Below are 121,093 nucleotides of genomic sequence, written 5' to 3' on the forward strand. Positions count from 1 at the left end.
TACGCCAGGTAACTAATGCAAAAAGGTGTGGTTCAGGTGGCAGAGCACCTGCCTAGTAAGTTGAGGCCCTGAGTTGAATCTCCAGTGCCAATCAAGTGCAGCTGAGGAGGGGGAAAGGGAGGCATGGTCCAGGATGTGGAACAACTGTGCAGAGGCCCTGGCATGCCAGGGATGCCTGCACCCAAAGGGATCAGGCTCCCCACTTGCTTTAACTTGTACCATTCCAAGCCACTCATCCTGCTGGCCCTGGTCCCTGTGACTCAGAGCCCTGCCCCCTGGGAGATGAGGAGGCGTGGGCAGTCCCTGGCTGGAAGGCCAGTGATTAATCGGTGTTCCCTCTGTGCTACCTGGGTTAGCCTGCCACGGACCTGGTGCCAGATCTGAAACTCTCCATCTCACGCAAGCCCCAGGGCAGAGCTGGAACTCCTCAGGTCCTGGGGGTGGGGGGTGGCAGGAGGCAGGGGGGAGGCTGAGGCTCAGGTAAGGCTTCAAGCCCAACCTGGGACTTAGTTCAGCTTCAAGGAGTTCTTAGCAGACCAGGTATGAAAGAACGGTTATGGGTTCGAATCCCTACTTGTTACTGGACTTCCTTCCTGTGCACTGGGGTGGGCCGAAAGAAAAGCAGCTGTCGCAGCACAACACACAACAGCAGCGAGGCTCTCTCTCTTCTGGTTTGGTCGTGTGTGTGTATGTGTGTGTGTGTGTGCATGCGTGTGCATGCGTGTGCATGCACATGCGCACACCTGCCCATGTACAGGACCTCCAGCTCTCACTTAGCTTTCTGGCTCGAGACTGGAGCTCTAACACTTGAACCACACCCCCACTTCCAGCTTTCATCGGGTTAATTGGAGATAACAATCTCTTGGTCTGTTTGGGCTGGCTTCCAACCTTGATCCTCAGATCTCAACCTCCTGAATAGTGAGGATTACAGGTGTGAGCCACAGGCACCGGCAGGTCTGGTCTTATCTGTGAATGTGGCACAAATCAGCTTGCTCTGAGGCCAGAATGGGTCAGGATACACAATCCACGTAGCCCAGGGTCCTGTGTGGGGGTAGGTGCTCATCCCTGGGGGATTGTGTTGGAACCCCCATACCTCCACTGTTCAAGTGCTGGGCATAAAATGGTGTCATGTCTGCATGTGACCTGAGCACATTCTCCCTCCCAGGCATCCCAAACCAGCTGTGGATTACTTAACAATGCCTAACACAATGGTCGTACCACCTCCCACCGCCCCTTTCATCCTGACACGCCCCAGTCCTACACACCCAGAGCCTAGCCAATGATTCCCCGGTCTCCACCCCATCTCTTCCCTCACCAATGGCTGTCTACTCTTTTGTATATGTGTGTACTTTGAGGGTGAGACAGTCCTCCTCCTCCTCCTCTTCCCCCTCCTCCTCTTCCTCCTCCATGGAGCCCTAGGGCCAGCAATTACACAGCTGGGGTGCTAAGGACAATGAATCAGTGAAGGAGTGAGCTGTACCCCTGGGCTCGCGATGGTTGCCAAGGTTCTCCAAGCTCACGCAGTACAGAGCGCTTGGGTGGGCTCCCAAAGCGGGAAGGGCAGGAGCCGGGTGTCTGGGGCAGTCATAGACACTGCCAACATTCCAGAGAGCTTGCCGAGGGCCAGGGACTTCCCGCAGGTTGACACCTGTAATCCCCACAGCCGGTAAGGTAGCCGCGGTGATGACTTGGAATTATTATTATTTTATTTTTATTTTTATAACCAATACTTGGGGTTGAACTGAGGGCCTGGCTCTGCTCAGCTTGCTTGTTCAGCTGGTGCTTTACTCCCTGAGCCATGCCTCCCACCTGGCTTTTTGCCAGCTAAGTGGAGTTAAGAGTCTCCCTGCCTGGGGCTGGCTTTGAACCACGATCCTCCAGATTTCAGCTTCCTGAGTTGTAAGGCTGACACACAGGGATAGGGCCACCAGCACCCAATATGATTGCTTAGATTTTGTTCATAACAAAAAGGAGCCAGGTGCTGGGAAGGTGGCTCAGTGGTAGAGCGCTTGCCTTGCATGCATGAGGCCCTGGGTTCGATTCCTCAGCACCACATAAACAGAAAAAGCTGGAAGTGGTGCTGTGGCTCAAGTGGTAGAGCACTCACCTTGAGCACAGAGAGGCTCAGGGACAGAGCCCAGGCCTAGAATTCAGGCCCCATGACCAACAAAAAGAAAAGAAAAGAAAAGAAAATGAGCCAGGTGCTGGTGGATTATGTCTGTAATCCTACTATTCGGGAGGCTGAGATCTGAAGATCACGGTTCAAAGTCAGCCCGGGCAGGGAAGTCTAAGAGACTCTTATCTCCAATGAACTGCCAGAAGACCAGAAGTGGCACTGTGACTCCAAACACTGGAGCACTAGCCTTGAGCAGAAGAGCTAAGGGACAGCGCCCGGACTCCAAGCTGGGAAGTAGCTGACATGGGGTTTGAACCTAGACCCAATATGGTCCTGCAGCAGGCTTGCTATCAACACTGCAAGCAGGAAGGCTTCCTGGGGGAGGTCTGGAAGAGCCAGCGGATTCCTGCAGCCCAGACCAGGAGAGGGCGCTTCTGTACCTGCTGTGGCTGGCTGGCTGGCTGGCTGGCAGGGTGGAGTAGTGAGCGCTGGGGAACTCCGCCAGGTGTTCCTGTTTTATATCAGCTGCGTATCCACTCTCCCCAAAACCACCAGGAGCAATGAGTTGGCTGCCGTGGAGAATGGCCAGAACTGCGCAGGACAGCAGGTCTGTGCGCAGAGCACGCATGCGTCAGGCCAGCTGCGGCTCTTCAGTGACTGGTCCAGTCCCCTGGTCTGTGGGGTGTCTGAGGAGCCTTGCCTTTCATGATGTGGCCTCGGGTCAGCCAGTGTCCCATCTCTCTATAACAGAAGGCCCCGGCCTTCCCCAGCCACCCAGACTGGGAAGGGGAGGACCAGGGGACCCTGCACCTCTGCATGGAAGAGCTGTCACTGTTCTGGAAAATTCCTCTGACGCAGCAGGTGACTGGGGCTGGATCCCAGTGTCAGCCAAGGGGCCCAGTCTGCATATGTAGATGGTGGCAGTGTCCAGGGCTTGGCGCCTGCGGATCTGACCTCCCACTTTATTAATAATAATCATTACTTGTTACTAATTATCAATAACTATAATACAAACTAAATTTATACTTATTATTATTATTGTGTTAAGCCCAGTAAGACACACTGATGTGAAGGATTTTGATCTGTGTACACAGTCAGTTAAGCACCAGCCAGATCAAGGGCAAGACCAAAAGCTAGGTGTCGGGTTCACGCCTGTAATCCTAGCTACTCAGGAGGCGCAGATCTGAGCATCACTGTTCAAAGCCAACCCAGGCAGGAAAATCCCTGAGACTCTTACCTCAAATGATCTGGCAAGAAGATAGAAGTGTTGCTGTAGCTCAAATAGTAGAGTGCCATTCTCAAGGGGAAAAAAAAAATCATTTAAGAGTGCTCCCTTGCTAGGCACCAGTGGCTCACGCCTGTAATCCTGCTACTCAGGAGGTTGAGATCTGAGGATTCCTGTTCAAAGCCAGCCGAGGCAGGAAAGTCTGTGAGAGTCTTTTCTCCAATAAGCCACCAGAAAACTGTAAATGGGTCTGTGGCTCAAGTGGTAGAGCACTCGCCTTGAGCGGAAGAGCTCAGGGACAGCACCTAAGCCCCAGGTTCAAGCCCCACAATTGACCAAAAAGAAAAAAAAATGCTCAGCCCTGAGTTCAAGCCCCAGTACTGGCTTGTGTGTGTGAGCACATATGCACGCACGCGCGCACACACACACAAGTGTGGGCCAGGATGTGGGGAAACCAGAGCTGGGTAGTGCCCTGTGCAGGTGGGGGATGGGCGGTGAAGGTGCCCTCACTGCAGGGGACAGCTCAGCAGTCACCCTGCAAACTTAAACAGTTACCACACAGCCCGGCTCGTCTACCCCTGGCAGAATGTACCCAAGAACACTGAGACAAGAAAATTCACAGCCAGGCGTCGGTGGCTCACGCCTGTACTCCTAGCTACTCAGGAGGCTGAGATCTGAGGATCACGGTTCAAAGCCAGCCAGCGCAGGAAAGACCATGAGACTCTTATCTCCAATTAAACCGCCAGAAAACCAGAAGTGGTGCTGTGGTTCAAAGTGATAGGGCACTAGCCTTAAGCAAAAAAAGCTCAGGGACAGCATCCAGGCCCTGAGTTCAAGCCTCATGACTGAGGAGACACGAGAGCGTGGGGGGGGGGGGGGGTGGAGGGAGAGGGAGGGAGGAAGGGAGGGAGGGAGAGGGAGAGAGACAACCCCCTACCTTAACTTCCTGGGGCTGGCTATTCCTTCAGTGTTTCCAGTGTCAAAAGGAAGCAGCTGCAGAGCCTGGCGCCCCCTGCAGGCTCTGGGGAGAAGGGCTGGGGCCTGGCTCCGTTACAGCCTGGTCAGCAGTCAAAGCAGATGTCTTCCATTTGCCTATTCCACCTTTATGGTTCTCTCTTCCGCTCCCCGCCTCCATCTCCTCCCTCCCACTCCCTTCTTCCCTCTCCCCTAGTTCCTCTCCCCTCGCTTTCCTTTTTCTTTTCTCCCTCTCAGCTCTCTCCTCCTCTCTCCCTCTCCCTCTCCCTCTCTCTCTCCGTCTCCCTCTCTCTCTCTCTCTTGACTGAATTTAGGGTCCATCTACGTCCCTCAGGGTCATCCCCCCATTCTTCCTATAATCCTATCTGCAAAGATTTTGCTGAGTAAGCTAACGGGCAAGGTTCCAGCACCCCCTGCCTGACACCCTGAACATGGGAAAAAAATCTACACCTGTCTGGGAAAGGTTAACACAATAAAGAGAAGAAAAACATAGTGTCTTCCTGACCTTGGAACAGGAAAAAATTTCTTAAACCAAAACCCCAAAGACTACACATTAACAAAACATCAGGTGGACAATGGGGCTTGAGCTGAGGGCCTGGGCACTGTCCCTGGACTTTTTTGCTCAAGGTTGGTGCTCTACCACTTGAGCCACAGCTCCACTTCTGGCTTTTTGGTGGCTTCTTGTGGATAAGAGTCTCTCAGACATCACTGCCCAAGCTGGCTTGTAACCAAGATCCTCAGATCTCAGCCTCCTGAGTAGCTAGGATTACAGGGGTGAGCCACTGACACCCTGCTAAAATGAAGAATGTTATGTTCACCTTTAGCAGGATGAAAAGGCAAGCCCAGAACTCCAGAGAAGGTTTTCCCGTCAGAGAATAAAGAACTCACCGGACACAGGCTCACACCTGTGGGAAGTAGAAGTAAGAGTAAAGTTTGAGATGGTCAGGGCTAAAAAAAAAAAGTTAGCCAGACCACATCTCCACATACAAGCCAGACTCAGTGACTCACTCCTGCGATCTCATCACAGATAGGAGGATCCTGTCCAGACCAGGTGGGGCAAAACAATTGAGACCCTAGGTGAAAAAATAACTAAAGCAAAAAAAAAAAAAAAAAAGGATCAGGTATGTAGGCCAAGTGGTAGAGTGCAGGCCTAGCAAGCCAGAGGCCCTGGGTTCAAACCCCAGGACCAAAGACTTGAGCAGACACATGGTACCGAAACGATCACATGAAAAAGTGTCCAACTCCTCGCTCATCAGGCTGCCCTCCCCTCCTCTTCCTTCTTTTCTTCCCCCTCCTTTTTCTCCAAAAGCGTCTTACTTACTTACTTACTGTCCTTAAACTCTTGGGTTCAAATGATCTTCCTGTCTCAGCCCCGCTGAGTCGCTGACACTACAGGTATGCACTGCCATCCCCAACCAAACAAATATTTCAGTTCTAACTTTATCCCTCTGTTGTGGGCTTGATGGTGTCCCCCAAACTTACACATCAGAGTTCTGTACCCCTAGCACATTGTGGTTACCAGGAAGTGCCAGAACCAATCCAACCACTGTCCCCATCAGAAGAGATCTGGACTCTGACACACACAAAGGGGAGATGCCATGATGCTCTCTAGCAGGCACAGAGGGAGACCTGCACAGACACCCACCCGCCACCACCGGGCACTGGACTGCTGGCCACCAGGCCTCAACGGTCAGTTCCTGTCAAGGCCTGGCAACATCTCTGGCCTGACTGTGGTCTGCAGCGCTGAGTTATGGCAGCCCAGCAGACTCGTGCAGCCCCAAGTGAAATTTGCACAGAATGCCACAGAAAATAAAAACCAACCAAAAAAACAACCACTATGCACTGGCAAGGTTCAAAACCATAAACTACAGCTGTAGGCAGGTGTTTCTTAACAGTGGGAGAGGGGAACACACATATCGTACACACACATCCCAGTCAGCCCTGGGAGAGTGTGGCAGAACTGGTATTAGCAGTGGCCTTCCCAATGAAGCCAACACAGGTGTTGACCAGGAAGTACATTAAGAAATCATCCACACCCATACTTGGGCATGTCTGGAGAAAGAAAATGGATGCCAATCAAAAAAGCCAGGGGCAAGCTGGGTGCTGGTGGCTCACGCCTGTAATCCTAGCTACTCAGGAGGCTAAGATCTGAGGATCTCGGTTTGAATCCAGCCTTGGCAGGAAAGTCTGTGAGACTCTTATCTCCAATAAACCACTCAGAAAACCAAAAGTGGCGCTGTGACTCAGGTGGTACAGTGCTGGCCTATAATGTAGCTATTCGGGAGGCTTAGATCTGAGGGTGGAGATTTGAAGTCAGCAGGAAGTCTGTGAGACTCTTATCTCTAATTAACCAGCTCCCACACCATACACACATACAAAAAAGACAACAGAAGTGGAGCTGTGGCTCATGTGGTAGAGCTCCAGCCTTGAGCAAAAAAAGCCAAGCACAAGTGTTGTGCAAGGACTTGAGTTCAAACACACACACACACACACACACACATATACACACAGAAGGAAACAAGCAAAGCCCAGTGCTTGGATGAAAAAGAGCCACGGGGCCCTCAGCCCCAGCCTCCGAGCCCCCAGTCCTCGGGCCCTGGCAGAGGCCTGGACGGGGCTGCAAGGCTGCTCATTGCAGCCTCCCCTGACAAGTCACTGGCCACCAAGTCTGCAGGTTCAGGCCCATCCCGTCTGGTTTCTGTGGGGGTGGCCTGGAATGGCTGTTGTTTTGTTTTGTTTGGCAGCGCGAGAGGATCAAGCACAGAGTGATTTGGGAGTCACCTGGTAGCTGCGGGCTGAGTGTGTCTGGCAAGTCACAGCTTCCTGAGCCAAGGTCTTGTCTGAAAGTGGGGACATGACTTCCTTATACCACAGCCACGTGTACAGACATGGAAGCAGTTGGGCCAGTGCCTCTTTCCTGAGATGGACACCAGGTGGCGCTCTCAACCTGCAGGTGTGGCAGGTCCCAGCCCCAGCTGGGAGGGGGGGTGAGGTGGAAGAGGGAGGCTCTGCATGGGGATGGGGGGGGCAGGGGAGAGTGTGCTGGTCTGGCATCTTGAGTAGGTGGAATGTCTCCCCCACCCCCACCCCCACCCCACCCCCACCCCTGCTCTTGCCCCCAAGATAGTCCCCCAGGGACCTGTGAATATGACTTATTTAGAAACCAAGATCATAGCAGATGTAATTAAGATAAAGATTCCCAAGGTGAGGTCATCACAAATTATCCAGCAGGGCCTGCCCCCCCGCCACCCCCCACCACACGCAGCTGAGATTGAGTCCAGAGAAGATCTAGTAAAAAGAGCAGGCTGGCTGGGCTGCCACAGGCCGAGGAGGCCGGAGGGTCCTCCCCCAGAGCCTCGGGAGGGAGCGCACATTTTTGTGCTTGAGCCATCAAGTTTGTGGTCATCTGTAGCCACAGGCACAGGATGGTAATCGACGTTTACGTTTACCTGTCTCCTAGGTCACAAGGGCGCTCTGCTTCAAAGCTCTCCGTGACACTCAGCTTCCCTGAGAGCGGCTGAACGAAACAACAGGTACTTCAAATGCCCCTTCCTACCTGTATCTTCTCTGCAGCGCCCTATCTGTGCCCCACCTGGCACACAGCTCTGGGCCTTTGCATGGCCGCGCCTTTCCTTGCTGGCCAGGGTGCTTGATTATGATGGCTTGGTGCCCAAGACAGCCCATCTTTTGTCAAGGACAAGGGTAACACATCATAAGACTGGCCACAGCCAGGTGCTGCTCCTGGATTTACACCTGTTCATCCTCTCTCTCTCTCTCTCTCTCTCCTCTCTCCTCCCCCCCCACCACTCTCTCTCAGACTAGGGCTTAAATTCAGGGCCTTGCATTCTACCTTAGCTTTTTTTTTTTTTGCTCAAATATGGCACTCTACCACTTGAGCCATATCTGGATTTCTGGATTTTATTGGTTAATGGGAGATAAGAGTCTCAGGGACTTTCCTGACTGAGCTTGTTTCAAACCACATGACTCTCAGAGCTTGGCCTCCTGCGCAGCTCAGATGACAGGCATGAGCCACCGGCGCTCAGCTACACCTGTTAACCCTTTGGGTGCTCAAGAAGGCACCAGGGAGAAAGGAGGCCTGACTGTGTCCCGCTCACAGATGAGAAGATCGGGGAGGAAAAGCATTGAGGAGACTGGACTACCCGCTATCTCGTCCAGGTAGGGGGTCTCAGAACCATGCACAGAACTGTAATCCTCCCTGTACCCAGGTGGCCTGAGATGAATTCTGAATTGTTCCAGCTCTACAGGAGTTACCCAGATCACACAGTGGAAGCTGCTGGAAAAGTCCGCGGCCTTGTCCAGGCCCTGGTAACTGGCCCAGTGTGGGGCGGGATGAATGAGCCAGAAGCAGCCGTTTCCAGGGAAATCAGGCCTGGAGATTTCTCACCCTCAGCAAAGAAAGGAGGAAATTATGCAGATTCTCTGGGACCAGGCACTGGGTCCCCCCCCCACACCCCTCCCTCCTGTGTCTGGGAGGGGTTGGGCTCCCCAGAAAATGCCCCAGGCTCTCCAACTCTGATTACAGATGAAACTCTGAGCTCAGAGCTTGTGAATCACTGCAGGCCCCAGCTGGGGGGGGGGGGGGCACCAATGCTTCCTGCCTCCCTCCCTCCTCCCCCTTACTCCTGCACCCCCCCAACCCTACCACCACTAACTAGAAAACTGCCCAGCCCTGGGGAGAGAGAAGAGTCACTTTCTCTCACCCCAAGCCATTAAGAAACCCAAAGCCGGTGGTTCACGCTTGTAATTCTAGCTACTTAGGAGGCTGAGATCTGAGAATTGCAGTTCAAAGCCAGCCTGGAAGGAAAATCTGTGAGACTCTTATCTCCAATAAACCACCAGAGGGGCTGGGAAGGTGGCTCAGTGGTAGAGCGCTTGCCTTGCATGCCTGAGGCCCTGGGTTTGATTCCTCAGCACCACATTAGCAAAAAGAAAAAAAAAGCCAGAAGTAGCTCTGTGGCTCAAGTGGTAGAGCACTAGCCTTGAGCTGAAGAGCTGAGGGACAGCGCCCAGGCCCAGAGTTCAGGCCCCACAACTGGACCCCCCCGCCCTAAAAAATAAATAAATAAATAAATAAACCACCAGAAAACCAGAGGTGGCGCTGTGGCTCAAGTGGTAGAGCTCTCGCCTTGAGCTGAAGAGCTGAGGGACAGCGTCCAGGCTGTGAGTTCAAGCCCCACAACAAAGGAAGGAAGGAAAGGGAAGGAAGGAGGGAAGGAAGGAAGGAAGGAAGGAAAGGGAAGGAAGGAAGGAAAGGAAGGAAAGGAAGGAAGGGAAGGAAAGGAAAGGAGGGAAGGGAGGAAGGAAAAAAAAAGAGAAACCCAAAGCCTGAATGAATGGATTGCAAATGCCCAGAGCCCAGGAAGGAAGGGCAGGGTAGGGACACCCCAAAACCATAAGAGGGGAGCAGACAGAACCAAAAGTTGGATTTCCCCAAGGAAAACAGCTCTCTCTGGGTTCCAAGGTCACTGGAGGAAAAGTAAGGACTTGCCACCCCTTGCCCTATTCCCTCAAAGGAATTTCTCTGGTGTTCTGGGAGGCAGGTGAGGAAACCAAGAATGCAGAACAAGCCCTTCCAGACAACAAGGGCTTGGAGGGCCTTGGGCAAAGTTCTCAGTTTCTGCAGGCCTCAGTTTCCCCTCAGGGAAAGTTCCAGCCATGCTGGACACTTGCTGCGGACTGGGATTGTGGTGAGGGCTGGGGTGGGGACAGTCCAGGCCCTGGTGGCTCACACCTGCGATCGCAGATACTCGGGAGGCCCGAGATCTTGAGGATCAGAAGTGTGAAACCAGCCCAGGCAGAAAAGTCCAAAATGCCAAACACGAAGCTGTGGTTCAAGTCGTAGAGCACCAATCTGGAGTGGAAAAAGCCACAGCAGAATGTGAGCCCCGAGTTCAAGCCCCAGGAGTAACTTCCCGAGGAGGAAGGAGGTGGGGTGGATCCCGGCTGTCAGCTGAGAAGAATGTGCACCCCGGCCTGTGGCCTCCAGAGCAATCCTCCGCCATTCCATCCCACGCCAGGCCCCAGGCCTGCGTAGCCAGAACACAGTGTCCAGGGAGAAGAACTGGAGTTCCAACAGAGCCCCGGGGCTCCCGGATGGGCAAGTCCGGGAATCCCTGGGCTGAGCACCTTCCACACACCTGTTCACAGCTCCCTGGACTGGCACCAAGTTTCTCTTTTCCTGGTTAGTGAGAGAGCTTGCAAACTAGACAGGACGCTCCCAGCACCCGCCGGGCGCTAAGCAGTTAGGTAACTGGTTTCATCTCCCAGCAGGCCCAGCACCTGGACAAGAGCCAAAGAGCCGGACCCCTGGGGAGTGGAGAGCCTGCAGTTCTCAGTTTCCCCAAGCACAAGCAGGGGTCAAAGGCCTTCTCCATGTCACCCCGAAGCAGCTGGACAATCAAGACCATTCCTAATTTTTTTCAGGGAAGGGTGCCAGTCCTGGGGGCTTGACCTCGGGGTCTCGCTCTCTTGCTTGGCTTTTTTGCTCAAGTCTGGCACTCTACCACTTGGGCCACCGCTCCACTCCCAACTTCTTGCTGGTTACTTGGAGATGAGTCTTTCTTGGCAGGACACCGGTGCCTCTCGCCTGTCATCCTAGCTACTCAGGAAGCTGAGATTTGAGGATATCAGTTCAGAGCCAGCCCAGGCAGGGCAATCCATGAGGCTCCAATGAACCACCAGAAAACCGGAAGTGGTGCTGTGGCTCAAGTGGTAGAGCGCTCACCTTGAGCTGAAGAGCTGAGGGACAGCGCCCAGGCCCAGAGTTCAGGCCCCACGACTGACAAAATAAAAAGTATCTCGAATTTACAGCAGGAGCCACAGAGGCTCACCATTCCTTTACCCAATGCTCCGCTGCATCCTTGCAGGGGCAAAAGAGGGCGCTCGAGAGCCACACAAGGTTCAACCCAGGCAACTGGCCTCAGGCCCCCAACCTCACCCCTCCGCCCCCCCACTTCTGCTCTGTGCCCGCCTCCAGCGCCACCACATCACTAATATTTCTCTGAGAAAAAAATGCCATGACTTGGGCTGTTTTCTGGACCAAGCACATCCTTCCTCGAGTTCAGGGTTCCCTACTGATAGGGTAGCTCCCTCCAGGAAGCGCTCCTGGATTGTCTCCTGGGTACTAGCTGGCTTAGCGTGTCTTGTAGCCCTCTGGGGATATGCCAGCTGCAATCTGGGGCCTGGACAGTCTACCTCCAGGTATTCCAAGCTGGGGAGTTGGGGGGGGGGGCTACAGGGGACTAGCCGGCCTGAGTCACCTGCTGGTCGATACCTGTTGGGCAAGCACAGGTGGGCTGGAGCTGCCTGGAGGGGTGGAGGGGACGTGGGCAGGCTTGTTTGCTGTCAGGGACACCTTTGGCCAGCTCCTCCCTTTGCTTGCCACTTGGGGCAGTGTGTGTGTGTGTGTGTGTGTGTGTGTGTGTGTGTGTGTGAGAGAGAGAGAGAGAGAGGGAGAGAGGGAGGGAGGGAGGGAGGGAAAGAGGGAGAGAGGAGAGAGAGCGCACCAGTCCTAGGGCTTAAACTCGGGGCTCTGGGCACTCTCCCTGGGCTCTTCCCCAAGGCTGGTGCTCTACCCCTTGAGCCACAGCTCCACTTCCAGCTTTTTGGGGCCAGGCACTGGTGGCTCATGCCTGTAATCCCAGCTACTCAGGAGGCTGAGATCTGAGGCTCAAAAACAGCTGGGGCAGGAAAGTCCATGAGACTTTTTTTTTTTTTTTTTTTGGTCTGTCATGGGGCTTGAACTCTGGGCTTGGGTGCTGTCCCTCAGCTCTTCAGCTCAAGGCGAGCGCTCCACCACTTGAGCCACAGCGCCATTCTGGTTTTCGGAGTGGTTTATTGGAGATAAGAGTTTCATGGACGTTCCTACCTGGGCTGGCTTTGAACTGCGATCCTCAGATTTCAGCCTCCTGAGTAGCTGGGATGGCAGGCGTGAGCCACTGGTGCTGGGCGGGTGGGGAGCCCTGTGCTTGGGTTGGGATGGTTTGTCTTCGGGGTGAGAAACCCTTCCCCCCGCAGGCCCCTGGGCCTCTGGGCAGCTTTGCCCCATCTTCCAGTGAGCTGGAGTCCCCAGGGGGGGAGGCTGAGCTGGGGGAAAGGGACGGGGCTTCCAGAACAGGACAGTGGGACAAGAATTCTCCTCTTCCTTCTGGGCTCCCTCAACCCCTCCCTTCCAAGCCTGGGGGGTGGGGGAGGGTCCTGGGATGAGTCCTGGGAAGGGGGAGGGGGGTTGAGCTTCCTGTAGACACCCAGGCTCTGGATGCCCCCCAAGCTGGCCATTTCCAAGGCTGCTCCCCTTGACTGGAGAGAGGGAGGCAGTGGACTGGGCCCTCCCCCCTTCGCCCCCCTTCCCGCACTGTGGGGCCTGTCAGGCTCAGGCAGGGGACAGAGGGGGGACCAGGCCTGGGGGAGACACTATGGCTGGGGGGGCTTTGTGATTCTCATAAACAGGAAACCCCCTCCCTTGCAGACTTGTGTTGTGCAGACACTGGGCTCTGGGAGGCCCGGGACTCTTGACCTCTGGGGCTGGCCGCGTTTCCTGTTGGCTGGGCCGGAGGAGAGAGAGGGAGGGAGAGGGAGGCTGAGATGGCAAAGGCTCTGGAGAGCAGGAATAAGGCCCTGAGGTCAGAGGCCACGGCCGTTTTGGTGGCCCCTGCGCACAAAGTGGGTGCTCTGCAAATCGCCTGTGGCCTGACCCTGGGCGAGGGTCCCCTGTGGGGCGGGCAGCGGAGCCGCGGGCTGCCCGCGACCTGGCCCCAAGGCTCAACCCCCCCCATTGTCCCTGTCTGGCCTCGCTCCGCCCCGGCTGCCTGGGCCAGGCCACTGTCTCAAGGCCCTTTATTTTTAAAATCCCTGCGGTATTCTTGCCCCAAGCCCAAGGAGCTGTGCCAGCCTCTGTGCGCCTGTGGCCTGGGCTCAGCGCCCAGGGGCGCCAAGGGTGGGGCATCCGGCCACCCCACAGCTGCGGCGGAGGTTCTGGGAGGCCTGCTGGGCCAGCTGGAATGCTCCAGCCCCGTCCCCTGGTGAGGGCCGGCCCCGCCAGGCTGGCAACACGCCGCATGTGCCATCCGGGGGCAAAACCGGCGGTAAAATGTGGGATCGTTGCCCCAACCCACAGTGCCGTCCGTGGGAAGAAAGGGGCACATGCCTGACCTGGGGGGGGGCGGGGCAGAGGGAGGCAGGGCCTATGGAAGAGACTGGCTTTGCAGTCTGAGAATGGCTCTAGAAAGAGCCTGGCTTTGCTGGGAGCTGCTGCCTCACGCCACCTGTGATCCCAGCTACTCAGGAGGCTGAGATCTGAGGATGGAGGTGCGAAACCAGCCTGGGCAGGAAAGTCTGAGACTCTCACCTCCAACTAGCCACCCAAAATACAAGCGGAAAATGGAGCAGTGGCTCAAATGGTAGAGCACCAGCCTTGAGAGAAAAAGCCAAGTGAGAGTGCCCAGGCCCTGAGTTCAAGTCCCAGGACTGACACCAAAGAAAGAAAAAGGAGAAGGAAAGGAAGGAAGGAGGGAAGGAAGGCAGGCAGGCAGGCAGGTCGGCCGGCCCAGCTCAGGAGTCTGAGGCCAGTCACAAAAGATCAGATAGAGCCTGGTGCCAGTGGCTCACACCTGTCATCCTAACTACTCAAGAGACTGAGATCTGAGGATCGCGGTTCAAAGCCAGCCCGGGCAGGAAAGTCTGTGAGACTCTTATCTCCGATGAACCACCAGAAAACTGGAATGGCACTGTGGCTCAAGCAGTAGCGCACTTGCCTTGAGCTGAAGAGCGCAGGGACAGCGTCCAGACCCAGAGTTCAAGCCCCACGACTGACAAAAAAGACTGGACATAAGAAGGGGGTGCTGGGGGGCACAGTGAGGGCAGGGGGCGTTGATGCAGAGCTGGGGTCCTGCAGCCTCCACCTAAGTGATGAAGCCGACAGGGAGGCCGCCTTTCCCTTACCTGGAGAAAGAACTGCCATGCAAAGGCCCTGAGGCAGGTGAGGGGTGACTGAGAAGACAGGAATGGCAGGACTTTGAAGCTCAAGGCTTGTTGGCCTGGAAGGGGGTGGGTTTTTGTTTGTTGGGGTTTTGGGTGAACTGGCGGTGGAACGCTAGGCAGGCACAGTTTGCTTTGGTTTTTGTTGTTTTTGTCTGTCTGTGGTCTTGCAGTACTAGGGTATGAACTCAGACTTTTCTTCCTTTGCTAAGCAGGCGCTCTGCTGCTGAGTCACGCCTCCAGCCCTTTCATCTGTGATTGGAATGAGGTCCTCTGTTGACACTCAGGCGGCCTGGAATGCTCTCTTCCTACTTAGCCTCCCACATAGCTGGAATGACCGAAGGCCTGCACCACCAGGCCTGCTCAGCTTCTATTGGTTGAAGTGAGGTCCCACAGACTTTCTGTCTGGGCTGGCCTCAAACCGTGATCCTCCTGGCCTCTGCCTCCCACGTAGCTGATGGTGGGAGCATGAGGCACAACCACCACCACCACCCGGCTGTTGCTATGACAGTAAGATCACCACGTGATGCTGGAGGAGGCAGAGAGGTCAGGGAGACTCATGCTAGGCCTGTCCCTCATCTCTGGGTTCACTGTGCTGAAAAACACCGGCAGGCCGGCCAGACAAGGTGTGTGGAGGCCCTTGATCTACAAAGCTTAACTCATTCTTACCTTTGATCCTCCCAATAGCTACGAGGTACTGGGTGCTTACCGCCATAGACACATTTGACAGATGGGGAAACTGAGTCAGAAGGGGCCGGACTACAGTGGACCCTGGGAACTCATGGGGAGACCTCCATCTCTCTCTCTCTCTAATAGCAAACAAAGCAAAGCCACAAAACCCAGCAGCGGAGTCCCAGGCTAGCCCATCCACTTGGCTCAGCCACAACAGCCTTTCTTGTCTCATCCCAGCCTCAACCTAGAACCCACAAACCTGGTGAGCGGTGCTCAGGCACACAGGCCCCACCAGGAGGTACCAGGCCCTCTCCCTCCCCCGCCCCCAGGCTCCTGAGGGAGCTCTGGCCAGCAGGCCTTGGCAAGGGCTGGCAGCTGAGTCAACAAAGTGGCAGAGGAGTCAGAGGCACAGAGCGGCTGCCCACTCACCAGCCCTCACTCCCCAGGAGCCCCTCCCTCCGGTCCTCTTAACCCCTGCAGGCCGGTGGGACGATCCTGCTCAGAATCCATTCGTCCATCTCTTGTGGAAGGGAAGGCAGCCTCACCTTGCTGGGCCATTTACATCTCCTGTAAAAGCCTCGCCTTGGTAGGCAGGTGGAGGTGGATGTTATTGGAGTCTCTGAATTAATAGAGGAGATTCTGCACATTAACCCCGCCTGGGCCACTGCGTCCCTTAAAAATCCCCAGTTCAAAGGGAGCAGCCCAGCCCTGCTGGGCTGTGATCTGAGTGCGTGGTGAGTGTCTCCTGGATGAGGTCTAAGCCCATCGGCCCAGTTTCCTTTGATCCCAGGCGCTCTGCTGCGCCCAGTCTTCAGATGAAACAGCACGGCCCAGGATGGGGAAGCATCCTCACCAGCAGCAAGCGAGAACTCAAACACACTCAGCGAAGCTGGGCGTGGCCGCTCACACCTGTCATTCCAGCCACTTAGGAGGCTAAGATCTGAGGATCATGGTTGGAAGCCAAGCCAGCATAAAAATCCATGAAACTTATCTCCAACTAACCAGACAAAAGCCAGAAAGAAGGGGTGGTGTGAAGCCGCTGACAGAACCCCAGACTTGGGCAGAAAAAGTGAAGCAAGAGCATGTGGCCCTGAGTTCAAGCCCTAGTACTGCCACGTGCGTGCGCACGCGCACACACACACACACACACACACACACACACACACAGCTGGCCATGGTGTCCACTCTCAGCTGCCTGGCTAGAGCCTTTTCTACATGTCACCACCTGCCCAGCCAAGGGCCAGCCAGGGGAGGAGGGGACTGAGGCGTCACCAGCGGGACCCAGTTCCATTCTGGGCTGTGGAGACAGAAGCGGGCACCATGGCCAAGCTCTCCCTCTGCTACTTCTTTTTGTTTTTTGGTTGGTCGTGGGGCTTGAACTCTGGGCCTGGGCACTGTCCCTCAGCTCTTCAGCTCAAGGCCAGCGCTCTCCCATTTGAGCCACTTCTGGTTTTCTGGTGGTTTATTATAGATAAGAGTCTCACAGACTTTCCTTCCCCAGGCTGGCTTTGAGCTGTGATCCTCAGATCTCAGCCTCCTGAGTAGGTAGGATGACAGGCGTGAGCCACCGACGCCCAGCAGCCTCTGCCACTTCAGTCTCTACCACATGGGGAAGGTGGAAGCCATGCCAGGCCCTCATCACCTCCAGTGGGCAGTGGGCAGTGGGCAGGCTTCTGTCCAGACAGCACACAGCTGCCGGCCCAGGATGGGCCTGGCGAGGAAGCCCCCACCCCCCCGCATCCACACAGGGTGCCGAGGGACCCCGGTGCCGATGGGCTGGCCTGGACTGGGCTGGTCCCTGCAGGAGCTGGAGATGGTTGGAGCTGGCCCTCGGCCCTTGAGCCTATCTCTCAGGCCAGGCTGGACCACAGAGAATAGGTCATTGTTCCTGCGCCTGTTAAATGCTTCCTGCCCCCTCCCCCATACCCACCCCCCAGCCAGAGAACAAAGGTCTCCTGGAAGACGGGGACCCTCTCCCCACCCTTTCTACCCAATCCTGGACCCAGCCCTGTTCATCACCCAGATCCATCGTCCACCCTGCCCCCTCTGCTGGCCTTCCCCCCCTCCTGGGCACCTCAGATCCTGCCACCCCCTTCCCTCTGTCCATCCATCCTTCGGTCTTCAGGGTGGGGCTCCAGGAACGAGCCCACATCCTTCCTTAACCCCCCTCCTTTCCAATGTCTGGTTCTGTAGGAATACGCAAGTGGGGGGGGGGCGTCCTCCCCCTCCCCCATCCCATCCCCCCTTGCCAACCAGGCCCAGCCTGAGAAAACTCTTCCACACACAGGCCCCGTTCCCAGAGCCTGGAATTCCAGAGGCGTTTCCGGCCCCACAGCTGTCTCTGGGAGACAGCTCCCTCCCTCCCTCCTCGGGCCTCCCCCCTCCTCAGGCCTCCCCCCCTCCTCAGGCCTCCCTCCCTCCCTCCTCAGGCCCCTGCTTCCCAGGCCTCCCCCCAGGCCTTCCTGGCTGGCCACAGCACCCTCCTGTACCCAGGGAATTAACTCCTATCCTGCCCATGGCCCCCAGGAACCCCTTCACACCCAGGCTTCCAGAAACAGCTGGGTGAGGGAGATCAGCACTCATGGCCACCGCCAGGTCCCCGGCTCCGGCTGTGACACACACGTGCCCAGCCCCCACCCCCACCCGCACACTCTGGCCCTTACACGTGCCCAGCCCAGCCCTCCAGCTAGCATGGTTCCTCCCGGAGGCCCTGCCCAGAGGCTGGACGCCGACCCCTCCAAGCCCAAGCCCGATTGCTGGGTCCTCTGGGACTTGGCACCCCATGGATGCCAAGATCTCTACCACACCCAGCCTGGAGCGTAGGGTAACCCTGGGCACCCCAACAAGTCCCATGCTCAGGGTCTGGGGCTGCAGTGGACCCTCAGACTGCTCCCCCCGCCCTGAAGGTGGGCAGTGGGTACACAGATGGAAGAACGGTTGTGCTTGTGAGCGGACTGGACAGGAAGATCGATCTGTGGGTCAACTGACCAAAGCTCAACCAAGCATTGGGGTGCAGAGGAAGCGTGTTCTCCAGGGAATGGGGGGTGGAGGGGCTCATTTGGCCCCAGGCTCCCATTCCATGATTCTAACAGGCAGCCTTTGACACAGTCTGTCTTGTGAAACCTCCATGATGGATCCAGACTGGACCTGGTCAGCCCCCCCAGCCCCACCCCGGCTCTGTCCTCGGTCCTCAGGGAGCTCTGTGTGCAGGAGGACACAGCAGGAGGCCCCCATCTTCCCCACTTGGGGGTGCCTCAGGGCCTCCCCACAGGGGAAGGCCTCCCAGGTGAGAGCTTGTTTACCTGATCTGGAACACCTCCGGCACAGAGGGCATCAGCTCTTAGTATTACGCCCATGTCTGGTTTGATTTTCCTGCTTTACAGATGGGGAAACTGAGTCAGGGGAAGGATCATTAGGGCCCAGGGAGGAAAAGGAACCCCAGACGCCCTGGCTCAGGCATCCACCACCTTGACCACTACACGGCGCGTGGCCAGCCGTGGCCCGTGGCCCAGCGTGGTCGCGAGTGTCGCGGGCCTGCAGGCCGGGTGCTGGGTGGGCAGGAGTGGGCAGCTCCTTCTCCAGCGGCCAAGGCCTCTGAATGGGGCTCCCGACTCCCCGGTTCCACGGGGGAGCGTGGGGGTCCAAGGGCGCCGGGGGGGGGGGGGGGTCCTGCGGGAACGCGGGGAACCCCTGGGGGCCTGCGGGAACGCGGGGATCCTGTCACCCCCGGGAACCCCCCACTCTCCCCGCCCCCCGCGCTCGGGGCCGGAGCGGGGCGGCCTGGGGCGGGCGGAGGAGGCCGGCGGTGGAGGGGGCGCCCCCCCCCCGCAGCCCTGACCCCGCCCCGCCCCGCCCCGCCCCGCGCCCCGCCCCGCCCCGCCCCGCCAGGCGCCCAGCCCGCGGCCAGGGCGGCGCAGACCGGCCCGGCGACTCTGGGGCTGCGCGCCGGGACGCGCCCGCGCTGCCACCGCGCCCTCCGGGACCCCCGCCCGGACCCCGGCCCGGGACTCCCGCCCGGACCCCGCCGAGAGCAGGTAACGGGAGGGGGGCGGCCGGGGGCGCGGGACGGGCGCGCGGGACGGGGCGGCCGGGCGCGCGGGACGGGGCGGCCGGGGGCGCGGGACGGGCGCGCGGTGCCAGCGCGGAGGCCGGGCCGGGCGGGGGCTCGGGGGCGTTCGGTGCGGATCGCGGCGGGCGCGGGGGCCGCGGCGCGGCGTGGGCGCCCCAGGGGAGGGGCTGCGGGCCGGGGCCGCGCCGCAGCCCGCGGGGAGCCGGGGGCGGACGCCGATGCCCGGCCGCAGCCCCTCCCGGCCGCCGCATTCCAGGCCGGAGCCGGGTGAGGTCATCCCGTCCGGTTCCCTCGGGCCAGGCCGCCGTCCCGTCCCGTCCCGTCCCGTCCCGTCCCGTCCCCCCTCTCCGGCCCCCGCTTCCCGCCACGCCGCCCTGGCCGCAGCTGTGCAGCCCGCCAAGTTTAAAGCCCATTTTCTAAGTCGGGAAACTGAGGCAGCGAGCGGCACCCTGGCCCGCAGCCGATCCCTGGCCGAGTTGGGGGGGGGCGGTGGCCGGGCATGGCGGTGGGCGTCTGAAGTCTGGAGCCCGAGTGGAAGGGGGGTTGCAAGTTCGAGGCCAACCGGACCCTGTCTTCAAAAACAAAACCAAACAAAACAAGAAGGAGCCCAGGGCCTCCCCTTCCCTTTGCTCCCTTCTCCTGCCTGCCTGGGGTTTTGAGAACCCCGCTGCAGCTCCTAATTCTTTCTCCAGCCTCAGTTTCCCTCTTTTACACTTTTAAGGGCCGGGCTTTGAGGGGCTTCCCTGAGGAACTGAGATCCAGTGGTGGAGCATGTTTGGGGAACCCCCCACCCCCAACTAGACCGTGGTCTCAGGGCTGCCCAGTGGCAGTGCCCATCCCCACCTGGGCAGGAGGCCTTGGGGAGCGGCCCCCGGCCTTCTGGAGGAGAAGCCTGTGGGTGAACCATGCCCGCCTTGCCCTCCTCCGCTGTCAGAGGGGGCCTCATTCCCCCCCAAAACTTGAAGACTTCCACAGGGGCCTCTAGCCCCAAAACGTGCCCTTTCTGTCATTGCTGCCCCCAAGTGGAGCTCTGCCCACGTGTCCAGGCCCTGGCTGCCCTCCACTGGGTAAATAGAAGGCCGCTGGGACACACACGTGGCCGCACACACCTGCGTCTCCTGCTGGCGGGCGAGGTCCCGGCACCAGGCACAGTCTGCGTCCTCCTGAGTGTGTCCTCATGGATGCTCATGTGGTCCTCACAGTGTGGCTGTGAGCCACGGGGCAGGGGCTGAGGACAGACGGAGACCACGCCCGGACCCCAGTGCCTGCACACCCCAGGGCTGGGCCGGTCAGCAGTACCCTGGGCCAAGTGGTGGCCGCCAGTGGTCCTAGAAAGGATGTTAGGGGCCGGGCGCCAGTGGCTCACACCTGTAATCCAGCTACTCAGGAGGCTGAGATCTGAGGATCACGGTTCAAAGCCAACCCGGGCAGGAAAGTCTGTGAGACTCCTATCTCCAATAAACCACCAGAAAACTGAAAGTACTGCTGTAGCTCAAGTAGTAGAGTGTTCGCCTTGAGCTGAAGAGCTGAGGGACAGCGCCCAGGCCCAGAGTTCAAGCCCCACAACCTACAAAAAAAATGAAAGAAAGAAAGAAAGAAAGGCTGTTAGGGTAGAGGTGTTGGATTTGAACCCAGGCTGGACAGTGTGCTGAGTTGGCACACCTCCCTCCTCAACCCTCCCAGGCCGGAGCAGGGCATGAGGAGCAGGGGGGACGGGACATTTGGGAAAGGTGGGCTTTGGGTGGGAATCTTGCTTACTATTGGAGTAGGCGGGCGGGAGCCTCTTTTTCCAGCAGGTGGGGGGCTTTAGGGGTTGGGGTTGGAGGTGGGTGGGGCCATGTGGCTGACCCCTGCACCTGCACCTGCCCCACCCACTAGGGAGTCCTCTTTTTCTGAGGTACTAGGGCTTGAACCCCGGGCCTCAAACTTAATTAGGCAAGTACCCTCCTAGGAGCCATGTTCCTAATCCTTTTGTTTGTTGTTGTTGTTGTTTGCCGGTTGTGGGGGCTGAACTCTGGGCCTGGGTGCTGTCCTTCAGCTCAAGCGCTCTACCACTTGAGCCACAACACCACTTCCGGCTTTTTTCTGCTTAGGTGGTGCTGAGGAATCGAACCCAGGGCCTCATGGATGCAAGGCAAGCGCTCTACCACTGAGCCACCTTCCCAGCCCAATCCTTTTGTTTTTGAGATAGGATCTCTTGCTGTCTTTGCCCAGGCTTGGCTAGGAGTATAGGTGTGTGCTACTACACTATAGGGACTGAGATTCATTCATATTTTTGTTTGTGCACTAGTAGGTACTAGGGCTTAAACTCAGAACCTGGCACTTGGCTCTTTCACTCAGAGCTGGTGCTCTATCACTTGAGCCACACCTCCACACCTCCACTTCTGACGTTTTTGCTGGTTATTTGGAGCTAAGAGTCTTACAGACCTTTATGCCTGGGTTGTCTTTGAACGTGGATCCTCAGATCTCAGCTTCCTGAGTAGCTGGGATTACAGGCATGAGCTACTGGGGCCCTTACATGAGATGAATTCTTCACCTCCATGGAGCAGGGAATCCTGGCCCAGCCCTGTACCTGCCATATGACCTTGGATAAGTCTGTTCCCTCACTGAAAGCTGGGCCAGGCCTCCCACTGGCCTTGCTGGCCTGTTAGAGCATCAGATGAGATCATGTCACGGTTGGCCAGCTACAGAGCACACACTGCAGGAGCAAGGGTTTCCGCGTGCCGTGCCCGGGTGCTGGGTGCCGGGGTGCCAGGGCCGTGGATGATTCAGATGCCCCCCCCCCGGGGGGGGGTTGGGGGGGCAGAGGGTAGTACTGAAGAGAACGTGGTCGGAAAACAAAGCAAGCTCTGTTCTCCTGCTTTCTTTGTTTTTTATCTTGTTATTTAACCTGTTTTGAATTTCAAATAACATCAGAGGGGCCATGTATTGAGATTTTTATACTATGGAGGTTTGGGGGAGGGAAAAGTTGGAGATTCCAGGTGTTCCTGTTTCTTATCAGCAAAGGTCACACCTTGGGGACGGTCACACCTTGGGGACACTGCGTCCTTGGTCTGTGCTCCCACTTGGACTGCTTTTGCGCTGGCCTTGATTGGTCTCTGGCCCCTGGACTGGGTGTTGGGGAAGACAGCGGGGAAGAGGGGAGCCCTGCCCTGCCCCGCCCCACTTGGGCTTGCCGCCCCCCCCCCCCCCAGCTTCTATGAGTCAGAGGACCTGAGTTCAAGTCTCAACTAGCTCTCAGTGCAGCCTTCAGTTGGCTTGGCTCTTTCTGGGCCACCAGAGAACCGGAAGTGGGACTGGAGGCTCCTGGGAGCTGCCCTGCCTCCCTCGGAAGCCGGCACACATGGAGGGATGCTTAGAGCCAGGTGGGGCCAGGAAGTGGGGGGTCAGGAAGGAAGAGAGTGTACAAGGGACGGCTGAGCTTTTTCCAAGATGTGTTCCCCAGCAACAGCTCCTACATCAACCTGACAGGCCGATAAAGCCTTTTCCCGCAGGCCTTCTCAGAGCCTTGAATCTGCTCTGGCTTGCTGGAAGCAGCTGGAAAAAGCCACTTTGGACCACATGATTTTCTTTCCCTTCCAGCAAGCATCCTAAAGGCCGGAGTCTCCTGGTTGGCTGTATTATTAGCTCACCAGACCTAGCCTTGGCGGTGTCTCCTCCCTCATGGCTGGGGGAGGAAAGATTTTTCACCCCCAGAGGAGGAAGGGACCTTGCTCCTTGGGGCCTGCAGGAGGCAGTCACGTGGCTCCGCGGCTCTATCTAGGCTAGAGGCCCTGTTTCCTTCTTGTTCCTGAGTAGCTTCAGGCAAGTTATAGCACTTTGGTGCTGGGGAGGAGGTGGCAAGCCTATAATCCTACCTGCTCTGGAGGCTGAGGTCTGAGATCCCAGTTCAAAGCCAGCCTGGGTAGGAAAGTCCATCAGACTCTTTATCTCCAGCTAACCACCCAAAAGCCAGAAATGGATCTGTGGCTCAAATGATAGAACCCTAGCCTTGAGCAGCTAAGGGACAGCACCTAGGCCCTGACTTCAAATTCCAGTACCAGCATGTGCACAGGTGCGTGTACACGTGCGTGTGCATGCGTGTGCACACACACATACACACACAGTGTGCATGAGATGAGTCCCTCTGTCAGTAAGCTTAAAGGCAAACAAATGCTTTCTTTTTCTTTTTTCTTCCATGCTAGTACTGGGGCTTGAACTCAAGGCTTGGGCACTGTCCCTGACCTTTTCTCCTCAAGGCTGGTGCTCTAGCCCTTGAGCCACAGCTCCACTTCCAGCTTTCTGGTGGGTTAATTGGCCTCTTCTCCCCCCAGCTGGCTTTAAACTGTAATCCTCAGCTCTCAGTTTCCAGAGTGGCTGGGATTACTGGTGTTAGCCACCAGCACCAGGCAGGCCATAAATTCTTGTTTCAATTGCCATTCGATTGTCTATTCTGGAGCTTTCTAAACATCCACGTCAGGCCCTCCCTGGTGCCCAAGCTGTGGGGAGTCCTTGATTGTTCTCTTGGGCTGTGATTGTTTGGGCCCAGGATTTCCTGCTGTGCCCAGGCCTGCCGCAGCAGCCTCACGTAGCTCTCCTTCCTCCTTCCAGGTCTCCATCCGGGCCTGACGGGGGCTGCCAGCTTTGAGGCCCATCTCTTGCCTTCTCTGCTTCTAGACGAGAAAGACTTACTTCATTTGAACACCAGGGCGGGGAGCAGGGCCTGGGGAAGAACCCCCCGCCCGTGGATTCCCGCACAGCCTCCACATTAGAGGGAGACCTGAGAGGCAGCCACTGTCCACCACCTTCATCTAGAGGAAGAAAGCCGGAGGGCGCCCAGTTCGTCCTGCTTCTCCCCCCAGCCCCCCCCCCGGGTGGGGGAGGGCGCGGACCAGCAGTCCTGAGCAGTCAGCGCCCATGCCCGGCCCCCAGGGGGGCACAGGAGCCCCCACCATGAGCCTGGGCAAACTGTCCCCCATGGGCTGGGTGTCCAGCGCGCAGGGCAAGAGGCGGCTGACGGCGGACATGATCAGCCCCCCCCTGGGGGACTTCCGCCACACCATGCACGTGGGCCGGGGTGGGGACGTGTTCGGGGACACCTCCTTCCTCAGCAACCACGGCGGCAGCGCCGGAGCCACCCACCGCTCGTCCCGCAGCTTCCTGGCCAGGAAGCTGCAACAGGTGCGCCGGGCAGGGGTGCCAGCCTGGAGGACGGCCTCGCCCCCCGCACCCTCGCCGGCCCCCCCTGCCATCTCCCCCATCATCAAGAACGCCATCTCCCTGCCCCAGCTCAACCAGGCCGCCTACGACAGCCTGGTGGTCGGCAAGCTCAGCTTCGACGGCAGCCCCGCCGGCTCCACCGATGGCCACTCGGGTTACGGTGAGACCTGGGATCGCTGTCCCACATGGGGCCCAGAGGTCCAAGTTCTCCAAGGTAGCACGAGTCCCTTAGTGTATCGCTGAGATTCAGTGGCCGTTCCCATAACTTGACAAATGTGGGAGACCTCCCCTGTGAGCACACGTGCGTGCGACCCCGCCAGGTACCGGGCCACCTGCCTGGGAGCCGTGGGCTCCTGCTGCCCCCTGGTGGCCTTGTCTTGCATTGTGCTCTGTTCCTGCTTCTTGTCCCCTAGACTTTTTTATGGCATCTTAGGCTGGGAGGCCCGGAGGGGAGGCTGGATCAGATGACCTTGGTGGCACATGTCTGTCCTTCCAAGCCTCTGTGACACCCACAAGCCAGTCCACTTGGGTTGGGTTCAGTGCAGCCCGGGTCAGCACATAGAGTGGCTACAGTGGGACTGAGGTGTGAGCTCCAGGAACGGTACCACCCCCATCCCAGACTGGCCCCTTGAGCATGGCCTGCCTCACCCCAAAGTGAGCCTCACTTCCCTCATCTGCAGGACCGTGGCAGCCGTCAGTCCCTGGATCTGCAGGAGACCCTTCGGCTTCCTATGTTGGGAAGATGGGAGAAACTGAGGCCACAGTTAAAGTTGGTCTTGTGCTCCCCACCCAAGTCCCGGTTAGAGACCCACGCTCTTTTTTTTTTTTTTGGTTGGTCATGGGGCTTGAACTCTAGGCCTGGGCGCTGTCCCCCAGCTCTTCAGCTCAAGTTTAGAGCCCTACCACTTGAGCCAGAGCACCACTTCCAGAGATAAGAGTCCCACGGACTTTTTTGCCCAGGCTGACTTTGAACCTCGATCCTCAGATCTCAGCCTCCTGAGTAGCTAGGATGACAGGCGTGAGCCACCGGTGCCCGGCCGAGACCCCAGCTCTGACCTCCCCATTTCTCTTCTAGGCCTGGACTCTGGGTTCTGTACCATCTCCCGCCTGCCCCGCCTGGAAAAGCCTAGTGACCGGGACCATGACCGTGATGGAGACTGCTCCTTCCCTGTGGCGGAGCCTGAGCTCCGGCGATCGGACTCTCTCCTGTCCTTCCGCCTTGATCTCGACCTTGGGCCCTCACTCCTCAGCGAGCTGCTAGGGGTCATGAGCCTCTCAGAAGCTCCTACAGCCGAGACCCCAAACTCTGCCACAAGCCCCCCGGCTGCTGTCCCTGCCACAAACCCCCTGACCCTGGCTGCAAACCCCACACCCCGTGGACATTGCCCCAATGGGGTAACTGCAGGGTTGGGCCCCACGGCTGAGGGCAGAGCCAGCCAGGCGGGGGAAGGACCCCGAGCGCCCCCTGACATGGCCTTCAACAGGCACTGGGGCACCGGCTGGAGGGCCAGCCGGGGGGGCCGCCGGTACACGGAGATGGACGCCCGCCAGGAGCTGGCCGGGGTGCTGCCCCAAGTTCAAGGCTCGTGGGAGAGCCTGGATGAGGAGTGGAGGGCGCCCCGAGCAGACAGCAGCGCCCCTGTACCCCGCACAGTGCAGGCCAGTGCCTTCCAGTTTGCCGATGAGGAGGAGGAAGATGAGGTCAAAGTGTGAGTGTGGGGGGGAGGGGCTCAGGGCCCAGCCTGGGTGGGTGGGGGGGTTATCTCATCAAGAGAAAGCCCAGGGGCTGAGCGTACCCCGCAACAGCTGGGTCCTATCAGATGAGCTAGGAGACCCCAAATTTCCCCAAATCCTCTGGCACAAGAGGGTGGACAGAGTCCCAGCTTGTCCTGGGATCCAGTGTCCCAGCCCAGATGACCAGCCCCACCCCCCCCACCCCCCGGCCCAATACTAACGGCCCAGTAGCTCTTTCTTAGGCCCCACCCCAGGCCACCCCCACTGACTGGTTCAGACCCACAGAGTGGCCTTTGTGCCCCATGACGCTGCCCTGTGGGGCAAAGGGGGGGCCTGAACTACACAAGGCCATTGTCTCTGCTCCCAGTGGGACACCTGTCCCAGAGGGTCACCACTGCCTGCCACCCCCCCTCAGCCCTACTTGTGGGTGGGAGGGGGCAGAGAAAAGACTGCAGTGACCCTATTTTCTCTTTCCTCTGTACCCCAGATCTGCTTCTGGGGCCTGGGTTTTGTTTTGTTCTGTTTTAATTATTAAGGCTTTTTTCTTCTTGTTGTTTTTGATAAAAGATGCCAGGCAAGAAGCTAGGGCTCCGGCTTCTTCCCCCCCCCCTCCTCCCCCTCCACCCAGCCCTGTCCAAGATGCCCTTTCCCTTCCTGGGAGTTTGGAGAGCCCAGGGCCCCCAGGGAGGGGGCCCCAGGTCCGGTAATGAGTAACCAGGCTGGAATTCCTGTGATAAGCAGGGTGCCCAGGTGCAGGCTTATCTGCAGTTCCTGGAACAGCCCCTGCCCCAGGTGCCTGGAGCCCACATCTCCCCACAGGATGCCAGAGGGAGGCAGGGGACCCCCGCACACACTTCTGGCTTTTTGGGAGCACTCCCCACTGGGCAGTGCTGTGCCCTTGTGCCTCAGTTTCCTCCCTGTGTCATGAAAATATCAGGAGCATTAAAAAACAACAACAAAGCCTGCAGCACTAACAGAACACCGTGAAGAAGGTGCACAGTGAATTCTTTGGTTTTGTTTTGACTGGGGGGCAGGAGGAGAGGGTACCAGAAGGAATGATGGGCGGTGGTAATGGAGGAATCTACCCAGGACCCCTGGGCCACTGGCCCTCGTGGGATTTGAGAAAGGCTGCAAATGGGGTCCCAAGTCCAGGGCTTTTATTCCAACCTGCTGCAGCTGCTCAGTCCAGCTTGAAAGAGGAGAGGTGAAGCTGGTCCAGGCCCAGGTAGCTCACGTGGTCGTGGCCCAGCCTGTTGGGGAAGGTCAGCTGGTACCCATCTGGTAAGGTCACCTTGAACTCATCCTTCTGGAAAGTCACAGTGATCTGCAGTGGAAGGAAGGGCGACAGGTCGGGAGGAAGCCGGGCACCAGTCGCTCATGCCGGAATCCCAGCTACTCTATTTAGGAGGCTGATATCCGAGGATCACAGCGCAAAGGTGGCCCTGGCAGGAAAGGCTCTTGAGAGATTCATCCCCAATTAACTAGCAAAAAGCTGAAAGTGGAGGGGTGGTTTACGTGGCAGAGCGCCAACCTTGAGCAAAAAAAGCCAAGTGAGAGCATGAGGCCCTGAGTTCAAGCCCCAGTCCCAACACACACAAAAAAGTCAGGCTCCAGTGAGTGGCTCACGCCTGTAATCCAGCTACCCAAGAGGCTAAGATCTGAGCATCGTGGTTCAAAGCCAGCCTGGGAAGGACTTCCTTCCAATTAATTTGCAAAAAGCCAGAAGTGGAGCTGTGACTCAAGTAGTAGAGCACTAGCCTTGAGCAAAAAAAGCCCGGCACTGATGGCTCACGCCTGTAATCCTAGCCACTCAGGAGGCTGAGATCTGAGGATCTCAGTTCAAAGCCAGCCCACAGGAAAGTCTGAGAGATAGTTATCTCCAATAAACCACCAGAAAACCGGAAATGGTGCTGTGGCTCAAGTGGTAGAGTGCTCACCTTGAGCTGAAGAGCTGAGGGACAGTGCCCAGGCCCACAGTTCAAGCCTCTTGACCAATTATAAAGAAAGTAAAAAGCTCAGGGCCAGTGTCCAGGCCTGAATACAAGCTCTATGACCAACACCAAAAAAAACCCTGAAAAGCAGGAGAAACCTTGTGACAAAAACAGCTCTGGCACAGATGGTGTGGGGCGAGGCGGGGTCTCCCTTTGGTATTTTCCCTACCCTTTCCCCTTGAACTCACCTTGACTTCTGACCCTGGGCTGAAACACAAGTTACTGTCCCTTTGCTCTGGTCCCCAGCTACCGCCACTGAATGAGTTGCAGACAATGGTAGATTCGCCGAAGCGGGGGTTAAAATGCAGATTCAGCTGGTTCTTGTCCTGTCCCAGGTTAATGGTGAAGCTGGGGGGGGGGTCACAGGTGAGGGGCACAGTTGACCACAGGCTGAAAGAACGGCTGGAAAAATGTGTTCGGGGAGGTCTTGAAATGGGGGGGGCGACACCCCGTCAGCGGTGCGGACCCCTCTCCTTTGGCAGCAGAGAGGCTGTTGGGGATGGCACCCACCCTCGGGGGTCCCTGGGGATGGGACATTCTGGGTCGCACCTGCTGCCTGCCTGCCCCTCCCCTGCCCTTGGTGCATAGAGATCAGGGATTGCCCGGCATGCTCAGCCTGGGGAGGGGCAGCCTGCAAGCCAGGCCTTGGCTGCCCGCCGGTAGCCTGCGCTGGAGGAACTCAGCAGGGCCCCCCCCCCCGGGGCTTCAGCTGCCCCGTCGCTGCCCACTGGACAAGGAGCAGAGCATGGGGCAGCCCCCAAAGCCAGCCTCAGATGGGGTCGGGGAGGAGCAAGGGAGGGGCGAGGATGGACAGGCTGTGGCATCTGGTCATTTCGCGGTGCCGCCCTGCCCGCTCCCGGCCCAGGCACACCTCCTCCCTCACCCACCGCGCTGACCTGCTCGCATCGCTGGCGATGCGCCCCTTGAGCTTCAGGGTTGTCCCTGGCTTCATGTCCATATTTGTGAGCTCCAGTGTTCCCTGTGCCAACAGAGAAAACTCCACTGGGGAAACCACAGAAAACCCATCACCTGTGTGCCCAGGGATGTGCCCAGGATCACCGTCCCTGCCCACTGGAGGGCACCGCCCTGCAAGGAGAAAGTCGGAGCCTCTTGTCTGGGCCCCCTGCATCCCCCTCTGATCCTTCCACTCTGCGCTGCCCCAGCCCGGCCAGAAAACAGCCATCCTACACTTGGTATGTGTGTGCCAGTCATAGGGCTTGGACTCAAGGCCTGGGCACTATCCCTGAGATTCTTTTTTTTCAAGGCTAGCGCTCTACCGCTTGAGCCACAGCTCCACTTCCAGTTTTCAGGTTAATTGGAAATAAGAGTCTCCTGGACTTTTCTGCCCAGGCTGGCTTCAAACCACAATCCTCAGATCTCCGCCTCCTGAGTAGCTAGATTACTAGGTGTGAACCACCACGGCCTGGCCAACCTATGAACTGTTTGTAAGCCCAGATGTGAATCTGTCCAGATCTGTGACACCTCACTTCATCTATAACGGGCAGATTTATCTTTATTGGTTTGTTGAGGTAATAATAAAATGCTCGTTGGGCTGGGGATGAGCCTCACTGGAAGAGCATCTGCCTGCCTGCATAGGGCCCTGGGTTCTGTCCCCCGCACTGCACAAAAACAAAAACCAAAGCAAACCAGTGGCTCACACCTATAATCCCAGCTACGCAGGAGGCTGAGGTCTGAGGTGTGAAGCTAACTGAGGCAGCAAAGTCTCTGAGACTTTTATTTCAAATTAACTACCAAAAAAAAAAAAGCCAGCGTGGCTCAGGTGGTAGAGCACTAGTCTTGAGCAGAAAAAGCTAAGAGACAGTGCTCAGGCTCTGAGTTCAAGCCCTAGAACTGCATGTGCGCGTGCATGTGCATGTGTGTGTGTGCGCACACACACACAAATTAGCTGGGCACCAGTGGCTCACACCTGTAATCTTAGCTACTCAGGAGGCTGAGATCTGAGAATCACAGTTCAAAGCCAGCCCAGGCAGGAAAGTCCACGAGATTCTTATCTCCAATAAACGACCAGAAAACCAGAAGTGGTGCTGTGGTTCAAGTGGTAGAGTGCTTGCCTTGAGTTGAAGAGCTCAGGGACAGTGCCCAAACCCAGAGTTCAAGTCCCACGACCGGCAACAACAACAACAAATTAAATCAGGGTTCTAGCAGATATTGTCTGGTGAAGACAAAGTTACACTGGTAGAGTGGTTCTAAATTAGATATGACTGATGTTCTTCAAGAGGAGCAACATCTGGACCTAAGGTCACAGGGCCACTGAAGGCAGGCAGGCCCCAGGCAGAGGGCGGAAACAGCCATCATGCCGCTGCAAGCTGAGGGCTGGCAAGGGTCACCCGAGGCCACCAGAAGCTAGAAGGTGACACCTCCTGTCCTCCCGGCTGCAGAGAGTACACCCTGCCTGCCCAGATACCAGACTTCCCCTCCACCGCCTCAGGAAACGAAGCTCTCCTCTATGTCAGAGGAGACTTGTGGGTCTCCAGATCGAGGCTTATCTTGCTCATCTTTTTGGACAGAACCATGGCAGAGAAGACAGAAAGAAGACAGTGCACTTGCCAGGCACCAGTGGCTCACGCTGTAATCCTAGCTACTCAGGAGGCTGAGTTCTGAGGATCACAGTTCAAAGCCAGCCTGGACAGGAGAGTCCCTGAGACTTTTCTTTCCAATAAACCACTCAGAAAACTGGAAGTGGCGCTGTGGCTCAAGTGGTAGAGCGCTAGCCTGGAGCCGAAGAGCCGAGGGACAGCGCCCAGGCCCAGAGTTCAAGCCCCATAACTGACAAAAAAAGAAGACGGTGCGCTGCCCCCATCCCCTCCCTGCCCTTGCAGGCTGTGAGCATGGCAGTTTCATCTCTGAGGGGTGGGAGGGGGTGTGCTGGGGTCCAGCGCAGAGCTCCGATGGTGCTGAGCCGCACCCTGCCTCTGCCGCTGCCCTTTCATAGGTCTCAACAGACGTCGGGCGCCGGTGGCTCACACATCTAATCCTAGCTACTCAGGAGGCTGAGATCTGAGGATTGAGTTCCAAAGCCAGCCCAGACAGGACAGTCTGTGAGAATCTTATCTTTAACCAGCAAAAAATGGGAAGTAGAGGTGTGGCTCAGGTAGTAGAGCACCAGCCTTGAGCAAAAAAGCTAGGGGCTCGCACCCAGGCCCTTGAGCTCAAGCCTCAGAACTGGCAAAAGACACAAAAAGACTCCAGAGAGTGAGCATTATATAACTTATTACCAATTACTACTATTATTATTACTACTACTGTTAGGATGAGGAAAAAGCAGGCTGGAGAGGTAAGGCAGGCAGAGGCTCCAAGGGAGACCCAGAGGCTAGAGGCCGTGGAGATCACTGCCAACACCCTGGCCATGTGGGTGGGGAAACTGAGGTACAGAGAGGAGGTACTATATCCCAAGGCACCCCACCCCCACCCCAGCGAAGACAGATGACGGAGGGAGGGCGGTGAGCGAGGGGTGGCTCTCACCGGCATGGCGGCTGCTCCCCGCGGCTGCTCCTCCGACGCCCAGCTCAGGGTCCCCTCTCAGGGTCCAGTTTATACCCCATATATTACACATTAACTCCCCCAAGCCTATAAATGAAGACTTTGACCCTGACGTTCAAGTATCTCTGGGCCGCATCTCTAGGTGCCCAGAGCAACGCGGGGCCTGCTCCTGCCCAGCCCAGGGCATCCTCAGCCCCTCCCCCGCCCTCCTCAGTGTTCCCCAGCACCACCCCCAAACCACAAACACGGGGAGATCAGCCAACCTCACCCAGCCCAGCTTCCAGACCGCAAACAAAGAGACACTGACTATAAAAACGTCCAGGCTTCTAATTTCCTCTGATGGCCTCATTCACTTGGAAGCCTTCTCCCCTCTCTTCCTCACCAATTATTTTTTTGTACTTGTCAGTTTTACAAGGCAATCTATAGCCAGGTGCCAGTGGCTCACGCCTGCAATCCTAGCTACTCAAGAGGCTGAGGTCTAGAGGGCTCAGAGTCAGCCAGGGCAGAAAAGTCTCCACATAACCAGCAAAAAGCTGGACTGGAGCTATGGTTCAAGTGGTAGAGCACCAACTGTGAACAAGCTGAATGGGCATAAGGCCTTGGTTTCATGCTACACACACACACACACACACACACACACACACACACACACTAGCTGGGCACCAGTGGCTCAGTCTGTAATCCTAGCTACTCAGGAGGCTGAGATCTGAGGATCATGGTTCAAAGCCAGCCCAGGCAGGAAAGTCTGTGAGATTCTTTATCTCCAATAAACCACCAGAAAACGAAAAGTGGTGCTGTGGCTCAAGTGGTAGAGTGCTCGCCTTGAGCTAAAGAGTTCAGGGACAGTGCCTAGGCCCAGTGTTCAAGACCCACGACCAGAAAAAAAAAAAAAAATACAGGTCTGGGCACCAGTGGCTCATGTCTGCTATCCTAGCTAGCTACTCAGGAGGCTGAAATCTGAGGATCATGGTTCAAAGCCAGTTTGGGCAGGAAAGTCCCTGTGAGACTCATTTCCAATTAACCACCAGAAAACCAGAAGTGAAGCTGTGGCTTAGAGTGGTAGAGTGTTCACTTTGAATGAAAAAATTAAGGGGAAGTGCTCAGGCTCTGAGTTGTTCGAAACCCCAAGACTGGCACAAAAAAAGCGCAGCGTACTAGCCTTATGCCAAAAGAAGCTCAGAGACAATGCCTAGATGTTGAGTTCAAGCCCCAGGACCAGCACGCACACACACACACACACACACACACACACACACACACACACACACACACACACACACACACACACACACACAGTACATGTTATGTGTGTATAGATGGGCTGGGCCTCTATGGCTCACAGCTGTAATCCTAGCTATTTAGGAGACTGAGAGCTGAGTTTGAGGGCAGCCCAGGACGGGAAAGCCCATGAGATGCTGATCTCCAATTATCCACCAAAAAAGCCAAAAGTAGAGCTGTGACTCAGCGGCAGAGCACTAGCCTTGAGTGAAAAAGCTAAGGGAAGCTTGGAAGGGGGTTAGTGGTAGAGCGCTCGCCTCGCATGCATGAAGCCCTGGGTTTGATCCCACAGTGTCACATACACAGAAAAAGCCGGAAGTGGCGCTGTGGCTCAAGTGGTAGAGCGCTAGCCTTAAGCACAGAGAGTAAAGCCCTGAATTTAAGCCCCAGGAATGGCAACAACAAGAAAAAAGCCAAAGGACAGTGCCCAGGACTGGCACACACACACAAAATAAAGTACAAAGGGCTGGGCGGGCGGGGACAGGGGCTGGCGCTTTGCTCTTTCTCTCTGTTCGTCTCCTGACAGCACTGGGTATTAAATAAGAAATGACCCTTCCTGTTTCTCCACCAGCACGAGCGCTCGCCTCTCCTGGCGTGTTTCTGGCCTGGAAGTTCCCCATGAATCCATATTGTGGACAATCTTCTGTCTCTGCAATTATTTACCCGGATTCACTTGGGAAAGGGTGGAATCCCACAGCTCTCTGTTTCAGGACTGTACTTCAATGGCACTGAAATCGTCTGTCCGTGATGCAATTTATTGAGCCAATTTCCTCCCACTAAACACTTCCATTAGCTCTCAATTTCCGTCTGTGTGCATGTGTGTGCGTGTGTCTGTGCATGCCAGTACTGACGCTTGAACTTCACACTTTCACTTGACTTTTTCACTTCCGGAAGCAGTGGAAGTCCCACGCTCTGGGCCTGGCCAGCCACGATGAGAGCAGGCCATGGCCATGCCATTGGGATGCTGGAGGCTGGGTCTAGCCCTGGGCTCGCTGGTGCTGGAACTGTGGGTGGCCCGGTGCCCAGCACCCTCCTGGGTTGCTACCTTCAGGCCTCTGCCAGAACAAACAGAGCAATGACTGATTTCCTTATTTTACCCACAAGGAAATGATCCTTCTGCACCTTTCTCCCAGGGCCCCGGGCAGAACCCCAACAAGATAAAGAGCTTGGATGTGTGTGTGAGGCCCAAACCAAGGCTTCCGGAAGGGCACCTTCTCAAGCTGAGCTCTACATTCTAACAAGGACAGCGCCCAGGCCCTGAGCTCACCACCCCAGCACCCACACAAAGAAAGAAAGAATGTTTGAAGAGCAGCGAAGGGGGCCTAACTCATGGTTCATGTGCTTTCCCAGGGAAAGATCGTTTTGTGTTTTTTCTTGTCCATTGTGAGGCCTGAGCCTGGGCACTGTCCCTTAGCTCTTCAGCCAAGGCTAGCACTCTACCACTTGAGCCACAGCACCGTGCTTTTTCTGCTTAGGTGGTGCTGAGGAATTGAACCCGGAGCCTCGTCCATGCAAGGCAAGCACTCTACCACTGAGCCACCTTCCCAGCCCAGGAAAGATCAGTTTTAACAACAATAAAAATAAATAAATAAAAATCCATAAGGCTCTGGTGCTTTATGTCCATAATCTTAGCTACTGAGGAGGCTAAGATCTGAGAATCAAGCACAGGGCCCTAAGTTTGAGCCCCAGAACGCTCTGTCTGTTTCTCTCTTCTACACACACAATGAAACTGCCCAGCACAATTCCCGTCATCCCACCTACTCAAAAGGCTGATATCAGGAAGATCACAGTTCAAAGCCAGCCCAGGCAAAAGTTTCACGAGATTTCTTCTCAACCAATAGCTGGGCATGGTTCACACTGTCATCCTGGCTGAGATCTGGGGATCACATATCCAGGCCAGATAGGGCAAAGAGAAAAAAATTTTCTAAAGACTCTATGTCAGTGGAAGAAGCCGGGCATGGTGGTACATGCCTTCTATCTCAGCTACCGTGGGAAATATAAACTAGGAGGACCGTGGTCTAGGCACATGCCCAGGTGGGAAGCAATGCCTTATAAAAAAAATTTTTTTTTTCTCAAGGGGAAGAGATCTTAAAAGATCAAGGTTCCAGACCAGCCCAAGCAGACAGAAATTCTTATCTCCAACAAACCACCAAAAAGCCAGAAGTGAGCTATGGCTCAAGTAGTAGAGCGGCAGCTTTGAGCAAAAAAAAACTCAGGGACAGTGCCCAGGTCTTGAGTTCAAGCCCAGGACCAGCACGCACACACCAAAAACAAAAAACAAAACATTTTCTCAACCTGAAAGTCCACCTTTTCTCTGACTTCAGAAGAATCTAAACCGTGCCCGTGTCATAGGCTTGGCATAGCAATCTTGCTGATCCAAACTGAGCCGCCGTTGGGTCACTGGCCTTCTGCTGTTGGGGGACTTTGGTCCTTTCACATCTGAGATCCTGGCCTGTCTCCTCTCCTCCCCCAAAGCAAACAGATCCACACCTCAGGGACACCTGCGTTTCCTCTTGATCCACCAACAGCTGCCATCAGCACAACACAGGGAGTCAGGGCAGGGGTTCTACTTGGTGAGAGATAACTGGTTTTGTTGGTTTTTGCCAGTACTGGGCGCCAGCGAATCTCTACGTTTTGTCTGTGGCATGTGTGCACCGTGCTCTGCCTGCTTTCTTTCCCCTTTCAGATCTCAACTCTTTTGGGGAGGTCAGGTGGGTTCTGACATAGAAACGCGAACTCAGCACCTGATGCTTTTGCTCACTGGCTAGTGTTCCACTGACTGCCACCTCCAACCCACAGGTCCCGACTTTCGAAGTCATGTTCCCCACCCCTGCCACAGAACACAGCCACTACTTTTGCAGGTAGTTTGCCTGTGGATGCTTTACAGGTTTAGAGAAAGTATCTGCTGCCCCCTTCTGGTCATTACAAGAATAATCTTGATTAAAGGTGGGGGAAAAAGTCCTATCAGATTTGCTAAGCACAGATCTCAAAAAGAATTCAATTGGGGGGGAGGGGGGGAGTATTGGGTGGGGGGTGGGGGGAATGCTGTGAAGGGATGTGAAGGGTAAACAAAGGAGGAGGCTGCAATGCTTGATAAGAAATGTACGCATTATCCTGCCCATGTAATTGTAACCCCTCTGTACAGTATGTTCACAAAAATAAAATTAAATTTAAAAAAAAATTCAATTGAGCTGGGTACCAGTTGCCCATACCTGTAATCCCAGTTACTCAGCAGGCTGAGATCTGAGGACTGCAATTTGAAGCCAGCCTAGGTAGGAAAGTCTGTAAGACTCTTACCTCTAATTAACCAGCAAAAAGCTGGAAGTAGAACTGTGGTTCAAGTGGCAGAGAACTAGCCTTGAATCTGAAAAGCTCAAGGAGAGCACCATCTCTGGATTCAAGCCCCAGGGCCAGCACACACATACAAACACAAAAGTCAAATTAATACATTCAAGTGACTTAAAAGCACCCTGTACTAGCCAGGTACTGGTGGCTCATACCTGTAATCCTAGCTATTCTAGAGGCTGAGATCTGAGGATCACTGTTCTAAGCCAGCCCAGGCAAAACAGTCCCTGTGAGATTTTTATATTCAATTAACCACTCAAAAACTGGAAGTGAGCAAAAAGACCTCAAGGACAGCACCAAGGTCCTGAGTTCAAACCCTAGGACGGACCAAAAACAAAAACAAAAAACAAAAAGGCCAGGTGCCGGTGGCTCACACCTGTAATCCTAGCTACTCAGAAGGCTGAGATCTGATGATCACGGTTCAAAGCCAGCCCAGGCAGAAAAGTCCATGAGACTCTTATCTCCAATAAACCACCAGAAAACTGGAAGTGGCATTATGGCTCAAGTGGTAGAGTACTTGCCTTGAGCTGAAGAGCACAGGGACAGTGCCCAAGCCCAGAGTTCAAGCCCCACAACCGACCCAAAAAAAAGCACCTTGCAGTTTTTAATATTTTTTTGACAGTCCTACTGAGGAACTGAACCCTGGACTTCATGCATGCTAGGCAAGCACTCTACCACTAAGCCCAGCCCCTCGCAGTTTTAAAGGATTTCAATAGAGACAAGAAGTCTTCCTGTTACCCCAAGCCCCACAGACTCCAGAAACAACCCCTTCTGCAAGCCACAGAAGCAAGCACAGACACTGCTCTGAGCGTTGGTTTCTCCTCTAACACTGAGGATGAAACCGTGATCCTCAGATCTCAGCCTCCTGGGTAGCTGAGATTATAGGTGTGAGCTACCAGCATCCATCTGCCATGTGTTCATTTTTTTGTTTGTTTTTATTTTTGGTCAGATGTGGAGCTTGAACTCTGAGTCTGGGTGCTGTCCCTCAGCTCTTCAATTCAAGGCTAGTGCTCTACCACTTGAGCCAGTGCCACTTACAGGTTTCTCTGCTTAGGTGATGCTAAGGAATCAAACCCAGGGCCTCATGCATGCAAGGCACACTCTACCACTGAGCCACCTTCCCAGCCCTGTCATGCATTCTTAAATTTGCATGTTACACAATTTGCAAAAGTAAGAGACTTGCAAGCAGTTAGGGCTGACTGCTGTCTCCTTCCATGGACCTGCCCTGCTGAACTTGAACTTGCTCTGTCGTAGGGCAATTCTGGGGTGGCCAGCGCATTGTAGAGGTCTAATGGGAGATTGAGTTTAGCAACATACAACTAGTTGGAATTGCTTTAGACATACAGGTAGCTGGATTTTTTGTTGTTGTTGTTGTTGTGGGGCTTGAACTCTGGGCCTAGGCACTGTCCCTAACCTCTTCAGCTCAAGGCTAGCACTCTATGACTTAAGCCACAGCACCACTTATGGTTTTCTGGTGGTTAACTGGAGATAAGACTCACGGACTTTCCTGCCCGGGCTGGCTTTGAACCGTGATCCTCAGATCTCACCCTCCTGAGTAGCTAGGATTACAGGCATGAGCCACGGGCGCCCGGCCTAGTTGGAATATAATAGGCCTAGTTATGACATTCATAGTCACTTCTAGGTAGAGTTGCAGGGTTATTAGCAAGGCCTAAAGTAGAGCTAGCTGGCTTCCAAAGTACTGCTGATACACACCCCAAGCCCCCTAGGCCCCCACCTGGGGAGAGGGGGAAAGCAAGGACTGCTCTGCAGGAGGCAGAAGCTGGGTCTGTGCGAAGTCCTTCCTGTCCTCAGCCGCGGATGGCACAGATTCCAAGGGGACAGCCTCCACTGCTGCTTTGCCTGCAGAACTCCATGCCTGCTGGGGACAGTTGCCAGCGCAGCCTGAGGGATTATGAATGCATCATACACTGTTTGGGGTTTTGGTTAGTGATCCTATGCAAAAGAATTTACCAGGCTACCACAGTAGCAGAGCACAAAGCTGCAGGAGCACTGCAGGTGGTTGTCACATGCAAAGTGGCTTTTCTCCCCCAAAACGCTGACTCCTTATGTGGGCCCACCACTGAACTAGGAGCAGCATAAAGCTAGGCATCCCAGCTTCCTCCGTCTTGGATCTAAGTCCTTGCCTGCAGACATGCAGCAGCTGTCCAGGAGGCCAAAGAGGGCCGGACCACCTGCGGGCATCAATGACCCTTAATGTAATGAGATCCCACTTGGGCAGCCCCGAGACAGGTGCCGCTGACCACCCACTGAACACCTCTAACTGGGACTATGCATGCATGCCTCTCTTCCTCTTCTGTTTTGTTGGGTTTTTGTTGTTGTTTTGCTAGTCCTGGGGCTTGAACTCAGGGCCTGAGCTTTTTTTGCTCAAGGCTAACACTCTACCCCTTGAGCCACAGCGCTGCTTCCAGCTTTTTCTGTGTATATGGTCCTGAGGAATCAAACCCAGGGCTTTGTGCATGCTAGGCAAGCACTCTACGCTAAACCACATTCCTAACACCTCAAACTACACAAAGATCTTGGGCAAGAGAAGAGAGGCTGGGGCTGGGAAGGTGGCTCAGTGGTAGAGCGCTTGCCTTGCATGCCTGAGGCCCTGGGTTCGATTCCTCAGCACCACATACGCAAAAAGAAAAAAAGCCGGAAGTGGCGCTGTGGCTCAAGTGGTAGAGCGCTAGCCTTGAGCTGAAGAGCTGAGGGACAGCGCCCAGGCCCAGAGTTCAGGCCCCACGACCCGACCCCCCCCCCCCCAAAAAAAAGAAAAGACAGGCATGTGGGGCTGGGAATGTGGCTTAATGGTAGAGTGCTCGCCTTGCATGCACGAAGGCTTGGGTTCGATTCCTCAGTACCACATACACAGAAAAAGCTGGAAGTGGTGCTGTGGCTCAAGGGGTAGAGTGTTAGCCTTGAGCAAAAGAAGCTCAGGAACAGTGTCCAGGCCCTGAGTTCAAGCCCTAGGACTGGCAAAAAAATAAGCAAAAACCTACAGGTTGGGTCTACACCCTGAACATGGCTACAGAGGTGCTGAAGCAGTCTTCCCTTGGCTGCCATGGAACAAATCTCTTTTCTCTGCCCTTCACCCATCTCTTAATTTGGCTTAAAAAGTGAGGAGCTGGACCTAACATCATGGAACTCCTAGAGTCTGGGCCTGGGTTCTACAACTCTGGGTGTGCGTGTATGTGTATGTGTTTATATGTGTGTACATGCACTGGCCTTGGGGCTTAAACTTAGGGCCTGTTTTACAGCTTTTGTACTCAAGGCTGGTCCTCTACCTCTTGAGCTCCACTTCTGGCTTTTTGCTGATTAATTGGAAATAAAGAGTCTCATGGACAATTTGGGCCAGATAGCTGGGCTCAAAGATCTCTACCATGGGCTGAGAAGTTGGCTCAGTGGTAGAGTGCTTGTCTCGCATGCATGAGGCCCTGGGTTTGATTCCTCAGCACCACATAAGCAGAAAAAGCCGGAAGTGGCGCTGTGGCTCAAGTGATAGAGCACTAGCCTTGAGCTAAAGAGCTGAGGAACAGCGCCCAGGCCCAGAGTTCAAGCCCCACGACTAGACCCAAAAAAAAAAAAAAAAGATCTCTACCAGCACCAGCCAGAATTCTCTGAATCTGCCCATAGCCATGAATGCTGCTCCCTCCCCCAGCAGCTCTGACACTCCTAACAGAGACAAGGAAGTCCTTTCTAGGAGCTCCTCCAAGTTTCTCCTGAGTCCTTGGCGTTCTTGTCCTGCAGGGAGGCGGGAGACAGTGTGCAGTGCTGGGGGCGGGGAGAGGTGAAGGCAGGCTTTTCAAGGCACCTACCAGCGTTGGGGGAAGGACTGCAAGAGTCATGCCCTAGACCAGAGGAACCCAGGGCCTCTCTCCAACTTCCGTTCCCCTTCTTGGGGGGCCTGTAGTGGGGCTTGAACTCAGGGCCGAGGTGCTGTTAGCTTTTCATTTAAGGCTAATGTTCTACCACCTGAATTACATTTCACTTCTGGCTTTTCCCTGGTTGATCTAAGAGTCTCTCACATTTGTCTGCCTAGGCTGGCTTTGAACTTAGATCCTCAGATCTCAGCCTCCAGAGCAGCTAGGATTACAGGCCTGAGTCTCTGGCACCCAGCTTCCTCCTCAAGTCTAATCTTCCAACAAGCAGAGGTTCCAGAGGGGAAATAACCAGCCCGGAGGCGCCAAGCTCTGGTTGCTCCTGCTCTGCCCGGTTTCCCTCCATACTTCTCAGATTCCTAAAGATGTTTTAGCACCTACTGCCTCCTCTGCCTAGCTTGGGGAGAAAATTTCTCCTATTTCTGGGTCCGCTTCTCTGCTCAGACACTTCAGGCCCCCTTTCCTCCCACTGGCCATTAGTCTACAGCACTTTTCTTTTGTGCCAATCCTGGGGCTTGATCTAAGGTCTGGGGAGCTGTCCCTGAGCTTCTTTTGCTCAAGTATAGCACTCTACCACTTGAGCCACAGCTCTACTTCTAGTTTTTTTTTTCTTTCTTTCCTTGAGTAGTTTATTGGGGATGAGAGTCCTATGGACTTTCCTGTCCAGGCTGGCTTTGAACCATGATCCTCAGATCTCAGCCTCCTGAGAAGCTAGGAGTACTGGTGTGAGCCGCCGGCACCCAGTTTCTGCAACACCTTAACCTTACTGGACGCGTGAGGCACCCCACAGCTCACTGCTGGTTGTGGCCTTTCACTCCTCCATCCTCTGCTCCTGGCACAGACTTGTACTTAAGAACTATTTGCAGGTCTGGGAATGTGGCTTAGTGGTAGAGTGCTCACCTAGCATGCATGAAGCCCTGGGTTTGATTCCTTAGCACCACATACACAGAAAAAGCCAGAAGTGGCGCTGTGGCTCAAGTGGTGCTATACTTGATTCAGGGACAGCGCCCCAGACCTTAGATCAAGCCCCAAGATTGGCTCAAAAGAAGCTCAGGGGCAGTTCATGCCCTGGTCTGCGGGGTCGGTCAACTAGGGCTCGAAGAGGAACTCACCTGAATGAGACAAACCAGACACCAAGAAGGAGACCAAGACAGAGTTCTGATCAAGGTCTGTTTATTGAACTTACAAGTAGGCTTATATACTATAAATGAAAAAGGAGGTAGTTGCAACATATTGGTAAGTTTTTTTTACAAAAAAACAGGATGCAGGTGGGTGGGGTTAAGTAAAAGATCAGAAGCTATCTTTACGATAAATCGGTATGTTATGAGCTGACAATTAATTGGCTTTGTGAATAAACAATAACTCTAGCAAACAATAGCTTTAGGAAAAGTTTTAAGGTGGTCTCCAGGCAAGTCCCCCTTCTTTTATGTACTTAAAAGGTTGAGCAGAGAAGGGTCCTAAAAACAAATTGAGGCATTAATCTGAGAGGGGAGACAGAGGCACTGACCCTTCTGAGCAAAGGATGGGTGTATGGTGGGATGTATGGTAAGGGGAACGATCCTGTGGGGAGAATCGCGTCCCAGACCTTTTTTGAAGGAGGGGATATTGAGCGACACTTAACCCCTATGCTATGGGGCGTATCTCTCGAGGGGTCCTGTGTGCTGGCTTTGCTAGCCCCTCTGCACTGGTTGTGCACCTCTTAAGCAGATGCCTTCACCCCAAGGGTGCACACCATACAGGACTGCGGCGCAGTTCTCGAAGGAGACCCTCTCTCAAGGGGCTCATCTAGGCCTTGGTCTGCAAGGTCTAGCCGTGGTAATGAACCTATGTAGGTTTTGATGCTAGGGAATCAATTTGTTGCCGAATAAAACCAGTAAGCTTATTAAAGGCCCGTGGGCCAAAAGCCAACAAAATTAGGATGCCAACAAAAGGTCTGAGTAGGGATGGGAGTAAAGTCATGAACCAAGGGGAGGTGGAAAACCAGTTTTTGTACCAGCTTTCCTCTTGTTCTCTGCTTTTTTCTCTTCTCTAACCCTTCCCTAACTTTGGCCATGCTGTCTCTAACGACCCCTGTGCGGTCAGTGTAGAAACAGCATTCTTCCTTTAAAGCAGCGCATAGCCCCCCCGTTGTAAAAACAGGAGGTCTAGTCCTCCTCTATTTTGGAGCACTACTTCTGACAAAGAGGCTAGTGAGCTTTCTAAGACAGATACTCCTTTTTCTAAGTTTTGTATGTCCTCATCTATCGTAGACCGGAGTTCAGAGTAATGTTGATTAGAGAGGTCGAGGGAGGCTACTCGGGTTCTGCTCCAGCGATGCCTAATCCCAGTAAGACAGCAAGGGTTACAGCAGTAGCAGGTTCTCTTTTCCGTCCAGGTAAGGCTCTTATGTCGGTCTCCCAAAGTCCTGTAAATTGATCTTGAGAATATTAAGTTAACCATGGCACAACTTGTACCATGATGCAGAATATGGGTTCTGGTAAAATTAAAGAGATATACAGGGCTGGGAAGGTGGCTCAGTGGTAGAGCGCTTGCCTTGCATGCTCAAGGCCCTGGGTTCGATTCCTCAGCACCACATAAGAAAAAAGCCGGAAGTGGCGCTGAAGAGCTGAGGGATAGCGCCCAGGCTCAGAGTTCAGGTCCCACGACTGGACCCCCCCTCCCCCCAAAAAAAAGATATACACACAGGAGGTAAGGCCATGGCTACAGGTCCACCATGTATCATTTGAGGGGAGTAGATATTTATGAGTCAAAGTAAAAGAATAGGTCTGATTACATAAAAGTTTATATTCTGGGGGGATAAGACTGCCATTACTGAAAATGCAAAGTCCAAGTCCCGTAACTTGGGCTATTGTCACTTTGTTGAAAGGTTGTTGGGTCCAGTGACATTGGGCGGGGTCGTCAACTTCATAAATGTGGCCAAGTACAGCTATACCCTCATAGAATGGAGGGGAGGAAGGATAGCAGAGCCAGCAAGGTTCTACTAATTGTGGATTGCTATTGCTAATGGTAAGAAAGGTTTGATTAATAAGGGATAAAATAAGGTTTTTGGTGTTAGGAGGTTTAAAAAAGGAGTCAGGCCTGTCTATAATAGAGGGAGCTGAAGGTTTGGGTTCAGGTTTTAGGGTTGGTTCTTTTTTGGGCAGTGGGATGAGCGCATTGGGTCCTACAGGTACCGGTTTTGAATAATTTGGGGGTGTTTTTTTGTTAGTTTGATGGTAAACACAACACCCGTATCTGAACCGGCTTGATAGAGTGGTAGTCCCCAGGTAAAGCTCTGTTCCCACCAGCTGTCAGTTTTCCTGCAGTGGTGAATTGAATCTTAAGCGGTGACACCAGCCTTTGGTGTAGGGTTCCTGTTGCTCACATTCAGGAACAATAACCCCAATTGATTGGGGGGGTGAGTATAATTTGCCTTAACTGTTATATAATCCCACTTGGAGGAAAGATTCCAATATGTGGTTTCACAGCCCCAGGCTTTACAGTGAAGATCTCCTTGGCTCCCACATTTGTGGTGATCTTCTCTACATTTATGGTAAACAGGACAAACATAAGAGGAAGGGAAGCTTCATCGAGAGCGTCGCCCTGCATGGGAACCCCCCACAGTAACTTCTCCCAGAGGGTTTTTAATGTTGGGTACATACTCTTGGGGCGGCAGGGTGCTCTCCACTCCCCAGGGTGCCTCTGAAAATCATTTGAGGTTTGTAAATGGGCTGTTCTAAGTTGAATTTTTTGTGAAAAATCCTTTTATAAAAAAGCTCAAAGCCCAGAAACGTATAGGGAGGAGCCAGCTGGATCTTATCTGGTGTAATTTGAAGGCCAGTGTCACTAAGGCCTTTAGAAAGTCTTTGGGAGCAGTAAAGAAGCTGATCAGGGTCAGGGCCCACTAAAAGTAAATCATCCATATAGTGAATTAAATATATGGAGGGCCATTATTGCCTAAATGGATCCACCACCTGGGCTACAAACTTTTGGTACAATGTGGGACTATTTGCCATGCCCTGGGGTAAAACCTTCCACTGAAATCTTGGCATACATAGGGCCTTTAAAATTAATTACTGGTAAACTAAATGTAAAATGTTCACGGTCCTCAGGGCGTAAAGGAATAGTAAAAAAGCAATCCTTTAAATCAATAACAATCTTATGGTATCCCGTGGGAATAGCCACGGGTGTGGGAAGGCCGGGTTGAAGGGCTCCCATGGGCACCATGGCCTTATTTACTTCTCTAAGATCCTGAAGTAATCTCCATTTTCCGGATTTCTTTTTAATTACAAAAATGGGAGTGTTCCACAGAGATGTGGTGGGTTCAATGTGGCCTGCGGCAAGCTGTTCCTGGACCAGCATAGTAGCTGTAGCCAGTTTTTCAAAGGATAAGGGCCATTGATCAACCCATACAGGCTCAGTCCTTTTCCAGGATATTTTGTCTGCATGGAGTACAGGCATGTCAGTGGCCCCTAGGATAAATTTTTATAGCTCACACCGAAACGATTGGTTTTTTCCTCCACCTGAATGGTTTTTTTAGGCCTTGAGAATGTTTTCCTAGGCCTTGTCCAGGGCGAAAGCCCTGGTTAAGCATCTGTTGAGTAACCAATTCATTGGACTACACATTATAAGCTTCATTTGGGATAAAATATCACGTCCCCACAAGTTATCCGGGAGAGTCTCAACCACATATGGCTGGACGGTGCCCTTATTTTTTTCTTCATCTTCCCAGGTTAAAATTTTGGAGCTCTGTAATGGGTTAGAGGTTTGTCCAATGCCTTTAAGGTGAGTCATAGAAGGGGTAAGGGGCCAGGACGGGGACCAGTCTCTTTTAGAAATAATTGTAGCATCAGCACCCGTATCCATAAAGGCCTTCAAATATTTTTCCATCCAATTTTAGCTTAAGGAGAGGCCAGTCCTGAGTAATCTCCTGAACCCAGTAAGCATCTAAAGACCCAAAGCCTCTGGATCCTCTCTTTTGTGTAAGGCTAGGGTTTGTCTCATCAAGGGGAATCAATATTAATTGAGCAATTCTTTGTCCAGGAAAAACTGTGACTGGCCCCTGAGAAGCAGTGGCCAGTAACTCAATCTCTCCCTCATAGTCATTGTCAATAACCCCAGGGGAAATACTAAGGCCCTGAAAAACAGCACTACCACGCCCCAGAATGAGACCAAAGGTGTTTGGGGGCGGTGGGCCAAATACTCCTGTGGAAAGAATCTGATTTTCTAACTCGGGGGTCAATATTTTGTGGGAGGAGGCAGAGATCCAATCCTGCGCTTCCTCCGGTTGCCCGTTCGAGGGCGCTGATGGTGCTTGAGGGGTCACTTGGGGGACGAACCTTGACAGCCCCATGGTTCTGTCCTGTTTGGTTTTTTTTTTCCCCGTTTGGGTGGTAGAGGATTGCCCTGGATATCAGTTTTAGAGCGACATTCAGAGGCCCAATGTTTTCCCCGTTTGCACCTTGGGCATAGGGACGGAGGGGGTGGTTTTTCAGTCTTGAGGGCAGTACAGACCTTTGAAAAATGGCCAGGCTGTTTACAATTAAAGCAGGTTTTAGGTTTTTGGCTCTGAGTAAAATCCTTAAGGGCAGCACCTATGGCCAGGCCGATCTTACGCAAGGCGGGGTCAACATCAGAGCAAAGTCTGATAAAGTCAGTAATGGCTTTGTCACAGCAGTGGCTGTGGCGGTGGGGGTGTAAAGCCGCTTGGCTAGCAGAATTGGCATTTTCAAAAGCAAGATGTTTGATAAGCTCACTATCTGTTTCTTCCTTTCCCATAAGGCGCTCGGCAGCCTCTGTAAGGCATCCAATGAACTCGCTGTAAGATTCATGGGGTCCCTGTCGAACTTTGGCCAAAGAGGTAACGGCGGACCCTTGAGAAGGGAGGCTTTTCCAGGCCTTAAGGGCAGCGTGTTGAATCTGAACAAGCAATCCTGAGGGAAATTTAGCCTGTTTTTCATTGGTATCAAATGGCTTGTTGCCCATCAATTTTTCTATGGTCCAGGACTTAGAGTGACCACCAACAGATGTGTTACGGCGAGCTATATCCTGGCATCTTTCGCCATAATCAGCCTTCCATAAAAGAAAATCGCCTCGTGTTAAGGTAGCCTCGGTTAGCATGGCCCAGTCATTTACTGTAAGCCAGTCCTCGCTCAATGATTCCAAAAGAGAAATGGTAAAAGGAGCGGTAGGACCGTACAAGGAAACAGCACTTTTTAATTCTTTAATATGTGTAAATTTAAGGCGATGGTATTTTTGAGCTCTAATAACCATGCGCTCTCCTCCTTCCTCCTCCCCATTTGAGTCATCAGACTTGGGCCCTCCCTCCTGCTCTTCCTCTCTGTCCTCCGCCTCAGTCTCTTGATCATCAGATTCTCCTTCTAGATTTTCCGAAGTGGCTCTAATTTGAGACCGAGTGACTAGAAAAGCATGAAGGATCTTTTCCTTTTTTGTCATTAATTTTTGTAAGTTTGGGTTCCTAATTTCTAGGTCCAATTTAAATAGTTGTAATAGTTGGGCCTTTTCCTTCTTGGCCTGAAGTAGGGCCCTTAAGGACTGGGCTTCCCGGGAGAGCTTAACTGTGGCTTGTCTGGTGACCTCCTCAAGGTCTGTTGAAGAGGCCAAGGCAGGGGCACAGAAGGGAGGGGCTATTTTATAGGGAGGAGGTCGTGTGCCCAAGAGGTTTAGAGGGGGCCAATCTGAGGTGTGGTATTTAGCAGCCTCCTCTTCCAAAGTGGCCTGGTCCTCCGGGGGAAGGATATCATCATTGGGCCTTTGGGATCTGAGGTTAGAAAGAACCGGGTATATAGATTTTGGTTTTTGTAATTGTGTGTCGCTGTTAGCATCAGGCATCGGTATGGAAACCGAGGGACAATGGGACACGACTGAGGGGGGACAGAAGAGGGGTCTTTGGGCAAGGGAGGCCTGACTCCCCGCAAATTTATGTTTTAAAAATTCTTCACCTTCCTTAACCACTCTAGACACATCTTTGTGTTGGTGGCGAACTTGGAGGATCTCATTTATGAGGTTCCAATACGAAAAAGCCTGAACAGGAATCTTTTCGGGGCCAAAAGTTTCATAATAATCCTTAAGACAGTCTCCAACACGACCCCACCTTCTTTCATCTATAGTACCCCCCCCCTGAAGAAACCAAGGGCAAATATCCTCCAGGAGCATAAAAAACTGAGTTAAATCTTTTTTCTTAACCTGTGTTCCTCGTGCCTTGAGTGAGGCTTTTAGGCCTTGAACAAAAAGTTCATGCTTACTAAGTGTTTGTCCCATAATTGTGTCGCCTCCCTTACCTTACGGATCTGTATTGCAGTCAAGCATTTCTGCGGTAATCACAATGCGGATCTTCACTCACCGGCTGGGTGGCGATCTAAGAAGAGAGCGGCCGCTCAATCGGGCGACTTTCAGACCAGAATCCGTGCTTCGAGCCCCACGTTGGGTGCCATCTGCCTCAGCCCGCGGGTCCGTCAACTAGGGCTCAAAGAGGAACTGACCTGAATGAGAGACAAACCAGACACAAGGAAGGAGACCAAGGTCTGTTTATTGAACTTACAAGTAGGCTTATATACTATAAATGAAAGAGGAAGTGGTTGCAAGGTATTGGTAACAGTTTTATACAAAAAACAGGATGCAGGTGGGTGGGGTAAGTAAAAGATCAGTAACTATCTTCACTGATAAATCTAAGCCACAGGGAGGTCTGTTACAAAAATTCCTTAAATACCTTATGAGCTGACAATTGGCTTTGTGGTTAAGCAATAACTCTAGCAAACAATAGCTTTAGGAAAAGTTTTACAATGGTCTCCTGGCAGTTCAAGTCCCAATACCAGTCCTTAAATAAAAAAAAAAATTCTTTCCCTGCTGGGCCCTGGTGGCTCAGCCTATAATCCTAGCTACTGAGGAGGCTGAGATCTGAGGATCACGGTTCAAAGCCAGCCCGGGCAGGAAAGTCCATGAAACTCTTCACTTCAATAAAGCACAAGAAAGGGCTGGGAAGGTGGCTCAGTGGTAGAGCGCTTGCCCTGCATGCCTGAGACCCTGGGTTTGATTCCTCAGCACCATATAAGCAAAAAGAAAAAAAGCCGGAAGTGGCACTGTGGCTCAAGTGGTAGAGCGCTAGCCTTGAGCTGAGGGACAGTGCTCTGGCCCAGAGTTCAGGCCCCTCGACTGGACCCCCCCCCCAAAAATAAAATAAACCACAAGAAAAACCAGAAGTGGTGCTGTGGCTCAAGCGGTAGAGCTCTCGCCTTGGGCTTTAGAGCGCAGGAACAGTGCCCAAGCCCAGAGTTCAAGCCCCATGACCGGCAAAAAAAAAAAAAGAACTCTTTCCATTTTATGCCCAGCATGGCTCAGCTCCTGCTTCTCACTCAGGGACTCTGATGGAGGGTGACATACAAGCCCTCCCCATCTCTGCTGATTCCACCGTGTTACATAAAGGCATTCATTGATTCCATGCACACGTATATGGGAAGAAGCTTTCTCAGTTCTCCTAGGGCTCCTGGCTAGGTCTGAAATAAAACTGACAGCTATGTATAATGAGGAGAAAAGTGTAACTAATGCAGTTAATCAGCATTTTGTATGATGAGCCTTTAGAAGGACAGCCCAATGACCCACCCAAGGGAGCTATCATTTTTACACTTCTTTTAGTGCACAGAGAAAAAAAAGAAAAAAAAACAGTACTTAGAAGTTAACTTCCAGTGGGAGACAAGCTTGTCATCTTGGCTCCATCCATCTTGACTGTCTTTGTTCTGAGCCATTCATCCTGCTACCATCTTGGCATCAGGAAGGATAGGGCTGATTAATAACATCTTTCTAACAAACTGAAACTACTCCCAAGGAAAAGATCGGTAGGACAGGCCACCCCCCAAATGTGGACAATGACCTGTAGGGAAGAAGTTGCACTTGGAGCTTCCCCACAGCAGTGACACTGATGACTAGGACTGTTTAATTACACATATACTGTTCTGTTTCATCTAAGGCTGCCAGGTGGAAATGGTTCACACCTCTAATCTGAGCTACTCAGGAGGTGAGATCTGAGGATTGTGGTTAGCATCCAGCCTTAGCAGAAGTCTGTGAGACTCCAATTAAACAGAAAAAAGCTGGAAAGTGGAGCTGTGGCTCAAGTAGAGCACCAGCTTCGAGGGATAGTGCCCCGGTTCTCTCCCCTTTATTGCTGCTTGTCTCTCTGGTGAGTTAAGTGAGTGGCTGTACCTAGCATGTGGAACTCCTGGCCCAAGCCTGTGGCCTAGAACTCCAGTGACATGTGGAGAAATGTGAGTGAACAAAAGTGCAATGTACTGGAGAGGCTGAGTGGGGCGCTGAGGGAATCCTGTAACCCTGGCTTTCCATGATGTCTTGAAAAGATTCTGGCTGGTGGGGTGCTGAGGGATCAAGCCTATAATCTCAGTTATTTAGGAGGCTTTGATCTGACGATCTGAAATCTGAAGCTAGCCCAAGCAGGAAAGCCAGTGAGAATCTTATCTCCAATTAACCACCAAAAAGCTAGAAGTGGAGGCTGTAGATCAAGTGCTAGAACACGTGCCTTGAGCACAAATGCTAAGAGAAAGCATCCACACGCTGAGTTCAAGCCCCAGGGCAGGAAACAAAAAGATTCTGCCTGGGAGTTGAGGCCTGAAATCCCAACACTTGGTTAGGAGGCTGAAGCCGGAGGCTCCTGAGTTTAAGGCCAGCCTGGGCTCCATACCAAGACCTGCCTCACCTTACCCCCAAAAAAAGCCTGAGTATGGATCCCTCCCTAAACCAACGCAGTAAATGCAGTTTGCGATTTCAGTAATAATTCAGTAACAAAGAAACAAAACCACGGAGTACGTGTTCGGGCTTTTCCTGAGACACACCGAACATGCGTTATCACTTTTTTGCATAATTTTTTTCTTTTCTTTTTTGGGTCCGGTCGTCGGGCCTCAACTCGGGGCCTGGGCGCTGTCCCTCAGCTCTTCAGCCCAAGGCTAGCGCTCATACCACTTTTTCTGCATCATTTTAATGGTTGAGTTTAGGGAGGAAAAAACTGACCCAGATGAGGTCACTGCGGTTTTTCAAGGTCACCCCCCCCCCCCCCCCCCCCGAGACCGGACCAGTAGAACCGGATTCCTGGGTCTCAGGTTTTAACCCGTTGCGGTGCGGGGTTCCGGCGGGCGCTCCACGGCGATTCCCCGGTCGGCCATTGGCGCCCGCGGAGAGCGTGGCCCCCGGGCGACCCGGCCGGACGGGACGGGGGAGGAACCCGAGGGTCCAGGCCACCTCCGGGCCGTCGCTGTGCCCTCACCGGCTGCAGCCAGTGCCCTCACTGGTCCCCGCCAGTGTTTTCTGCGCTCCACGGTCTCTAAGACAAGAGTCCGCCCTCGTCCCCAGCCTGCGGCTCCGGGAAGCCCCAAGCTAAAGCTTGGGCGGGGGGCCTGTGTGCGGTGGCCGAACTCCAGGCCTCGGCAGGCGCGCGACCTGCGGGATCGCCAGTTCAAGCTCAGCTCCGGAGCCGCCCCCCGCCCCGGCTTCCCCGAGGGCCATCGCCTGGCACCGGGGCGACTCGGAATCCGGGACTCTCAGCCAATCTAACCGAACGAGAAGACCCGGGAGGGGCACCGACCACACCCCAGGCAGGAAGGACCCGTGCGGGGCGGGACCCCCCCCACGCACACCCCAGCCGGGGCAGGACCCCTGCGGGGCGGGACCCCCCCACGCACACGCCAGCCGGGGAAGGACCCGTGCGGGGCGGGACCCCCCCGTGCGGGGCGGGACCCCCCCACGCACACCCCAGCCGGGCAAAGAGTCCTGCGGGGCGGGACCCCCCCACGCACACCCCAGCCGGGGCAGGACTCCTGCGGGGCGGGACCCCCCCACGCACACCCCAGCCCGGGCAGGACTCCTGCGGGGCGGGGGACCCCCACGCACACCCCAGCCGGGCAAAGAGTCCTGCGGGGCGGGACCCCCCCCCCACGCACACCCCAGCCGGGGAAGGACCCCTGCGGGGCGGGGGACCCCCCCCGCACACGCCAGCCGGGGAAGGACACACCCCCCGGCGTGGCTGCCTCCCTCGGCGGAGCCCACTCCGGGCTGGCGGGACGGGACGCGGTGCGGGGTTCAGGTTCTGCACCCGCGCGCTCGCGCTCGGGCTCCCGGGTCGGTTGTGACGCCGGACCAGAGAATACAAAGTGCTTAGAAGCCGGGCGCCGGCGGCTCACGCCCGTCAGCCCAGCCACGCAGGAGGCTGAGACCTGAGGGTCGCGGTTCGAAGCCAGGCCGTGAGACTCGGATCTCCCGTTAACTATCGGCCGGAGCGGCGCTGCGGGAGAGCGCTAGCCCCGAGCAAGGAGGGCAGGGACAGCGCCGAGCCCCGGAGTCTACCCCGGGGCACGCACACGCACACGCACGTGCTCAGAACAACGCGGGGACCCCGCCGGACGCAAACCCGGGTCTCATTCAGCTTCACCATTTTCCTAACGCCCTTCTAAGGCCCGCCCTCCTTCCCTCCCTCCCTCCTTCTGTGGCCGAGCGGAAGTCCCGGCCACGGCTCCGGAAGTGACGTCACGCCCCCTCAGAAACATGGCCCCGGAGAGCTCTTCCGGAAGCGGTCACTGGTATCTCCGTGACGCCGCCCGAGTTAGAGCGTCCCGCAGGGTTTCCATGGTGCTGCCCTCAGCCCCGAGTCTCACCGCTTCCTCTCCCGCTTGAGCGCCGGGAGCGGCGAGGGCGGAGGCGCCTCCCTCCCGCGTCGTGGCCGCCGCCCCGGGGAGGGGCCGGAGAGCGGGTGACGCTCTGGGCCGCCCGCGTCTCTATGGTGCCGCGCGCCCCCGCGCGCCGCTCCCGCTCCCGCGCGCCGCGGCCGACGCTGCCCCTTTAAGCGGCGGAGGGCGGCGCCGCGGAGGTCCCGCGAGAGCGGCGGGGGCCGGGGGGCGGCGCCGAGCCGGGGGGCCAGAGGCGGATGGAGCCAGCGATGGAGCCCGAGACACTGGAGGCGCGAATCAGTGAGTGTCCGGGAGGGGCGCGGGCCGGACCGGAACCGGAACCGGGGGCGCGAGGCCTCCTTCCCGGCGGGGGCGGGGTACGCGGCGCCCCCTCCTCACGCCCCGCCCCCGGCCCAGGAGGGGCGGCGCCCCATCCGACCCCGGCGCGGGGGACCACCCCACCGGGTGGCGGGTCCTCCCCCGGGCCCCGCCGCCCGATTCCGGGCCCGCGACCCCGGCCGGGGGTGCACCGCCCTCTGAACCGCTGGGGCAGAGCGCGACCCCCCTCTCAGGCCCAGACTCTCCACCGACAGCGGACCCCCCCCAGGTCCTTTTACCCTGGGTCCGCGGAAGGAGCCCGCGAGCGGCCCCCGCGCGGCACCTGGACTGGGGGAAAAGGACGAAAGGACCCTGCTTGGCCGACTTCTCGACCCGAATCCTGCCTGTCCCATCCTGAGCCTGCAACTGCTCCCTAAGATTGCCTCACTCCCCCGTCCCGGAGGAGAGGACCCGGGCCTGTTAGATCGCTTCCCTTCTGCCCCCAAACTCTGACCCACGCCATGAGAAACTCCTAAACCCTCGGCTTGGGAGGGTCCTGTCTCAGACTCCGCGAGTAACAACTCCCAAGTTTACAGCTCAGTCCTACTCGGCTGGATTCCTTTCCCAGCTCTTGCTGAGCTTCCTGCAAAGGCCTCTGCACCTTTTCCTGTCTTTACAGACAGATTTCCTTCTCCCCAGGCTCTGGGCCCCCAGACCTTTCCTTCCTCCACCCATACTCTCTATCCCCCAGTAAGAAGAGGATCCTCAGTTCTCCTCAGTTCTTTGGTTTGTTTTGGTCGTGGGGTTCGAACTCAGGACCGGGGCACTGTCCCTGAGCTTCTTTTGCTCCAGGCTCGTGCTCTACCTCTTGAGCCACACATTTTATGTGGTACTGAGGAATCAAACCTGGGGCTTCATGCATGCTAGGCGAGAGCACTCTACCACTGAGCTGGATTCCCAGCCCCTCGCCTCAGTTCTTGAAGTCCCACTCCTGGATTCTTCCCCTGAATATTTGATCTGCCTCTCCAGGTCTAGTGACAGGTCTTTCCTGGTCACACCGCTTTCAGATCCTCGGAGAAGAAGCCACTTGTTCTTTGTGGCAGGGATCTATGCAGGGTGAATTGGGGTCATGGCCAGAACCTTTAAACAGAGTTGAATGCTGAGGGTGGCTCTGGAATCACACCATTGTCAGGGATGTCTGAGTCAGACTGGCCAGTGAGTGGGTTCCAGAGGCCACAAGTGTCCAGGTCATGGGCAGCTTGGGGGATGGGAGGGGCCCTAGCTGACAGATCTAGGAGGTACTTCAAGGTTTATGCTGGTTCTAGGGGCTACAGAATAGTCTCAAGTAGGGCCTAGATGGGGAGCTCAGTGGTAGAGCACTTGCCTGGCTTGCAAAGGCCCTGGGTTCCCATCCTAGCAGTGGGGGCAGGGACAATCTCCAGTATAGCAACATTGGGTACATTCAGAGAGACCAAAGAGCCCAGAAACTGGCTGGAGCTGGAGACACCTGGATTTGGCCGGATCCTTTACCTAGCAGAGGGCACCAAGATGAGGTTCAAAGATGGAGGTCAGGGTGTAAAGGGTCACTTCTGGCAAGGACAGTGATGGCATTGCCACTACTATTGAGAAACACCTCCCGCCCTGCTTCCCTAAGTGCTCTGCTCCCCCCAGGTGGAATTGAAGGGGACGGGAGCAGGGAGGTCTGAGTTGACCCCTGCTTTAAACCTTAAATCCGGTACATCTCTCCAGACCAGTGGTTCCTCCTCACTAGTTGCTGATGTAAACCTTTTCCACAAACTACTTCCCCACCCTCAGCCTCCCAAGTCTTTGATGCTTTAAGGGACTTCCTGTTTTGGGTTCCTTCTATCCAGGGTTTCATGCAGCTAACAGCCTTCCACCCCCTTCCTTATCTCCCATTGTATTTTGGTAGTACTTGGTTTGAAACTGTGTCTTGTGCTTTCTGGGCAGGCCCTATACCATGTGAGCCACGCCCCTAGCCCTTTTTGCTTTTTCCAATAGTGTCACATTTATGCCTGGGTCAGCTAGTACCACAATCCTAGTAGTGTTTCCCTTGGCTGCGATGGTGGGGCATACTGCCCCACCCAGTTGAAAAGGAGTCTCGTGAATTTCTTGCTAAGGCTGGCTTAAACCAAGATCCTCCCGATCTCCGCCTCCCAAATAGCTACACAGACTGAGCTCAGTGCTCAGAACTGGGCAGACCTGGCCAGCAACTGGGAAGAGAGGCTGTGGGAGGTGACCATCCAGCCCTGCTCTCCGGTGATAGTAGCAAAGGGAAATTATGTGACCCTGACTGTTGTTTAGCCAACGTTGGGGGCCAGAGGAGTGTCTCCCTTTGTTTACCCCCATACACCCCCCCACCCCCACCCCGCCTCCTGCAGATCTGCCTATCCTTTCCTGGCCACTACCCATTCCTGAAACATCAGGGTTTCCACTTCCTGAAACATCACCCCTACCTGCTCCATGCTGCTCTTGTTTACTCATTCATTCATTCATTCCCCTCTCTCTCACTCTGAGGGAAGATGAGTGGGTGCACAGTGTTTGCAATGCAATGTAATTACAGGCTGGGGCCCAGCAAACCTGAGGGGGGGTATCGTGGGGAGGGAAAGTGACATAGAGCTAAGCCAACACTGCCCCCCTGGGCGGGAGTGGAGGCTGGGAGGATCCCAGGAGGAGTGGAGTGGACTGAGTGTTTGCAAACCCCTTTGCTCTGCCTGTGCTCATTATCTGTATCTTCTCTTCTGGGCTTTGCCGAGGCCAGCCCTCCCAGTCAGGCCTACTCCCTTCTGTCCCTGCTGGAAGGGTGCCTCTTCCCTGCAGCCAGCCTACCCAGGCCACCCTGAGTCCCCTCCTCTGGGTCCCTGACGTGCCTTACCTGCCTCTGCCAACTTTATTGAGATCTGGCTGCCCTTGGCCCACGGCCAGCCACACAGCTCCTTAAGGAGCTTCTTATTACCTCCTCTGGACCTCTGCGCAGATTCCTTGAGATCACAGGGACACTTTCCTCAGGAGGTAAAGTGGGCGTGGCCAGTGTACAACTGCAGCAAGGGGAGGGGAAAGGGGGGGTCCCTGGGTGGGACCCTGAGGGGAAAGCTCAGCCATGTGCTCTTCATCCATGAAGCATCAGCTTTTCAGCTCCATGTTGCCAGACAGGAAATGACTGATAGGACACCTTCCTCATGCTCAGTCACATCCCATTCCCCCCCCCCCCACTCCCCGCCAAACCGGTTGCTGGAGTGGGGGTGGGAGAAACCAGGGTCCCTCTTACAGGCTAGACTGAGACCTCTTTTCTGCCCACAGACAGAGCCACGAACCCCCTGAACAAGGAGCTGAACTGGGCCAGCATCAACGGCTTCTGCGAGCAGCTCAGCGAGGACCTGGAAGGGTAGGGGCTCTGCTGACACACTCGACGTGTGGAGTCCCTCCAGAGCCTGGCCTTGGGCTCAAAGACCCAGTTCCCATCCCAAATGCTTTCACACTTAGCTAGGATAGTGGGGCCCTTCCCTGAGGAGAACCCATTTACCTGGCAAGAAACTTGAGGCTCAGGAAACTCAGCAGCTGGTCCCAAGAGCTCTCAGAGAGGTGGTAGCAGTTCTGAGCTGGACACTTGGACTGGACCATCCCCCAGCCGGTAGTTTGTTGGGGACCTTCCCAAGAAGAACTGCATCCTTTCCAGCAGGCCCTTTGCACAGGAAGAAGAGAACCAACTGTGGGAGAGCCACCCCCACCCGAGTGCTTATCCACAGCTCTCAGCCTGGACTGCACAGAAGGCCCAGGAGCCCATTTTTAGTGGGGACTGAGGTTTGGGGCTACAGCTCTATGGACTTTGTGTCCACCCCATTCCTCCTGCGGGCAGCCCAAGGGCAGAAACTGCTGGCCTCTGCACCTACTGCTTCAGCTGTGAAGCCAATTTAGGGGTGCTGCCCTCCAGGGAGGTTCCAGGGGTCTCCTGTCCCCACTTAGAGAGGTTGGGCATGGCCAATGTTCGGTACCTGCCATCTGTTTCTACCACTGGTGACAGGTAGAGGGTGTCTCTTCTGGGATTTTCTCCCAGGCCCCAACCATCCAGAGAGGAAGCTGGGCCTTACACATGCCCCCGAGGACTGGCAGAGGGCTGAAGTTCCAGTGAACAAGTGTAGTGGTATGCTGGTGTCCCCTCCCCTCCAGGCGCCTGGGGCTCCATAGCAATCTTGGTTCTGTGTTCCTCCCACCCAGGCCTCCACTTGCTACCCGGCTGTTGGCACACAAGATCCAGTCCCCGCAGGAGTGGGAGGCCGTCCAGGCCCTGACGGTGAGGAGGGGAGAGGGCGCTGTCTCAGGCCATGGAAGCAAGCAAGGCCAAGTCTGAGATTCTTGGGGCTTCTATGGTTATTGGGGTTCTGATGGCTCTCTCTAGAGCCCAAGGGAGCTGTGACCAGCTGATCCAGGATGGAGGTCTGGAGCAGTCCTTGAGGGTCCACAGCTTTCCCAGGACTCCTGGGCCTTTGCTGGGGAGAAGCCCCTAATGTCATACTGTAGTGCATGTTGCCAGGAGTCCCTGTCTGATGCTCCCTGGTGTATTGCACGAGCCACCAGCTCCCATCCTAGGCAGCACTGCACTTCCCACAGGGTCCTGGGGAATGTTTAGCTCAGCCTGCAGGCTCATAGCTGTGCTTATAACGGAAGAGGCAGTGTGTGTGGTTCCAGCCACCCTGGAACAGCTGAGCTTTCTCTTTACTGGTAGAGTCTGGGTTTGTGTTTCCCCTCAAGCATTCTTATAGGAGCCTGGTTTCATAGGAATAATTTAGACTGAGGCCCAAATAGATAGTATCTGGTAAAGTTTTAGAAGAGAAGAGGAGTAACAAGAAAGCCGTAGGAGCTGGGAATGTGTTTTCGTGGTAGAGTGCTTGCCTAGCATGCATGAAGCCCTGCGTTCGGTTCCTCAGAATACCACATAAACAAAAAAAAAGCCAGAAATGGTGCTGTGGTTCAAGTGGAAGAGTGCAAGTCTTAAGCAAAAGGAGCTCAGGGATAGTGTCTAGGCTCTGAGTTCAAGCCCCAGGACTAGCCAGAAAAGAAAAAAAAAAAAAAGCCATGGACAAGTGATAGGCTGTGATATGCAGATGCACAGGTGTGGTGCGTGGCGCAGGCTGTGTAGTGGTACAGGGTGAGCTGTCCCCTAACTGTCCCCTAGGAGGCGATGGGGACTCTAAACCTCAGCATTTTATGGCCACAGGGGTCATTCTGTCCCCTGGGTCCTAGACAAGGTATAGAAGGGGGAGTGCCCCTGCCCTCACCCCCCACTTCCCTGCCTAGGTTCTGGAAACATGTATGAAGAACTGTGGCAAGAGGTTCCACGATGAGGTGGGCAAATTCCGCTTCCTGAACGAGCTCATCAAAGTGGTCTCTCCCAAGGTGGGTCGCCCCAGCCCCCGTTTAGCCATCAGGCCCTACACACACAGAGCCTTTCTCCAGGGCCTTTCCCGGCTGAGTTTGGGGCAGTGTGGGCTTCTAGGAAAAGAGCCCCAGGCAGACAGTGGTGGGCAGCAGGGAGTAGTTTAGTGTTCAAGGAGCCCTGATCCTGATCAACAGCAGCCCAACTGGGGTGCTCTGTCTGGAGACTGTCTCCTGCGGAACTGGCTTCAGCACCCCACCTTCTGTCTGGCAGAAGTGTCCTGACCCTGCCTTCTGGGTGTGGCTGGGTATTAGGGCTTTGGCATCTAAACCAGACCCGGAGTGACCAAGCTCACTAGCACATGGCCACATCCCTGCTGCTGGCCTGAGCCTGAGGAGTCCTCCCATGAGCCCTGGGTGAGAGCCCCAATTTTCCCTTCCTTATCGCCTGTCTGACCCTCATTCTCCCAGGAGGTAACTCTGGGGTGTACAAGCTGCTCTTCCCAGCCCAGGCTACTGCTGGAAATAGTTTGAGGGCCTAGGGTCTCCCAGAGTGCCACTGGGGACAGCTTGGAGGAGACCAGGGCCTCAACAGTTATATCCTCCTCTCCTCCCTGTTCATCCTGGCTCCTTGCTGGGTCCCCAAGTTAAGTAGTACCTGGGCTGGCTAGGAACTGGCCATGTGCCAGCTCTGAAAGCCCACCATGGTAGGGAAACTGAGTCACAGAGGGCTGACATGGCCAGTGAGTGGCAGAGCTAGGAGGTGAACTGAACCTATGCCAGGCTGCTCGGGTGGGGATGTGTAACCCTGGAAGCCAGAGGCATCCGTGGCGGGAGGGGGGGGGGGGCGGGGGCGGGGAGGTGGCAGCAGGTTGGGCCTGCAGCAGACAGGGCCAGGCCATTTCAAAAGCATCTCTTCTGTACCTGCAAAGTACCTGGGCTCCCGGACATCAGACAAGGTAAAGAACAAGATCTTAGAACTGCTCTACAGCTGGACCGTTGGCCTGCCTGAGGAGGTGAAGATCGCAGAGGCCTACCAGATGCTTAAGAAGCAGGGTGAGGCCCCAGGGTAGGCCCTGTTGGCTTTGGGGCTCTAGGCCAATGAGACCAGGAGAGAGTGCTTTTGACTTCTCCAGAACATGTGCTGGGAGGAGGGAGACTTCAGTGCTCGTGCTTGAGGCCAACGTGGATAGAGAACAGGTGTGTTTGGGTCAAGCTTCCCCTCAGAGAATGGCCTCAAGATGTAGAAGCCCAACCCTGTCCCCACGCCAATCAGCATGGCAGGTCAGGGATAGACCACAGCCCAGAGCTGTTGTGCTGGGGGACCACTGGCCTCTTCCACTCCCCTTTTTCCCTTTTGCCGGGGACTGACTGTCAGCCTTCCTGACCCTGTCCACCCCAGGGATTGTGAAGTGTGACCCCAAGCTTCCCGAGGATGCTGCCTTTCCCATCCCCCCTCCTCGGCCCAAGAATGTGATCTTCGAAGATGAAGAGAAGTCCAAGGTGAAGTGGGGGAGCAGCTTGTGGCTGGGGCAGGGAGGGGAAGGGGGAGACTAGGCCCATCAGGGCTGGATTCATGGGCAATGGGGACTTCTGGTCCTTGACTGTCCAGTGCACATGGTCACCAGAGGGTGACAGGCACCATGATTAAACACTCAGTGCATTCAGTGTCCCTGCATTTCATCAACCTAGGCGTCGGGCCCAGTGGAGGGGCTTGCACAACTGTGGGCCTCTCCTTAGGAGTTTATAGGTTCTTGTTAAAGAACCATGAGGAGCTCACCCGCCAGGAGAGGTACGATGGAAATAAGAACTGTGACATGGAGAAAGTAGTGAAGCCCCTGCCCAGCACAGCCCAGCCTCCAAGGGTGACCACTGGAAAGACTCAGAAAGCCGTAGTGGCACCAGTGGCTGACGCCTATAATCCTAGCTACTCAGGAGGCTGAGATCTGAGGCTCATCGTGCAAAATCAGCCCAGGCAGGAAAATCATGAGATACTTTTTTCCAATTACCCAGCAAAAAACTGCAAGTGGAATAGTAGAGCACCAGCCTTGGGCGAAAAAGCTAAGAGATAGTGTCCTGGCCCTGAGTTCAAGCATCAGTACCAGCACCAAAAAACCCAGAAAGTGGGACTGAGAAGGTGGCTCAGTGGTAGAGTGCTTGCCTTGCATGCATGAGGCCCTGGGTTCCATTCCTCAGCACCACATAAGCAGAAGAAGCTGGAAGTGGCGCTGTGGTTCAAGTGGTAGAACACTAGCCCTGTGCTGAAGAGCTGAGGGACAACACCCAGGCTTAGAGTTCAGGCCCCATGACTGATTAAAAAAAACCAGAAAGCCATGGTGGTGTGAGGACCAAGCACTCCAATTAAACCTGACTTCACCAGGCTTGGTAGAAGTCCCATCCGTGAAGTGTCATGGTTGTTCGTAGGGCCACCTATCTAAGTATCAGGAAATTCTCACCATTTTATGAGCTTTAACAACTCGTGCCAGTCCCATGGGTGGGAATGGAGCGCTGACCCCTAGCCTGTTGCTGCTCACAGTCACATGCTTGTCTCCACAGATGCTGGCACGCCTGCTGAAGAGCTCCCATCCTGAGGATCTCCGGGCAGCCAACAAGCTCATCAAGGAGATGGTTCAGGAGGTGATGACTGCTCTGGTGCATGGTGCGGGGGGGAGGGCAAAAACAGGAGGCCCTGTACTGACCAGACTGCTCGTGGAAGGTGGCTTCTGTGAGGTTATCTATGGATCAGAATGAATTAGGAACTAGGAATGTAGCTCAGAAGTGGCTGCTTAGCATACACCGGGCCCAGGGTTCAGCACTATCCCAAGAGACAAAGAAGCTGAAGCCTGATTCCTGCCTATGGCTTATGCCTGTAATCCTAGCTTACTCAGGAGACTAAGATCTGAGGATCACAGTTCAGAGCCAACCCAGGCAGGAAACTCCGGGAGACTCTGGTGAGAAAAACTGGAAGTGGCGCTGTGGCTCAAGTGGTAGAGTGCTCACCTTGAGCTGAAGAGCTCAGGGACAGCACCCAGGCCCAGAGTTCAAGCCTCACAACTGATCAAAAAAAAAAAGTACACATGTATGTATATATATATATATACACATGTATGTATATGTATACGCATGTATGTGTATACCTGCATGTGTTTATGAGTGAAGCTGTGGGCCCTCACTGAAACCTGCTTTGCTCAGGCTATCATCAAAGAAAGCTTTCAGATCAGTACTTAATAGCACTGGGGGGGGGGGGGGGGGCGGAGCTGGGAAGGTGGCTCAGTGGTAGGGTTTGATTCCTCAGCACCACATAAGTAGAAAAAGCCAGAAGTGGTGCTGTGGCTCAAGTGATAGAGCTGAGGGACAGTGCCCAGGCCCAGAGATCAGGCCCAGGACTAACAAAAAAAAATAGCACTGATGGGAGGAGCCCCGGTGTCCCCACTTGTTCCCCAGGCACGGGACTAACATCCAGGAAATAAAAGGTAAAGACTGCCAAGCAGACCACATTCCCCGTGCCTGCCCACCTAGCACTTAGGTCATCAGAAGTCTGGACTTTTGTATGAAATCTCTCAATTCACTTGGGATACTAGTGAATTTAGCTACTCCTGTATTTCTTTCTTTCTTTCTTAGTGTATATCCCAAAGAAGCTGCCCATTTATCCATTCATTCTTGCTAGGAGGCATGTCCAGTTGTGGGCAGGCCGGCTGGGCAAAAGCTGTGGTCCTGGACTGACCGCTGAGAGCTCCACTGGGGTCTCCTCCAGCGGGCTCTGGGAGGTGTGCCCAGACGCCACCAGCAGGGCAGAAATTCAAGGTCATGTTAGGGCCAAACTGTGTGCCCTGTCAGTCACAGGAGGGACATTCTCTCAGATGGCAGAGCACTTGCCCACTGTTCATTCTGCAAGGGTGAAATTTCCAGAATGGGAAAGGAGGGGGAGGGGGTCCTTTTTTGCAGCCCTCTTTTTTTTTTTTTTTTCTTGGTGGGTCATAGGGCTTGAACTCTGGGCCTGGGCGCTGTCTCTCAGGTCTTCAGCTCAAGGCAAGTGCTCTACCACTTGAGCCATAGACCATTTCCAGTTTTCGGGTAGTTTATTGGAGAGAAGAGTCTCACAGAGTTTCCTGCCCAGGCTGGCTTTGAACCGTGATCCTCAGATCTCAGTCTCGTGATTAGCTAGGATTACAGGCGTGAGCCACTGGCGCCTGGATTTGCAGCCCTCTTTACAGGCCATGAGACCCGCCCCCCCCCCCCCCCATACTTGCCATGCACCAGTGGACATGGGGGGAGGGCACTGCCTTCCCTTCTGGGTTGTATGTGGTGACCACATTGTCCCTTCACTATCAAGTACAGAACCTTCTTAAGGGCAGACATGGGATCCAGGATCCCTTAAGACCACAGGTGTGGGAAGCTGTGTGCTGCCACCCCTAGGAATCTGATGAGCGCAGGGGGGGGGGGGGGGCGGCACTGGCAGGGAAAGAGTACGGCACTGGCAGGGAAAGAGTACCACAGGGTTGGCAAAGCGCTTCTTGGAGACGGTGCCTCTCCTGAGCCGTGGGTGCTGGGCGAGGCATGGCCAGCCAGCGCTGATGTCACAGGCAGACCGAGGTGCCCACCCAGGGCAGGTGGCCACGCATGCATGATACAGGCTCCCCGCTCCACAGGACCAGAAACGCATGGAGAAGATCTCAAAGCGAGTGAACGCCATCGAGGAGGTGAACAACAACGTGAAACTGTTGACGGAGATGGTGCTGAGCCACAGCCAGGGCGCCACAGCCTGCAGCGGCAGTGAGGACCTCATGAAGGTGCGCCCCCTCCACGCCCCGCCCACCCTGCCCCAAAGCCCCCCAAAGGGCCCTCACCCACCTACCCCACTGCCTGCAGGAACTGTACCAGCGCTGTGAGCGGATGCGCCCCACGCTTTTCCGACTGGCCAGCGATACAGAAGACAACGACGAGGCTCTAGGTGAGGCCCAGGCTGTGCAGGGTCAGTTCCAGACTTTTCCTTCCATCCACTCCTGTCCCCTTACTCCTCTCACCCCTGCCTGCAACAGGCCCTGCTAGGCGTCTGCAGTTGGGAAGAGACACCACCAGGGGGCCCTCCTCCAGCAGAGAACAGAGGCCACCACTGAAGCTGTCCTTGAGAAACCCTGTGTGCCAGGCCCTTCCCCATGCATCTCACTGAGTGCTGGACTGCATGGAAGGGAAACGGCCCCCACTCCACAGCCGGGGTGCAGGGAGGGAAGTGACTGTCAGCCCAAGGCGCACAGCGCAGCGTTGACAGCCAAGGCCAACTGAGGCTAATCACTTTGCTAAAAGAGCAAAGCTGGGTGTGGCGGCTCATACCTGTACGCCTCGCTTCTGGGGAAACTGAGGGCAGGAGGATGCATTTGAGACCAGCCAGGACAAAAAGTTCACCAGATTTCCCCCCCCCCCCCACCTCAACAAATAAAAAGCTAGCATGTTATTCCAGCTATGCGGAAGCTCAGATAGGGGGAGAATGGTCCAGGCCAGCCCCAGGCATCAACGTGAGACCCTATGTGAAAATAACAAGCCAGGCACCAGTGGCTCACGCCTGTCATCCTAGCTACTCGGGAGGCTGAGATCTGAGGATCATGGTTCAAAGCCAGCCTTGGCAGGCTTTGAAGTCCATGTGACTTATCTCCAGTTAATCACCACAAAACTGGAAGTGACACTGTGGTTCAAAGTGGTAGAGTGGTAGCCTTGAGCCAAAGAGCTCAGGGACACCACCCAAGCCCTGAGTTCAGGCCCCATGACTGACAAAAAAGGAAAATAAAAAATAACAACAAAAAAAGCAAGAAAAAGGGCTGGACATATGGTTTAAGTTGTAAAGCACTTGCTAGGCAGCTGAGTGTAATATCAGTTCTGTCAAAAGCCACTCAGGGATGGGGTGTCCAGACAGCAGAACCTCTGCTAGCCAGAGGACCTTCAGGGGACAGCCAGACTGTGTGACCTCCAAACAGGGAAGGACTATGCAGGAAACAGAGGCGGCATATCCCATTCCTGAGATGGGAGCCCCTGGTCCTTCACCTATAGCTGGGGTGGATATAGGTGCTCATCTTTCCCATCCTGAGGTCCTCCCTCATTCCTTCAGCCTAACCCCTCCCCTCCTGCCTCTTCCAGCGGAGATCCTGCAGGCCAACGACAACCTCACCCAGGTGATCAACCTGTACAAGCAGCTGGTGCAGGGCGAGGAGGTCAATGGCGATGCTACTGCCGGCTCCATCCCCGGTGCGTGGCAGAAGAGCTGGGATGGCAGGGTGGCAGCTGGTGGTGTGACCACCTCACCCCCTAGATGGGGAGGGCCACAGGGAGGACATTGGGGGTGAAGTATGCCAAGCCTGCAGCAGTGGGGGAAGGAAGCCGGCAGGGAGGAGCGGGTCCGGGTGGTAGGGACAGGCAGAAGGGCTTTTCTTTCTTTTTTTTTTTTTTTTGTCGGTCGTGGGGCTTGAAATCTGGGCCTGGGCCCTGTCCCTCAGCTCTTCAGCTCAAGGCGAGCGCTCTACCACTTGAGCTACAGCACCACTTCCGGTTTTCTGGTGGTTTATTGGAGATAGGAGTCTCACAGTCTCTCCTGCCCGGGCTGGCTTTGAACTGCGATCCTCAGATCTCAGCCTCCTGAGTAGCTAGGATTACAGGCGTGAGCCACCAGCGCCCGGCCAGAAGGGCTTTTCTGCCCTCTCACACACTTGGCACCTGTTGGGTGGAGCTGGATGACACCCCAGGGGCCTGAATTAATTATCACAAAGCAGCCGGGAGGAGAAACATCACAGACAGCGCTAACCAGGGCACAACAGCAGAGGTTAGAATTGGCCCCGCGGGCTGGGGGAGGCTGCTCCAAGGCAGCAGTGCCAGCAGGGCCTTGACGGAAGGGATCGGCTGCCAAGAAGGGGCAGGAGACAGCCCTGTCTTGCATGTTAGCAAAAAGGACCATGCCGGTCCCGTAAGACCGTCACCCAGCGGCACGCAGCCATCTTAGCTGGCATTAGTACCCTGTGGGGCCACACTGCACACTTCTTTTTTTTTTTTTTGTGGGGCCTGAACTCTGGGCCTGGGCGCTGTCCCTCAACTCTTCAGCTCAAGGCTAGTGCTCTACCACTTGAGCCACAGCCCCACTTCCGGCTTTTTTCTTTTTGCTTATGTGCTGCTGAGGAATCGAACCCAGGGCCTCATGCAAGCAAGGCAAGCGCTCTACCACTGAGCCACCTTCCCAGCCCCGCACCGCACACTTCTTACAGTATGCCCTCACCAGCCATGGCGAGACAGTGCTCTGAACCAAAGCACCGCCTTAGACAGCAGGGGCCCAACCAGCGCCTACACAGGGCAGTGTGGCCCTGGGGAGAAGCCAGAGGACGCTGTGAAGGCTGGGAGGATAGGTTTGCTACTCCCACCCCTGACTCTCCTTTCCCCCCCAGGGAGCACCTCGGCCCTGCTGGACCTCTCAGGCCTGGACCTCCCTCCTGCAGGCACCACGTATCCCACCGTGCCTACCTGCTCTGGTGACCAGGCCAGCCCTGAGCAGCCCAGCGCCTCAGTTTCCCTGCTTGATGACGAGCTCATGTCTCTGGGTGAGGAAGGGGCTGAGGGAGGTGATGTCAGGGCAGGCCTTGCAGCTTGCTCCACAGGTGAATCCAGGGGAGGACACGGGCCAGGCATCAGGCCCACCTTCTGGCTAGGCCTCAGGCAACTTCAGGAGCAAGGTCAGCCCGGCAAAGGGTGAGGTTGGCCAGCCTCTCAGCCACTTTGTAACAAGCCAGCGGCACATAGCTCGGGCTGTCTGAGGAAAGCCAGGGGAGGCACTTCCCTGGAAGGAGCTGCTCCCCTGGAAGTCTAGTGCTTTCTCCCCCAGAGGAAGGACCGTGAGCTCCACAGAGGTTGAAGCCAGAGCCGGAGGTGCTCTGTGGCCCAGGCCAGGCCTGCAGTTGCTGCCAGCCAGTTCAGCGCGCCAGAGTGCAGCAGGGGGCCGGGCGCGAGCACAGCGGGCCCCACTTCTCAGTGGCCCAGCAGACTCTCCTAATAGCTGAGACTAGACAGAGCAGAGGGGCCAGGCCTGGCAGAGGAATCTGAAATGACCCTTGTCATGCTGTGTTCTCCTGAGCCATGAGCCAGTTAAGTGAGAACCAGCAGGTGCTAGTGGCTCACGCCTGTAATCCCAGCTACTCTGGAGGCTAAGATCTGAGCATCGCAGTTGGAAGCCAGCCCGGGCAGGAAAGTCTTCACAAAGCCAGAAGTGGACCTGTGGTTCAAGTGGTAGAGCATTAGCCTTGAGTGAAAAAGCTAAAGGACAGTGCCTAGGCCCTGAGTTCAAGCCACAGGACAGGCACCAAAACAAAACAAAACCAAAAACATAAAAACGTAAGAGAGGCCAGGGACGTGGCCTGTGTGTGGCACTAGAAATGAAGTGCAGATGGCCTGGGCCCCCTCCCTCAGCAGTCTGCCCAGCACCCCCCACGCCTCCTTTGGCACAGGGCCTGCCACCGTGCTACTTTCACTCCATCCGGCCGTGCCATGTGCTTGGCTGGGGGGACAGGGCCTGCCCTGTCACCTTACAGGGGAGAAGCAGGCCCTCCCGCTCTGCCCCACCACCACTTTGCCCACTGGGATCAGGAAGAGAAGGAAGAGGATGCTGAGCGGGAGGGAGGCAGGAGAGGGAAGGATGGTGCAGGGAGCCAGCCCCTAACAGGCCTTCGTAGGCCCACCCAGCTGCCCACCTTCATTTGGAGCCTAGGCAGTGATCAGAGGGCAGCCAGGGCAGGGACCCTCGTGCAGGCGTGTCTGGCCTGGAAGAGCCAGCCCCCCACCGGTGGCAGTGCCGGAGCTGTGCCCCAGAACCCTGAGCCCCCAGCTGCCTTCCGGTTTCCTCTTGCAGGCAGTGTGGGAACCGGAACCAGAGTGCCAGACAGCACAGGACCTGGCCCCGAGGCCTGGGAGGCGGAGGCCTGGTGGGAAGGGGAGGGCTGGCAGCTTGCCTCCTCCCTGTCAGAGGCCCTCCCAGCATCGTTCAGGTGCCCTGCTGGCCATTTCAGTGGTTATTTGCCACAGCCATCTTCTGGGACAGCCATTGCTGTGGTCTCTTAAAGGCAAAAGGTCCAAGGAGGCTAAGTCACCAGCCCAAGGTCTCACAGCTAAGTGCCAGAGCTGTGTGATATGGACAGCTTCCTTAACCTCTCTGAGCATCTATTTTGTCATTCCCTAAGAGAGCTGAGAACCCTACACCTACCTTGCTAGGTGGTCTGAGGATTGAGGATCTAGTGTCCCCAGCAACTCAGGGACATGACAAGTGCTAGGGATGATCATAGCTGCCTGCAGTCCCAGGGGTGACCTGGAAGGGCCCCAACAGTCCCAGCCCCTAGAGCCTCTTCCTGCCCACCAGAGAACACTTCCAGCTTGGTTAGGGTCTGCAAGGTAGCGACACCTGGCAGGCCGCTCCCCAGGGCTCTGAAGCACCTAGACGCCAGTCGCTACTTTGTTGGCCTGATTACCTGTGCCAGGGCAGACATTACTGAACATGGAGGAACACTGAGGCTCAGCCAGCATGGTCCCTTGAGGTCGGAGGCCTCTTTCCTTCCCTTCCCCTCAGCCCAGCTCCCAGCTGCCCACTGGGGAACAGAGACAGTCTCGACTTCTGTCATCGAGCTGGCTCTGGGGCCCCGCGGAAACGTGTGGGTGCAGAGGGCTGGCAGGAGCTCGCTTTCTATTTCTGCTCTACCACCAGTTCCTCCTGAAACTCTGGTTTCTCCCTCAGGGCTGAGCCTCTCAGAAAGGGGGGAGCCTGGGAACCCCAAGTCAGCACACACTCACCCCTCAAGCCCCTTGCCTAGTTCAGCTCCTTCTCCATCCTGCTTTCCTCTCAGGCCTAAGTGACCCCACGCCCCCTTCAGGCCCTGTCTCGGAAACTGCTGGATGGAACAGCTTCCAGGTAGGTGTGTGTGGGGGGGGGGGAGGTGACAAACCAGGGTGAGAAAGATCACTTCGTCTCCTCCAGTGACTTCACCCTAGCCCAGGCCTCTCTTGGGGCCATAGCCTCTCCTTGGGGGTTAAGATGGAGGCTCCCTCTTCCTTTGCTTGAGAGGAATTCTGAGCAGCCAGGCCCAGCCACTCTCTTTCTGGAAGGTGGTTTGTTCTGTTCACGTTCCTAGATGTCACCTGCAGGGGAGGGTGCTCAGAGCAGGGCCAGTGACCCTGTCACGCCCTCCTTCCTTTTGCCCACAGTCCTCGGATGGGGCTGAGCCCCTGGCTCCCAGCACAGACAGCCAACCCTCAGTGCAGGCGGCCCAGCCAGCCAGCAGCGGCCTGGACGACCTGGACCTCCTGGGGAAGACCCTCCTGCAGCAGGCGCTGCCACCGGAAGCCCAGCAAGTGCGGTGGTGAGGGCTGCCTTCCCCAGACCAAGGCAGGCTTAGGGATTGTCCTGTAGAGCTCAGTGTCCGAGAGAAAGGGCACCTGAACCCTGCAGTGCCCAACAGAAGGAGCTGCTGAGCCTGGGTGGGCAGCAGGGTGATGAGGAGGGCCAAGAGCCCTGGCCTTGGTCACCGAGGGGCCACTCCCTAACTCACCGTCCCCACTAAGGGAGAAGCAGCAGCCTGCCCCCAGGCTCACACTCCGGGACCTGCAGAGTCGGAGCAGCTGTAGCTCACCCAGCCCCAGTGCCACCGGCCTCCTCCACACCACATCCCCGGAGCCCCCTGGGCCTGCACAGCAGCCTGCGCCCACCGAGCTCTCACTGGCCAGCATCACTGTGCCCCTGGAGTCCATCAAGCCCAGTGAGTAGGGCGGCGGCCAGGTCAGCTCTGTCCCCAGCACGACCTGAGAGGCTTTCTAAGTTTCAGAGTCACAGGTAGACTCAGAAGCTGTCCTGGATCCCCTCCAGGACAGGAGATCCTCCAGGCAGGATCCCCTGGCGGCCCGCAGCCCTGCCCACCCGGTGTGTCACCACCACCCAGGTGACCAGTCCCTGCCTCCAGCACAGGGCAGAGCTGGCCATGGCTCAGCCCCAGGGCACGTGTGCTGCCTCCACCATCAGCCCGCCTGCTCCTCTGCCACAGTCAGGCAGCAGCCCAGGCAAGCATCTGCTCTGTGCTGCGCTCGGCCCCATGGCCTCCTCTTCCTTCTCTTCAGGTAGCATCTTGCCCGTGACAGTGTATGACCAGCACGGCTTCCGAGTCCTCTTCCACTTTGCCCGGGACCCGCTGCCCGGGCGCTCCGACGTGCTGGTGGTGGTGGTGTCCATGCTGAGCACCGCCCCCCAGCCCATCCGCAATATTGTTTTCCAGTCAGCTGTCCCCAAGGTGACACAGGGCCAGCCAGGGTGGGGGTGGGGGAGGAGATGGGGGGCGGGGAGCAGAAGGGAGCCGGAGGACAGAGGCCCAGAATTCCTGGAGGGAAGCCGGACCCTCAGGCAGGGTGGCGGGAGCTGGGACTAGCTGTGTGCACCCCCTGCCCCCAGGTCATGAAGGTGAAGCTCCAGCCACCCTCGGGCACAGAGCTGCCTGCATTCAACCCCATTGTCCACCCCTCAGCTATCACCCAGGTCCTGCTTCTTGCCAACCCCCAGAAGGTGAGGGACCTGCCTGCGGGAGGGCGGGCTGGGGCGGGAGGGGCCTCTTCCCCGCTGACCCCCCCTCCTCCGCCGTGTGCCCCAGGAGAAGGTTCGCCTCCGCTACAAGCTCATCTTCACCATGGGCGACCAGACCTACAACGAGATGGGGGATGTGGACCAGTTCCCCCCACCCGAAACCTGGGGAAGCCTCTAGAACAGAGGGGCTGGGGAGAGGCGGGGCAGAGGGACTGGCTGCAGTCCAGCCTGGTGCTTCTCCCCTCCCACAGGGCCCCCAAGGACTCTTCCTCTCCCCCTTGGCCTCCCCGCTGCCAAGCCAAACCTAGCCGGAGGCTGGGCCTGGGTTTGTGCTGCAGGGGTCTCCCATCTCCTGTGAGAGCCTAGGGGGAGGGGCTGCACGCCCTAGAAGGACTTGAGGTCAAAGGGAAGAAACATGGCCATCGGCCCAGCCCTTGACCCCAGCTTGGGGTGGGGTCTTCCCACCTGTCTCTTAATGCCTTATGGAAAGGCCCAGCCGTAACTGGAGGTGGTGCTGGAGCCCAGCGACTGGGGGCCTGCACCTCAGCTCTTTGCACTCTGGTGTGTGGTTTGGCTTTTTGTTTTCAGAGTGACCAACCCTGTGGTCACAGTCTCAGGGGGGACTGAGCTGGGGGGAGCCCCACCTGGCCCCTCCCCGGGGGGGGGGGGAGCTCCATTGCTTCAGGCTTCCTAAGGAACTATGGGAGCCCAAGGGTGATGCCACAGGGAGCTGGATGCCCCCCCCCCCCCCCCGCCCCGGCAAGGGCTGCAGAGTTCCCGGGTTCTGTACGTCTCCTTCCTTCATTCACCTCTGCGGGGGCCTGCCCTGAGCATCTCACGTCTATCCATCCGTCTCTGGTCAGAAGTGGGGTCTGTGTGTGAGTGAGAGCAGGAGTATTTATGAAAATAAAATAACCTTTTTCCTGAACTGTGCTCTCCTGGCTTCCGCCTCCCCTTCCGGTCTAGGTATCCCCATGGCTGGTGGTCCCCATGTTGAGCACTCCCTCCCCACCCCCCAGCCATCCCCAGCCTGCCAGCACCTCCAGATCCCCGCTGCACAGGCCCTGCAGGAGGAGAGGCCCTGCTTAGGGGCCTGTGGCTTCTGCTGCCGCCCAGTCACCAGAACCATCCCAGTGGAGTTGGGGGGCCGCCAGGAGTCCCAGCTGCTGCAAAGGCTGAGGGGGAGACCTCTGCTGGTTCAGACTTCCTCCTGCCACGCTCAGCCCTCAAACATAGCTGCAGGGCTGCTGGGCTGGGCCCAGCGCTCCTCCAAGAAGCAGGGCTCCAGTGGCAGCTTGTGTGGGTCAGGCCCGGGGCTTGGGGGGCCCAGGCACAGCACCTGGATGACTGGGACCCAGGCCAGTGAGGGGTAAGGGAAGGCCGGTCCCACGCCGCTCCTGCTCGGCAGGGAGGGGCTCCTGAGGCCCCAGGAGTGTCCCCCTCTCAGAAGCCTCTCAGAAACAAGCCAGTGTTTCCCCATCTGAGCTTGGCTTCAGAAGCCTCTATGCTGGAGAGGCGCTGGGACGCTTTTTGTTCCCCATCCAAGGGCTTGCTGGGGTGGTGCACGCCAGTAACAGTGGGCTGAAGAGGGAGGGCAGAGCAGTGGCTCTGGTCCCTGAGGTCACCAGGACTGCATTCTGACAGGTCAGGAGTTCTCAGGCTCAGGGCCCTGTGCCCAGGAAGGTGCCTTCCTCCCGTCTCCAGGGTCCTCCACCACACACACCCAAGCAGTGGGGCTTCCCAGACCTCAAAGCCACTCTTGCCCTTCCATTTGTTCAGACGGGCCCATAGTTCACTTTTTAGTAACCACAGCCCACTATTTGCATCTGTTTAAGGAAGCCAAGAGCTACAGAGAGGCCTCTGCTGGCAGAGGAACCTGCCGCTGCCTTCCACCCATCTCCACAGCCCTGGCACAGCCAGCAGCACAACTCAGCCTGGCCCGGCCCGGCCTGCCCTCCTCCAGAGCTGGGGTCAAGGGTACACACGCAGCAGGGCTATCAGCCCCACCCCAGGCTTCCAGGAAAGACCTTTTGACTTGGGGGTGTGGGGTAGAAAGGAGTTACCAGAACCCAAGAAAGTATACTGGTGCGTAGCCTCTGCCCAGAGGCCACAACGTGTCACCTGAGATGATGTCTGCTAGCACCCCTTCCTCCACACCAGCCACCCACTGCCCTGGCCACATCCTGCTTAGACTCCAGACACATTTCAAGGGGAGCTGGGATGGGAAGGGAGGGTAAGGGGTCTTTCTAGCATAACTTCTGGCAGACTCCATAATGATGCTAAAAAGAAACTTCTAAGCACTTTCCTAAGCAACTTGCACATTATCTTGTGTGATCCTGCCAGGGGCTGGTGGCTCACGCCTGTAACCCTAGCTACTCAGGAGGCTGAAATCTGAGTATAGTTTGAAGCCAGGAAGAGAAAGTCCCTGAGACTCTTTTTATCTGTAATTAACCAGCAAAAAGTCAGAGGTGGGGGTGTGGCTCAAGTGGTGGAACTCTAGCCTTGAGTGTAAAAGTCAAGTGTGAGCACAGGGCCCTGCATTCAAGCCCCACTCCCGGCACCAAAAAAAATAAAAACTGATGTGGTCCTCGCATTGGCCTGTGAGATCCAGCTTACTGAGCAGGGCATGAAGCCGAAGTGTGAACTATTGCACCTGAAGTCACTTGGTGAGGGAACTAGAGAGAGGCGACCAAGCTGGGCCATGAGCTCCATCTACACCCTGCCTGTCCCTGTGGCCTTCCAGGTGAGTGTCCACTACCATGATGTCCTACGGGTCACCCAAGTCACCATTGTCTACTGAGCTCCGGGGGATTCAGGCAGAGCCAGATAGGACCCTGCACTTCCCTTTCTGCATCTGCGGTTCTAAAATGCCACAATGCCAACCTTGGCTAAAGGAAACTCAAGCCCATGAGTCTGATTGTGACATCCCTTGAAAGGCACAATTGATGGGGGTCCCAGCTTTCTGCGATCTCAGTGTAACAAGGGAAGGCCTTCACCACACAGATCACCTAGACAGACAAACTGTAGCCCCATCCAGGGGGCACCCAGAAGTCCCCTGATCTGATTGGAGGGGAGCCTAGAACTAGGGCGTGGGCAAGAACGGGTGGCCCAATAATCTACAGTGATTGTTTCTATGGAAGCTGCTGCTACAGCCCACTGAAGAGACTCCCTTCCCAGGCCAGAGCAACCCTTAGGCCTCAATAAGGAAGGGACAGAGGTAGCCAAACCTTGCGTGCCAGGCATCTATCCGACCCAGACAGCAGTGCCCGGATTCTAGAGACCTCTTGAGTGACAGAAGGTGGTCCCTCCTTGGGAACCTCCAGCCTCCAAACAGGCTGTGCAGAGAAAGGGGAAACTGAGTGACCATGAACTCCTGGTACCTGGCTCATGGGGAAAGTGGAAGGCCAGGACCAGAACCCCAGACTTTCCCAATCCTAGCTCCATATTTTAGGAACCCAGACTCTGGGCTTTTCCCTCCATCAAAGTATTACCCAAACCAGGTGCCCTGGCTAGAATCCCTTGCCATATCTTCCCCCAAACCGCAGCCCAACAGCCTTCAGTTGGAAAAGGGAGAGGCCAGGGTTCTATCAGCAGACTCCCAGCTGGGCATCCAGCAGCAGCTGCAGCTGGGGTCCCTCTGAGCTCCTCTCAGCTTTGTGGGGTCGACCCACCCTTCGGGAAGTAGAGGAGCCACCAGCTTCCAGTAAGCTCCCACTGGGTGCCCACAACTGCTGGGCACTGCGAAGTTGGGCATGAGCGGTCTGGCAATGAAATAAAGCCAGGAGCAGGGTATGGCCTTGCCCTACCCCCATGGCGCCAACGCTCTAAAGAGCTTGGCCCAGAGGGGGTGGGTAGGCAGATGGAGTGCCACCAGCCAGAGAGGAGAGCTTACTGTTCGCCAGTTTCTCTGTCTCCTATTCCCTAGCAGGCATGGAGCACCCACTGTATGTCTGACTTGGGTTTTCAGTGGAGGGCCAGAAGGAGAACCACTATTGAGTCTGGGGGTTCAGAGCAGCACCCTCATCGCCCCTCACCTTATAAGAAGGAAGAGCAGGGAGCTGGGATGGAGGAATTGTCCCTGCTGAGCCCCTTTATGACGGGACCTCTATGCTGGGGGACCGAGCTAGACAGTGTGTGCAGACTTCCAAGGACCTGTCCAAGGCCAAAGCTCCAGGCCAGTGGTCCAGCAGGGATGGGGGTAGGGGGAGGGCTTGCGTTCCGATGGCCAGATGTCCCAGGGCAGGGGTGGGGGGCCCCCTCCCGGGCCTGTCCGTGCCGCGCAGGGAGCCCTCTTGCCCCTTTGAGACGTGTGCAAAGGTTGCTTCCCACACCCGGGGAGGAGGCGAGGGCGTGGGCTCACCTGCTTCCCGCCACGGCGGCGGGGCGGAGTTGGGGCGCGGGGTGCGGGGGAGGAGCCTCCGGAGCGGGGCCAGGGTGCGGTGGGGGGTGGGAGGGAGCCCGCGGGGCAGCGCCGCGGTCCTGCAGCCGGGAGGCGCGCGCGCGCACGCACGGGGCGGCCGGGGTCGGGGGGCCCGGAAGCCGGGGAGGGGGCCGGGCAGGGCGACCCTCCAAACTTGGCGAGGGGAGTGCCGGGCCGGGGGCGGAGCCGGGGGCGGAGCCGGGGGCGGAGCCCCGCCGAGCCCCCGCCGGAGCCAGGCCGAGCCGCGCCGGCCCGAGCAGCGCAGCGGGCGGGGGGCCGCGCGCTCTCCACCCGCACCCCACCGTGGCCCCGAGGCCCCCAGCCCGGCCCCAGGATGATGAAGAGGCAGCTGCACCGCATGCGGCAGCTGGCCCACACCGGCAGCTTGGGACGGTGAGTGTCACCCGCGGGACCCCGAGCGCCGCCTCTCGCCGGACCCTCCCCCCCCTCCTCCTTGCTCCCCCCCCCCCGAGAGAGACGACCCCCCGTCACTCCTGGGCAGAGCTGATCTTGGGGAAAGGGGCGCCCCAGCCCAGGTTGAGGGGACCGCGAGGGGAGCCTCCAAGTGGACCGTGCCCCCCGGCCGGCCTCACTTGTGCCCTCTGGACAATGGGGCAGTAACCGCCTCCGCCTCCGGTGCCCCCGGAGGAGGGGGAGCCCCGCCGCCCCCTGACCGGGGCCCCAGACCTTAGGGGAGGAGACGGACAGGGTCCCGGCCGGTGGAGGAGGGGGCGCCCTGCCTCCTCCAGCCCGCAGGTCTCCGGCTTCTCCCGGCTCAGGTGGAAAGAACCCCAGGTCTCCCCGATCTGCCCCGCAGCCTGAGCTGGGGGGAGGGCGAGTAAGCAAAGAGACCGGAAGTTTCCGGAGTGGCTGAGGTTTGTCTTTGCTGCTCTTCTTCCCCTGGCCTGGGAGTTCCCTATTCTTTGGGCCAGGGGCAGGGACAGCAATGGGGTGTCCAGAGAATTCATTCTAGTTTCCCAGGGGCACAAATGCCTGGCGGGGGGTGGGGGGGGGGTGGGGGGGGTACCTAGGCAAGCTGCTCTGCCATCTTGCTCTGACATTCCTGGTGTGTTTCTCGGCAGGGAACTAGGACTTACACCCCTGCCCACAGCTACAGCCCAGAGTCGTGTGTGTGTGTGTGTGTGTGTGTGTGTGTATGTGTGTGTGTGTGTGTGTGAGTGAGTCCCCCGGTCCCAGCTCTGGGTACTTCCCGTTCTGGAAGCCAGCCCCAGGCCTCCTCTTTCCGGGGCAGGCTGACAGTTTGAGGGGTAGGGAGAAGAGAAACTTTGCTCCTATCCCTAAAATGGATGGACCCTGGATGGCTCTCCAGGCCTCCTTCAATGTCAAGGTCCATCCTCTGTCAGGACCGGGCCCTGGGTGGAGGAGGAAGAAAACCTTCCGGCCAGTGGAATGTGCTCAGTCTGGGATGAAGGAGACAGGCCACACCCGGGTGGGCCCCACCTGGGAGGGGTGTTGGACACCGTGGGGGTCCAGGTGTCCCAGGGCAGAGGGGTTCCTAGCCCAGGCTGCCTCAGCAGAGGTACCCCTCCCCCTTGCAGCACCACGGAGACAGAGACAGCTGAGTTCCTGGGAGAGGACCTGCTGCAGGTACATGCCTGGACCGGCCGGCCCGCTAGCTTGGCAGGCCCATGCAGGCTTTCAGCCTGGGCAGAGGCTGGTGGGTGGGAACTAGATCTGGGGGCTCCAGGGGGAGGGAGAAGCAAAGCAATGGGTGGGGGGGTGCACGGCCACCCCCCTCACTCCTCTCTCCCAGGTGGAGCAGCGACTGGAGCCAGCCAAGCGAGCAGCCCACAATGTCCACAAACGGCTGCAGGCCTGCCTGCAGGGCCAGAGTGGGGCTGACATGGACAAGCGGGTGGTGAGTGGGGGTCTCGGGGAGGAGGGGCCTGGGCAGGAGGGAAAGCCAGATTGGCATAGGTCCTCTTCATCCCTGGAAGCCTCTGCCACCAAACCTCACTCCTGAGGCTCCCCATCCCTTCTTGAGCCCTCCTCCCTCTGCACGATGAGCCAAAGCCAGGCTCTGGCTACACCCAAACTTCTCCAACAAGCAGCGGGCCCAACAGGCTATGTAGTAGGGCCGCCTCTTGTGCTGGATTGAATGACACTGGGATTAGTCAGCAGGCATATTTATTGATGGTTCCTTCGAGTCTGTTGCTAAGGTGTGCAGATGCAGCCTCTCACCCCAGGCTGGCAACAGCCCTAGCAGGAGGTGCTGCTTACACACGAAGAGACATGCTTACATGTATTCACTCATCCAACGTCACACAGCTAGTCAGCCACCAAAGCTAGGGTTGACCTTGGTTTCCCATCCCACAGGGAGTGCACAGGTTGAGCACTTGCCTGGTATATAACAGGCCCTGGAGAAGCTCTGGGTTTAATTTAAAACAAAAAAAAATCAGCACCTAAAATAAAAAAGCTGGGCACTGGTGGCTCACACCTGTAAGTCCTAGCTACTCAGGAGGCTGAGTTCTGAGGATGGAGGTTTGAAGCTGGTCTCTGCAGATAAACCCTAGAGACCCTTATGTCCATTAAGCTAGCAAAAAGCCAGAAGTGTGGCCCATGTGGTAGAGCGCCAGCTTTGAGTGGTAACATCTGGCTCTGAGTTTAAGCCCTATTATGGCACACACAGGTACATGTATGTGTGCGCGTGCGCATGTGCGCGCATGCACGAATGAACACACAGGGATACACCATTCAATAAAGCCAGAGCATAGAGAGGCGCGGGGTATGCAAAGCAGAGTTAGTCTCTTATGCCTTGGGGCAGGAGGAGGAGTCAGTTTCCCATTGCAAGGCCATCTCCTTGGACCTTGGGCAAGTTCCCTGCCCCATCCACATAGTAGTTTCCTAGTTTGTAGTGGGACTTGGTTGTTTCTTCCTGCCCGATCAAGTTACTTTTGGGAGAGGGGTAAAGAGGTCCTGGGAGCCTTGTGGTCATCTGCTTTTCATTTTCACCTGTGACTATGGTGGGCCTGCTGGGTTTTCTCTCCCCTCTCCTGGGGGCCTTGGTGTGCAGGTGGGGTGGGGGGAGGGAGGCAGGCAGGTGTCCTCACCTCCTCCCCTCCCCCTCCCCCCTCCCCCCGTAGAAGAAGCTTCCTCTCATGGCTTTATCCACCACGATGGCTGAGAGCTTCAAGGAGCTGGACCCTGATTCCAGCATGGGGTGAGCATGGACGGGCCTGGCCCTCACCCAAGGGGGCCAAGAAGCCATTTGGGCCGGGAGGGGAAGGTGGTCACACCAAAAGGATGACCAGGCTGAGAGCAAGGCCCAGGTCGGTGAGAGTGGCCACATGTGGGAGGGCACAGGGCCCAGTACAAATGGGAGGGCAGGAAGTGGTGGGGAGTGCAGGCCTCACCCAGCCTGGGCCCGCTGGCCACACGTCTGTCCACAGGAAGGCCTTGGAGATGAGCTGCGCCATCCAGAACCAGCTGGCCCGCATCCTGGCTGAGTTTGAGATGAGCCTGGAGAAAGATGTCCTGCAGCCACTCAGCAGGCTGAGTGAGGTGACCCTGCCTCTGCCCCTGGGTCCAGCTTCCCCAGCCTGGGGCTCCCCTCCTAGCCCCTGAACCCTCCCCGTGCCCGCCTCCAGGAGGAGCTGCCAGCCATCCTGAAGCACAAGAAGAGCCTGCAGAAGCTGATGTCTGACTGGAGTGCCCTCAAGAGCAGGTAGGAGTCTGGGCCTGGGCAGCCACAGAGCCGTGAGGCCTTTGCCACACTAGGGCCCTTGCAGTGCCCATGGGTGCACTTGTGCATGTGCTGATGACAGCTGGTGCTATGGGTGACTCCAAAGCCTGAATCCCACAGTGCTCCAACATCCATGGATGGCAGGAATTATCCTCCCCGCCTCCCCCCACCTCCTCCCGTAGCTGGGCAGCGGTGATCACCAAGCCTACCACCAGAGGGCCACCTAGAGCTCTCTGGACCAGGCTGGGCAGAGGCCAAGGGATTTGCATCTGTAAATTGTCCAGTCCTGTGGTTAGGTGCACAGAGGGGACACTCACCTCTGGATATGCAATGTGGCTAGTGACCGCTCCATCTTGGGATCACCCCCAGGCTCAGCCAAGCAGCCAAGAACTCTGGTAGCAGCCAAGGCCTGGGTGTTGGTCCAGGCAGTTATAGCCACACCACCACTGCCAACAAGGTGGAGACGCTGAAGGAGGAGGAGGAGGAGCTGAAGAGGAAGGTGGAGCAGTGCAAGGTGAGGGGACAGGACGTCCCTTGACACGTAGGGGTGGCAGGCCTGGGCACTGTCCCCATTGCACAGATGAGGAAACTGAAGCCAGTGACAAGCAAACAGCAGAGCTGGCCCTCGAGGCCAGCACCTCCATGGGAGCTAGCGGGATGGGCTACATCACATGTATTTCCTGGACTCTTAGGTGTGTGCTGAGTGAAGGAAGGAATGGATGGATGGATGGTGATTGCTGATTGGGTGAATGAGTGAATGGAAGGATGGTGTTTGCTGACTGGATGAATGAGTAGATGAATGTATGGATGGATGGTGTTTGCTTACTGAGTGAATAAATGAAAGTGGTGTTTACTGACTGGGTGAATGAATGAATGGATGGATACATGGATGGATGGATGGGTAGATGGTGTTTGCTAACTGGGTGAATGGGAGAAAGTATGTATGGATAGGTGGATGAATGTTGTTTCCTGACTGGATGGATGGATAGATGGTGTTTGATGACTAGGTGAATGAGAGAATGGATGGATGGATGGATGGATGGATGGATGGTGTTTGCTGACTGGATGAATGGATGGATGGATAGATGGGTGGATGGATGGATAGATGGGTAGGTAGATGGGTAGATGGTCTCTGCTAAGTGAGTGAATGAGCGAATGGAGGATATATGGAAGAATAATTGTACACTAAATTAGGCACAGTGCTAAGGTTGTGGGGCCCAGTCATGAGGCCCAGAGGCTGCTCAGGAGTCCTCAGGATCTTCTCAGAGAGAGAAGAGCTGGCTGGGCCCCTGTAGGTATAAATGGATGGCCTACACAGGTTACCATTCCTCCCAGCCTCAGTTTCCCAGGTAGACCCTCAGCTTACTTGGTGACACTCTTGTCTCTCTGTCCCCAAGGACGAGTACTTGGCTGACCTGTATCACTTTGCCACCAAGGAGGACTCCTATGCCAACTACTTCATTCATGTGAGTCCGAGACCCAGCTCCAGCCAGCTGGGACCTGGGGTGGATGCCACAGGGAGGAGCTCCTGGAACCCCCCAGAGATGGTGGGCATCTGCTGTGAGGGTGGGGGAAGCTCAGCTTTCCTCACCTCCCCAGGGGGGCCCTTTTGCCCCCACAGCTCCTGGAGATCCAGGCGGACTACCATCGCAGGTCACTGAGCTCGCTGGACACGGCCCTGGCCGAGCTGAGGGATAACCACAGCCAAGCAGGTGGGAACCTGGTGACCCCACCCCTGACCCTGTCCTGCTCAGGGCTTAAGAGCCTGTACCTCATGCTGAAAGGCATGGATGCCTTCTGAGCAGCGGGGAGGGCAGGGGGGATGTGTGGACTCTGGAATCAAGGTGGGGAATAGATCCGGGCAACCTGCTAGGAGGCAGAAGGGAGAGGGTCTGCCTGGCCGAGGGCAGAGGGGAGTGGAGGTTAGAGGGAGAGGTACACCGCATGATTCCAGACATTTCCTGGGATTTGGGGGGAGGGGTGGTCCCACCCGAGTTCCCTTGGCGGTGCCTCCGTGTGCCCCAGCCTCCCTGCCTGGGGCAGGAGGACTCTGGGCCTCTGATGTGTCTCATCCCTGCAGACCCCTCCCCCTCGGTGACGGCCACCCCCTTCTCCAGGGTGTACGGCGTGGCGCTGGGCACCCACCTGCAAGAGCTGGGCCGGGACATCGCCCTTCCCATCGAGGCCTGCGTCCTGATGCTGCTGTCCGAGGGCATGCAGGAGGAGGTGAGGACTCTGGGGCATGGAAGGGTGCTGGGGGGGGGCCTCGTGCTGTCCCCCCACTCTTACATGCTGCCCCGGCTGGTTGCCCACAGTTCCCTGGGTGAGGCCACCTGAGGGGAGGGGAGAAGAGGCCTGCCTCCTGTTGCAGATCCAACCCTGCCTCCTGTGGCAGTGCTCATGGGGGCCCGGCCCTGCTGCATTCGTTGATCCACTTAAGGGTCCCCTGGAGGACCATTAATGTCCCAGTGACTCTCAGAGGAAGCTCTCAGGGCCCCATCTTGCAAGAGGAAGACAGAAGCAAAGAGGAATCCAGAGTCTGCTGATGAGGTGGCATAGAAGCCAGGCGGCAGTGCCAGCTCTCTGTCACACGCTGCTGTATCTGGCACATGGTGGCACATATTCACACCTTGGGTGTGAATACCTGGATGAACCTTAGGTAGAAGACACCCCAAAAGAAATGGATTGTGAGCTTCCTGCTAACTCCTGCCGGGACCCCACTTCCCTTCCCAGGCCTAGCCAGGTTCCTCTCTCCCCACAACTTCCCCAGCTAGACTCCCCAGCTTGGCCTCTTGCTCAGAATTCTAGACCCGTGAGAGCCAGGAGGTCCAGTCTGCCCACCAGACTATAGGAAGCCAGGCTCCCAGGCCTCAGGCCTCCTCCCCTGCCCGCCCTGCTTCACCCTCACCCATGCCTCCTGCCCCCCAGGGTCTTTTCCGCTTGGCTGCTGGGGCTTCGGTGCTCAAGCGCCTCAAGCAGACGATGGCCTGCGACCCCCAAAGCCTGGAGGAGTTCTGCTCCGACCCCCATGCAGTGGCAGGTACCCAAGCCATAGAGGAGACTGGGGGTGGGAGGGGAGTCGGGCATGGAACGCAGCTTCTTGAAACAACCCCATGATGGGTCAGCTTCAGGCCTGATGCCCCGCCAAGGGGACACCTGAACACACAGGGGTTCCCGATGTCCGGTGTCATGAACCCCCTGAAATGCACATGCGAGGTCAATAACTAGACTGTACCAAATAAGCTATCAGACCTTGATTAAACGTGTGAGTGAGAACAGGACTAAAGGTTCCTTCCATGTGGAGAAAGCTAGGTGCCTGCCTCTGACACCCCCTCCCATAATCAGGTGCCCTCAAGTCCTATCTCCGGGAGCTGCCTGAGCCCCTGATGACCTTTGACCTCTATGATGATTGGATGGGCGCAGCCAGGTAACGGGGAGGTATGGTGGGAGGAGGCTGCAAAGGCCTGGCCTGGAGCTTGCTCACTGTGGGGTCTTTCTCCCTCCTTAGCCTGAAGGAGTCTGGGGCCCGGCTGGAGGCTCTTCGCCAGGTGTGTAGCCGCCTGCCCCCAGAGAACCTCCACAATCTCAGGTGAGCCCACGTCCACTCCCCCAGCTGTCCCCAAAGACAGAGCCTGGCTCTCATTCCAGACTGGCTAGGTGTCCTAAGAAATATTTCTGAAGTCCTGGTCCTGTCTTCGTGTGTGCTGGTCCTGGGGCTTGAACTCAGAGCCCGGGGGCTGTCCCTTAGCTTTTTCACCCAAGGCTAGTGCTCTAACGCTTGAGCCACAGCTCCACATCTGGCTTTTTGGTGGGTCAGAGTCTCAAGGACTTTCCTGCCTAAGCTGGCTTCAAACTGTGATCTGCAGATCTCAGGCTCCTGAGTAGCTAGGATTTGCGCCACCAGCACCTGGTTTCATATATTTTTATATTAGATATTGAGTTAAACAAATCTTTTGGCCCTTTAAAGACACACTGCCTGGCTCCCAACCTTACGTGGCCACAGCATGGCCCTGAGGAGGCCACCAGGAGTCAGCACTGGCCAACACAGGTGATGGCCATCCCAGGGGGTGGCTGGGAATTCTCGGCTTGCTCTGTACAGGACACAGAGTGGGTACTCAGTGAGTAGATCAGCTAACTAAAGACTTGGCTCAGCAATAGAGCTCCTGTCTAGCAACCACAAGGCCCTGAGTTCAAGCCCCAATAAAACCATGCTGTGTGGGGTCTGTCCCACACTTTACAAACCCCAGGACAGGAAGTTCTCAGGCCTTACAGCCATTCACAGGCACTGGTGGCCTGGGATAGCCTGACTCTGCCTGATACCCACCCAGGTACCTGATGAAGTTCCTGGCCAGGCTGGCCGAGGAGCAGGAGGTGAACAAGATGACCCCCAGCAACATCGCCATCGTCCTGGGGCCCAACCTGCTGTGGCCACCTGAGAAAGAAGGGTAAGGAAGAAAGAAATGGGGAAGCTGGCCTCAGCCAGCCACCTGCTGCTTACATCCTTTGCTCCTTAGGAGTCTCGGTTTCCCCGTCCCTAGAGCGGATCCAGAAACTCTGCTTCCCACAGCTCATAGGGCTTTGGAGTCAGGCATTCTGAGTAAGGGCAGTGACAGGCTGCCTTTGTTGCTTTGGGGGGTTGCTTGGCAGGCTGGAAGCTTGGGGATCTGGTTCTCACTTTACCCCCAGCCTTCCAGAGTTGGCACTTGTGGGGGTGGGGTTCACTTTCTCATCTGCATATTAGGGAGAAGTTATATAAATAACTCTGAGGAGTCTGGTGAATTAGATAATGAATGGGAGCTGGGTGCACCTGTGGCTCACACCTGTAATCCTAGCTACTCAGGAGGCTGAGATCAGAGGATTAAGGTTAAAAGCCAATCCAGGCAGGAAAAGCCTGAGACTCTTATCTCCAGTTGGCGAGCCAAAAGCTAGACGTGGAGCTGTGGCTCAAATGGTAGAGTGCTGACCTTGAGTGAAGAAGCTAAAGAACAGGGATCAGGCCCTGGATTTAAGGCGTGGCATGCACGTGTGCACATGCACACACACACACAAAGATAATGAATGGAAAATGTTTGATAAACTGTGAAGTACTGTGCTACATTAGGGGGTCATCAGTAATTAGCAGGTCCCATGCTAAGTGCAGCTGCATGGTAATGGCTGACTGGATCCCAGAACTGTGGGAAGAATCTGTGTTTGACTAGTGATGTTTGCCGTGGGAGGAGAGGGAGACTGGCCATCAATTCTGCTCAGGGCAGGGCCACACTGAATTGCAGCGTTCTGGAGATGCCGCCAGACGATGACTTGCTTTGTCTCCCTTGTGTGCCAGGGACCAGGCCCAGCTTGATGCCGCCTCGGTGTCCTCCATCCAGGTGGTGGGTGTGGTGGAGGCGCTGATACAGAACGCGGACACCCTCTTCCCAGGAGGTGAAGCTGCTGCCTTCCTGTCACCCCACCTCAACACACACTGCCTCCCCCCGCCCCACGCTGAGCTCTTAGGCCCGGCCTCAGTCCCGGTCGCCCACACTCACCCTGAGGCCCTGCAGAAGTGACTCCTCCACTCTGGGCCTCAGTTTGTCATCTGTGAAATGGGGGCAATCTTGGCCGCTTCAGTGTTGGGGTCACGTCGGAGTGGGGAGCTCAAGTCCAGTCCTGATGGTCCAGTTCTTCCAGGGGAAGGCTGCCCCAGGGCTGCAGGCTGATGAGAGCTGTGGACTTGATACTTGCTCCTTCTGTCTCCAGACATCAACTTCAACGTGTCAGGCCTCTTCTCAGCCCTCGCCCCCCAGGACAAGGTCAGCGACCAGCCGGACTCTGGGGAGCTGACAAGCGTTGCTGTGCCAGCTGCCTCCCTAGCCCCAGCTCCAGCTCCAGCTCCAGCCGCTGCTGCGCCGTCGTCAGTGTCTGGGAAGGAGAGGTGAGGGTCCTGGGGTATGACCAGCCACTCCCAGCCCCACAGGGACTTAGGAAGGGTGAGGGGAACCAGAGCCCCACTTCCCGCTTCAGAGTAGCGGGGTAGAGCCGGGACACTGCTGTCAGCCTCCTGTGATCGCTCTTTACTGAGCACCTTCTGTGAGCCAGACACTGTTCAGGCCAATGCCAGAAGTGCCTTTCACCAGAATCCAGCCTAGCACAGAGCCCTTGCTCCTGCCACAAGGAGGTGGGGAGCAGGTGCTGGGGCCTTAAACTCCACCTAACAACAGGCAGTCACCCCAAGATTCCAGGGGACTTCTGCAGAGATGGTCCAGACAGCAGCTGCCCCTCTGCTCCCCCTCTCCTTCCTTCAGCAGGCCAGAGCCCGAAGCACCCCCCAGGCCAGCCTCGCCGAGGGGCAGCAGGGGTGCCCCGGAGACCAACGCCCCAGCAGAAGACACGGCGCGGAGGAGTGAGTCACTGTGGGAGAGGGGGGAACTGTGCAGACCAGGGAGACCAGGGACCCAGCTGGTCCTTAGAAGCCCAGGCTTTGTCACCTGGCCCTCAGTTCATGTTCCAGCCCTGACCTTGGGCAGGTTGATGGTGGGCCCTGTCTGGGCCTCAGTTTCCCTGACAGGGGGCTGTGTGACAAACAAGCCTGGCTATAGAGAGTGTGTAGGGCTCTGGGGAAAGTCAGCATGAGTGTGGGAGCAACCAGAAACCGGGGTCCTCAGAGAGCAACAAAAGAAGGGGATGGCAGGAGGTAAGTCCTGGGGTCTCCTGAGTCCACTCTTGCACTCACCTGTCAACTTGGCCCAGAGATAGGCAGGTAAGAGGGCTAGGAGCCCAGCCTGGGTGCTGTTACAGAGTTGGGATGTAGGTGTGGGAGCCAGGATCTTTGAGAGCTCGGGTGGGGAAGCTCTGGTGGGCTTCTCAGAGGAGGTGTCAGGGACAAGTGCATTCATGTGTTCAGTAGATGTTGCCACCCGTGTGCTCCACACAGGTGTCTCACCTGCATCAGGGTCTTGGGGCCAAGTTGGATAAAAATGATGAGGTATGGGCTGGGAAGGTGGCTCAGTGGTAGAGTGCTTGCCTTGCATGCCTGAGGCCCTGGGTTCGATTCCCCAGCACCACATAAGCAGAAAAAGCCAGAAGTGGCGCTGTGGCTCAAGGGGTAGAGCACTAGCCTTGAGCTGAAGAGCTGAGGGACAGCGCCCAGGCCCAGAGTTCAGGCCCCACGACCGGACCAAAAAATAAAAATAAAAAAAATGACAAGGTGGCAGGTGCCTGTGGCTCACCCCTGTAATAGCTTCTCAGGAGGCTGAGACCTGAGGATCACAGTTTGAAGCCAGCCCAGGCAGATAAATCCAAGAGACATATCTCCAGTTAATTATTTAAAAGCCAGAACTATGCAGGGCACTGGTGGCTCACACCTGTAATCCTAGTTACTCAGGAGGCTGAGATAGGAGGATTGCTGTTCAAAGCCAACCTGGAAAGTCCTTGAGACTCTTATCTCTAATTACACATCAGAAAACTGGAAGTTGAGCTGTGGCTTAAAGTGGTAGAGCATTAGCTTTGAGCAAGAAAGTTCAAAAACAGCACCCAGGCCCTGAGTTCAAGCCCAGGTACTGGCAAAACAACAACAACAAAAAGACATGATAATATCCCACGACAAGTCCTTTGAAAAACTAAAGTGTTTTGGTTTTGGTTTTGGTTTTGGTTTTTTTCCTGTTGGTGGTGGGACTTGAACTCTGGGCCTGGGCACTGTCCCTCAGCTCTTCAGTTCAAGGTGAGCTCTCTACCACTTGAACCACAGCTCCACTTCCTGTTTTCTGGTGGTTCATTGGAGATCAGAGTCTCACGGACTTTCCTGCCCAGGCTGGCTTTGAACCAAGATCCTCAGATCTCAACCTCTGCGTAGCTAGGATGACAGGGTCATGAGCCACTGGCACCCGGCTTAAAGTTTGTTTTATTTTTACCCTGTGAGAGAGTAGAGCTCTTCTTGCAAAGACACTTCAATATTGAGAGGGCCAACATGGCAGGGACAGCAGAATCAAAGGTCCTGCGGCAGGACCAAGCTTGGGAGCACCCCAGGCTCTGTGGATACCTGATCTCCCTCTTCTCTCCATCCTCCACAGCCAAGCGTCCGGCGCCCGCCAGGCCCACGGTGCCACCCCCCCAGCTCTCCAGCACTCGCTCCTCCCCTCCAACCCCACCCCTGCCCCCTGGCTCTGGCAGCCCTGGAACCCCACGAGCTTTGCCCCGCCGTCTGGTGGGCACCAGCCTCCGGGCCCCCACAGTGCCACCTCCTCTGCCTCCAGCTCCTCCACAGCCTGCACGGCGCCAGAGCCGTAAGTCCCCAGCGTCCCCCAGCCCAGCCTCTCCCAGCCCGACCTCCCCAGGCTCAGCCTCTTCTGGCCCAGGATCTTTGAATGTCACTGCTCAGGGGGATCTGGGAGTGGCCCCAGAAGATAGAGGGGCCCCTGAGGCTGCAAGTGGGGACCCCACTCGCTCAGCACTGCCACCTCAGCCCCGCCCTAGGGTCCTTGCCTCCGAGACTGACTGAGCAGGCAGTTCCTCCTTCACTAGCCCTCTGTGCCCCTCCCGAGACCTCCCTGGCCTCTCAAGGGGTGGAGCCCCCAGCCTTGCCCACAAGTGCGTCGGTACCCACTGCTGGGTCAGCCCTTGTGGCTGGGAAGGTTGAAGAGAACCCCTCCCCCAATTTTCTGACCTTCTCCATCCTGGGGCTGGGAACCCCACATCTGACTCCCCACTCTGGCAGGGTCCCAGAAAGTTGGACCAGCTTGCCTGCTCCTACAGGACTATTATTTTTCTGTCGCCAACATATTTTTGTAAGGCTGGTAAATAAATTATTTTGGACAGAACCAGAACCATTGCCTAATGAGTTTTGTTTTCTATCCTGGCAATAAAGTGGGGGCAGGGCAGGAAAGAGGACCCTGGTGGCTCACACCTGTAATCCTAGCTCCTCGGGAAGCTGAAATCTGAGGATTTAGGTTCAAAGCCAGGCAGGCAGAAAAGTCCTTGAGACTCTTACCTCATAACCACCAAAAAACTGGAAGTGAGAGTGTGGCTGGAGTGGTATAGTGCCAGCATTGCAAGAAAAAGCTTAAGGAGGGCTGGGAAGATAGCTCAGTGGTAGAGCACTTGCTTTGCATGCCTGAGGCCCTGGGTTCGATTCCTCAGCACCACATAAGCAAAAGAAAAAAGCTGGAAGTGGCGCTGTGGCTCAAGTGGTAGAGCACTAGCCTTGAACTGAAGAGCTGAGGGACAGCGCCCAGGCCCAGAGTTCAGGCCCCACGACTGGACCCAAAAAAAAAAGAAAAAGCTTAAGGATAGTGCCCAGCTCCTTAGTTCAAACCCCAGAACCAGCACAAAACCAGGGGAGTGAGGGGGGGGGGGCAGTTCTCTGCCTCCTTTCTATGTTCTGGTCTGAAATGATTAAGTGACAGCAACTTGGACCTTCCTCTGAGCTGAATGCCCACTGCACTCTGATTCTGAAGAGCTGGGTCACTCCTATACATTTTGGCATACAGAAGCGAAACAGTAGCTTAGCAGTCTACTACCCCTATAGCCCACCTGGTGGAACATTCTAGGCCCAGGAGACCACCTAAACCTAAGCAAAGGTCTGAAGCAGGAGGGAACAGTGTAGCTGAACCTCAAAGGTGCGGTTCTCTTGTATTGTTTTCGGCACCAGCAGTTCTATGGTGGGGATCACATCTTCAGCACCTTCTCTGAGATTGGCAGACAACCTTGCAATTCGAAAACACAGTTCCCCACATTTAAACCTAAGATCTGCAGTTTTCTTCATATCAGAAGCCCCTTCTCCAAAACCACCACAGTGCCACCCCTTCAATCTCCGTGGGGTCCACTTAGTTGTCATCACCCAGAACAATTGGCCAGCAACTAAACACTGCCCATCCCAACCATAACTTGACAATCTTGGTTCCAGCTATGCTTCCAGATTTTAAGAAATCATTTGTCAAAAGCCACAGAGCTGTACGTGTACAATCTTTGCATTTACTGAACATAAATAAGATGTGAAAAAAGTAAGTATAAGCCTGCTTGAGTGGCTTACTCCTGTAATCCTAGCTACTCACTAGACTGAGATCTGAGGATCAAGGTTCAGAGCCTGCACAGGAAGGTCTGTGAGACTCTATCTCCAATTAACCACAAAAAGCTGGAAATGCAGCTGTGGTTCAAGTAGTAGGGTGCTAGCCTTGAGCACTCTGGTCCTCAGTTCAAGCCTCAAGACCAGCACCCACATAAAAAGGTCTACTGCTAGTGTAGAGGACTCCAGTGTCCCCAGTGTCCAGGAGAACCTCAGTCACTTGCTCTAGCACGTGTTTTAGGTCCTTGCTCTGAAAGGTAGGTTCCAACGTTCCAAAGTCAATGACATTTGAACTCTGGGCACGGACACTGTCCCTGAGCTTTTTTGCCAGTCCTGGGGCTTGAACTCAGGGCCTGGGCACTGTCCTTGAGCTTCTTTTGCTCAAGGTTAGTACTCTTACCACTTGAGCCATATCACTACCTCCGGCTTTTTCTGCTTATGTGGTACTGAGGAATGGAACCCAGGAACTGGGGAATGGAACCCAGGATTTCAAGCATGCTAGGCAAGCACTCTACCACTAAGCCACATTTCCAACCCCCTGAGTTTCTACCACTTGAGCCATAGCTTAATTTCTGGCTTTTTTTTTTAGGGGGAGGGTAGTTTATTAGAGATAAGAGTCTCATAAATTTCCCTTTCCGGGCTGACTTCGAACTGCTATCCTCAGAGCTGCCTTCTGAGAAGCTAGAATTATAGGCGAGAGCCACCGGCGACCGGCTCGCATCTGTTTTCGTCCTAGCAACCAGCTCTCTTAAGCTTCTGATTGGCTGCGGAGCCGCCTTTCCTCTTCCTTGCTCTTTATTAGTTAAAAAGAGCGTCAGTCTCCAGGACTCCTACCCTATAAGAGAACAGTTGAAGTTGGAACTTGGCGGCGATTGGTTTAACAGAGAAAGAGGGCGGGGATAGCGGCCAAACGAGTTCTTTGTTGGTCTTCAGTGGCTGCGGAGATCCCGCCCTTTTTTCCCAGATCCGTTTGCTAGCGGCCCCAGGCCTCTCCGAAACTCTCTCTCCCATTGGCCGCGAGGCAAGCTGTGGCCCTGCCCTCCAGCCCTTCTCGTGCGCCGATTGGCTCTACGCGAATTGGCCCGAGCACGCCGTGCCCGCGGAGGGAGAACGGCGCGGTCGTGCGAGCGGCCAGCCGGCTGCATGGCGCGCTGCGAGCAGCTTCACGGCGCGGGCCTGCGCGACGTGCTGGGCCGGACGCAGGGCGTCCTGTTCGACTGCGACGGGGTGTTGTGGAACGGCGAGCGCGCCGTGCCCGGTGCCCCGCAGCTGCTGGAGCGGCTGGCCCGGGCCGGCAAGGCGACGCTGTTCGTGAGCAACAACAGCCGGCGCGCGCGGCCCGACTTGGCCCTCCGCTTCGCGCGCCTGGGCTTCGGGGCGCCGCGCGCCGAGCAGCTCTTCAGCTCGGCCGTGTGCGCCGCGCGCCTGCTGCGCCAGCGCCTGCCGGGGCCGCCGGGCGCGCCGGGCGCCGTGTTCGTGCTGGGCGGCGAGGGGCTGCGCGCCGAGCTGCGCGCCGCGGGGCTGCGCCTGGCGGGCGACCCCGGCGACCCCCCGGACGCCCCTTCGCGCGTGCGCGCCGTGCTCGTGGGCTACGACGAGCACTTCTCCTTCTCCAAGCTGAGCGAGGCGTGTGCGCACCTGCGCGACCCCGACTGCCTGCTCGTGGCCACCGACCGCGACCCTTGGCACCCGCTCAGCGACGGCAGCCGGACCCCGGGTGAGCGGGGAGCCCGCGGCGGAGGGGCGTCCTGCCCCGGCGCCTCCAGGCCTAGGGCCGGGGATCGGGGATGCTAGGGAGCCTCCGTGTCCCTGCAGGGCCCGCAGGGGCCACCTGTGCGTGGGGGCGGCGGTGGGTGGGGTCCCCCTTTTGACCGATGAGCAAACTTGGGGCCTGTGGTGACTTGAGAGAGTTGAGAGACGGATCCCTGTCTGTGGACATTTAGGGACTGGCCTCCTGTCATTTTGCCCCCAGGGGATAGGTGGGAGGGAGAAGAGCCTAGGAGGGTGGTCCTGGGGAGGGAGGTTGGGGAGGGCTGGGACAGCATCGGAGGCAGCCGGATGGAGGCAGGTGGAGTTTGGCCCCGAGGTCCAGCCGGCTGTGTGATCCATGTACTGGGTTACATAACCTCCAAGCATCCGTCTGGGTGCAGGGTACCCACCAAGCCAGCGTCCAGCCAGGTCTGTGATAGGTGGGAGGGGCTCACACGCCTGTGAGTTGTAGCCAGTTCTGGGTATCACCTCCATGTCTGTTTGTCCAAATCAGAGATGGAAATATCCCATTTCTCAGTTAAACTGAGACTGAGCCTGTGCACTTGGTTACTCAGAAAGCTGAGTTCTGAGGATCGCCGTGCAAAGCCAGCCTGGGGCAGGAAAGTCTGAGAGCCTCTTTCTGTCTAACCAGCAAAAAGCCAGAAGTGGAGCTATGGCTCAAGTAAAAAAACCAAGGGACAGCACCCAGGCCTTGAGTTCACGCCCAAGAACCAGTTTAAAAAAAGAACGAAAGAAAGGCAGGCAGGCTAAGAGAGGGAATGTGAGCTCAGCCAGCTAGTGATAGAGCAGGGGAACTGGACTGGAGTCTCCTCCTCCCAGACACTGTTCGATGCTGTAACCTCGGGTGTTCAGCTGCCCCTCTGTGAGTTAGAACTGGAGGCAGCAGAGCCTGATGCCCCCTGTCTGTGTCACTCCTATGCTGGCCCTTTGCAGACCATTGTTGATCCAAAGTCCTGGGAGCCCAGGATGGTTGGTGAGTGGGGTGAAGTAGATGTGTATATGGTGGGATTTGGATCTGGGAAGGCTTCCTGGAGGAGGTGGCACTCCACCATGACAGTGAGCTGATAGATCAGTGTTAGGATGGGATGAGGGAAGGACTGTAGTTCTGATCTGTCCTGGGACTTACTTGCAACTTGACAACGTGAACCTGTTTCCCTTAGATCTAAGGAGAGGGCCTTTGTCTTGTCCTGCTGCCCTCACTGGAGTAAGGCTAGACCTTACCCACATCCCTCCTCCCCCTTTGTGATGAGCTCTGCCTCTCTGGGGAAACAGAGGCTTAAATCCACTTCTGTGGGGGCTGGGAAGGTGGCTCCGTGGTAGAGCGCTTGCCTTGCACGCATGAGGCCCGGGTTCGATTCCTCAACGCCACATCTGCAAAAAGAAAAAAGCCGGAAGTGGCGCTGTAGCTCAAGTGGTAGAGCGCTAGCCTTGAGCTGAAGAGCTGAGGGACAGCGCCCAGGCCCAGAGTTCAGGCCCCACGACTGGACCCCCCCCCCCCCAAAAAAAAAAAAATCCACTTCTGTGGTCCTTGGGTACAACTGATAGAGCTTTGAAAAGGTGGTACAGAAATACTAACCCATGCCAGGTATGGTGGGTGGTTCATGTCTATAATCCCAGTTACTCAGGAGGCTGAGATCTGAGGATCTTGGTTTAAAGCCATCCTGGACAGACAAATACAGGAGATTGTTATTTCTAATTAGCCAGCAAAAAGTCGGAAGTAGATCTGTGGCTTAAGTGGTAGAGTACCAACCTTGAACAAAAAAGCTGAGCAGGGACAAAAGGCCCTGAGTTCATGCCCCAGCACTAACACATGCACACAGTATTAACAAAGGCCCTATTGTACACAGAAATCTTTTTTTTTTTTTTGGGTCCGGTTGTGGGGCCTGAACTCTAGGCCTGGGCGCTGTCCCTCAGCTCTTCAGCTCAATGCCAGCTCTCTACCACTTGAGCCATAGCGCCACTTCCGGCTTTTTTCTTTTTTCTTATGTGGTGCTGGGGAATCGAACCCAGGGCCTCAGGCATGCAAGGCAAGCACTCTTACCACTGAGCCACCTTCCCAGCCCATACACAGAAATCTTAAATGATGACGTTGCCACACACCCCTCTCCCCATGGGCCTTCTGGTGTGCTTACCTTGTTACTACCTTGTGCTACAAACAGAAATGCCCACTGTCTCAGAAACATGTCAGTACAAGGCATGCAACAGCCTTGGTTGGCTGAATGTGAGTTAATGAGGTCCCAGAAGGCAGAGAGCCGGTCATGGTCATAGCACTGCTCCCTGCTGTCCACCCCACCCCAGGGTAGGGCTCATCGCTGTACAACTGTCTTCAGTGTCTGACTTACAGTACGGCCTGGGTAAGGCCTAGGCCAGTGATGAAGGTGGGACGCAGGCATCACTGTCTTGGTGGGAATGGAAGGGACTCATAGCTGGAACTGTTACTGAGTTAAGGAAAAATACTTCAGGGTGACGCAGTGTGATCCTTCTCATCCTGGAGTAACTTTGAGCACCGAGACAAGTTGCTCTTCTTCCCTTTCTACCCAGTTTTTTGTTTGTTTTTGTTTTTGTGCTGGTCCTGGGATTGAACGCAGGGCCTGAGAGCTATCCCTGAGCTTTTTCTGTTAGCATTCTACCACTTGAGCCACAGGTTCACGTCCAGCTTTTTGGTGGTTAACTGGATATGAGTCTCCCAGACTTCTCTGCCTGAGCTGTATTTGAACTTTGATCCTCACATCTCAGCCTCCTGAGTAGCTAGGATTACAACCCTATTCAGTTCTTTTTTTTTTTTTGGTTAGTTGTGGGGCTTGAACTCTGGGCTTGGACGCTGGCCCTCAGCTCTTCAGCTCAAGGCAAGCACTCTACCACTTGAGCTACAGCGCCACTTCCAGTTTTCTGGTGGTTTATTGGAGATAGAAGCCTCATGTGGACTTTCCTGCCTGGGCTGGCTTTGAGCCGTGATCCTCAGATCTCAGCCTCCTGAGTAGCTAGGATTACAGGCATGAGCCACCAGTGCCCAGCTCCTGTTCAGTTCTTAAGAAAACTAGTGGTGGGGGCTGGGAAGGTGGCTCAGTGGTAGAGCTCTTATCTTGCATGCATGAGGCCCTGGGTTCGATTCCTCAGCACCACATAAGCAAAAAGAAAAAAAGCTGGAAGTGGCACTGTGGCTCAAGTGGTAGAGCGCTAGCCTTGAGCTGAAGAGCTGAGAGACAGCGCCCAGACCAAGTTCAGGCCCCACGACCTGATGCCCCCCCCCCCCCCCCAAAAAAAAAGAAAAAGAAAACTAGCGGTGGATGCTGGTGGCTCACACCTGTAATCCTAACTACTCAGAAGGCCGACAGCTCAGACAGAAAAGTCCCTGATACTCTTTCTCCAGCTAACCACAAAAAGCTGGAAGTGGTAGAGCTTGTTTGAAGCCTTGAGCATAAAATCTCAGGCACAGCACCCAGACTCAGAGTTCAAGCCCCAGGACCAGCAAAAAGAAAAAAGAAAAGAAAACCGGTGGGCTGGGGGAATGGGTTAGCAGTAGACCATGTACTTATTAGCATGCACTAGGCCCTGAACTCCATCCTTAACTTTTCAGACAAACTAATGTGGGCATGTTCTAGGGCAGATATTAGGGAGGAACCTTCCAAGAGTGTTGCCCCAGGCTAGCTTAGCAGCTCAGGTTCTGCCCTGATCCTGTGAAACTGGGGAATGACTTGTCTGGGGACCTCGGGCCAAGGTGTTGCATAGCTCCTCCCCCCTTTGCTTAACTAAGTAGAATGGGGGCAGCTGCAAGGAGGACGGGAGGCCTAACCATCAGGCCAGGCGAGCCTTTCCTTATGCCATTGGCTGGTTCCTGGCATAATGGCTGGTTTGGAGCTGCCAGTGTGAGATCCCCATCTTAGAGCTGGGGAGCAATGTGCAGTAGACACCTTCACGCAAGACTTCCCTATTAGTAGCGCACCATACAGGTAACAGTGAAATGTGGGCGACCGTGAGGAGGGGGGACTCTCTGCTGTCAGCACTTGGTTTCCTTGAGTTTGGGGTTGACGGCTGTGTGTTGAGCCCCAGGCCTGGGCATGTTGGGAGGCGTCAAGTCACACTGCACCCCTGGCCCTTTTGCTTGTTTTTTGACAGTGCTGGGATTTGAACTCAGGGCCTGGCCTCACAGTTGTTAGGATAGCACTCATCACTTTGCCATGTCTTCAACTCCTTTTTGCTTTCGTTATTTTTCGCATAGGGCTTTGCTTTCTGTCCGGGCCAGCCTGAACTGTGATCTGCCTATTTATGCTTCCTCCATAGCTGAGAGGCACACACTACTAAGCCCAGTTTTTTTTTTTTTTTTTTTTCCTAGTCCTGGGGCTTGAATTCAGGGCCTGGGCACTGTCCCTGAGAGTTTGTTCGTGGCTAGCACTCTACCACTTGGCCCACAGTGCCACTTCTGGCCTTTTTTGTTTATGTGATACTAAGAAATTGAACCCAGGGCTTCATCCTGATAGGCAAGCACTCTACCACTCAGCCACATTCCCAGCCCTATGCCCAGCTTTTATTGGTTGAGATGGGGTCTGGTGAACTTTTGCCTTGGCTGGCTTCAAAGCGCAGGCCTCCCAATCACCACCTCTTGAGTAGCTGGAACTGTAGGTACAAGCCACCATATCCAACTCAGACAGGGTCCCACTAACTTTGCCACCCTAGGCTAGCCTTGAACTCCTAACCCCCCTGTCTTTGCCTTCTGAGTTGCTGGAATTATAGACATGTTTCATTACTCCCATAAGACTTTTTTATTTTGGGTCCAGTCGTGGGGCCTGAACTCTGGGCCTGGGCTCTGTCCCTCAGCTCTTCAGCTCAAGGCTAGCGCTCTATCACTTGAGCCACAGCGCCACTTCCAGCTTTTTTTCTTTTTGCTTATGTGGTGCTGAGGAATCGAACCCAGGGCCTCATGCATGCAAGCACTCTACCACTGAGCCACCTTCCCAGCTCCCCATGAGACTTTTTTAATAGTATCTTCCTTCCATAGCCAGCTCACAAAATTCCTAAAAATGCAAGTCCTGCTGCCCCTCAGGAGGCTGTATGACCTGGACCAGTTAACAAGCCTGAGCTGCGCCCTCCCCACCGGTCGGGGGCCTACCCAGCAGCCCATTGTCATCTGGCCAGGGACACAGAATGTTCTGGCTGAGGCAGGCACGGCGGCCTCACTGTGCCCGCGGGAGGTGCTGGGATGGGTGTCAGGGCTGAACAGGCCTCCTGTTTGTTGTTAGGCCCCATGGATTGGGAGGGACTGCGTGGAGCCTGGCTCCAGCTGGAATTCTCTCTGGCTACCACTCTCCCTCTGGAGGCTTGCCCTCCAGAGGCTCACTGAGTTAGGGGTGCGGTATGCTGTGCCCTGGTGCGTTCGTGGGGGACCAGGCTAGTTTCCTGTGCCTGGAGCACAGATGGTTTCTGGGAGCAGTGAGCGCCACTTCTGGCCAAGCACTTGCCTATGTGGTGCCCACAGCACGTGTGGGGGCAGGTCTGCTCAGATCCCTGTTGGGCAGTGGTATGGGTCCCCATGGAAGTGAGAGAGGCTAAGCAGCTTGCCCAAAGGCACACAGCTGCCAGGATGAAACAGCGGACCGAAGCAGGCTTGTGCGCATGCTGCTGTACGCCCACAGCACCCACAGGTGGCAGGTGCCATCCATCTGCTCATTAGTGATGGGGAAACTAAGGCAGCAAGCTACAACTAGTCTGTCCCAAGGACTGTGGTGTAATGGCTGGAACCCGGCCTGTGAGCACTGACCTGATCTCCTGTCCTGCAGGCACAGGGAGCCTGGCCGCTGCTGTGGAGACAGCCTCAGGCCGCCAGGCCCTGATAGTGGGCAAGCCCAGCCCCTACATGTTCGAGTGCATCACGGAGCACGTCCCTATGGACCCCGCCCGCACGCTCATGGTGGGGGATCGCCTGGAGACCGACATCCTCTTCGGCCACCGCTGCGGCATGACCACCGTGCTCACACTCACAGGCGTCTCACGCCTGGAGGAGGCCCAGGCCTACCTAGCGGCTGGCCGGCACGACCTGGTGCCCCATTACTACGTGGAGAGCATCGCGGACTTGATGGACGGGCTGGGGGACTGAGCCCACTGACCTGTCGCCCTCCCTCCCGCGCCCTGAGCCCCCTGGACAGACGCGGGGCTCATGCCTTGTGAACCACGTTCTGTGCCGTGGGTGCCCTGGCCTGTCTCTTCACCTTGGTGGGGTTGGGACCCAGGGGCGGTTTGCCCTGACAGTGGCTGGGCCCTGCTGTTCCAAGGCTCCCCTGGCCTGACCCAACCAGGTGGCCTTATTTCCTGCCCTGTCCACTGCCCTTTGCGAAAAATGGGCCCTGGTGCCCACCGAAGGTTCCCTGACCCTGAACACTTGATTTCCTCCCTGTCTCTAGGTCCCCCGGGAGCCCTGCCACCACCAGGGGGCCCTCCAGCTCCGGCTGGCCAGTCGGAGGTCTGGGTAGCCACAGCCCATTGTCTTAGGAAACCAAAGGAGGATGAGTGACAGACAGTGAGTCCCTGCCATCAGTCCCAAGAGGAGCAGTGACCCCCGCCTGTCCTCGAGCCCCAGTGCACCCATCAGAAGCCAAGCTATGGCCATCCTTGCATGTCCTAGGACCTGGGGACACCGAGTAACCACCCACTGGTCTCTTAGACCCCCGGTAGAACAGTGTGGAAGTCGGGGAGACAGTGGCTCCTTGGCAGTCTGCAATTGGCTGGACAGAAAGTCCAGATTTTCAGTAAATAAATATGGGGCTGAGTATGAAGACACTCCTCTACAAAGCTTGGGGACCTCGGGGCTGCTGTGGAGAGCTCCATCCCTCTACGGCCCCTGTCCAGTGTTGACAATGGCCACAATTGAGCAGGGGGTCTGCCCGCCCCCCCCCCCGGCCCCCGTGTCAGTGTTGTGCCACCTTCCCCAAGCCCATGTCCAGCTATTTATTTATTTATTATGTGCCAGTAGGTGGGGGCTGGGCCCTCCCACTCCCTCTCCCCGTTGTAACCAGTCCTTAATAAAGTGCCCCTGGGAGTGTCTGTCTGCTCCAGTCCGTGGCCCCAGGGGAGACTGCTGTCCCCAGTGCTGCCTTCACCACCCGCTGCCCGAGCCATCTCATTTCTGGACTTCAAGGGCACAGAGCTGACCGAGCTGCTCTTAACGCACCGCTGAGCCCTCATCTGCCAATCTGTTTCAGTCCATCGAACACTAGTGAGGCCGGCGCCAGGGGTTCATGCCTGCAAGCCTAGCTACTCCAAGAAGCTGAAATCAGGCTCACAGTTCAAAACCAGCCCAAGCCCTGAGTTCAAGCATAAAAGCAAAAACCAGTGAGCCAGCAGTCGGGTCAGGAGGGACATGAAGGATTGGGACTAGCTCAGCCGTTGAGAGCTGGCCCAGCACTATAAGAAACAATGGCTATAGGGCAGAGCGCTTACCTAGCATGCCTGAGGCCCTGGGTTCCATTCCTCAGCACCACATGAGCAGAAAAAGCCGGAAGTGGCGCTGTGGCTCAAGTGGTAGAGCACTAGCCTTGAGCTGAAGAGCTGAGGGACAGCGCCCAGGCCCAGAGTTCAGGCCCCACGACCGGACCCAAAAAAAATCAAAGAAACAATGGCTACGCACATTTACCCAGAATACACAGCTGGTCAGTAACTGACATTGAGCCAACTCCAGGAGGCTGTGGCTCCCACTGGAAACTGGGACAGGAGAATGTAGGCTAGGGTTCTACCTGTGGGATCAGATGCAGTGGCCACACCCAAGGAGCTGCTGGTCAGCTTCCTGGTGCTAAACATGTGTAGGCCACTGTGTCATCTCTGAGGCATCCCAGAGGAGAGGCCTGCCAGCCTGAGGGCAGAGGCTGTGCGCAGTGCACTCTAGGCAATGATTGCAAAGGGCCTGCTTGCATTTCAGGCTCCTTCCTGCTTCAGAGTCCCAGAGGCCTTGTCTAGCCCGTCCACAGGGGATCGGAGATCCTAGCAGCCCTAACTCCCTCGTGAAGCTAGAGAGAAGTGCCTGCCTGTGACAGACTCCGTGCCACCTGCAGAGGCCTAGCAAGTGGCCTAGCACTTCTCAGGGCTTCGTGCTGGGCCCCCCAGCTCCCCAGGGCAGATTCTCACTGGAGTGGCTTGAGTCAAATGCCCAAAGGGTCGGCCGGCAGTGCTGGTCCCAACAGTGGTGGTGTGAGTCACTGACCTGTGCTGGAGATGTGGGACACTCCTGCCCACTGTCCATTGAGAACTTACCATATGTGTGTGTGTGTCCCCTGAACTCTGCCTTATACTCTTCCCTTCACCTCTTCGCTCAGGGCTGGTATTCTACTACTTAAACCATGGGTCTGTTTCCAGCTTTTTGGTGGCTAGTTGGAGGTAAGAGTCTCATGGACTTTTTGCCTGTGCTGGCTTTGAACTGAGACCCTCAGACCTGAGCTTCCTGAAGGGGGTTACAGGCATGAGGTATCACTGCCTCACTGTCCTGGCCGTTCTTGACATAGGATCTTGTTTTTTGCCTGGGCCAGCCTATTTTATGCTTCCTATAGCTAGGTGACAGGTGTGTGTCACCAGACCCACCTGCTGGCTGAGAAGGGGCCTGGAGCATACCCTAGGCTGGTCTGGAATCAGTCCCCTGATCTCAGCCTCTCCAGTAGCTAGGATTACAGGCGTGAGCCACTGGCGCCAGGCAGGACACAGATCTTAGGTGATTTCTTTGAAGTACTGGATGAATCTACCACAGGAACTCTAGCTCCAGAGTCTTGCCAACTGAAAGCTTTTCTTCCTTTTAAAAGGAGTTGAGGTTTCTAGTTACTTGATATGTGGACTTCCAGCACATCATAGAAAACATAAGGATATATCCACATCCCAAACTAAGGATACATTCATTAAGCTGGGCACCAGTGACACGCCTGTAATCCTAGCTACTCAGGATGCTGAGATTTGAGGACTGTGGTTTGAAGCAAGCCCAGACAGGAAAATATGAGATGGTTAATCTCCAGTTAACCACCAAAAAGCCAGAAGTGGATCTGTGGCTCAAATGCTAGGATGGCATCCTTGAGTGAAAAAGCCAAGTGAAAGCATCCTGGCCCTGAGTTCAAGTCAAAGTACTGGCACACAAGAAAGAAAAAAAAGATTTGTTCTCAACAGTTGCTACTTGAAATGCTTATGGGATCATGAGCTGGACACTGGTAGCTCACAACTATAATCTTAGCTACTGAGGAGGCTGAGATCTGAGGATCACAGTTCAAAGCCAGCCCAGGCAGCAAAGTCTGTGAAACTCATCTCCAATTAACCATCAGAAAACTGGAAGTGGAGCTGTGGCTCAAAGTAGCAGAGTGTTAGCCTTGAGCAAGGGAGTTCAGGGATAGCACCCAGGCCCCATGTTCAAGCCCTGTAACCAACAAGCAAATGAGGGATCATGGATGGGAAGTGAGGTGTGGTCTTTGAGGACTCGTTCTTTTTTGTGTCGGTACTGGGGCTTGAACTCAGGGCCTGGGTACTCTCATTTGTCTTTTTCATTCAAGCCTGCACTATATCCCTGAAGGCACACCTCCACTTCTGGCCTTTTGGGAATGTGGCTTATTTGATAGAGAGCTTGCGCTGCATGCTTGAAGCCCTGAGTTCGATTCCTCAGTACCACATAAACAGAAAAGGCTGAAAGTGGTACTGGGGCTCAAGTGGTAGAGTGCTAGCCTTGAGCAAAGGGACAATGCCCAGACCCTAAGTTCAAGTCCCAGGACTGGCAAAACAAAAACAAAAGAACCAAAGTCACAAACTTTCCTATCTTGGTTGGCTTTGAACCGTAGTCCTCAAGATCTCAGCCTCCTGATTGGCTAGGATTACAGGCATGAGCCACTAGTGCCCCAAAAATGGGTGTTTTAGTGTAAAGGCAGGTGATGGAAGGTACACAGGCATCTAGTGTCACTTTGTACCCTCCCCCCCAAGCCCTGGGGTTTGAACTCAGGGCTTTGGCACTGTCCCTGAGCTGCTTCTGTTCAAGGCTAGCACTCTACCACTTGGGCCTCAGCACCACTTCTGGATTTTTCTATTTATGTGGTACTGAGGAATCACACCTGGGCTTCCTAGATGCTAGGCAAGCACTCTACCACTGAGCACGTTCCCAGCCCATTTCATGCATTGTTTGAGAACTGGCCAATGCTGCTTCTCTTAGTTTTTGTATTACATAGCATTTCCCCCCTCAAAGTTCAGACTGGGAAGTATAGCTCAGGAGGCAGAGTACTTGCTAGGAAAATAGAGGCCCTGACCCACCCCCAGTACTGCTGGGTGGGTAGAAGGAATCAGACTACAGTTCGTTTTGCGCAAGTCACTCCTGACTGCCCTGTGTCCCGCTGTCAGCTCTTCTATCAAAGCTGTGTGATTGTCGTGAATACTGAAATCCATACCCATTTGATTCTCCAGCTACTGCAGACAACACATTGCAAGTTTCTGGGTTGTTCTGAGGCTGTCTCAGGCCATGTTGCCATCACTCAGAACTGTCTTTACCTCTCTATGCACAATTGAGAATAAGCCATCTCCAAACTGAGTTCAAGTAGCTCATGGCTGTTCTGTACCCAGACTGTCCTTCAGAATGTAGTAGCACAATCATCTTCAGGGCTAGATGAAGCCTGCACAGAGCAACCTGTGGAAATAAGATTCTCTCTAGAGTCTCTCTCTCTCACTGTCTCTCTCTCTCTCTTTGAAGGTCTTGAACTTGGGGCCTCATGCTCTTGTTTGGCTGGCACTTTACCATGTGAGCCAGATCTCCACCCTCTTCTCTGAGCACGGTCTCACTATATAGCTCAGGCTGGCCTTGAACTCAAGATCTTCCTGCCTCAGCCTCCCAAGGGCCAGGATTACATGTGTGTCTCACCAACCTAGCCATCTACTCTTTTTTGTTTGTTGGTTGTGGGGCCTGAACTCTGGGCCTGGGCGCTGTCCCTCAGCTCTTCAGCTCAAGGCTTGCGCTCTACCACTTGAGCCACAGCACCACTTCTGGCTTTTATGGCTTATGTGGTGCTGAGGAATCGAACCCAGGGCCTCATGCATGCAAGGCAAACACTCTACCACTGAGCCACCTTCTTAGCCCATTCTACTTACTTTTGAAGGAAATTTGCTTTGGGTATGACTTGGTTCTCAGGATCTAACTTAGAGCTCACTGGTCTCTAGGAATACTTGCAAACACTTTCAAAGAAAAACCCAACCTACAAAACTGTTTTCAAATATAATGAATTTTTAAAATATAATTTTATTGTTGTTATTAAGGTGTTGTACAGACAGGTTACAATTCCGTAAGTCAAACACCGAGTACAATTCTTGGACAATGTCCCCCTTTCGTTTACTTTCCCCTAGTTTCTCTTCTGTCCCTGCTCACAAGTTCCAAAAGCAATGAATTTTTTATAACTAGCAAGTTAATATTCCAATACTTTTGAACACACAAAACATTAATTTCAGCTTTGCAGTTTAAGTGTTTCAGAGCCAATACTTTTTTTTTTGCCAGTAATAGGGTTGGAACTCAGGGCCTCATACTTGCTTGGCTGGCATTCTACCACCAGCCACACCTCAAGCCCTGTTTTTTTTTTGCTGGTTATTTTGGAGCCAATGACACTTGGTCTTCAGGTCTCAAAATAATTTCTAAGCTTTTTTTAAAAAAAAATTCTTACTAGGCTGGGAAGGTGGCTCAGTGGTAGAGCGCTTGCCTTGTATGCATGAGGCCCTGAGTTCAATTCCTCAGCACCACATAAGCAGAAAAAAAAAAAGCCAGAAGTGGTGCTGTGGCTCAAGTGGTAGAGTGCTAGCCTTGAGCTGAAGAGCTGAGGGACAGCACCCAGGCCCAGAGTTCAGGCCCCACAACAGGACCCCCCCCCCAAAAAAAAAAATTCTTACTGGGCTGGGAAGGTGGCATAGTGGTGAAGTGCTTGCCTAGCATGCATGAAGCTCTGAGCTTGATTCCTCAGTATCACACAAAACAGGAAAAGTGTCAGGCACCGGTGGCTCATGCCTGTAATCCTTGCTACTCAGAAGGCTGAGATCTGAGGATCACGGTTCAAAGCCAAACTGGGCAGGAAAGTCCGTGAAACTCTTATCTCCAATAAACCACCAGAAAACTGGAAGTGGTACTGTAGATCAAGTGGTAGAGTGCTAGCCTTGAACTGAAGAACTGAGGGACTGTGCCCAGGCCCAGAGTTCAAGCACCATGACTGACAAAAATAAAAAAAGCTGGAAGTGGCTCTGTGGCTCAAGTGGTAGAGTTCTAGCCTTGAGCAAAAGAAGCTCAGGGACAGTGCCCAGGCCCTGAGTTAAAGCCCCAGGACTGGCAGCAAAAAAAAACAAAACAAAAAAAACTTACTAGGATTACAGGCCACAGGTACCTTATAAGTAAGAAAAAAAAAAAAATCAAGGCACCCTGCCGGGCACAGGGCCTGACAGATAAGTGGGCGCCACTTCTGAGAGGCCCTGATGACCTGCCTGCCATCACCCCCAAACCACAGTTCCTGCTGGAATCTGGAGTCTCCTCAACACAGCTGAAGCAATGGGGTAAGTGGGGAGCAGAGTGGGAAAAGGCACACCAGGCAGAGGGGTTGCCAAAGCCCCTCCCCCCCAGAAAGGCACGGCCTGGGAAAACACGGTCACCCACTCAGTCTTCTTGTACACCAAGTCTATTCTGCCCTGTACTCCCCTGCAGGGTTTCACCCCTCCACTTCCTGTTTGTAAAAGGGAAAACTGAGGCAAGCAAGAAGCCCGACTTGCCAGGATGCCCTGGAGAGGAGGGCAGCAGACTTGAAGGTCTCTGGTTCCCAGTGAGGGCCTTTCTGTGCACATGGCGACTATGCCAGGTGCTCAACTGCCAGCCTAGGCCCGGGTCTGTGCAGGAGTGTCATACCACAGCCCCCCAGCCCCTCCATGCAGGTCTCTGTCTAAAGTCCCCTCCCATTCCTGATGCTGCAGAGGGAGACTGGCTGGGGAGAGGCAAGGAGGCGGCTGGGGCTGGGCCCCATCCAACCCTTCAGATGACTGAGGTTTGGGGAGGCCCCACCACAGGAAAAAGTGAAGCCCCAGCGGTTGGTTCCCCAGGCAGCCGCTTGGTCAGAGAGGAGGAGCGAGGGCTGGAGGGCAGCCCAGACCCACTCAGGCTGGCCAAGCACCCTGCACACTCCTGCTCTCTCCCCCATTCCCTCACCAGATCTGGAAGCAGAAGATGCTGGGAGTGGGAAGGGAGCTGGGCTGTGGCAGGGAGGCCGGGCCTCCAGATGTGAGTCACTCCTAGGCCCCATCTTCCTCCCTCTCTAGGGCTGGCAGTGAAACTTCAGAACGGGGGACAGCCGTTCAGAACAAGAGGTTCCCTGGACAACTTCCCTAACATGTCGCTCCTTGCCCAGTGCCCCCTAGGCCCCTCTCTCCACCTGGCTTCTGACTGTGAGCTGAGAACCTCTGTAGCCCACCCTCAACTCCACTGCTATAGTGATCTTCTCTCCAGTCCACATCTGGCCTGAACATGACACCCGCTGTACCTTCTATGGCTCCCAGCTTCCTCAGATGAAGCAGTGTCCAAGCTCTCCACCAGGCTGGTGAGGCCCTTCGCCACCCAGGCACTGCGGCCTCTCCAGCCTCCCCCCTTCTCTTCTCCTCCCTGTTTCCCAGGCCAGTGCCTTCTTATCTCTGGGCCTGTGCCAAGGCTGGCACGGCCAGGCAGGCCCTTCTTAAATCCAATCCTTCCAGACCCTCTCTCCCGGCAGGCTCCAGGCTGCCTCCATGGTTGCTGGTGACTCCTGGGGATACAGTGCGATTTCATAATTAGGTTCAAGGTCAGATTCTACCCCAAGTGCAGGCTCTGCATCTTTGAACCCTTCTTGAGTCCAGCTCAGGGCCAGGCACATAGTAGGTGATGGATAGATAGGGGTGGGGGGAGGAAGAAGTTGTGCTTGGCCTCACAAAGACAGATGTGGAAGAGTGAGGTTCAGGATGCACACAGACCCCAGCCCTAGGGTGGTGGCTACCCGGCAGGGTGCACCCTCTCGGAGTGGTCACAGGCTGTCAGGCTGGGGCTTTATGAGAATCCAACAGGCCCTTCTGTGGGGGAGAAGCCGGCGGGGCAGAGCCAAGGCCAGCAGCCTCCGGCCTGGCACCCAGCCCAGTCTTTCTTTAGCCCTAGTGAACAGCACGAGCTAGCGGCTGAATCTTCACTTCCTGGGGAGCCCCGGGTGGGGCAGGGCTTTGAGGCAACGGGTCCTCGGCCCTCTGCAGAGGCCCACAGCGGGACCACGCCCTGGCCCTGCCAGGCGCAGCATCTCCTGCCCCAGTGCAGACTCCCTGAAGAGCTGGGTGACTCCCCTCAAGCTACCTTCTCTGGGGCCCCCCTGGGCTCTGCCTCCTGGCCCCAGGCCTTCCCTCCTCCCCTAACTCTTGGGCCTAGCTCATCCTTAAAGTATTTTCCATTCGCTTCCCCCAGTCTCTGCCACAGCACCGGCTTGGTTTTTTTTGTTTTTTTTTGGTGGTGGTGGGGGTAATAAAGGAGGGGAACAGAAGGTGGAGCGTGGGTCCTGGGGGAGTAACCACCCTAGGAGGACCTACGGCTCTGGTTGGTCACCTCTGCTCCAGACCCCGCCCCTATCCCTATCCTCACTTGCGATTGGCTCGGCTCCCAGGGGGCGGGGCTCACCGGTCCGGTCCAGTTAAAAGGGTGGGAGCGGCCGCGGGCCCACCTCGGTGGAGTCTTCGGACAGCTGGTGCCGCACCGCCCGTGAGCATCTTGGCCTCCGTCATGGCTTGTGTGAGTGCGGGGACCCCCGCTTGAAGGTCTAGGGGTCCGGACAGTGAGGTCAGAAGGGGTCGGAGGGACAGTTCAGGAACGGGTTGCGGGGCCCAGCTGTGTGGCTGGGGACACGCGTCTCTCTTCCCATCTGTAAAGTGGGGACTGAGCTTGCTCTGGCAGGAGAATTTTCTGGATTCCTTCAAGGTCTGACAGCAGAGTTGTTTCTGCCAAGGTCCGACTTTCTGAAATTCTGCGGCTCTCTGAGAAGAGACCGTGGGAAGGGTGTGGCCCTGGGGGACACCCTTTGGCCCTCGCCACTGTCCCTCCCCTCCCCTGGACACTCTGGAGAGCCTCCTCTCCCCTCCCCCCTGCAGCTGTCTCCAGTCACCCGGCCAGGGCCGTGTCACCCTCTGCTCCAGAGAGCTCTGAAAGTTGCCTGCACGTGGTCAGGTTGCCTGGAGGCTGCCTGGGTTAAAGGGTAGAGGGCAGTTTGTTTGATGGAGGCTGAGAGAATACCCCAAGGCTAAGCTGGAGGTGGGAGGGAGACTGGTAAGGGAGGTAGAGGAAGTAACAATCTTCCACGGCCCCCCTTCCTCCCCTAGGAAAGGGTTCAAGTTTCTGGCAGAAGGAACCAATCACACCAGTTAACTCCTACCCAGCCTTCCCCGTAGGATCCCATGGCTAGCAGAGTCCAGCAGTGTGCTGAGTGCTGCTCTGTCCAGCCACCTTGTCTGCAACCCTGACCTCTGGCTTCTCTCTCTTCTGCAGAGTGGCCTGGCCAGGTTCCTTCCTGTCTCCAGCTGTTGGGCCTCTGTAGAAGAGGCTTGGAGGGCCTGGGACCCTGTCCCTGCAGTCCCAGGACGCTTGCTCTGCCCTGGAGTGGCAGAGCCCTCTCCTCCTCTATCAGGACCCATTCCCAGCCTGATCCTCTCCATCCTCTCCATCTGCTAAAAGAGGCAACAGGGCGTGGCACCCCAGGCCTCTACATCTGGGGCCCCAAGCCGATGGCGAAACTCCAGCGGTGCTTAACCCTGGACCACATAAAGAATCAGAGGCCCAGGATGGGAAGGACCCCCATTCCCACCCCTACTCACCCCAGAGCCCTGCCGACAGCCGAGCCCAGGCCTTCCTCACCCAGCTGGGCGGGTTTTGTCTTGCAGGGTCTGGTCGCCAGCAACCTGAATCTCAAACCTGGAGAGTGCCTCCGTGTGCGGGGCGAGGTGGCCCCAGATGCCAAGAGGTGAGGGGTCCAGGCAGGGTGTGCCAGGGGGCCAGAGGCGGGGCTCAGAGGCCAAGGGTCCGGCTGGGCCGCTAGGCTGGGCGTGGCCCGCCTGAGCCCACTGCTCCCGAGCCCTGAGGGGGTTAATGCCAGCTGCAGAGGCTGCATTTTCTGGGAGGGTGAGTCACTTCCTCCCTGGGTCTGGACGCCCCCGCCATTGTCAGCCCCCTGCCCTACTGAGCCTCTTAAACTAAACCAGCTGCAGCCTTGGCTTCCCCCTCCTCTCCTGGGTGGGGCCTGCTCCTGTAAGAGCGGGAAAGAGCATGCCAGGGAAAGAGCATGCCAGCCACGGCTCTCCTAGGAGCCCTCCTCCTGAACTGCACCCTCAGTCTTTTATCATTCATTCAACCAGCTGGCACGTTCTCTAGCTGCAGTGTGACCTTGGCCAGGTTGCCTGACAGCACAGAGCCTCCGTTCCTTAATCAATAAAGCAAAAGGGAAGCCGCAAGGCAGAAGAGGTGGCAATGCCAGGGCTGCAGCTCATTAAGAGCCACCCTCCCTCTCCCAAACTTTCTGAGTTTGGTATTGCTATTATTAACAATGATTAGGCTCTGTGCCAGTGGCTCATATCTGTAACCCTGACTACTCAGGAGGCTGAGATTTGAGGATCTCAGTTCCAAGCTAAACCTAGGAGACTCATGTCCAACTAACCAGCAAAAATCTGGATATAGAGCTTTGGCTCAAGTGGTAGAGTGGCCTTGAGTGAAAAAGCTAAGCAAGGCCCTGAGTTCAGGCCCAGCACACGCGTGCACGCGCTCACACACATTATTAGCTCTATTATTCACTCATTCGACAATAATTGAACATCTACTGTGTGTCCTACTCAAACTGGCCACCAGGGGTTCCCAGATAGATAGTGAGGCAGATAAAATACTCCCCCTATCCCCGTCCTGGGAATCCTGGTTGACCAGTGGGGGCTTGGATACAAAGTAACGTCTTAGAGACTCTAGGCTGTCAGCACAGCAAGACCCTGCCATGTAGCTGAGGAACTCGAGGCCCAGGGAGGGGCAAGGGTTATCTCGAGGCCACACAGCAAGGTGACAGCCCAGAACTAAGAATCCTGGTTTCTGGTCTCCTTTTGGATTAATCCCAGCGAGCTGCATTACCGGTGTTCTGCGTGGCAGGCTGGGGCGCTTGTGGAGGGGAGTGGGGTACAGCCCATCTATGTGGTCCCAAGCGCACCTGTCACTCCCCTAGCTTTGTGCTGAACCTGGGCAAAGACAGCAACAACCTCTGCCTGCACTTCAACCCTCGCTTCAACGCCCACGGGGACGCCAACACCATCGTGTGCAACAGCAAGGACGGCGGGGCCTGGGGGGCCGAGCAACGAGAGCCCGCCTTCCCCTTCCAACCCGGGAGCACAGTGGAGGTGGGCGGGGCTCGGGTGATGGGCGGGGCTTGGGGCCCAGCACCGGAACCCAGCGGGGTGGGCGGGGCTTGGTGCCAAGCAACCGGAGCCCGCCTCCTCTTCCAGCTCGACTACAGCGGGGGTGGGCGGGGCTTGGGGCCCAGCACCCGGGATGGGCGGGGCCTGGTGCCAAGCAACCGGAGCCCGCCTTCCCCGGCCCGCCAAGAACTCAGCGGGAGGGGGGAAGGGCGGGGCAGAACAAGCCTTAAAGGGCCAGAGACCTAGGCCCCACCCCACCATTCTTTTGCACCTGGCTCATGTGGTCCCCAGGAGCATCAGTCCCTCTGGCCCGCTGAATAAACCGATCATTGTGGGGATCAACAGAGTTCGGGAGGGACCAGCTCAGCGTCTCTCTCTACCCTTCAGGTGTGCATCTCCTTCGACCAGACTGACCTGACCATCAAGCTGCCAGATGGACATGAATTCAAATTCCCCAACCGGCTCAACATGGAGGCCATCAACTACATGGCAGCCGATGGTGACTTCAAGATCAAGTGTGTGGCCTTTGAGTGACCCCACGCGGCCCCTGGCCCCTAATAAAGGCAGCTGCCTCTACTCCTGAACCAGCGTCCTGTGTGTGTGTGTGTGTGTGTGTGTGTGTGTGTGTGTCGCACAAGCAGGAGGACAGGAGGGGCCCCCACACAGGTCTGGCCCTTCCCTTCCTTCCATTCATCCCTCCCCCAACCTCCTCCCCCTCGTCTTCTGGGTAAGAATGAGTTCCTGGATACAGGGAGGACCAGGAAGGTGGAGGGGAGGACAAGCTGGCCTCTCATTTGCCTGAAGAAGAGCAGGCTAGGTCTGGGGTTAGCCTGAATCGGGGGCACAGCTCTGCCATCCCAGCTACTCAGGAGGCTGAGGCCGGACAGCTTGAGCCCAGGAGTTTAGGGCCAACCAGGGCAATACAGCAAGACCTCCCCTCAGGAGGAAAAAAAAAAATCTGTAGTCAAATGAGGAGCTGCAGCTGTGTGGCCTTGGGCTCATTAACTGACCTCTCTGAACCCCACCTCAGTTTCTTTTCTGTTTTTCCTTTCCTTCCGTATCAGATTGAACTGAGTCTCATAATTACTAGGCAAGTGCTCTACCATCTGAGTCACATTCCCAGCAGCTCTTTGGGTTTCACTGTGTTTTCCAGATAGGGTGTTGTGCTAACATTGGCTAGGCTGGGCTTGGATGGAGATCCTCCGTCCTCTGCCTCCTGATAGCCAGGATTACAGAATGAACCACTACACCTGGCAACCCTGTTTATTCATTTATATATGGTTAGAAGACACATAATCCACCCAAAGCTTGTTGTAGAGATTAAATCAGATGGCCCATGAACATCTGGGGCCACTGGCTTCCCGTCCTTCCTGTACTGCATTTGGGGATGTCCTTACTGAAGTCTGAAGTGGGGGAGATGGTGCTCTATTGAGGGAACTAGGCTGGAAGCTTTGGACTCTGGCTGTAAACAGGTTCTCCACCCCAACAATGGAAATACAGGCCTGAGTGATGTCTCTGGCACCCAACTGCTCCTGCGTCTGTGGTAGGAGGAGCTGAGCGGGGATGGCTACGCGGGCTCCTAGGATCCAAAGTACACAGAGGACCTAGAGGGAGAGGCTGGCCAACTTAAGTCCCAGTCTTGGTGCTCCCAGAGTCCCCTCTTCCTGGGGAACAGACACAGGCACTGAGGCTGAGATGGGCCTCTGGGACTCCCTGATCCCTGGCTTCATTTCCCTCAGGACCCGGACAGGCTCTGCTACTTGGAGGCCAGTGCCCAGCCCTGCCCCTCACCCCTCAAACATGCTGGCCAAACGCATAGGCAGAAGATGGGGTAGCCTGTTGGCTGATGGCTCTCCCACCTTTCCCTGTCCCCCAGTTAGGGACAGATTTTCCAGAGCCCCTGATGCCTCCCTGGCTGGCCATCAGCTGTAGGAAGTGAGTCCTTCCTGGAGACCTCAAATCAGAACATCACTGGGCTCCTCAAAAACTCCAGGGCACAGTCTCCAGAGGCTAGAAAAGGGGGGAGGGGGAGGACATGGGGGAGGATCTCTCTACCTCTAGCCTCAGTTCTCATCCATAAAATGGGAGTCGTTTTAGATGGCTGATCCCCTGGGGTCCCAAGTCTATGAAAGGAGGATGGAGCACACAGCCAGGTCTGGGGCTCCCATGTGTCACACCTAATCTCCAGGTGGTTCTGGGGCTCCCAAATGACCACCCAGGGAGAACGCTTAGAAAGTCTGGCTGTGGAAGATCGCCCTCTGCTGGACATTAGAGAAACTGTTCCTCGCTTTCACACACCATTGTACATACAGCAGGGACTACAAGCCCCAGCTCCATTGCCCAGTGATGTTAGACAACATCTCTGAACCTCAGTTTCCTCAATTATCAAATTGAGTAAACCAGTTACTGCTGGTATGTAAGGTAGTGATAATCAGCCAAGATACGGGTAGAAACAAACACTCCCTAGCCAGGCACTAGTAGCTCATGCCTGTAATCCTAGCAACTGAGAAAATTGTGATCAGGTCCAAAGTCAGCCTGAGAAAAAAAAAGTGTAAGACTTCATCACCAATTAATCAGCAAAATGCTGGGCTGAAGGCATTGCTCAAGTGGTAGAACACCAGCCATGAGAAAGTCAGGTGAAACTGGGAATATGGCTTAGTGGTAGAGGGCTTGCCCAGCATGCATGAAGCCCTGGGTTTGATTTCTCAGTACCACATACACAGAAAAAAATGGAAGTGGTGCTGTGGCTAAAGTGGTAGAGTGCTAGCCTTGAGCAAAAGAAGCTCAGGGACAGTGCCCAGGCCCTGGCAAAAGAAAAAAAAAAAAGCCCGATGAGAGTATGAAGCCCTGAGTTCAAAGCTCCAGTATTGGCACAAAAAGAGCATAGTCATTAGCATACGGTAAGGGCTCCATGAATGCTGATTCCCTTCACTCAGGTTAAGGCTTTGTCCCGACCTGCAGGACGACAACGAGGGCAGTGAACCTAAGCTAGAGGGGATGAAGGGACAAGAGACAGGAAGAATGGCAGCAAGACAAGGATTCTGATCAAGCTGCAAATTTTTATTTTTCACACAGGAGTATTTATATGCTTGGAATAAGGAAGCTTTTTCATTGGCCGTTAAGGAAGCTTTTTCATTGGCTATAGCAGTGCAGGATGTTTACTTAGGGCAGGATGAGGGTCGGATTCTGTAAACTCAGCCTCAAGATGTTCCAGTGAGATAGTCAAGCCTATTATGTTGAGAACCTCAACTTTTGGCTCCCAACAAGGCTTAGTGTGTTTTACAACCCTAGTAGAGAAATGCCACTCAGCCCTGCTCTTCTTGACTGTGTGACCTCAGACAAGTAGCTGCACCTCTCTGGGCCTGTTTCCCCTGCAGTGAAATGGGGTTATACTTCAAGTGAGAGAAGCAAGCAAAGAACCAAATACGGGGCAGGTTTTGTTGTGATTCTCCTCATTGTCTTCATGATCGTTGATAGATGCCATCCCTTATTGTGCCTGTGCACAAGGCATGCCCAGTAAATGCAAGAACAATTGAAGCACAAATTCAGCCAGTAAAAGTAGTGTCTGGTCCACTGTCTTTTGTCCTGGGGTGAGGGGGATCTGAGACTCCCTAAGAAGGATTTAGAGCATAGTGCTGAACCAAGGTGGCCAACTTCAGTCTTCATTGGGACCTTTCATGGATGGGTCTCCCCAGTCCCGTAGGATCCACAGCTGGAGCAGAGGAGGACAGTACTGTCTTGGGTATGTAGGGCAGCTGTCAGGGCAGTGGTTCTGGTCCTACCAGGTTCTACCACGGATTGAGTGGCTTTAGTCAAGTCACACCCCTGTGAGCCTCTGGACTGTGAAACAAGGATGAGGCAGGGCTGGCCTAAAATCCCTTTTGGGTATTGTTTCACTGAATGCCTTTGCATCTCAGCTTTATTTTCAGGAAAAGCATGTGTTACATCTTTAGGGAAACTGAGGCACTCAGCAGCACTGCATAATTATTATTTTTTAAGTTGTGCACACTTCAAGTAACTCCCTTCTCCAAGGTCAAGGTTCTCAAGGTTTATCTCCTGAGAAGTTGCTAGAAATGGGACAAGGCCCTGCCCAAGTCTGCTGAATCAGAAGCTCTGGGCTGCCTGAGACTTTCAGCAATCCCTTTAGAATAACCAGTGTCCTCTACTCACCACAATTATCCCTACTTTAAAAACAGGGTAGAGGACTGGGAAGGTGGCTCAGTGGTAGAGCGCTTGCCTTGCATGCATGAGGCCCTGGGTTCGATTCCTCAGCACCACATAAGCAGAAAAAGCCGGAAGTGGCGCTGTGGCTCAGGTGATAGGGCGCTGGCCTTGATCTGAAGAGCTGAGAGACAGTGCTCAGGCCCAGAGTTCAGGCCCCACAACCGACAAAAAACAAACAAGACCAAAAAAAAAACAACCAAAAAACAAACACAAAAAAACCCAGGGTAGAAAAGCCAGGCGCGGTGGCTCACGCCTGTAATCCTTGCTCTCAGGAGGCTGAGATCTGAGGATCGCGGTTCAAAGTCAGACCAAACAGGAAAGTCCTTGAGACTCCAGTTAACCACCAGAAAACCATAAGTGGCGCTGTGGCTCAAAGCAGTCGAGTGTTGGGACAGCGCCCAGGCCCTGAGTTGAAGACCCATGAGAGCCAAAAACAAGGGGGTAGGGAAGAAGGCAACTGGTCCAGCACCACGCAGCTGCGGGTGGAGCTCGAGCCTTAACAGGAAGAGCAGCTCCGCGTGAATGACGGCACTTGGGCGCCTCTTTATCACTGAATCCATTTGGGAAGAGGGCCGAGGTGCGAGCGGCTCCGCAGACGAAAACCACAGCGGTACGCTTGTGGGGATAAGAAACAGGCCTGGAGGCCCCTTTAAAAGGCGGGGCCTAGCAGGCGGAACCACAGAGCGACGGTCCGTGAAGCGCTCGGAAGGCCGCGAACGCAGCACCGGAAGTCTCTCAGCAGAGGGGAAGCCGCGCCGCCAGAAGCCTCGCCAGTATGGGCCGCAACAAAAAGAAGAAGCGAGATAGCAACGACCGGCGGCCCCGACTCGTGCTCAGCTTTGATGAGGAAAAACGGCGGTGAGTGGCGAGCGCAGACGCTGTTCCCCTCGGGCTGCTTGCGAGGCCCGGTTAGGCTTTCGCGCGCGCTCGCGCCAGGGCCTTCCGGCCCCGCCCCTGGGCGTGGCCAGCGCTCCGAGCCACACCTTTTAGCTTCCGGAGAGCCTTGGCCCTGGCCAGCCTACTCCGGATTGGTCCTGCACAGTAGGCGCCCTGCCCGAGCCGAGGGCTGATCCGAGTAGTGTGGGGGCTGGGAAGGTGGCTCAGTGGCAGAGCGCTTGCCTAGCACGCGTGAAGCCCTGGGTTCGAGTCCTCAGCGCCACATGCACGAAAAAGCCAGACGTGGTGCTGTGGCTCAAGTGGTAGAGTGCAACCATGAGTAACAGAAGCTCGGGGGCCGGGCGCCGGTGGCTCACGCCTGTCATCCTAGCTGCTCAGGAGGCTGAGATCTGAGGATCGAGGTCCAATGCCAGCCCGGGCAAGAAAGTCTATGAGACTCTTATCTCCAATAAAACACTAGAAAACTGGGAGTGGCGCCGTGGCGCAAGCAGTAGAGCGCTCACCTTGCGCTGAAGAGCTGAGGGACAGCACCCAAGCCAGAGTTCAAGCCCCACGACCGACCAAAAAAAAAAAAAAAAAAAGCAGCAGGTCAGGGACAGCGCCCAGGCCCAGAGTTCAGACCCCAGGACTGACAAAAAAAAAGCTAGAACTGGAGGCGTGGTTCAGTGTTAGAGTTCCAGCCTTGAGTGGAAAAAAAACCAAGCTAGCGTGCAAGGCCCACCAGTACAGGAGAAACAAGACCAAAGAAACAACAAAAAAGGAAGCGCAGCAGCAGGGCTGAGTGCCGAGGGCACCAGAGCAGCCGCTCCTTCGTTTTCCTGAACTTTTACTGCCATGCATTAGAAATGACTGGGGACCGGTTCACCACGTGTGTGTGTGTGTGTGTGTGTGTGTGTGTGTGTGTGTGTGTCAGTCAGTAGGCTGTATCCTCTAGGCTATGTCTGTGCATGCTCATGTTCTGGCAAGGTCAGTCACCTGACAACTCGGTTCTCACAGTCTCTGTCATCGAATGATGCTCAACTGTACTCTGTGCCCTTTGGCGAACATTCTCACCTCTGTGCCTTGGTGTCTCTGTCTGTAAAAGGGGGTACCACACAGCTTGTGAGGGTTTGGCAAGTTGACAGGATCTGGCTCATAGTGAGTGCAGCGTTGGTGGTTTTCTCATTGTAGAACAAGGTCTTTTTGCTGGATGCTAAGGGTTAGAAACTACCCTTGAATGAAAAAGCGTAAGGAACAGCACCCAGGCCCCAAGTTCAAACTCCAGTACTTGTGCACGTGTGCATGCGCATGCACACACACACACACACACACACACACACACACACACACTACCATGTCCTCCTTTCCTTGTTCCCTCCCCCAACTCTCTGGGCTCTCTCCGGCTTTCTTCCTTTCTACAGGGAATTCCTGACTGGCTTCCACAAGCGGAAAGTGGCGCGTAAGAAGGCAGCCATTGAGGAAATAAAGCAGCGGCTGAAGCAGGAGCAGAAGAAGCTGCGCGAGGAGGTGTGTGTGTGTGTGTGTGTGTGTGTGTGTGTGTGTGTGTGTGTGTGTGTGTGTGTGTGTGTGTGTGTGTGTGTGTGTGTGTGTGTGTGTGTGTGTGTGTGTGTGTGTGTGTGTGTGTGCTTGAGGCTTGGATGGCCCTGGAGGGGGCACTAGTAGGGGTGTGGGGATGCGGCTGAGAAGTGCTTTGTCTGGGGAGGGGGGAGGCCGTATTGCTGTCTGAGCTGAAGTCGCCCATGCCCCTGAAAGGGCTGATGCCCTGTCTGACTCACTGTGGCTTCTCCCCCTTTGGCTCCAGCGCCACCAGGAATACTTGAAGATGCTGGCCGAGAGAGAGGAGGCGCTGGGTAAGCCCCTCCTTGGCCTGGGTTTCTATGTCCCTGGGTGGGTGGGAGGGTAGAGGGGTGAGGCCGCCTCCTTCACTGTAGGGCTTTGGGTGCTGATCTGTGGCCAGGAGCCAGAAGGAGACCCGCACCTCATAGGCAACTGAGTATAAGGACCGAGGGCGGGACAGCATCAGCTCCAGGTGTCACTTGGCTTTGTGTGAAGTGGAAACGGGCTGGGGCACAAGGGGCCAAGTGGTTCATTTGCCCCATCGCCTGCAGGCTGGGCTGGGGGCCAGTGTTTTGTGGGTGCAGGGGGGCCATTACAGGGCCGGGAGCAAAGCTGGAGCCTGGGGGCTGCTTGTGGGGCTGAGACCTGGTCTGTGTCCACCCCGCAGAGGAGGCTGATGAGCTGGAGCGGCTGGTAACAGCTAAGACAGAGTCGGTGCAGTACGACCACCCCAACCACACAGTGACCGTCACCACCATCAGTGACCTGGACCTCTCTGGGGCCCGGCTACTTGGACTACCCCTTCCTGAGGTGGGTCCCCATCACAGCCCTGGGGAGAAAGGACACTGGACAGACTGGCTTTCAGTGCTGGCCCGTGTCACAGTTTGCAAGTCAAGGGGCTCTTTCCTTTCTGCATCCTTGAGCTCTGAGACAGCTTGGCAGCTCCTTGCTGAGGATGAGTGGCTAAGGCCCTGAAATGGGTACCCGGCCCAGCCTAGTCAGTGCTCTCTCTAGAATGCCCTTTTTTTGGGGGGGGGGGGTAAAGGGCATTCCTGTGGCTTGAACTCAGGGCCTGGGCACTGGTCCTGAGTTTCTTTTGCTCAAGGCTAGCACTCTACCACTTGGGCCGTAGCACCATTTCTGGCTTTTTCTGTGTATGTGGTACTGAGGAATCAAACTCAGGGCTTCATGCATGCCAGGCAGGCACTCTCCATTCCTAGCTCCTGTGTTGCTCTTGACTGTCGCTGTCCCCTGACATGGTGAGCTGCAAGAACCCTCTCTTTCTGTACACTGATGGCAGTGTACAGCCTATGGCTTATGAGTCATTGGCATAAGAGAATATAGTTGAAAATAGCATCCAGCAAGCACCTCATGCAGGTATTCAAGCAGATAGAGTGTGACTGTGTGGTTTCTGTAAGAATTTATATATACGTGCATTCTTGTCCACAGGGGCGGGTTTCAGGATGTGCACTCAGCCCTTTTTACATAAGGGACTTTAAATCATTTTTAGGTTACTCATAAAAGCTGGTACATGGGCTGGGAATGTGGCTTGGTAGTAGAGTGCTTGCCTAGCATGCATAAAAGCCTGGGTTCGATTCCTCAGAAAAGGCTGGAAAAGGCACTATGGCTCAAGTGGTAGAGTGCTAGCCTTGAGCAAAAAAGGGATGGTGCCCAGGCCCTGAGTTCAAGCCCCAGGACTGGCAAAAAAAAAAAAAAAAGCTGATATAGTGTAAATGCTATGAACAAAATTGTTACACTGGATCTTTGAGAGACTAATCACAAGAAAAGACTTCTGCATAGTCAGTTCAGACAGACAGTTTTTCTTAATATTTTTACTTTGTGCAGTTGCTTGAGTGGTTGCACAGGGAGGGCAGGCACATTCATGAAGTTACAGTATTAAATACATTAATTTAGGGCCTGGAGGCTGAAGCAGGAGGACAGAGAGTTCAAGGCCAATCTGGCTACATAGAGAGACCTTGTTCCCTAGAAAATATCCTCGTTGGAGCACAGTGTCCTGAGGGTTTTTTTGTTTTGTTTTGTGTGTTTGTTTTGTCAGTCGTAGAGCTCGAACTCTGGCCTGGGCGCGGTCCCTGAGTTTATCAGCTCAAGGAGAGTGCTCCAGTACTTGAGCCACCGTGCCACTTCCTGTTTTCTGGTGGTTCATTGGAGATAAGAGTCTCATGGATTTTCCTTTCTGGGCTGGCTTTGAACCTCTATCCTGAGATCTCAGCTTCCTGAGTAGCTAGGATGACAGGCGTGAGCCGCCCGCGCCTGGCTTTCCTGTGTCCTTTTGACATCTATCCTGACCCCATCCTCGCTTTCTACTATATATTCTTCCTTCTGCAAGGTCTGATAAAAGACAAGTCCAATTGCTTTTGTTTTGTTTTGTAACAATATCTTGCTATGTGCCGTGCACTGGTGGCTCACACCTATAATCCTAGCTACTCAGGAGGCTGAGATCTGAAGATTGTGGTTCAAAGCCAGCCTGGGCAGGAAAGTCTGTGAGACTCTCATCTCCAATGAACCACCAGAAAACAGGAAGTGGTACTCAGAAAACCAGAAGTGGCACTGTGGCTCAAGTGATAGATTGCTAGGCTTGAGCTGAAGAGCTGAGGAACAGTGCCCAGGCCCAGAGTTCAAGCCCCACAACTGATTTAAAAAAAAAAAAAAAAGATCTTGCTATGTATCCCAGGCTAGTTTCAAGTTCTCTGCTTCCTGAGAGGCAGAGGTCTCCCAAGTGCCGGGGTTATAGGCATGGCCATTTTGCTGAGTGGGGTGTGTGTGCATGCACATGTGCCAGTCCTAGGGCTTGAACTCAGGGCCTGGGTGCTATCCCTGAACTTTTTTGCTCAAGGATAGCAAGCTGCTACTTAAGTCACAGCTCCATTTCTGGCATTTTTGGTAGTTAATTAGAGATAAGAGTCTCATAAGCTTACCGGCCTGGGATGGCATTGAACTGCCATTCTCAGATCTATTTATTTCATCAAACTAATTACTTTCTTGAAACTTAATAATATAAAAGTGTTATTAAAGTCTTATACAGAAAGACATTACTAGAGAGGCATCACCATCATATTTTAATTCAAATTATTTCTAACTTCATTTATCCACAATGTTGAGAAAAATGGGAATTCCTACCATGAAAGTTTATCCTCTAAGAGCCCATTCACAATGATCTCGGTCTCTTAAACAACCAAGGTTACAGGCGTGAACTGCTGGTGCTTGGCTGATTTTTCTGCTTGTGAGTGTGTGTGTCTGCTGTCCAGTGCTAGTGGACGCCTGCGGTGTTCTGAAGCTTGGCGTCAGACACCGAGCCCCACCCAGGTCTTGGAGATGGCAGGCCGTGCCCCCGTCCGCTCTTAGTAACGGTACTTGTCCTGTGCTTCTTTAGCAAGAGGCCGGAGCGGGGTCTGAGGAGGCGCCATCCATGGAGAAGTCAACTAGAGCCTTACCCAGGAAATCCAAAGACCCCCTGCTGTCTCAGCGGTGAGCCTGCCCTGCATCTCCCGGAGTCCCACTTGGCATGGCTGGCCCTCGGGGTGGTGTGGGCAGGGTAGGCCAGCAGGCTCTCAGGAGTCAGACCAGGCTGACTTTGGTGCTCCTGGTGTTGGAGAATCATGCCGACGTCCCCTCTGTGAGTGGACCCCCAGCCTCCCACCACTGGCCTGTGCCAAGGGGTAAACTGAGGCCTGGTCTTACTATTCTGGCTCTCCCACAGAATCTCCTCCCTCACGGCCTCACTGCATGCACACAGCCGGAAGAAGGTCAAGAGGAAAGCCCCTCGCCGGGCCCAGGGCTCCAGTGTGAAGCCTCCCAGCGCCACTCGTTCCAGCAAGACCCAGCGCCGCCGTATGACAGGCCGAGCCCGGCACAGCGGGGAGTGAGCCCCAACGGCACCTCAGCTGGGCACCCCGGAAGGCCAACTCCACATGGGACGACCCAGCCTGAGCGTAGGCAGCCAGGCCCTGTCCAGCCAGCGCCACCGTGCCTGAGGACTCCTGACTGCCTCCGAGCCACTGGAGTTATAGGTGTTTGCCCTGTGAACAGCTGTTTCCACCTTCCAAAGGAAGATCATCTTAGGGGCTGGGAAGGGGTTCAGTGGTAGAGCGCTTGCCTTGCATGCATGAGGCCCTGGGTTCCATTCCTCAGCACTACATACGCAGAAAAAGCTGGAAGTGGCTCAAGTGGTAGAGCGCTCACCTTGAGCTGAAGAGCTGAGGGACAGCGCCCAGACCCAGGGTTCAGGCCCCATGACAAAAAAGAAAAAAGAAAAGAAGTTCATCTTAGATGAGTGTGCCCTTATTTGATCTGGTCCCCTGAGGCTCGCTGTTGTCCATAAGGGCTCTTGCTTCAGGTTCCTTCCAGAGTGTTCTTCAGCTGTGGTTTCCTGGTGTGAGAGCCAGGGGCAGGAGTGCAGGCCTCTGGGGTTGTGGCTGCTCAGGGGCGCTGTGTGGGCCGCAGACCTGGTCTGTGAAGAGCTAAGCTGTGTGCTGGGGTCCCAGCGAAGATCTCGGGCTAGTATGAGAGACGGTCAGGACCCAGGGTGTGCGTGGCTGTGTGGGGTCTGCCCGGGAGTGGCTGCAGGGTCTTCCTGCCCCGGGATGGGCAGGAGCCTGGAGGACAGAGAGGAGCCCAGAGTGCAGGGCAGGCCTCCCCGCCCTCGGAAGGGGGGCTGACGCAGGCTGCCTGGGGAGGGCAGGTTCCCCTTCCTCGCCATGAGGATCTGCCATCTGGATTCAGGCCACGTGGGCAGGGAAGGCGCACGCGTGGCTTGTGGCTGGAAGGGGCGGGGTGGGGGCGGGGGGAACCCTTGGCTGGCTTCTGCCCTCCCTGCTTCTGCCCTCCTTGCACGCAGGTTGGGATGATTCGTTCTGCTTCGCCGCACCAGGGACGCCTGTCCTGCCTCTCCAGGTGCTGCTCATCCCCAGCCTCACCCTGGGGACCTCAGTGGGCAGGCTGCCAGCCCTGGGGAGAGCGCTGGCCACGTGGAGACCTGCCTGCCAGGGCTGGCTGCCACCGAGTGGCCATGACACAAGTGGTGTTCCAGGCGGGATGTCCGTGTCCAGTCCCTTCTCCAGGGTCAGCTCCTTACAACCCACCCTTTGTGTACCACCAGCCTGTCAGCCAACCAGGGAAGTTGAGTCACAGGGTAGGACAGATCTGTAGAGGGGGGAGATGGAGCCAGAACCGTGGAAGGAACTTGTCTCCATGCTCCATAGATTGATGGCTCCTTCCTGCTCTCCATCCTGGGGCCCAGAGCTGACCTTCTAAGGCCCTCGTGAGGAAGAGTGAGCATACAGGCAGCAGAGGGCCACAAAGATGGGAGGTTACCAGCCTGGAACTGGGAAGGCTGGAGGGCTGAGATGGGAGGCTTCGGTCTTACTTTTGTTCCATTAACACATGGCTTCTACTGCGTGATAGTTGTTTCCTCCTTAAACATCAGATAGTTGAAGCTGGGCGCTGGTGGCTCACTCCTGCCATCCTAGCTACTCAGGAGGCTGAGATCTGAGGATCACGGTTCAAAGCCAGCCTGGGCAGGAAAGTCCGTGAAATTATTTATTTCCAATTTTCCACCAGAAAACCAGAAGTGGCACTGTGGCTCAAGTGGTAGAGTGCTCGCCTTGAGCTGAAGAGCTGAGGACAGTGCCCAGGCCCAGAATTCAAACCCCCCAAACGACCCCCCACCCTCCCCCCCCAAAAAAATTGGACATCAGATAGTTGGAACAGAGCATGTGCAGAGGTGAGTCCCCAGACTCCTACCTAGACTGACTGAGCCGTGTGTGTGTGTGTGTGTGTGTGTGTGTCTGTCTGTCTGTCTGTGAGTGATGGACTTGAACTAAGCCACGCCTCTAACCCACCACTTTTCTACTTGTCAAATAAGACTTCAGGAAAATTTTGCCTAATTTAAATTCTTTTCTGTGACAATGTCAAGGCCTCCAGGCATCGGTGCCTATGGCCACAAACAGCACCCTGTCCACAATCTTGTGAACCCCTGGAATTAGAGGTCACACCGGGAACCTCCAGGGTTTGAAATGCTCCTGGTTCTGGCACAATCGGGGCCACGCAGGAGGCAGAGGAAGGAAGCTTCTCCTCCCGCCCATCACTCGCTGTCTCTGGTCTGGAGTGCCTCTGGATGGGCACAGCGCCTCCTTGGGGTAGATTCCAGAAGATGGTGCCCACACCGTGGGTCCCACCCCCAAGTAACCAGCTTACAGCTTGTACGCAGGTGTAAAGCCCTCCAAATCGGTGCATTCAGGGCCAACATTCAGCAAAAAGAAACAAAAACAAACAAAAAACAGTGCTGGTGTGTGGTTCAGCTGTATTACTCTAGCCCAGCAAGCTTGAGGTCCTCATTCAAACACCTGTACTGCCAAAAAATAAATAAGCAGTGCTAATAAGCTGCTATTTGGCTGGCAACTATTTAAGCTTGGGGATTTCCTGGAAAGTTTCCGATTTCTGGCCACTTGGGAGCACTGCTTCTCAGTGTTCTTGGGCTGAAGTCAGACCTGCCAGCCCTGTTAGAGACCTGGCCATGCAGCCAGCCCTGCTCCATCTCCGGCAGGCCCCGAGCTCCACCTGGCCAGCCCACCCACAGCCTTCTCCCAAGGGCCACCAGGGTGCCCAGAGCCTGAGCCCTCTGAAGTATCCCATAGAGCTCTGGGAGCCTGGATTGCACACCAGGCTCTCCTGGAATCACTGGGTGGCTTTAGGCACCTTGCTTAAGCCTGAGTTCCCTGGATAAGATGGGCACGAACATGCCAGGTATGGATGGGAAGGTGTCTACCTCCTGACACATTGGAGGAAAGCTGCTCCCCATACTCCCTCATGCCTCTCCACTCCGCAGCCCTTCCTCCTTCCAACCTTCCAGGTCAAGGGCTGCAGTTCACCACTGGCCACCAGCTAGGTTGAAGAGGGACTGCTGGGCAGCCACAAAGCCACACACCTGTCCCATCTCCCCTCCCAATTTCCACCCCACTTTCTTTCTGAGCCCTACACCTGCCAACCTCTGCTTCCCAGGCCGGTGGACTCATTGCTTGCGGGTCTTTGCTCAAAAGTCCCCAGCCCGTCTCAGTAAGGCCCTCTCTGAACACCTTGTATGAGAAGCCATGTCCCCCTCCACTTGGCACATTCCCCTTCTCTGTTTGGCTTTCTCTTCAGCACCTGTCACCAGCTATCAGACTCTACTTGGCATAGCTCCTGCCTGGGATGTTTTTCTTCCACAAAAGCAAGAATCAGTCTTTTGTTCACCGATGCACCTTAACACAGGACTGACAAAGGAACCCCATAAATAATTACTGGTAGCAAGCACCACCCGGAGCAGGCCCTAAGGTTTTACTGAATTGCCATACTCTGTGCTCAAATGAAGCTCTTACTCCAACCCAGGCTCAGAAAAACTCTCTCTCTCTCTCTGCTGGTCGCTGCTCTGAGGTTTGAACTCAAGGCCTGGTCACTGTCCTTTAGTTTTTTTCTCAAGGCTACTGCTCTACCACTTGAGCCATACCTTTGCTTCCTGACTTTTTTGGGGGCTGATTAATTGGATATGAGAGTCTTATAGACTTTACTGTCCACACTTGACTTCAATCCTCAGCTCTCAGCTTCCTAAGTAGCTAGGATTACAGGTGTGAGCCACCAGTGCCCAGCATCAACTACCTTTCTCAAGATCACCCAGTCCTATAGTGGCAGGCATTGAACATAGGTCTTCACCCATCTTGCTTAGAGTAAGAAGCACCAACCAGGAAGTTGTAGGAGCTGGTGGCTCATGTCTGTAATTCTAGCTACTCAGGAGGCTGAGATTTGAGGATCATGGTTTGAAGCCAGCCTGGGCAAGAAAATCCTTGTATCTCCTATTATCCAGCAAAAAGCTAGAAGTGGAAATATCACTCAAATGATGGAGCACCAGCCTTGGAAAAAGCTCAGGGACAGTGTTCAGTCCCTGAGTTCAAGCCCCAGTAAGGTGAGGGAAGGAAGCTGTGGTTTAGCCAGTTCCATGCAGGTCCAGGATGACCCATTAAGGAAGGACGCATGTTTTTATTTAGATGTCCCCTCCTTCCCGCCCCGCACAGGCCTAGCATATCCCAGGCACAGATGAGTGAGTGAATTAGCAAATGAGGACTGTGGTGGAGTCAAGACCAGAGGTTTTGCCCTAGGACC

The 121,093-nt window shown here is 55.5% G+C and overlaps 8 protein-coding genes across 15 annotated transcripts; 6 read left to right on the forward strand and 2 right to left on the reverse strand.

Annotated features, from left to right (window-relative positions):
* Positions 1-18,914: 18,914 nt before the first annotated feature.
* On the forward strand, positions 18,915-26,885 carry Cdc42ep1 (CDC42 effector protein 1). The gene is made up of 3 exons (XM_042693358.1): positions 18,915-19,018; positions 23,644-24,412; positions 25,328-26,885. The coding sequence occupies exons 2-3, from the start codon at positions 23,950-23,952 to the stop codon at positions 25,963-25,965; spliced, it is 1,101 nt and encodes a 366-aa protein (XP_042549292.1). The 5' UTR covers positions 18,915-19,018; positions 23,644-23,949; the 3' UTR covers positions 25,966-26,885.
* Positions 26,886-26,974: 89 nt separating this feature from the next.
* Lgals2 (galectin 2) lies at positions 26,975-31,565 on the reverse strand. Of its 2 annotated transcripts, none has more exons than XM_042693360.1 (4): positions 31,461-31,565; positions 28,874-28,956; positions 28,166-28,325; positions 26,975-27,310 (listed from the first exon to the last, which is right to left on the reverse strand). In XM_042693360.1, exons 1-4 carry the CDS (start codon positions 31,464-31,466, stop codon positions 27,167-27,169), a joined length of 393 nt encoding a protein of 130 aa, XP_042549294.1. In that variant the 5' UTR covers positions 31,467-31,565; the 3' UTR covers positions 26,975-27,166. The 2 variants fall into 2 exon arrangements, with proteins under 2 accessions (XP_042549294.1, XP_042549293.1); XM_042693359.1 differs by having other exon boundaries at positions 28,166-28,379.
* Positions 31,566-41,138: 9,573 nt separating this feature from the next.
* On the reverse strand, positions 41,139-55,798 carry LOC122119131 (endogenous retrovirus group K member 10 Gag polyprotein-like). 5 transcript variants are annotated; one of them, XR_006149511.1, is made up of 2 exons: positions 47,263-47,517; positions 41,139-42,386 (listed from the first exon to the last, which is right to left on the reverse strand). XR_006149511.1 is itself a non-coding variant. In XM_042693081.1 (2 exons), the coding sequence occupies exon 2, from the start codon at positions 47,240-47,242 to the stop codon at positions 45,284-45,286; it is 1,959 nt and encodes a 652-aa protein (XP_042549015.1). In that variant the 5' UTR covers positions 47,243-47,463; positions 55,505-55,798; the 3' UTR covers positions 42,596-45,283. The 5 variants fall into 5 exon arrangements, 3 of the variants coding, with proteins under 3 accessions (XP_042549015.1, XP_042549016.1, XP_042549017.1); XR_006149510.1 differs by having other exon boundaries at positions 41,139-42,398; XM_042693081.1 differs by lacking the exon at positions 41,139-42,386 and adding an exon at positions 55,505-55,798 and having other exon boundaries at positions 42,596-47,463.
* Gga1 (golgi associated, gamma adaptin ear containing, ARF binding protein 1) lies at positions 51,841-69,863 on the forward strand. The gene is made up of 17 exons (XM_042693084.1): positions 51,841-51,945; positions 55,282-55,366; positions 56,197-56,272; positions 57,277-57,375; positions 58,287-58,410; positions 58,757-58,857; positions 59,911-59,991; positions 62,004-62,144; positions 62,224-62,305; positions 63,484-63,591; positions 64,776-64,928; positions 67,215-67,279; positions 67,573-67,727; positions 67,930-68,123; positions 68,479-68,648; positions 68,807-68,917; positions 69,003-69,863. Exons 1-17 carry the CDS (start codon positions 51,903-51,905, stop codon positions 69,111-69,113), a joined length of 1,899 nt encoding a protein of 632 aa, XP_042549018.1. The 5' UTR covers positions 51,841-51,902; the 3' UTR covers positions 69,114-69,863.
* Positions 69,864-73,596: 3,733 nt separating this feature from the next.
* On the forward strand, positions 73,597-85,856 carry Sh3bp1 (SH3 domain binding protein 1). 2 transcript variants are annotated; one of them, XM_042693308.1, is made up of 18 exons: positions 73,597-73,748; positions 74,915-74,963; positions 75,130-75,234; positions 76,460-76,536; positions 76,766-76,877; positions 76,964-77,040; positions 77,428-77,572; positions 78,456-78,524; positions 78,680-78,770; positions 79,139-79,284; positions 79,987-80,098; positions 80,404-80,485; positions 80,567-80,647; positions 81,387-81,503; positions 82,382-82,479; positions 82,795-82,969; positions 83,340-83,437; positions 85,104-85,856. In XM_042693308.1, the coding sequence occupies exons 1-18, from the start codon at positions 73,690-73,692 to the stop codon at positions 85,529-85,531; spliced, it is 2,121 nt and encodes a 706-aa protein (XP_042549242.1). In that variant the 5' UTR covers positions 73,597-73,689; the 3' UTR covers positions 85,532-85,856. The 2 variants fall into 2 exon arrangements, with proteins under 2 accessions (XP_042549242.1, XP_042549243.1); XM_042693309.1 differs by having other exon boundaries at positions 83,343-83,437.
* A 2,356-nt stretch (positions 85,857-88,212) lies between these two features.
* LOC122119200 (pyridoxal phosphatase) lies at positions 88,213-96,705 on the forward strand. 2 transcript variants are annotated; one of them, XR_006149517.1, is made up of 3 exons: positions 88,213-88,811; positions 94,639-95,218; positions 96,695-96,705. XR_006149517.1 is itself a non-coding variant. In XM_042693208.1 (2 exons), the coding sequence occupies exons 1-2, from the start codon at positions 88,238-88,240 to the stop codon at positions 94,953-94,955; spliced, it is 891 nt and encodes a 296-aa protein (XP_042549142.1). In that variant the 5' UTR covers positions 88,213-88,237; the 3' UTR covers positions 94,956-95,899. The 2 variants fall into 2 exon arrangements, 1 of the variants encoding a protein (XP_042549142.1); XM_042693208.1 differs by lacking the exon at positions 96,695-96,705 and having other exon boundaries at positions 94,639-95,899.
* A 6,804-nt stretch (positions 96,706-103,509) lies between these two features.
* Positions 103,510-106,848, forward strand: Lgals1 (galectin 1). Its single transcript, XM_042693076.1, has 4 exons — positions 103,510-103,616; positions 104,759-104,838; positions 106,075-106,246; positions 106,652-106,848. Exons 1-4 carry the CDS (start codon positions 103,608-103,610, stop codon positions 106,796-106,798), a joined length of 408 nt encoding a protein of 135 aa, XP_042549010.1. The 5' UTR covers positions 103,510-103,607; the 3' UTR covers positions 106,799-106,848.
* A 4,357-nt stretch (positions 106,849-111,205) lies between these two features.
* On the forward strand, positions 111,206-117,088 carry Nol12 (nucleolar protein 12). The gene is made up of 6 exons (XM_042693075.1): positions 111,206-111,346; positions 112,786-112,891; positions 113,187-113,235; positions 113,610-113,752; positions 116,334-116,428; positions 116,661-117,088. Exons 1-6 carry the CDS (start codon positions 111,264-111,266, stop codon positions 116,824-116,826), a joined length of 642 nt encoding a protein of 213 aa, XP_042549009.1. The 5' UTR covers positions 111,206-111,263; the 3' UTR covers positions 116,827-117,088.
* Positions 117,089-121,093: the final 4,005 nt, after the last annotated feature.

The sequence above is a fragment of the Dipodomys spectabilis genome, unplaced genomic scaffold (genome assembly GCF_019054845.1).
Source record: "Dipodomys spectabilis isolate Male_0828 unplaced genomic scaffold, ASM1905484v1 ptg000163l, whole genome shotgun sequence".
NCBI classification, from domain to species: domain Eukaryota; kingdom Metazoa; phylum Chordata; class Mammalia; order Rodentia; family Heteromyidae; genus Dipodomys; species Dipodomys spectabilis.

Bases quoted from the DNA above. Each gene is read 5' to 3' on its own strand.
- LOC122119131 (XM_042693081.1), bottom strand. From the start codon at position 47,242: ATGGGACAAACACTTAGTAAGCATGAACTTTTTGTTCAAGGCCTAAAA.
- Lgals1 (XM_042693076.1), top strand. The intron at 104,839-106,074 runs GTGAGGGGTCCA...TCACTCCCCTAG, and splicing joins GTGGCCCCAGATGCCAAGAG to CTTTGTGCTGAACCTGGGCA. The intron at 106,247-106,651 runs GTGGGCGGGGCT...TCTACCCTTCAG, and splicing joins AACCCGGGAGCACAGTGGAG to GTGTGCATCTCCTTCGACCA.
- Lgals2 (XM_042693359.1), bottom strand. The intron at 28,380-28,873 runs GTCAGCGCGGTG...ACATTTTTCCAG, and splicing joins ATCGCCAGCGATGCGAGCAG to CCGTTCTTTCAGCCTGTGGT. The intron at 27,311-28,165 runs GTGAGTTCAAGG...CTTCCACTGCAG, and splicing joins GCCCAGGGTCAGAAGTCAAG to ATCACTGTGACTTTCCAGAA.
- Cdc42ep1 (XM_042693358.1), top strand. From the start codon at position 23,950: ATGCCCGGCCCCCAGGGGGGCACAGGAGCCCCCACCATGAGCCTGGGC. The intron at 24,413-25,327 runs GTGAGACCTGGG...TTTCTCTTCTAG, and splicing joins CGATGGCCACTCGGGTTACG to GCCTGGACTCTGGGTTCTGT.
- Sh3bp1 (XM_042693308.1), top strand. From the start codon at position 73,690: ATGATGAAGAGGCAGCTGCACCGCATGCGGCAGCTGGCCCACACCGGC. The intron at 80,486-80,566 runs GTAACGGGGAGG...CTCCCTCCTTAG, and splicing joins GATTGGATGGGCGCAGCCAG to CCTGAAGGAGTCTGGGGCCC. The intron at 81,504-82,381 runs GTAAGGAAGAAA...CTTGTGTGCCAG, and splicing joins TGGCCACCTGAGAAAGAAGG to GGACCAGGCCCAGCTTGATG.
- Nol12 (XM_042693075.1), top strand. From the start codon at position 111,264: ATGGGCCGCAACAAAAAGAAGAAGCGAGATAGCAACGACCGGCGGCCC. The intron at 111,347-112,785 runs GTGAGTGGCGAG...TCCTTTCTACAG, and splicing joins TTTGATGAGGAAAAACGGCG to GGAATTCCTGACTGGCTTCC. The intron at 112,892-113,186 runs GTGTGTGTGTGT...CTTTGGCTCCAG, and splicing joins AGAAGAAGCTGCGCGAGGAG to CGCCACCAGGAATACTTGAA.
- Gga1 (XM_042693084.1), top strand. From the start codon at position 51,903: ATGGAGCCAGCGATGGAGCCCGAGACACTGGAGGCGCGAATCA. The intron at 51,946-55,281 runs GTGAGTGTCCGG...TTCTGCCCACAG, and splicing joins GACACTGGAGGCGCGAATCA to ACAGAGCCACGAACCCCCTG. The intron at 64,929-67,214 runs GTGAGGAAGGGG...CTTTCCTCTCAG, and splicing joins TGACGAGCTCATGTCTCTGG to GCCTAAGTGACCCCACGCCC.
- LOC122119200 (XM_042693208.1), top strand. From the start codon at position 88,238: ATGGCGCGCTGCGAGCAGCTTCACGGCGCGGGCCTGCGCGACGTGCTG. The intron at 88,812-94,638 runs GTGAGCGGGGAG...CCTGTCCTGCAG, and splicing joins CGACGGCAGCCGGACCCCGG to GCACAGGGAGCCTGGCCGCT.